At 46.4% G+C, this 144,179-nt stretch overlaps 1 protein-coding gene across 1 annotated transcript; it reads right to left on the bottom strand.

Annotated features, from left to right (window-relative positions):
• Positions 1–48,772: 48,772 nt before the first annotated feature.
• FAM78B (family with sequence similarity 78 member B) lies at positions 48,773–143,909 on the bottom strand. Its single transcript, XM_043878034.1, has 2 exons — positions 142,861–143,909; positions 48,773–49,522 (listed from the first exon to the last, which is right to left on the bottom strand). The coding sequence occupies exons 1-2, from the start codon at positions 143,121–143,123 to the stop codon at positions 49,000–49,002; spliced, it is 786 nt and encodes a 261-aa protein (XP_043733969.1). The 5' UTR covers positions 143,124–143,909; the 3' UTR covers positions 48,773–48,999.
• Positions 143,910–144,179: the final 270 nt, after the last annotated feature.

Below are 144,179 nucleotides of genomic sequence, written 5' to 3'. Positions count from 1 at the left end.
CTTATGGCAGAAAGTGAAGAGGAACTAAAGAGTCTCTTGATGAAGGTGAAAGAGGAGAGTGAAAAAGTTGGCTTACAACTCAACATTCAAAAAACTAGATCATGGCAATTGGTCCCATCACTTCATGGCTAATAGACAGGGAAGCAGTGACAGACTTTGTTTTCTTCAGCTCCAAAATCACTGCAGATGGTGACTGCAGCCATGAAATCAAAAGATGCTTGCTGCTTGGAAGAAAAGCTATGACAAACCTAGACAGCATATTAAAAAGCAAAGACTTTATTGACAAAGGTCCATATAGTCAAAGCTACGGTTTTTGCAGTAGTCATGCATGGATGTGAGAGTTGGATCATAAAGAAGGCTGAGTGCTGAAAAATTGTTGCCTTTTTGCTGTGGTGTTGGAGAAGACTCTTGAGAGTGTCTCTGTTTTAAAAATTTAATTAATTTCTTATAATTGGAGGATAATTGCTTTACAATATTGTGGTGGTTTTTGCCATACATTGACATGAATCAGCGATGGATGTACATGTGTCTCCCCATCCTGAATCCCCCTCCCAACTCCCTGCCCACCCCATCCCTCCAAGTTGTCCCTGAGCACCGGCTTTGAGGGCCCTGCCTCATGCATCAAACTTGCACTGGTCATCTATTTTACATATGTTAGTATACATGTTTCAATGTTATTCTCTCAAATCATCCCACCCTCGCCTTCTCCCACATAGTCCAAAAGACTGTCCTTTACATCTGTGTGTTTTGCTGCCCTGCATAGAGGATCGTCATTCAGTTCAGTTCAGTTCAGTTCAGTCACTCAGTCGTGTCCAACTCCTTGTGACCCCATGAATCACAGCACACCAGGCCTCCCTGCCCATCACCAAATCCCAGAGTTTACTCAAACTCATGTCCATTGAGTCGGTGATGCCATCCAGCCATCTCATCCTCTGTCATCTCCTTCTCCTCCTGCCCCCAATCCCTCCCAGCATCAGGGTTTTTCCAGTGAGTGAACTCTTCACATGAGGTGGCCAAAGTATTGGAGTTTCAGCTTCAACATCAGTCCTTCCAATGAACACCCAGGGCTCATCTCCTTTAGGATGGACTGGTTGGATCTCCTTGCAGTCCAAGGGACTCTCAAGAGTCTTCTCCAACACCACAGTTCAAAAGCATCAATTTTTCGGCACTCAGCTTTCTTTATAGTCCAACTCTCACATCCATACATGACCACTGGAAAAATCATAGCCTTGACTAGATGGACCTTTGTTGGCAAAGTAATGTCTCTGCTTTTTAATATATCTAGGTTGGCCATAACTTTCCTCCCCAGGAGTAAGTGTCTTTCAATTTCATGGCTGCAATCACCATCTGCAGTGAATTTGGAGCCCCCCAAAATAAAGTCTGACACTGTTTCCACTGTTTCCCCATCTACTTGCCATGAAGTGATGGGACTAGATGCCATGATCTTAGTTTTCTGAATGTTGAGCTTTAAGCCAACTTTTTCACTCTCCTCTTTCACTTTCATCTAGAGGCTTTTTAGTTCCTCTTCACTTTCTGCCATAAGGGTGGTGTCATCTGCATATCTGAGGTTATTGATATTTCTCCTGGCAATCTTGATTCCAGCTTGTGCTTCTTCCAGCCCAGCGTTTCTCATGATGTACTCTGCATATAAGTTAAATAAGCAGGATGACAATATACAGCCTTGATGTACTCCTTTTCCTATTTGGAACCAGTCTATTGTTCCATATCCAATTCTAACTATTGCTTCCTGACCTGCATACAGGTTTCTCAAGAGGCAGGTCAGGTGGTCTGGTAGTCCCATGTCTTTCAGAATTTGTTACTGTCTTTTAATATACTGTATTGGTGTTTCTCTTTCTGACTAACTTCACTCTGTATAATAGGCTCCAGTTTCATCCACCTCATCAGAACTGACTCAAATGCATTCTTTTATGTAGCTTAGTAATATTCCATTGTGTATATGTACCACAACTTCTTTATCCATTCATCTGTTGATGGACATCTCAGTTGCTTCCATGTCCTAGCTATTGTAAACAGTGCTGCGATGAACATTGGGATCTCTTTCAATTCTGGTTTCCTTGATGTGTATGCCCAGCAGTGGGATTGCTAGGTCATATGGCAGTTCTATTTCCAGTTTTTTAAGAAATCTCCACACTGTTCTCTATAGTGGCTGTACCAGTTTGCATTCCCACCAAAAGTGTAAGAGAGCTCCCTTTTCTCCACATGCTCTCTAGCATTTATTGTTTGTAGACTTTTTTATGGTGGCCATTCTGACCAGTGTGAGATGATACCTCATATTTTGATTTGCGTTTCTCAAATAATGAGTGATACTGAGCATCTTTTCATGTGTTTATTATCCATCTGTATGTCTACTTTGGAGAAATGTCTGTTTAGTTCTTTGGCCCAGTTTGTTATTGGGTTGTTCATTTTTATGGTATTGAGCTGCTTGTATATTTTTGAGATTAATTCTTTTTCAGTTGTTTCATTTGCTATTATTTTCTCCCATTCTGAAGGCTGCCTTTTCATCTTGCTTATAGTTTCCTTCATTGTGCAAAAGCTTTTAAGTTTAATTAGGTCCCATTTGCTTGTTTTTATTTCCATTACTCTGGGAGGTGGGTCATAGAAGATTTTGTGGTGATTTATGTCAGAGAGGGTTTTGCCTGTGTTTTCCTCTGAGAGTTTTAGAGTTTCTGGTCTTACATTTAGATCTTTAAACCATGTTGAGTTTAATTTTGTATATGGTGTTAGAAAGTATTCTAGCTTCATTATTTTATAGGTGATTGACCAGTTTTCGCAGCCTCACTTGTTAGAGATTGTCCTTTCTCCATTGTATATTTTTGCCTCCTTTGTCAAAGATAAGGTGTCCATTGGTGCATGGATTTATCTCTGGGCTCTCTATTTTGCTCCGTTGACCTTTATTTCTGTCTTTGAGCTGGTACCATACTGTCTTGATGACTGTGGCTTTGTAGTAGAGTCTGAAGTCAGGCAGGTTGATTCCTCCAATTCGATTCTTCTTTCTCTTGAGAGTCCCTTGGACTGCAAGGAGATCAAACCAGTCAATTCTAAATGAAATCAATCCTGAATATTCATTGGAAGGACTGATGCTGAAGCTGAAACTCCAATACTTCAGCCACTTGATGCAAATAGCCGACTCATTAGAAAAGACCCTGATGCTCTGAAAGATTGATGGCAGGAGGAGAAGTGGATAACAGAGGATGAGATGGTCAGATGGCATCACTGACTCAATTGACATGAGTTTGAGTATGCTCTAGGAAGTGGTGAAGGACAGGGAAGCCTGGAATGCTGCAGTCCATGGGGTCATAAAGAGTTGGACATGACTGGGCAACTCAACAACAAACAACAGTATTCTATCTTCCAGAGATTCTGCTAAGGGCTTAATATGCATCATTGTGTTTTACAATTATTACAATCTTTTGAGTCAGTTACTGTTTACAGATAAGGAAATTGAGGCTCAGATGGTTAAATAACTCGGTCATGTCACACCAGCTTGTTTCTACTGACACAAGGGAAAAGGCCCATTATTCATTTATTCATTCCACTGTTCTCCTGAAGATACTATGTGCAAGATAAAAATGACTAAAAGCTCATTACCTGGTTTCTTTTAAACTTAGCTTCATTTCTTTCTAATTTGTTCAGCTAGTTTAAGAGTTCCTAGACAGACTGTTATTTACATTGTTTTGAAAAGTCTCAGGGAAGGAAATTTCTTCTGTTTTCTTGGTAACCTGAGTTTCTTAGAACTCCCAAAGATTTCTTAAGTTTAACCTAAGACCCTTTTGCTACAGTTGAAGCCAACTCTTCAAGGAGATGGGGAAGAGCCAGAGGGAAGTCTTTGAGAACAGCCTGTCCTAGAAGGAAGGTAGATGTAGTGAGATGGGACCACAAGGTCAAAGAATATTAGTGCTGAGACTTCAGAGGCTAAAGACTGATTCTCCCACTTTACAGGAGAGAAAATGAGCCTAGGGAGAATGAAAAATTTCTCCAAATCACTGAGCTATTCAGTGGCAGAGCTAGAGCCAGAGTCTGATGCTGCTTATTTTCAAGGACAGAAGAACATGGTGATAAAAACAGCTGAAGCTTTGAAGGTAGGCAGGTCAGGATTCAAACCCTGGTTCTGCATTTTCCAGCTATGGGACTGGACATGGGCAAGCTTTACAATCTTGTATACTTGGTGCTTTGTTATTTCTCTTCTATAAAATAGAGCTGATATCTATCTCACTGGGATGCTGTGAGGGTTAAAGGAGATCATGTTTATGAGTTCCTGAGACAGAGTGCGGGTTCAGTTGATATTCTTTCCCTACCCTGGACCCAGTTCTATTCAACTGAGTTAGCTAATGTAACAAATCACATAAAAACTCAGTGACTGGAGACAATAATATTTATTTATTATCTCTAGCAATTATTGTTGGTCAGGAATTTGAGACTAGCTTGGTTGGGTGCCTCTAGCTTGGTGGTCTTTTACAAAGTTCCAGGTAGATGTCAGCTGTGGCCGCATCATCTGAAGGCTTGACTGAAGCTGGAACATCAAATGTCTCACCCACATGACTGGCAAGTTGGTGCTGACTGGCTATTGGCAGGGGGTCTGAATTCCCAGACTCCACAGGGCTGCTTGCATGTCTTCACAATGCGGTGAGCGTGACCTCAGTCTGAGTGAGCTACCCCAGAGGCAAGGTGGAGCCTGCAGTGTTATTCATTATCAGGAAAGACTAGAGCCTTGAAAATCATGCACTTCTGCTGTATTCTACCGGCCACACAAGGCCAGCCCTGAATCTTGTGGGGGAGGAGACAGAGGCTCAAACACCAGGTGAGGGTCACTGGGGGCTAGGCAGACACACTGTTCTATTTCTGGATCCACAGCTGTGCCAAGCTGTCTTATCCCATTTTAACTCCCCATGTGTTGAGTGTTGAGTTGGTATGTTTCAGCAGCTACTCCTGGCTCCTCAGGGCAGATAGGGGCTTTGCCCCGCTTCATGTTTTCTAGAGTTCTGAGAATGCTGTTTATAATTAGCCAAGCAATAATATCACTGCTGAGCTAACTCCAAGGCTCATTTGCTTGTTTCTCTGGAGGTTTTTAAATAGACAGGGATGTGCTAATGACACAGAACATTACCTGTCTGTTACCGTTTGGCAGGCAGTGTGGAAATGTGACTAATGTATGGCAAAACCACTACAACATTGTAAAGTAATTAGCTTCCAATTAAGATGAATAAATTTATGAAAAAAAAATAAAAGGAGGAGTTAATCGGTATTAAAGCAGCTCCCGTGGCATTGTGGCAAAGCAGGCGCCAACGGCTGCCTGGGGCCTGACAACTCACCCTCTGAGTGCTGATGGGCAAGACCCAGGAGCAGAGATGGACGAGCTTCCTAGGACACATCCCAGGAGGCCCCAGTGCCCTGACCAAATCAGGCTCATACCACTGGCATTTTCTCATTCCCTGTGCTCTTTGAAGGTGTTGAGTTTGCTCGCACACTCCACATCATTCTCAGGGAGGAAGCCTATGAAGTGTAATCGTCGCTGATGCACTGATAAGTCTCATCTATGTGCTTACCTTACCTACCACCAAACCTGTGTCCTGAGTCCAGCCTACTTACCGCTTGTCTCTGTTTGGAGATCTCACAAGCACATTGAAAACTGAACACGTTATGTTATTCCCACCCAAATTCGTGCATCCTTTTATGTTCTCCACCTCCATAAATGTCAGTGATACACACAAGGGCCCTGTGTGTCTCCTGGGCACATAGCCGTGCTATGTCCCCCATTTCTTAGATGATAGGAAACAGCCTTCATTCAGCCTCTGTGATCTTTTCTGAGTTCAAATGGGCAGATTCACGCAGTTGTTAACTAGAAATTCTTAACTAGTTGTGAGACCAGGGAGAAACAAACAGTCAAGAGAAGCCTTGGGGTAAGGTCTTATTCCCCATCAACAAATACATACAATAATATCTTTGAGCTACTTACAGATGCTGAGACCCCCTGTCCACCCTCCAGGTGGGAGAAATTAATGTTGGTCTGCTGCTCATAGCAGTAAACCCCAGACCAGTTAGATCTGAAGGTTGATAATGCTGACTCCTACTTACCTCAACACCAACCCATCAGAATAAAGTCCGCGAGCTGGTCTCTTTGAACAATTACTATAAAACTTTTCATTATCTTCTCCAAGGGAGGACATGCAGTTTCAAGGACATTAGCCCAATGTGGCCCCCTTTGCCTAGAAGTAAAGTAATAAAGCTGTCATTTTCTACTTTGCCCAAATCTCTGTTTCTGAGATTCAGTTTGGCACCAGTGTACAGAGAACCTGAGCTCTGACATTAGCACCACCATTTCTCACTTTTGCTCCAGCCAGACACCCTAATGGAAGGCATGAGGATTAAGAGGGAAGGGTAGGAGGATGGGAGCTTGTGTGTAGGCCTGCATCTCAGCCCAGCCATTGACAAAGTGGGTGGTCTTTTGCAATTTCCTCCACTTGATGTCTCCCTTTCTTCTTTAGAAATGGAGCTAACGATAGAGACAATCCACGGAATTTGTTAGAATTAAATAAGATGCTTTATGCCTGTTATACAGCAAGAGCTCAGTCAGTGCTCTAAGAGTCATTAGGCTCTTTGGATTCTAGCTCCTAAACATTTCCAAAATTCATCTACTTCTTAACATTTGCCACGGTCCAGCCTGGATCACCGTCATTCCTCAGCTGGACAAGTGCTTCCTGATGGAATCTCTGCAGCCAGGAAGATATTTTAAAAGTACAAATATGAGTGATGTCACATTGCTCTCAAGCCCAACCCCTTTGTTTTTTGGATTTGGGACAAATTCCTTGCGCAGACCTCAGGGCTGTGCAGACTCTCCCCTGCCTGCCTCTCTAGCCTCATCACCCACTCCCCTTATTGAGTTTCTTTCAGTTCCTCTAATGGAACAGTGATCTCACATACGCTTTTTCCTCTTCAAAGAAAATTCCCCCATCAAGACCATTCTCAGCGTTCACCATGGATCTTATTGTTGAGAAAGAAAAGGAGAGACAGGTAGAGGTGCAATCAGATCAAGGTGTTTTATCTCTTTGTTTCAAACTACTCTTAGGCCTTCAATAGATCCAAGGGTGGAGGTGATATTTGACTCGAGGTGTCTTCATTGAAGAGCTGGGGATGGAAGATTTTTCAGCCAGAGCCAGAGTTTTCCTGGGTAAGTCCTGTGACACCTCCAGCTCTGCCTCTTTGCCTGGCCCTCAGCCCCTTTCAGTTCTTTTAAATCTCAGTTACACATCACACCTTTGAGAATGTTTGCAGGAACTTGGCCTAGCTGCCCTCGCCTCTTCCCTCAGTCATGCTCTTAATCTCCCCTTACCTTCTCCACAATCAATTAAGATTTCTGAAATTATCTATCATCTGGGAGAGATCAGGCTTACCTCTGTGTCCTTCGTGTGTACATAGTGATGGGTGTTTAATAAATATGTGTTGAAGTAACATATGAATGGGTTGCTACAAATTTGCAAGTCCGTGCTATGAATATCCAAAGGGCAGAACTGAGTACATAAATCAGATTCTTAGCTTAAACGTGTTTGGCATTTCCTTGGGGAAAAAAAAAGGAAAGATAAGTAGAATTCCTATGTTTACCAAACAAATACTTATTGCTCTTTCATATATACCAGAAAATGCAGGAGATGCAAAGTTGAATATGACATAGTTCTAGACTTCCAATTATCATGGAATTTTTGGTCATTAATTGAGTTATTGAACAAATATTTGTGGAATGAATGAATGAATGAATAAATGATGAATATGGGCTTCCCAGGTGGCTCAGTGGTGAAGAATCCTCCTGTCAAGCAGGAGACGCAGGTTCGATCTCTGGTTTGGGAAGATCCCCTGGAGAAGGAAATGGCAACCCACTCCAGTATTCTTGCCTGGAAAATTCCATGGACAGAGGAGCCCAGCAGGTACAGTCCACGGGTCACAAAAGAGTTGGACATGACTTAGCAACAAAACAACAGTGAGTATTTAATCTTAAAAAACCAAAGCTCTTAAGCATTATAATTGGAGACATCTGAATGTGTGTTGTTACAGTGCAATAAGAAATCTATCTTCATATTCACTTATTCATTTTTTTCACTTAACCAAATTAGTTACTTATCTATTATACTCTTATACTTATCTGCTATCTATTATATTTCAAGTATATTAATTGATTTCTGGATGGGAGCCATCAACACCAAAAACCGTGGAAAAATATCATGGACTTTTGAAGACCAAATCAAATGTCCACACAAAAGAGCTATTTGCAATTTAAATGTGAAGTCACCAGCCTTTGTAATAAACTGGCCAATAAACAAACCCTGCGAATTTCTTGTGAGAAGACTAGGTTTAGTAGTTTCCTTAAATTATAAAAGCAGTTAAAATCTAGGGAGCTTCTGATTTGTTTACCCCCCCCATGTTTAAGGCCACGGTGTCAATCTGTACTTGGGAAGGGCTGCCAGACACTTGGGCTTGTTTGTAAACCAACCAGTTTCTGCCTGCACATCAGTGATTTTTAACTTTTACAGACAAATTCCCTTTGGAAAATCTGCTGAAAGCAATGAATTCTCTCCCAAGAAAATATAGGCCCAGTGTGTTTTGCATTCAGGCCTAGTTCTGATACGCTGGGAGCCCAGAGGCAGGGACCCTGGAGTGGAGCCATATGTGTGAACCCATGTGGTCCCCCAAAGGTTGCTTTTGTTACTTTGGAGCTGGAACTTTCGTGCCGTAATGACATCTTACTGAGACCGAGCACAGTCAACATCTGTTTGATGTAATTCTTGGAGCATTTGAGGGCACCTCCTGGCAAATGGTGGTAGCTCTAGACCTATGCATTAATAAGGGTCCAGGGCAACTTCTATAAACCAGGGGGTGCCCCACATCGCGTATTTTCCATATGCAGTGATGTCTTCTTTGCTGGAGCAAAGAGATCCAGAACTAAAACCCAGAAAGGCCTTTTAATATGATTGCAGTGGATCCTGGGCCCATGACAGTTCAGTTAGGGTTGGTGACAGAGGTTAGGATTGGATTGAAGGAGGGCCGATAGCAATGGCTCTGGCTTCTGCTCACTGAATGGCCTTTCCTGCCACTGCTCTGCTCCTCATCACAAGGGAGGTGGGAGGTAGGTACACAGCATCTCTCTGTCAACGTAGTCAGAACTCTCAGTGCCTCCAGGGCTGGAAACCTTCATTTCCATCACTTTGAATCACTGCCCTTTTCTCCCCAGGAACCTGGCATAGTTTCCACAAGGGCAGGATTAGATGCTAATCTGAGGGATTCTCCGTTGACCTTGACTCCATTTTAGTTTAGGTTCCTTCTTCAGTGGTATTAAGGAGTTTATGGGCACATTTCCCCTAGGTCTTAGAGGAGGAGGAAGAGAAGGGCCTTAGATTGATTTGCTTAGATGTCAGCCCAGCCTGCTTGGTCATCGTCTCCATCAAATCTACCAGGTCCTGGTGGGGCCACCCACATCCTGGAAGGACACCACAGATGTGCCAGGAATGGGTCAGAGGTACACAGAAAGGTCGTTGCTTGTTAAAAATCTTGATTGCTCTCTGCCTATTTGCGTCTGAGTCCTTTTGTTTTTTGTTTCCAAAATCCCTAGGAGTTTTCAGGGCTCTCAAAATGCCTGATGGTTTCGGAGACATGCTGCTCCTGGCAGACACTCTGACACTTCCCTCCAGGCAGGAGGACCTTGGGCCAGGGCTGGGAAGAGCTGCTCCCAGCTGGAGCTGCTGGGGTCAGGGCCCGTGGACATGCCCACCCGGACTGTGACAGTCCTAGGCTTTCACTCACAATTCACCATTTTAGCTTCCCAGGGTTTGACAAAAACCCAGCTTTTACACCACCAGCGTAGTATGAAACTTACTGTTTGAAATATATTAGCAACTGCTGTTATATCCAGCTGGCATGGTGCCAGGGAAGGAAATTAAGCCTTGCATTTCCCCAGTCCTCCCTCCCTACTTCCTGGTAACCCATCAATTCTGTTCAGAATGTGCCCAAGAGAGCCAACCCTTGCCATTTGCCAGAGTCATGGCACTGGGAACTCTCAGTGAATCTGTGTATCCATTTAGCCTCTGCCAACCCATTGACGGGCTCTGAGAATTCTGTTATTCCACGGAGAATCATTCTTGTCTACCCTGAGGTGCGTGTAGCCAGTGGAGAGATGGAGAGGGGGGTGATGCTGCCAACATCCCAATTTGACTTTTCAGTGATAGGAAATAATTTATGAAAGTCACAAAAGGGATATATGTCAATAAATTATGGCTCTATTTATTCTGTGAAACAAAACTGTAATCTTCCACTGAGAGAGAAAATAACAAATTTACTGTCTTCTCTTGGAGATAACCACCACTACCATGCTAAGGAATCTTTGTCCTTCTTTTCCAAACCATTTACCCAGACTGCCTCTCAGCCCATGTCTGGTAGGGGCCACAGGAACGTGGAAGGCCCCTTCTAACACTGGGAAATTTATGGCCCACTTAGGGAGAGAGCAAACATGCTCATTTATATCTCTAACATAAGGCTGTGTAAACACTTGTCTGAGGGAAGAGGCATCTACAACAAACATAGGGCACAGCTCATATCCATTCATTCTTTCAGAAAACATTTACTGAACTCTTATGATGCTCTCAGATTGATTCTTGCATGTGGGATTCAAAGATTAAACATGTTAAAAAAGTTTCTATCCTCAAAGAATTCGCCATGAGGAGCCAGGAAAAGAACATGACTTCTGTAGAGAAGACTTGTGCTCAAGTCCTATATCTGCCTCTTGCCAGCTGAATAACCCTGGGCAAGTCTCTTTTCCACTCTGAGTCTGTGTTTCCTCACCAACAAAATAGAGGCGAATGAGAACAATCTCAAAGGGATGGTGAAGATGAAGTGAGATAAAGCACGTGAAGAGCATTGTAAGTACAAATAAATCACTGCATAAATGGGACTATCTTAGGTCATCAGGTGGATTGAGAGCTGGGCAGGCTAACTGAGGCCTCCTGGTTGGACGTTTCATCACCAGACCTGACTGCTCCTCCTGTTGAGGGTCTGGGGACCCTGCAGTCTCAGGGCTCCAGACCTGGAGCCTGGGATTCACCACCTCTGTTTCTCTGCCTGCTGGCCTGGCCTTTTGGGGGATGAGTCCTCTTGGCCACAAAGCTCACCTACCTCTCCCCCTGCCAGATATCTGGAACCCTGGTAAGACTCCAGCGTGATGTGGCATGGAATCTGCTGAGTGCCTTGTCCTTTGTTTATCATTTATAATTTTTATTCTGGAAAATTTCAGACATATATAAAAGCAGAGAAAGTAGTATGACAAACCCTCATGTCTTTTTAATGTCAATAGCTACCCGTGCATATCCAATATTATTTCATTCGTAATTCCACTTGCTCCTCCTGCCCTCCGGATTATTTTAAAGGGAAGCACTTTTTAAAAAATCATAATTGCAATACCACTATCAAACCTAAAAATTAAGAAAAAAGTTTCTTAATATTAGCAAGCATTTAGTAGGAATTCACTTTTCCCTGATTGTGCCACAAATGCTTATATGGAGTAGATTTCTTTAAACTGTGGTGTGAACAAGGTCCAGAGGATGTACTTTGTAGCTATTTTGGCCTGTGTGTGCTGATGGGAATAATCTAGTAGGGAGGGTTAACTTATTAATGCAGGACTGTGAGAGATAATTTCAGTACCAAAGTGCTGTTGTGGATGGAGGGTTCAGGGCACAATCAGAAAAGTTGACATTAGAGAGGGGTAAAGACACTTTCCCATTTGACCAAAGGAGGAGGCAGGGGGTATGGCTTTAAGGCAACAGTCCCCAACATTTTGGCATAGGGACTGGTTTTGTGGAAGCAGTTTTTCCATGGACTGAGAGCGGGGTGGGGTAGATAGTTTGGGGATGATTCAAATGCATTACATTTTTTTGTGCACTTTATTTCTATTATTATTACATGAGCTCCTCCTCAGATCATCAGATATTAGATCCAGGAGGTTGGGGACCCCTTCTTTAGAGGAAGGTGGTTAAGAAGTTGGAGATGATTCTTAGCTGGTTGCTTTCGCTTTCTCAGTTTGGTGTGAGGAGGATAAGAGATTTGATTTGAGTTGGGGAGAGCCTGAGGGCCTCTTTGAAAAACCTTTGTTTAACAGATAAGGAGAGCAAGGTCCCAGAAGAGATTTGCCCAAGATTCCATAGCTAGTTAATGAGAGGTTTCAGAGCAGAACCTAAGTCTCCTGGGTCTTAGGCCAGTGCTCTCTTAACTGACCCTGACTGTTCATAAACAGGAGACTTTGTGGTTTTCCTGTCTCCCTCTAGTGATGGTTTGTTGGGCTCCACTGGGGCTAACAAGGAGTGTGTGTCCCTGGAGATGGTCATTGCTATTCCATGTTGGTTTGGGTGAGTCTGGATATTGAGTAGCACAATTTAAGTCTAAGAGCTTTGCCAAAGAAGGGACTCAAAATCACAGAATCTCAAACCTAAAGAGGCCCCTTCCAGTGGTCCTCAAGTCCCACCACATTTGCTGAAATGTTCCCAAGGCATCCTGTTCAGTTTGTTCAGTTCAGTTCAATTCAGTTGCTCAGTTGTGTCCGACTCTTTATGACCCCATGGACTGCAGCATGCCAGGCTTCCCTGTCCATCACTAACTCCCCAAGCTTGCTCAAACTCATGTCTGTCAAGTCAGTGATGCCATCAACCATATCATCCTCTGTCATCCCCTTCTCCTGTCTTCAATCTTTCCCAGCATCAGGGTCTTTTCCAATGAGTCAATTCTTCCCATCAGGTGGCCAAAGTATTGGAGTTTTAGCATTAGCATCAGTCCTTCCAATGAATATTTGGGGTTGATTTCCTTTAGGACTAGCTTGATCTCCTTGCAGTCCAAGGGGCTCTCAAGAGTCTTCTCCAACACCACAGTTCAAAAGCATCAATTCTATGGCACTCAGCTTTCTTTATAGTTCAACTCTCACATCTATACATGACTCTGGAAAAACCATAGTTTTGACTATATGAAACTTTGTTGGCAAAGTAATATCTCTGCTTTTTAATATGCTGTCTAGGTTGGTCATAGCTTTTCTTGCAAGGAGCAAGCGTCTTTTAATTTCATGGCTGCAGTCACCATCTGCAGTGATTTTGGAGCCCAAGAAAATAAAGTCTGTCACTGTTTCCATTGTTTCCCCATCTATTTGCCATGAAGTGGTGGGACTGGATGCCATGATTTTCATTTTTTGAATCTTGAGGTTTAAGCCAGCTTTTTCACTCTCCTCTTTCACTTTTATCAAAGGGCTCTTTAATTCCTCTTCACTTTCTGCAATAAGAGTGGTGTCATCTGGAACCTGAGGTTATTGATATTTCTTCTGGCAATCTTGATTTCAGCTTGTACTTCATCTAGCCCAGCATTTTGCATGATGTACTCTGCATATAAGTTAATTAAGCAGGGTGACAATATGCAGCTATTATGTACTCCTTTCCCAATTTGGAACCATTATGTTGTTCCTTGTTCTGTTTTAACTGTTTCTTCTTGACCTGCGTACAGATTTCTCTGGAGGAGAGTAAGGTGGTCCCATCTCTTTAAGAATTTTCCACAGTTTGTTGTGATCCACATAGTCAAAGGCTTTGGAGTAGTTAATGAAGCAGAAGTAGATGTTTTTCTGGAACTCTCTTGCTTTTTCCATGATCCAATGGATGTTGGCAATTTGATCTCTGGTTCCTCTGCCTTTTCTAAATCCAGCTTGGAAGATGGCAGAGTAGAAGGACGTGTGCTCATCTTTCCTATGAGAACTTCAAAACTGCAACTTGCTGCTGAACAACTATCGACAGGAGAATGTTTGATTCCACCAAAAAATGATACCCCACATCTAAGAGCAAAGGAGAAGCCCCAACAAGATGGTAGGAAGGGTGAAATAGCATTTAGACTCAAACTCCAAGGCTTCCTACAATCCCTCAGTGGGTGGTTGTCCAGCTACTTTTTGATCACGTGCAGTGACTGGCCAGCCACCACTCAAGCTGTGTACCCTATCAGGGGACATCTTTAATGGCAAGAAAACATCAGGCTAATGTTGGGTTGAAATCTGCCTCCCTATAATTTCTACCCGCTGAGCTGAATTCTGCCCCTGAAGCTATACACATAAACTCATCCTTCTCCTTCCTGACAGCCTTTCAGATCCTTGGAGCCGCCTCAGCTCCCCCTGCTGAGAAGTGACGCTGCTTCTGAGCCTGTCCCCAGAACAGAAGCCTCACTCTGGAACTTAGAGGGTTGATTCCCTCGAGAGCTCAATTTTTGTTACTTGCTTTGTGGAATCCAGGAAATAAACTCTGCTGTCTATTTCATATTCTATTTCTGAAAATTGCTTTCTTTTTTCATTTCAGTGCCCTGGGACCCCAATCAAAGCTGTTTAGTACATCCTACTTCTCTTCCAAGAATGTTGCCTGCACCATCTCATGTGCCTCAGGCACACCACAGGGCCTGCTTGCAAGAGACAAGCTCCTTCCTTCTCCATTAAATTCCAACAAGGAGCTCCAGGGCACCAAGCCTCACTCAGAGGCTTCTCCTCCACCAACTCATTGATCTACAACTAATAGGAAATCTTTGTGGGGTGGGGGGAATGCTGCTCAATGCAGCAGACATAGTTGTGGGATCTTGACTGGAATCCTTATACACATCCCTTGTTATTTACATTCTTCCCATAGAATCTCAGATTTTGTTCATCTGAGAAGTCTTTTCAAGCTACTCTAACCTACGTTAACCTTTCTTGGGAATCTTTATCTTAAGACTAGTGGTGTATGGGTAGGAGCCATCTTTGCCTGTGAGGAGGAATATTCTATCAGAGATGTTATTTAATTACAGCAATGGTGATAATAAAAATCAGATCTGCCTTCAGTGAGTGTTTTGCTTCTATATTCTTTCTGCACAGTATACCAGCTTACCACTTGCACTGGATGGATGCTCCACCGATTAGCCTTGGCATGCTGCTTCTTGACCGTGACTTGTAGCTTACCCTGTGGTTTCTCAAATGTTTTCATGAACCTTGGTTTTCTCCCCCAGCCCAGGGATAAGCTGTTGGTGCCTGGGAGGAATCTGGCTGCTTTTACCCACAGCCTAAGCCTGGTGCAGACCTGGGCACATGGTCACCACTTAACACGTGACTCCCTGATTTTGTGAGTGAATAATTAGAGTGGTTCCCTGTTCCCAGCAACTCCAGAGCAAGGCATTGTGATTTTCATTTTTTCTTTTGAAACATCCCTTCAGATATGCCTCAAGGAGGAGAGAGACAGGGGTAAGCAAGCTTTTATACTTACCAGAAGAAAGAAGAGTGATATACACGGGCTAACCGTCCTGGCTTTCCCACACCTGTCACCCTCAGCTGCCTGACAAGGCAGAGCTCAAGGCTGTCTGGCAGGCGGGGTCCACAGGTTTCTGATTAGTCAGGGACAGGAATCTGACTTTTCCCTACTTCTCTCATCCTCCTTCTCAGCCCCACCTTCCTTTCCTAATTACTTTGATTGGATTTCAAAGACCAGAGCATCTTTTTTTTGTTGTTGTTGTTCCTAACCTCAGCAGTCCATATGATTTCATTCTGGTTTTGCTTTGGCTGAGTCCTTGACCTGCTATAATTATTTTCCCAAGCTGCCTGCAGTCCCCAGGGCACACAGCTAATTATCTGCGGAGCAGGCCCGGAGTGTTCTGTCTGCTTCTGTTGGATCTGGGGCTCTGCATCCCTTGTCTGTTGGCTGGGTGCTGGGTGCCCCGGCTGGACAGCTCTGGCCTATGGGAGGCTCTGTAAGGGCCCCATCCCTTACCCAGGCTCGTTGTCTGTGAGGATCACCCAGTGACCACCCGTTAGTTCCTCCTGAATCTCCATTCCAGCCACAGCCACTAGTCTACTTCCTGGGAATGAGGCCATCCTGGGAAATGATTTCATTCAATTATTTATTCAACACATTCCTTCATGTCTTCAGCATCTTTTGAGACATGACTATGTGCTAGACATCATGCCAGGTGCTATATGTCTGATTCAAGAGCCAGTAAGCCATGGCATCCACCCTAAAGAATATCAGTCCAGTTGAGCAAACAAGTACACAAGGAAGTCTTGTATGCTATGAGGGGGGCACAGTTCAAATACTCCCGGAGCTCAGAGGACAGGGGGGAAATTTACTTTTAAATGGGAGAGCAGGGAAGTCTTCTTGGGAAAGGCTATGGTGAAGCTGGATCTGAAGGGTGGATGCAATCTGGACATTGGAAGCAGGAGGTGGAAGAAACCATTTGTGTGAGTGAGTCTGCAGGACCCTGTTGAAGGCCAATCAGGATCCTGGCTTCCCCAAGGCCAGCTGCTGGCTGTCTTCAGAAACTTTGCCAGCCACCTATCTGCCAGCCCCCGTTCTTACTTTCTCAAGTTGGAGCAGTGATGAAGACTGATGGTCAAGGTTACATTCATTCAGTGTCAGGCTCATGACTCCACTATCTTCTTTCTGGCTCATTGCACGAGAGCTGAGGAAGCTCCCCACTTCTAACTTCTTCTACCTTCTTATTCTACACTGCATCTTCTCCAAGTACTGGATGAATTACTCTAGAATGTCAAAGATGCGTCACTCAGACTGATGACCCATAGAAGCCCTCATCCCCTGCCCTCAGACCAATGCTATTTTTCATCTTTGTTCCTTAGCATAAGCTGGTCTTCCCATCTCCTCACTCCTCTTGATAGGCTGACTCCTTACAGCCTTCCAGACTCAGCTCCAGTGTTGCCCCTCCTCCTGACTCAGGCTGGATTATGTGCCCCTCTCAGTGTTCCCCTATATATCACCGTTGTCCATAACCACAATACCTAAAATTATGTTTGTATTTGAACCTGTGTGCTATGTTCTGTGAGCCCCTGAATACTGTCTTCTTTGAGGATAGCAACTCTGTATTGTCCCATCATGGTGCATATGTTGTAAATGTTTAGTTGGCATTTGTTGGGTCAAGAAATGCAAGCAGGGTACTCTATAAAGCAGATGTCTCTACAATCTGTATGGTGAGATTTGGCTTGAGGAATTGAAGGGAAAGACTGCAAATTTTTTCTTAAAACTGTCATGATATTTAAATTATCTCTGCTCTGGCCATTTTCTGGCTAGCAAGAAGGCTCTGGGAGCACATTCAAAAGCAGGAAAAGCTTTTTGGATGTGATGGAAGGCAGTGGTCTAGAGTGGCCTACAGGTCTGGGGTCTGGGGACCTTCTAGGTAAGACTCTTCTTTTACCCAGAGGAGTGGCCTCAGTAGTCGTCAGGAGGTCAGTGGTTCTCCAGGTGTGTTCCCCAGGCCAGCAGCATCGGCATCCCCTGGGACTTTGTTGAAAAGTCAAATTCTCAGGCCGCACCTTAGACCTACTATGTCAGGGGCTCCAGGACTGGAACTCAGTTATCTGTGACTTAATAAGTCATCTAGGTGACTCTGATAGATGCTAAGGTTGGACAACCTGTGGACTAGTTCAGTGCTTCTTAAATTTCCCTCTGTGTAAGAAACACTTCAGTTCAGTTCTGTTCAGTTGCTCAGTTGTATCCGACTCTTTGTGACCCCATGAACCGCAGCATGCCAGGCCTCCCTGTCCATCACCAACTCCCGAAGTTTACTCAAACTCATGTCCATTGAGTCGGTGATGGCATCCAATCATCTCATCCTCTGTCATCCCCTTCTCCCGCCTTCGATCTTTCCCAGAACCAGGGTTTTTTCAGATGAGTCAGTTCTTCCCATCAGGTGGCCAAAGTATTGGAGGTTCAGCTTCCGCATCAGTCCTTCCAATGAACACTCAGGACTGATCTCCTTTTGGATGGACTGGTTGCATCTCCTTGCAGTCCAAGAGACTTTCAAAAGTCTTCTCCAGCACCACAGTTCAAAAGCATCAATTCTTCTGCAATCAGCTTTCCTTATAGTCCAACTCTCACATCCATACATGACTACTGGAAAAACCATAGCCTTGACTAGACAGACCTTTGTTGGCAAAGAAATGTCTCTGCTTTTTAATATGCTGTCTAGGTTGGTCATAATTTTCCTTCTAAGGAGTAAGCGTCTTTTAATTTCTTGGCTGCAGTCACCATCTGAAGTGATTTTGGAGCCCAAAAAAATAATCTGCCACTGTTTCCCCATCTGGGGTAAGTTATTTAGAATGATGATCCCTAGACTGCATCAGAGAAGTACTGATTTGGAAAGTCAGAGAGGCCCAGGAAACTGCATCTTTAACAAGCACCCTGGGAGATTCAGAATTCATCTCCCGATCCTGCCTTCAGTTCATCAACACCACAGGAGATGATCCCTGAAGCCCCTATGGCAGCAGCTGGCCTTTGGTTCTGATTGGCTAGGAGTTCTTGGTACAAGTGGCAGAAAGGTGGGTCTGGGAGGCAGGTATTTGGCCTGCCTTCTGATTGGCCAAGAGAGTCCCTTGGAGAGAAAAATGATGACCATGCAGTGGTCAGAACTCTGAAAGGAAAGAGGATCTGTGCCTGGAGTAGGATATTCTTTCCCCAAAATAGCCCAGAGGGGTATCAAAGGTAGGGTGTAGCACTTCTGCCCCTTTAAACACCCTTGTATATTTGCATTTAAAAATAGAAAGAAGCTCATGAATAATTTGCGAGTCATGAGCAAGCCCCTTCAAAATACAGTCATGAATAAAATATCCTACTTTGCCTCCTCTAATGGCACCGGCCTTTGATGTTTTATTGATGGTTTGCCTGTCCTGAGTGCTGCTGGCTCCTGGATTAATTCCTGTGATTGAGCCCTCGACCCTCCCAGGTTGGGGGACTTGGCCTCGCTGGCTGTCGGGCTTGCTTACACATAAATACACTGCCCTGTTTTAGACAGTCCAGCAGGACTGCCTCAGACCCCTTCAGAACAAGAAGCATAATTACAGGGTCGTGGGAACCTCTGCCTGGCCCTACTGGGAGCATGGGATGTAAATTACCAGAAACCATTGTTTCCAGCAAGGTGAGTCTTTGGGGCAGATGCGAGTGTGTCTCCCATTTTATTGCTTCCTAAGAAGATGGGTATGGAAAGCAGACATTAAGAAGCTGTAAATAATAATCTCCCAATACCTGTATTGACCAAGGCTCTGAGGCTGTGCCCCATTGGAACAGAGGTTCCACTTGCCCAGGGGCTGTGTGTGTGAAACAAGGCAGAAGCCCCACCAAAGGAGATGGGGCGGGGGGGGGGGGGGGGGGGGGCTTGGCTTTGTATCAACCTAGGGAGTTGGTGGGTCTGGGCAGCTGTCAGGAACCCTATTTTAGGCAGAGTCCCCAAAAGCTGCCAGGGGTATATTGCTCTCTATACAGGCATAGGAAAAATTGTGGGGGAGAGTAGGGGAGGGAAGTTACATGGCTTTTAAAATTAAAAAATAAAATAAAACTTATAAGAAAGAAAGCTCCATGGATAACAAAGAACACCAAGAATGAAGCTTCTAGACACTGGATGTCCTAGTTGTGGCCAAGAAGTGACCCTGGCTTCACAGAGGATGACCCTGGAAAGACAGGGAGCCAATGAGCTGGGACCCCTAGGGATTGTTGGAAGGTGAGATAGTTTCAGGGTAGGAGTGTGGGGACCCTGCAGATGTATTTTGGCTCAGGCGTTGGATCAGGTCCCCAGTTTGTTGAGAAAGATAGCCATAGGAACTGAGAAAGCAAAGTGAGCATTTGAGGCACCTACAGTGGTGGAGGCAGAGCCCTTTAGAAACCCAGCCCAGCAATGTCGGTAGCTTCAGTCATTGCTGTGGTTCCAAAGAGGACCCTGCCAAGTCTGCAGGGATAAGAGGAGCCCAGGCACTAGGGGCTGTGGCAGAGCAGCTGAAGTCTAGGGAGCAGGAGTGTCTCAATAGCTACAGACTACAGTGGTCAACAGGTAGACCACGTGAGCTCCCTTGACCCCTGACTCCAACCCCCTCTCCCCACTCTGTGACTGCCCATCAAGTCCTGGGCTGGAGTCCCCAGACAAGGTTTCCAATGGGAGAGTGGGACGCAGATCCTGGGCAAGATGCAGAAGGAGGTGGTGGAGGCAGATTGAAACCACCAGGGAGCACATAGCCCTGGTGGGAAGAAGAGACCCCAGAAGACACAGTTCAGGATGCTTGCACCCCCTCCAGGGAGTGAGGGCAGCAAGGAAGTTGCATCAGGTGGGTTCTGTCCTGTTGGGAGCAAGCAGCACCAAGACTAGACCTTTGACCACCGTCTGCCGAAAAGTTATCACCACACACACACACACACACACACCCCTCTGTTGTTTTTCAGTTGCCAAGTTGTGTCTGACTTTTTGTGACCCCATGGACTGCAGTGCACTGGGCTTCCCTGTCTCTGACCATCTCCTGGAGTTTGCTCAAACTCTTGTCATTGAATAGGTGATACCATCCAACAATTTCATCCTCTGTTGCCCTCTTCTCATTCTCCCTTCAATCTTTCCCAGCATCAGGGTCTCTTCCAATGAGTCAGCTGTTCACATCAGGTGGCCAAAGTATTGGAACTTCAGCTTCAGCATCAGTCCTTCCAATGAGTATTTAGGGTTGATTTCCTTTAGAATTGACTGGTTTGATCTCCTTTCTGTCCAAGAGATTCTCAAGAGTCTTCTTGAGCACCACAGGTTGAAAGCATCATCTCTTTGGCGCACCACTATCATAATGTGTAAATGACATCACATGAGTTGTGGAGCATATAGTCCATAGTCACATACAGCACCCATGACAGGGACGGGCTTTCTCACCACCACTTCAGGCTGCCTTCAGAGGCAAGTGTATTTAATAGCATCAAAGCCTCCTGTAAAAAGAACTCGTGGTGTTGCCCACTGGGGGTGGTGATAGGTATTTTTCAAGCAATGTCTTAGTCTGTTTGGGCTGCTATAATACATTGCCATAGATTGAGCATTTATAAACAACAGTATTTGTTTCTCACATTCTGAAGACTGGAAAGTCCAAGACCAAGGTGTCAACAGATTTGGTGTCCAGTGAGGGCCACTTGTTGGTTTGTAGATGACCATCTTCTCCCTGTGTCCTCACAGGGTGGAAGGGAAAAAGGAGCTCTCTGGAGTCTCTAAGAGCACTGATCCCCTTCATGAGACTCTATCCTTATAACCTAATCACCCAAAGGTACCATCCTTTAATACCATTGGGAGTCAGGATTTCAACATATGGATTTGGGGAGGACACAAACATTCAGCATGTAGCATCAAGGGTGCTGGAAGCGGGGTTCCCTGAAGCTCCTGACAAAACCATGCATCTGTCATTAAGTCTTCCACCACGAGAATATAGCCTTGGTTTCAAAGATCTTCACTGTTCATCCAGCTCATTCATTTTACACCTACCCCTACTTGATCAAGAGTTCATTCCAGTCTCTGGAAATAAGTCTAACTTAGTGTAGAGCTGATATTCTGCTGTAAGAGTGTTGGTTTGACAAATTTGAAAGTGGATGCAGAAGTGTGTGTGTGTGTGTGTGTGTGTGTGTGTGTGTGTGTGTGTGTGTGTGTGAGAGAGAGAGAGAGAGAGAGAGAGAGATGGAGGTAGGGATGGGGTGGGGAGAGAAGCTGTCAATAGAGGCTTGATTTGGAGACACTAAGGAGCTCACAGGAGGTAAGAACAGCTAATTGTTTTCTTGTCCACACAGTCTGGGAGACAACACAAGGTTGGGTATTGCTGAGACTCAGGGGAAGCAAACACCCCAGAAAAGGTAAGTCAGAAAAGAGGAAATGTGTGCAGGCCAGAGGAGGGAGCAGATTGACTCCACTTCCTCATCTGCCTCTTAGTCTGTATTAAACAGAACATCTTTTCTCTGGAACCTTTTCCCAAATCTCATCCAGACCACTTTGTTCAGGATTTACACAGGAGACAAGAAGGTGGACTGACAGGGACTCTGCAGCCAAATGACTGGAATTTTAGGATAATGTTGTCGCTTCCAGACCAGGTGGTCTGGGGAGAGTTACTCAGTGCTGGTGAGCCTCAGCTTCTTCAATGGAAAACCTGTGAAGTGGTCATCTCGTGACCTTGCAGGGTTGTTGTGAAGGTGAAATGAGGGCGTTTAAGCAGTTGTCACTTAGTAATCTCAGTAAATGTAGGTTTCAATGTCTGTTGGAAAGGAAATACATAGGAATGGTAAAACTATCACTGTAAGATGTGGGAAAAGCTATTACATTAAATATGAAAACTTTTGAAAAGCTATTACACATACATAGAAACAAATCAAATATGGCAAAAGGGTGTTCTGTAAGAATTAATTCTCCTTACCCTGTTCTTACTTTCTAAGACCCTTCTCCCGAGAGATAATAAGATCTTTTGTTTTCCTTCTGTCTGAAGGGCTGTGTTTCAGACCCTCCTGTATTTCACTTTTGTGCTTTCATCATCTCTGCTTCCAAGATTTTTTATGCAGCTTCTCTTGCCCTGGAGCCAGTTTTTACCGAAAACATGATTTGAAATGTCTAACAACTAAATAAGCATTCTCCACATTTGCTCTACAAAGGATTTGTTTTCTCACACCCTGTTGCCCCAGACAAATACATCTGCCTCACTGGCACCTTGAATGGCAGCTGGTGTGCTTCTGTGTGACGGCTAAGGTGGGGGGCAGTGCTGTGAGTGCACGAGATGTGAAGGACAAATGCCACTTGGGAGTGGGCTTCCGTGGCATTCAGGGTGGTGTGGGGCTGTGGTTGCACCTGAGCTTGTGCCTCTTCATACTAAAATGTAACCTCCACTGGTAACTGGCTCCTGCCAAACAGCCTTTTGTAACAGGGGCATTTGAGAGTAAGCCCCGGACTCCGTGGTGGCTCAATGGTAAAGAATCTGTCTGCCAATGCAGGAGATGCAGGTTTAATCCCTGGATCAGGAAGATCCCCTGGAGAAGGAAATGACAACCCACTCCAGTATTCTTGCCTGGGAAATCCCAACAACAGAGGAGCCTTGTGGGCTACAATCCATGGGGTCGCAAAAGAGTCCGACGTGACTTAGGGACTAAAAAACAAACAAAAACCCCTGGACTCACGAAGCTGCAAATACCATGGCTGAAATCTCACTTTCATGGAAAAAGAAAGACAACTGAAGCCAGTGATGTTTTCTTTATCCCTCTGGGCTCCTAAAAATGGCATTGATGTGAGTTCCCGCTTGGGTTTTCTGTATAGGCACTTAGTACCAATAATGGGATCATCAACTGCCCCCTGTCCCCACTCACATCCCTCACCTTTCCAAGTCTTCATGGAGATAGGGCTGTGCTCAGTTAACTCCAGCTCTGGGAGGCACTGCCCCACACCAAGGATGTTAAGTCTCAGGCCTACAGAGAATGGGACAGATGGCCCGCTTCAAGGACCTACTGCATCTTCCGACAGATGCAGTGGGAGAGGAGAATAACTCAAAAAAAAGAACTGTTTTGCTCCAATATAGATGCTCCCTGGGCTTCCTTGGTGGCTCAGTGATAAAGAATCCGCCTGCAATGAGGGAAACCTGGGTTCGATCCCTGGGTGGGAAGATCCCCTGGAGGAGGGCATGGCAACCCACTCCAGTATTCTTGCCTGGAGTATCCCATGGACAGAGGAGCCTGGTGGGCTGCAGTCCATGGGGGTCACACAGAGTTGGACACTGAAGTGACTTAGCATGCATGTATGTATATGCTCTTTTCACTGGCTGCAATAACTGCCCTCAGAGAATTAGGTTCTCAAGATAGCTCTGTGATCCTAGAATTCCATACTCATTCACTAAATGAACATCTATTTCATTCGTTACCGAGGTCCTGGGAACACGGTATTTCTCTTGACCTAGAGAAGCTCACAACAAACAAATTGCAGAATGGCTGATGTGAGTTTAGAGGTGTGTGTGGGCAGGTTGGAATGACTGGGCTCTGCAGCGCAAGTGGGGCAGGGAGTGAGGGGCATCTGTAGATGGAGCATCTTGTGCAGAGACACCAAGAAATCAGCATGACATGTTCACAAAGTTCTGTCCAGACATCCATGGTCCTGCCACCATCCCAAGAGTCCTATATTTATTTCTTCTTATTTTCTTTCCTCCTTTCCTTTCTCTATTCAGAGTTCTGAAATCATCTCCATCAGCTGTCACAAGTCTAGGAACCACTGAAGAATCTTCATGGGGAACTTGACCACCCAGCCAGAGCATCCTCACCCCTAATGAAGACCAGTGGGCAATGTCAGTTCAGACTCAGTAAGGCTCTCGAATGAGCTCCTGGCATGCTGGGTCTTAAAAACAAGACTCATTCCACTCTCACCCCGCTGGGCTCCTGCTGTTCCTCAGTCTCATCCATGTCCAGCTTATTCCAGCCTCAGGGCTTTTGCACTGTTTGTTTCCTCTTCCTAGTAAATTCCTTCCCTAGGTATCTGCATGAATCACTCACATTAAAAAAAAAAAATGTAGTCACCATATATTAACTGCCCATCACACAACAGGGGCTGATCTAGCATTTTTTGCATTATCTCATTTAATCCTCACAGTCAGCCCATGAAGTAGGCATATCATTCTTCACCTCCTAAGAACTAGAGGTGGTAGAGACTGAGTGGCTCACACCCACTCTGCTAGGAAGTAAAGGGCTCTGTGTGTCCAGCTCTATCTGGTTCAATATCTGTTCTGTTTCTGCTTTTTCCCACCTGCATCTTCACGGTCTATCCTTATAGGAGTACAGTTGATTTACATGTTGCATTCATTTCTACTGCACAACAAAGTAAATCAGCTACATGTGCAAGTATAGGTCCTCCCTCCTGGGTCCCCCTCCCAGGCATCTTCCCACCAGAGCACCGAGCTAGGCCCCCTGTGTTACACTGCAGTTCCCACTAGCTGTCTATTTTACACATGCTGGTGTATACATGTCAATTCTAAGTCTCTTTTTAAATGCTCCCTTTTCAGTGAAACCTCACTGACCACCATATCTTCAACCCCTCACTAATCTACCCTTCATCTCTTGCTTTATTTTCCTCCAGAGCACTTATTCACATAGATTATATTTTGCCTACAAATTGTCTGTGTCATCTATCTCTCCCCAGTCCCCAATTATATTGTGAACTCCTGAAGGCCACTCCAGGGTCCCTCACTCCTAGAATGGGTGCTAGAGTGTATCAAGAGTGCCCTATGTGTGTGTTGAATAAACCGTAAAGACATGGTTGTTTCTGAGGGCTGAGCAATGAGACTGAAGGGAGGTAGCTGGGCTTACCTTGCACATCTGCTGAAAGCAGCTGGATGATGGCTGTGGGTTACAAGAGAAACTGCTGCTTGGCTCCTCTGTGCCATTTCCAAGCCCTTGTTTCCCTGACTCTGGGGCCCACAGCCCTGTTTCAGACAGGCCTCATGCCCTTTAGGCAGAGCTGGTCACAGCATCTTCGAGATCTCCTCCTCACCCTTGAGAGCTTGGGATAAGGAAGGCAGCAGGGCTCCTCTTCCCATCCCCTGCACAGTAGATGCTGCTCAGATGTTTGTTTATCCCCTCTGCCTCTCCCATCACAGGCAGGATTTTCTTAGTGTAGCTTGGCAACAAAGGTGTGAAACAGAGATATAAGCATGTCCTTGTACAGGCTCTGGTTTCTGCCTGCCTGAGCTCACCAGCAGGGAGATCTTTCACTGGGGGGAGCAGGCAGTCCAGAGCCAGGGTCCCTGATTACCTTTGTTGTTGTGTTTCCTGCTGCTCCTGCGGCAGCCTCCCTGTCCCTGGGATCCCAGGCTGTGTGAGTACTGAGTCACTCAGTTCCCTAGACTAGCCGTACACACACCATCAGTGCGGTGATGCTGGTCTTCATTTCATCCAACTTGAGACCTCCCAGTACCCCTCCCCTGTCTTTAGGGGAGGTAGGGGCTATGAGACAGGAAGGTGAAACAGGAGTGAATCATGAGGGGAGACACTGGGGAAAAATCCCATCATTCCCTCACAGAGCTGGGTCACCCAGGGTTCCTTTGGAATCACCCTTCCTGGGTCAGGGGGATTTCTTCAGGGCTGGAATGGGAGGTTGTCCTCAGCCTTTGTGGGGTCTTAGCAGGACCCCCAGACACAGCTGCTTCAGCCCCCCTCACTCTGCCCACCACAGAGGGAACCTTGGTCCTCAGGAGCCTTCAGCTAGAGGGAGCTTGAGTGGAGTTGGGACCCAGCACCAGACCAAGCAGGCCTGTGTGTTGGTAGATGGGCTAGCTTTCTGTGGGTGTCAGTGGTATTTTGAGTTCTCATCCAAAGGCAGCTGCTTTTCTCTTCCCAATGCTTCTGTAGCTTTAGGCACAGAACTGATGCTACTTGTGAAATAAGTGTCTTGCTGTTATGCCCAAGAGAGCTCCCAGCTAATCCTAACCCTGCCCTGGGGTTCAGAGGGAGAATCCTAGTTCTGCAGCTTGTTCTTGTGATGGAGGTAGACGGTTCCCAGAGGACTGACCTCAGGTGGAAGAGATACATCAGAAAGTTTCCAGAAGAGCACAAACCCACAGGAAATAAGTTGTGGCTTTCTCTGCCTGTCTCCACCTGACCAGGGAGGGAGAAGCCAGAGTTGAGAGCAAGGGCCCTTCTCCTGGTTGGCTGCCTCTCCACCCCTGAACCTGGGGCTAGACCCTGACCAGAGGTGTGTTGGGGATCCAGGTGCCTCTCTTCTGCACTTTGGGCAATTCCTGTGGCTAAGTGAAAAATACAATGACTTCTCAAACCTCAGTGTACTCATTGCTAAAATGGTCTGACTGCATGATAGGTGGGCTTATTTCTTCAGTTCTAAACTTCCAAGCTGAAGCCATGCAAAATGCACTGCGTAGAATAGAGACGGGGACACTCCAATGAAAGTTTCAGGCCAATGTTTACTTTCAATCTCTCTGAGTCTCTGTTGTTTTCCTATGTAAATCCAGGCTAGTATCATGAAGAAGGGGAAAACCAAGGACGACATGGTTAGATGGCATCACTGGCTCCATGGACATAAGTTGGAGCAAGCTGTGGGAGATAGTGAAGGACAGGGAAGTCTGGCGTGTTGCAGTCCATGGGGTCACAAAGAGTCAGACACAACTGAGAGACTGCCCAACAATTATCACCCTACAGGATTACTGGTAGTTCAAGTACTGTGTGGGACAAAGTTTTGTCAACTTCTAGGTTTTATACAGTGGAACATGCTTAGAAATCTCTGAATTTGGGAATGAGAGGAAACTGCAAGTCAGGGTATGTGAGACCTTAACCCTCCAGGAGCTAGCTCACTTCTCTCTCAGAATAAATGATAACTACAAATGGAAGGCAGCCCTGAGGTCACTCCTTATTTGACACTGAGGAGACATTTGAACCCCACTAAACACTCAAGCGGAGAAGGCAATGGCACCCCACTCCAGTGTTCTTGCCTGGAGAATCCCAGGGATGGAGGAGCCTGGTGGGCTGCCGTCTATGGGGTCGCACAGAGTCAGACACGACTGATGTGACTTCGCAGCAGCAGCGGCAGCAAACACTCGAGAGTCAGGTGGCCCGAGACCTCTTGACAACCTCAAATACAGCCTGGTCATGGGCATCCCAGAGTGCTCGGCTTTCCCCTGGGAGGTGGTTCTCCCACTGGAGGCAGGCTCTTTTAGAGAGCTGGCATTTGGGGCGTCCTTCAAGCCGTCAGTTTACCACTGTGGTATTTGGAAGAAAGAGCCAGAGTCAACTCAGACTTGCCCAGGGCAAACCCTCCAGTCTGCTGCATTTGCTGACGCTGTGTGGCCTCCTCTGTTTGGGATGGGAGAGGGATGTTAGGAAGGGAGGAAAAATTCTCCACCAGATACCACTTTTTACTTGCTCAGAATATAATCAATTCCCATCATATTCAGTGTAGATAATCCCACTAGAGTGAAGAGTTGCCACACCACGGATTGGGCTATGGGGCTGAGGCAAAGGTAGGTTCCAGAGTTTTGCAGATTAGATTTGATTCAAATTATTTTATGTACCTGTCTCATTTGTGACACAAACTTTTGGTTTGAAAACTATGTCATCATGATTTTAGCATTTCTTTTTATTTATTCCTGAAGTTCTTTTTTTGTCTGTCTTGGTTTATTCTCTGTTTTTTTGCCATCAAAATGAGATTTGCCTACTTCCTTCATTTTGGACCTGGGCTCACCAAGAAATTTTCGTTTTTTGGGTGATTTTATCCAACTTCTCTTGGAATCTTTTTTGTTTTTCTTTCACTGTTATTTACTTATTTATTTTTATTTTTTAATTTTAATTGGAAGCTAATTACTTTATAATATTGTGGTGGTTTTTGCCATACATCCACATGAACCTGCCATGGGTGTACATGTGTTTCCCATCCTGACCCTCCCTCCCACCTCCCTCCCCATCCCATCCCTCAGGGTCGAACCAGTACACCAGCCCTGAGCACCTTGCCTCATGCATCGAACCTGGACTGGTGATCTATTTTACATATGATAATATACATGTTTCAATACTATTCTCTCAAATCATCCCACCCTCACCTTCTCCCACCAACTCCAACAGTCTGTTTTTTACATCTGTGTCTCTTTTGCTGTTTCGCATATAGGGTCATCGTTACCACCTTTCTAGATTACATATATATGTGTTAATATACTGTATTGGTGCTTTTCTCTTTGACTTACTTTGCTCTGTATAATAGGCTCCAGTTTCATCTACCTCATTAAGACTGATTCAAATGCATTCTTTTTAATAGCTGAGTAATATTCCATTGTGTATGTGTACCACAGCTTTCTTTTCCATTCGTCTGCCGATGGACATCTAGGTTGCTTCCATGTCCTGGCTATTATTAACAGTGCTGTGATGAACACTGGGGTGCACGTGTCTCTTTCAGATCTGGTTTCCTCAGTGTGTATGCCCAGGAGTGGGATTGCTGGGTCATATGGCAGTTCTATTTCCAGTTTTTTAAGCAATCTCCACACTGTTCTCCATAGTGGCTGTACTAGTTTGCATTTCCACCAACAGTGTAAGAGAGTTCCCTTTTCTCCACATCCTCTCTAGCATTTATTGTTTGTAGATTTTTGGATAGCAGCCATTCTGACCAGCGTGAGATGGTGCCTCATTGTGGTTTTTATTTGCATTTCTCTGATAATGAGTGATGTTTAGCATCTTTTCATGTGTTTGTTAGCCATTTGTATGTCTTCTTTGGAGAAATGTCCAATTTTTCACCATTGAGGATAATGTTTTCTGTGGGTTTATCATATATGGCTTTTATTATGTTGAGGTATGTTCCTTCTATGCCTACTTTCTGGAAGCTTTTTAATCATAAATGGATGTTGAATTTTGTCAAAAGCTTTCTCTGCATCTAATGAGATAATCATATGGTTTTTATCTTTTAATTTGTTAATGTGGTGTATCACATTGATTGATTTGCGAATATTGAAGAATCCTGGCATCCCTGGGATAAAGCCCACTTGGTCACAATGTATGACATTTTTAATATGTTATTTGATTCTGTTTGCCAGAATTTTGTTAAGGATTTTTGCTTCTATGTTCATCAGTGGCCTGTAGTTTTCTTTTTTTGTGGCATCTTTGTCTGGTTTTGGTATTAGGATGATGGTGGCCGCATAGAATGAGTTTGGAAGTCTACCTTCCTCTGAAATTTTCTGGAAGAGTTTGAGTAGGATAGGTGTTAGCTCTTCTCTAAATTTTTGGTAGAATTCAGCTGTGAAGCCATCTGGTCCTGAGCTTTGGTTTGTTTGAAGATTTCTGATCACAGTTTTGATTTCTGTGCTTGTGATGGGTCTGTGAAGATTTTCAATTTCTTCCTGGTTCAGTTTTGGAAAGTTGTATTTTTCTAAGAATTTGTCCATTTCTTCCAAGTTGCCCACTTTATTAGCAAATAGTTGCTGATAGTAGTCTCTTATGATCCTTTGTATTTCTGTGTTGTCTGTTGTGATTTCTCCACTTTCATTTCTAATTTTGTTGATTTGATTCTTCTCCCTTTGTTTCTTGATGAGTGTGGTTAATGGTTTGTCTTTTTTATTTATCTTTTTGAGGAATCAGCTTTTAGCTTTGTTGATTTTTGCTATGGTCTCTTGTTTCTTTTGCATTTATTTCTGCCCTAATTTTTGTGATTTCTTTCCTTCTACTAACCCTGGGATTCTTCATTTCTTCCTTTTCTGGTTGCTTTAGGTGTAGAGTTAGGTTATTTATTTGATTTCTCTCCTGTTTCTTGAGGTAAGCTTGTATTGCTATGAACCTTCTCCTTAGCACTGCTTTTACTGAACCCCATAGGTTTTGAGTTGTTGGGTTTTCATTTTCATTCGTTTCCATGCATATTTTGATTTCTTTTTTGATTTCTTCTGTGATTTGTTGGTTATTCAGAAGTGTGTTGTTTAGCCTCCATATGTTTGTATTTTTAATAGTTTTTTTTCCTGTAGTTGACATCTAATTTTACCTTATTGTGATCAGAAAAGATGCTTGAGATTATTTCAATTTTTTTGAATTTACCAAGGCTAGATTTACAGCCCAGGATGTGATCTATTCTGGAGAAGTTTCCGCATGCACTTGAGAAAAAGGTGAAATTCATTGTTTTAGGGTGAAATGTCCTATAGATATCAATTAGGTCTAACTGGCCCATTGTATCATTTAAAGTTTGTGTTATCTTGTTAATTTTCTGTTTAGTTGATCTATCCATAGGTGTGAGTGGGGTATTGAAGTCTCCCACTATTATTGTGCTACTGTTAATTTCCCCTTTCATATTTGTTTGCATTTGCCTTACATATTGTGGTGCTCTTATGTTGGGTGCATATATATTTATAATTGTTATTCTTCTTGGATGGATCCTTTGATCATTATATAATGTCCTTCTTTGTCTCTTTTCAAGGCCTTTGTTTCAAAGTCTATTTTATCTGATATGAGTATTGCTACTCCTGCTTTCTTTTGGTCTCCATTTGCATGAAATATCTTTTTCCAGCCCTTCACTTTCAGTCTGTATGTGTCCCTAGGTTTGAGGTGGGTCTCTTGTAGACAGCATGTATAGGGGTCTTGTTTTTGTTTCCATTCAGCCAGTCTTTGTCTTTTGGATGGGGCATTAAACCCATTTACATTTAAGATAATTATTGATAAGTATGATCCTGTTGCCATTTACTTTGTTGTTTTGGGTTTGAGTTTATACACCCTTTCTGTTTCCTGTCTAGAGAAGATCCTTTAGCATTTGTTGAAGAGCTGGCTTGGTGGTGCTGAATTCTCTCAGCTTTTGCTAGTCTATAAAGCTTTTGAATTCTCCTTCATATCTGAATGAGATCCTTGCTGGGTACATTAATCTGGGTTGTAGGTTTTTCTCTTTCATCAGTTTAAATATGTCCTGCCATTCCCTTCTGGCCTGAAGAGTTTCTATTGAAAGATCAGCTGTTATCCTTATGTGAATCCCCCTAGCGGGTTATTTATTGTTTTTCCCCTGCTGCTTTTAATATTTGTTCTTTGTTATAATATTAGATCTTTGTTAATTTGATTAATATGTGTCTTGGGGTGTTTCACCTTGGGTTTATCCTGTTTCGGACTCTCTGGGTTTCTTGGACTTGGGTGGCTGTTTCCTTCCCCATTTTAGGGAAGTTTTCAACTGTTATCTCCTCAAGTATTTTCTCATGGCCTTTCTTTTGTCTTCTTCTTCTGGGACTCCTATTATTCGAAAAAATGTTGGGTCATTTGACATTGTCCCAAGAGGTCTCTGAGGTTGTCCTCATTTCCTTTAGTTCTTCTTTCCTCTCTGCTTCATTTATTCCCCCCTTTCTATCTTCCACATCACTTATCCTATCTTTTGCCTCAGTTATTCTACTGTTTATTCCCTCCAGAGTGCTTTTAATATCATTTATGGCATTATTCATCATTAATTGACTCTTTTTTATTTCTTCTAGGTCCTTGTAAACTTTTCTTGCATCTTCTCAATCCTTGTCTCCAGACTATTTATCTGTAACTGTATTTTGTTTTCAAAATTTTGGATCATTTTCACTATCATTAGTTGGAATTCTTTATCAGGTAGATTCCCTATCTCTTCATCTTTTGTTTGGCTTGGTGGGCATTAATCATGTTCCTTTACCTGCTGGGTATTTCTCTGCCTTTTCATCTTGTTTAGATTGCTGTGTTTGGGGTGGCTTTTCTGTATGCTGTAAGTTTGAGGTTCCTCTTTATTGTGGAGGTTCTTCCCTTTGGGTGGGGTTGGACGAGTGGCTCGTGAAGGTTTCCTGGTTAGGGAAGCTTGCATTGGTGTTTTGTGGGTGGAGCTGGATTTCTTCTCTGTGGAGTGCATGAAGAGTCCAGTAGTGAGTTTTGAGGTGTCTGTGGGTTTTGTGTGACTTTTGGCCACCTGTATTTTTGTGCTCAGGGTTATGTTCCTGCATTGTTGGAGAATTAGCTTGGTGCATCTTGCTCTGGAACTTGTTGGCTCTTGGGTGGAGCTTGGTTTCAGTGAAGATATGGAGGCTTTTGGATAAGCTTTTGTCGATTAATGGTCCCTGAAGTCAGTTTTCTGGTGTTCTCAAGTTTTGGACTTAAGCCTCCTGCCTCTGGCTTTCAGTCTTTTTCTTATAGTAGTCTCAAGACTTCTCCATCCATACAACACTGATGATAAAACATCTAGGTTAATGATGAAAAGATTCTCCACAGTGAGGGACACCCAGAGAGGTTCACAGAGTTACATGGAGAAGAGAAGAGGGAGGAGGGTGATAGAGGTGACCAGGAGGAGAAAAGGGGGAATCAAAAGGGGAGAGAGCAAGCTAGCCAGTAGTCAATTCCCTATTTGCTCTCTACACTTGAACACCCAGAGAGGTTCATGGAGTTATATAGAGAAGAGAAGAGAGAGGAAGGAGATAGAGGTGACCAGGAGGAGAGGAGGGGGAGTCAAAAGGAGAGAGACCAGTCTAGCCAGTAATCAGTTCCCTAAGTGTTCTCCACAGCCTGGAACACCCAAAGCGATTCACAGAGTTAAGTAGAGAAGAGAAGGGGGAGGGAGGAGATAGAGGTGACCTGGGGGAGAAAAAGGGAGAGTCAAAAGGGGAGAGAGCAATCAAGCCAGTAATCACACTCCTAAGTAAAAATGGGTACTGAAGATCGGCTTCTTAAAGGTACAGAATTGATAACAAATACCAAAAAGCAAAGATTAAAAATCTAGAGTAGAGGTTAGACTCTCAAAAATTCAATATTAAAAAAACAAAACAAAATTGCAAAAGGTATAAAAAAATATGAAATTTGCTTTAAAAATAGGGTCTTTCCCCCCCAAGGTAATAGTAGGTTTTAAAAATGAAAATTAGAGGAGTAATAAAGAAATTTTAAAAAAATTAAAAAATGATAATAGTAAAATATACCTAGAAATTTCTCTGTAGCTGTTGAGGGCAGTGTGGGGTCAGGGTAGATGCCTGGGATCTTTTCATTAAAGGCACCAAACCTACTATGGAGGCTCCTCCCACACAGGCTTCCCTAGTAGCTCAGAGGGTAAAGACTCTGCCCACAATGCAAGAGACACTGGTTTGATTCCTGGGTTCAATAAAACCTCTTTCAAACCTAAGTACCTCCCAAAGACTCCATGTCCAAATACTATCACTTTGAGGATTAAGGCTTCAACATGTGAATTTGAGGAGTGTATAACATTCAGTCCATAACACTTCTCCTCCTATAGTTTGTATCTTCTAAGCTTTCCCAGAAACAAAATTCAGTCTTATTTCTTAGCTTAGATTAGGAAATAGCACCAGACTAGGCTCAGTACAAGCTGCCTTTCAGGCCAATGTGACACCTTTTAAAAAAAATTTACTGGTGGGGATTCTCCAATTGCTGAGATAACAAAGATAACAAAAATGATGAAGATGCCTAGAAGAGAATGAGAAACACAACTAGCTGCTCACAGCCACAACTGTACCCTGGGATGTGTCACAGGAATGTCTTTGTCTGCACTGATGCTCAGGAGCTCCTAACTAGGCCCACGTACCAGTGCTTCTTCAATACATTTAGTGTGATTATCCATGTGCAGTTACAGAATACCTTCAAAGCGGGTTTGCTTTGAATCTCTTTGAATCAGATAATTAGTTTACAAACAGAAAATATTTACTGTTTTAATTTGCCCAACTTTAGTAAGAACTGCTTTGGGAGTTGTGTGCAGTATGCTATAAAAATAACTCCTTTTAATTATATTTATTTACTTAATGAATCACACAGATAGTAGGTGAACGGAGTGTTGAGGCAGCCTGCAGAGTTGTCCCAAGGCGTCACATTTGTACTGCGCCTTATGATTTATAATGTAATTTGAAATCCAGTCTTATCTTATGTTTGCAGGGAACTTTTCAAGGTTTCATACACCTCGTTAAGACACAATGCTGGGTCTCAGTTTTGGATTTTCTGGCTTCATATCTTGTGCTCTTTACACATGCTTTGAGAAAATCACACAGTGGAGTCAAGAGAAACTTACTGGAATTCTTACTGTGACAGTAGCTATGTGACCTTGGGAAGGTCACTTAAACTCTCTCAGCTGCAATAAATTAAGTCCTCATGGGTTAAGATAAGAGACAATAAACCTAAGACTGCTTTGGAATATATAAACTGTAGATCTCAAGCTTTAAGTGGAAAAAGATGCCTGTTAATGCAGAGATTAAATAGGGTGTCTAGAGAGGCCATAATTATTTGTTGTTGTTATTAGTAAGTGCTTTTGACACTGTTTCTTGGTATATAGCCTACACAGAAAATCACCTGGAAGCAGATCTTCTAGAATCTTGATCCTCTTATCTATTCTTTCCCCCTCCCATAGTACTTCTTTCCATCTAACTACTGTACAGTGTCCTTATATATTGTATCTACTGTCTGTCTTTCCTCCCACTAGAATGGAAGTACCAGGAGGGACAGATTTTCATCTGTTTGGTTCACTGAGGAATGTCCAGCATCCAGAACAGAGCATCTGGCACATATTGGTCATTAATAAGTGTTTGTTGAAATAAAAAATCTTTTTTCTCTGAGGATCAATCCAGTGATCTCCTTCACTTATGCAAGAGCAGGCTTTCAAGGGAGGGGGCATGGAAGAAACACATCAACTTGCAAAGAGAACCTGGGCGTTTCTGTGATACAAGGAGCCAACTCCTCCTCTACAGGCTAGAAGCTGGGATCTCCAAGGGGCCCCCACCCTGGCTCAGAGCAGGATGAGTTATGAGACTGCTGACCCAGGGAGGACAGGGCTCAACTCCTTGACTTGGGCATAAAGCAGAGGCATAGAAATTTGTGATGAAGGTGACTTTGGCATAAGGTAGGACTGATTCTGGAAGGTCACCTACAGAAGTGAGAGTGGCCCTGCCAAGCTCCATCCTTAGAAACTACATTCTCAGCATCAAGCCTCCCTGGTTTTGAATTGTGTCTGTGAGCATCTGTGCTTTATATAAACTCATTCGGTGCATCCGTTAGCAAGATGTGTCCTAAGGTAATTACTTCTTTGCTTTATGCCATCTTGATTAATGAAAGGTTTCATTGGCTGCTCTGCTTTCAGATAGTGGGAGAGACCCCTATATATACATACATTCATATTTGGTGCATTCAGCCTTCGCCAGTGCATTGTTTATTTCTTAAAATGAATGACATAGAAAAAAAGTGTAAATTGCCCTTTCTCAGAGACTGTACCTCAGAACATGCTTTCTAGTGGAGAAGATGCAGAAATTCTTTCCTAAAACGTGTCCACAAAGCTGCTTCCCATGGAATTGAGGATGTGCTGCTTGGCTGACTTGTTAAGGTTGCGGGGGTGTGTGTCTTTGATTAAAAATACATGTGCTTAAAAATGCATTCCCCTCGCCTCATGACATGTATGATAGAGAAATATTTTTTCCAGGAATGGAAACCACTATTTGCCACTATTTTTATATCTGGGCTTCCTTTCTTGCTCTCCCTCTTTTGAGTGGTGGTGGTGGTGGTATGTGTGTATGCATGAGAGAGAGAGAGAGAGAATTAAAGAGAGATGAGAGAGAGAGAGAATGTGAACTAGTGACTCAGCCCTCTTAAAACTGCTGATCCCACAGAATGGTCACAACTCTTATTTAAAATAGCCAGGACAGATTTGAATAAAAGTTGCAGTAGAGAGAAGGGCTGGTACCTAGATGACTCCAAGATCTTACCAGCCAGGCACTGACTTCCAAAGCAGAAAAGCAGGTTCATGGCTAGGTAGTAGGGAGAGGCGGGGTGGGGCTGGGATTCTGATGGGCTGGGTCATCAATTCCTTTTATCTCCATTGGGTTTCAGAATCTAAGAGGTCCATCCCCACTACACCTCCCACTCTTGCCTAGCTGCCATCTGATCATCTGAAAATGCAACTCTGAGACAGAGAAGGCAATATCCCAGAAGGTTTAACTGCCTTCAGGAACCCAGACTCTTCCAAATATCTTGTTGTAGTCAGAACTTGGGTAGCAAGTGTTAAGCTAGAGGAAAATCATTTAGTAAAAGGAAAGTACAAACTGGTCAAAGAGTGCTCCAGGGAAGAGTGAAGGTGGAGAGAGGATGGAAGAGCAAGGTTTGCCCTTTGTGTTTCTAGAATGTTCTCCTTCCCCTAATTTCACAGCACTGAGTCACAGAGTAGGATAGAATATCATCAGGGAGAAGGATGAGGATCCCTTTCTGTTCCTCACTCAACGTCATCCAGCTTCTTTCTCAACTGAGACTTGCCTTCTGGACCAACGATGATTGCATCACTTGCCTTAGTCTGCCAGATCTCCTTGCTGAGCAGGGCTCCTGCATCTGCCTCTGTATGCCCCAGGGTCTTATTCCTGGAGCTTTCCCTGGGCTTTTTGGAAAACCCAGCACTGCATCTTTAAGAACCAAATTACAGAGAAAAGATACATTGTTGTTGAATACATACTGTATTTAACATTTTTTAATCCCAGAGAAGTGAAATGCAACATCTGTTTGAGTTTATGTAATGTCCAAAGATTGACAATTCAGAATTTCCTAATTAAAGTCATTTTTAAGGCACTCTGCAGAGCCAGCTTTCATTCTCTTCCTTCATTGGGTTTTCCTCCAAACTGTAGCAGAATACCTGGGTTCTCTTTCTTCAGAGTGACACACACATGCTCATGCTTCGAACCTGCTCTTTGTCCTGACGACACAGGAAACAGCACAATTCCAATTGGGAAACAGGAAAGGAAGGAAATACGTGTGGTGAGGTGGGTCAGAAGAACATGGAGAAGATGTACAAATCGATGAACTGACACAGTGGGAGCAGAAAGGAGAAGGAGCAGAAGGGAAATGGGACAGGGTGGGGTGGGCCAGATGGCTGGTGGCCAGTGAAAAATAGGCTACATTTCCCAGTGAGGTTTCAATTAATTTAGCTGGTTCCTTTTTTTTTTTTAAGATGTGGCTGATATAAGGGAGGTGTCCCAGAGTTATGGAAAGTGTATATACATTCAGTGTGCTTGCTTGTGCTCATGCACTGAAGAAGTTTGATTTTAGACATAGGCATGATTTAGGAGCTCTAAAAAGCCCCCTTCTGATAAAAAATAATATCCCTTACTGGCCCACTACTGTGCCTGAAATTCCCACCACGAGAGCCACGCTTTCGGATTAAGGCAAAATCTATAGCCCCTATTAAAACATAAGTGTCACCTGATAGGGTAACACTGAACTCTTTAGCACCCACTGACTGAACTGCCTGTCACCTATCCAGAGTAGGACCCTGAGAGATGGGATGGAGGGGTGGGCACATTCTGACTGTTGGGGGATGAAGGCTTGGTGACACGGGATGCAGGAGAGGGACAGGTTGGGCAGCTGAGGGTGTGTGACGCAGTATTAATAGTTGCTCCAGGAGGTTTCTCAGGGGCAAGAGAGTAACCCTTGGAGGGATGGGGTAGCAAAAACAACTCCTCCCACACCATAGGTTTCCTTTGTGTGTGTGTGTGTGTGTGTGTGTGTGTGTGGTATATCTAACAGTTTGTAAATATTACAACATTCTGGGTATATACCCAATATATTGGGTTGGTCAAAAATGTTCATTCAGGTTTTTCTGTAACATATTATGGAAAAACCCAAATGAGCTTTTTGGCCAACCCAGCAGAATTCACTTGGGCCTGTGAAGAACAGGGTATATCTCTATGCGTCGTTATGGTGTGTATACAGTTTGTGCACATGTGCACACACACACACACATTTCCTCATAGTCCGCAGTAAGAGATCTTATAAGCTGTCTGGGATTTGGATGGGTCCAGTTCTCGGGGAAAGGACTGGCTTGGGGCAACATGACTCCTTTCTTCATCATCAGCAGACTTTCATTCACAGAAATGGCCAAGGCTTGGGTTATAAAGACTGGGCATGGACCTTTCCACCTGGACTGGGACTTGAAGACATTCATGTGGAGTTGGGGAGCCTGGGGGAGGGGAAAGTGGAGAGAGGATGTGGCAAAGCGTAGGTCTGAGATCAGCCCCCAGGCTCCGCAGGAACCATTCTTGGGTACAGCTAGCAGGATCTGCCAGGCTGGTTGACCTAATGGGGGAGAGTCAGAAATGGGGAAGGCTCAGGGCTGGAGGAGTGGGACGAGAACGTGTCATTCCTCAATGGCCTTTTCCTATTCTTGGCACAGGAGAAAACTTGGGAAATCACAGATGAAGAATGTGGGCGGGGGGAGGGCCAAAGGTGGGAAGACACTAGAAGCGCTTCTCAATCCCAGTCTCACATTAGGATCATCTGGGTGACTTCCTAAAAACACCCGTCCCAGGCCACACCCACAAAGATTCTGCTGGAACGAGTTGGGGCGGGGATCAGACACGGGTTTTCTGTAAGCTCCTCGGTGTCTCAAATGTACATGCTGCGTTAGTTAAGAAGACAGCACCAGAGCAATTGAGAAGTCTAGTTCTGAGAGGGCCAGGCTGGAGCTGACTGGTCAGTCCCCATCATCACATGAAGGAGAGGAGATGGGTTGATATGAGGGGGGACAGTGCGGGGCAGTTCTGAGAGCTTCTATTTGGACAGTCAAGCCTCTACTGGTTTGTTTGGCTTTACAGCCTCACTAGGTCTCTAACCCACTTCTGGTTTAAAAATCTGTCTGAGGTGGAGGTGTCTGGGCACAGGGAGAGAATTTCCCCCTGTTTCCTGTCACTTCAGAGAGGAATAATTCACTGTGCTGTATGGGGCCAAGAAGACAAATTCTGGGGTGAGATGGGAGTAGATTTTTCCATTATATAATAAACACAGGTTTCATAAATAAATAAACAAACCAGTAAGCAAGACAATAAACAAAAAAATGCACACATTTTTGTTCTCTTAGAGTGGTTCTCTCCTCACCCCATTGATCCTGGTGACGTACACTTTGCCCTTGGTCACCTGAAGGTAACCAGCCCAGTCGTGTGGAGGAAGTACGACTGCTTTGGCCCCGGCTCTGCAAGGATCAGAGAAATCTGGACGGAGTATTAACATTGGCCACCCATGTGGAGGGGGGAGAAAGAGAGGAGATATATATTCCCTCTGTTTTTCACCCAGAAGTACAGGGAGGGAAGTTAGGGCTTGGGAACCAATGCTGGAGCATTTTAGGTATCTGAAGCCCAAATTGACGAGCACTTCATCCCAGCTTCACTTAGAGCTGTGGGAATGGACTTGAGATCTGGATGGACCCAACCGTTCCACACAAAAAGATACAGCCAGCACAACTCCCACTTCAACACAGCTCCCCAGGAGCCAACCAGCCAGCCTGTGGAGAGTGCTGCGTGGCGTGTGGGGGGTGGGAAGGCGGACGGGTCATGGGGCGAGGGAATGGGAGGATGGCGGGGAGACAGGCAGGATGGCGCCCATTTTAATGGGAAGTCAGCTATCCAGGGCTTCAGCTTCTGGAGCCAGCAGCCATTGCTCACTTCCTCCTCTTTAGTCTCTGCCATGTGGTTCTGCTCCTGGGCGTGCCTTGTTCTACTAGGTGACCTGTATGTGGACATGGAAACATGTAAATAAAATGGGCATTAAGACAGTGGCCAAAGAATGTCACTCCTTAAAAGCAGATGCTTATAATCTGGGCTTCGTAAATAGAATGCAAGGGGACAATGACCCTGAGATTTTTATGCAAAATTATGAGTACTTATTTACATATGCATTGCTCTGTCAAGACAGTCTGTAGTATTTATGTGGTTTTTAAACAAAAGCAATATTAGATTCTAGATCGTCTGTAAGTGTAACCCATTAGCAAGGGACAAAAGGGTCTACAGAAATGGGTGGGAATTCCGGACCCTCCATGGCTTTGGTTCTCAGCATCCAAAGGCACTGGTGATTTGTAAGAATTGCTGATTCACAGAACTCCACGGCTCTCCCAGTATACCTGTGCATGGGCATATATTCGAGCTGTGCTAAAACATTTTGGATGTGAGTCTATATTACTCAACTTGAAGTTGTTGATCAATTTTTCTTTTTTATTTAAAGACTATTTTGGGGGAGTACTTGCATATATGGTAAGTTGTGGTCTTAAAGAAGAAGTGAACTGAATTTTTTAAAATAAAAAGGGTATTTTTGAATGCATGAAAGGAGTTGCTTTGAGGTAAATCCAAGCATTGGACATCCTCCTCTTGCTTTCCTGATCATTTGTTTATGCTTTGTATCATTGGATTGTTGATATGTGGGGTTGGTTATAGCAATGTACTACTATAATGGCACAATGAGTTTTTGTGATTCCAAATGAACACTGTTGCATTCAGATTTTAGGCATGGTTTCAGTTTCAGAAAGAAAAAAAAAAATCTCAAATTCTTATAGAGATGGTGAAATAAACCTGTTCCAATTGTTTGAAGTTTGCCGACAACCCCATTATATATTACAAATGGGGACTTAATAGCCTAGTAGCCATTCTGGAAACTGTCCCTCCCTTCATCTTGTGCTCTGGAATAACTGCCACGCTCTAGTGTCAATGAATGCCAGTTCCCCTTCCTGCAGTGAGAGGCTGACTGTGCTGGGCTCTGCCAGTCTTTGATGTCACGCATGCCACAGAGTGACACATATGGTGGGTGATGGGAAAGAGTGGGGTACTGAGTGGATACAGGAGTGCAGAGGCTTGGAGACAACCTCGGAATCTGTCTACTGTTCATGGACCACAGTGGAGAGATATCTGTGTGCAAAAGTCACATCATCGTGATGATCACTTTATATGACTATTATATTTATTATCATAGTCCTATTATATTAGTTATACAATAAGGATGCCTTTAGATTAGCATAATTTTTGCACAAAAATTTTTTTCAACTACATAGTTGAGTTTCATCTATCAACTTTCCCCAAGGCAAGGCACAGGAAGCTTAGAGTTCTCTGTCAATGTGCTCCCACAAACCCAAAAACTTTAAGGGAGTGACTGTGGCACTGAGGACAGGTTTTCTTCCCATTTCACAGATGGAAAAGTGCAGGTGATCTGCATGAGAAGTCTTGCCTAATAAAGTCAATCCAATATTAGGCCTTAGGGATTCTCAAGTTTCCGCATACACAAGACCTCCTGAGCACTTGAAATAGGCTTGGTAAATGACTCTTTCTCTACTGAAGAGGAAAAGACAAGATTGTTCTGGCTGCAGGAAGTTTGGAATCCAGCTGAGTTTAGAGTTGCTTATTCTCTCATAAGAAATGACCCATTTCCTTTCTGATAAACATGCCCAAAGGTAGCATTTCTCTTGGCTATTGTGAATGGCTTTTCGGAGGTGGTGTTTTCTTGTTGTTTCTTCAGGTGAGATAGTGAGTCTTTAGTCCCTGATGTGTTTATGTGTGTGTGTGTGTGCGTATGTGTGCATGTATGTACACTGTGCATGCGTAAGTGCTATGCCTGAAGAGGTAGGTAGGATAGTGCCTTGGTCCCTGTTCATTGGATATGCATACACAAAGTCCTTCTTTATTTCCTAATTAATTAGTAGTAATAGCTTTCTATAGTTTCTGGTATGTGAGGGAGTGAAGTGGGAAATAATGTAATTGGCTGTCTTGCTTTCAAAGCCCAGTTTAATGAAATAGTTCTCAGCCTGAAGTGCATGTATTATCTTTCCTGTTATTTTTCCAATTAATATTTCATTGGATCATGTCTGTGTGGAATATTCTAATTGGTTTGAGGTGGGGGGTGAGGGGATGAGAGCAGATGGAGAGATGACCAGCTGTTCCTCTCATCACCAGGGCCATGTATATACTGATGCAGCTGTAGGTTTTCCCCAATGCCTTTCCTTGGAAGAGCTCAAAGAGCTTGACAGAGTGCTGCCTTGTCACCTTAACCATCCTCACTGATCTCTTGGGCCAGACAGACAGACAAAGGGACCTCTTGCCAAGCTCCCTGGGTTGGCTGAGATGTGTGACTCCAAAAGGCAAATGAGTAGCTCCTGAAGGTTCCTGTGAGCATTGTCTACCTGCAGACTGTTTAGCCTAGAAGAGTGAACACCTCTTATAAATACTTGTTTTAAGAGTGAGTCTCCAGAGGGGCCTCACAATACCTTCCCATATCTGCTCTTTTTGTGAAGAGAACGATGCATAGAAGATGGCATGAAACAGGGCTGGGCCTGGGGTAAGGCAATCTAGGTGCCCAGGGCAGACACTGAAGGGACCTCCCTCTCAGCAGATGCAGAAGCAGTGTCCACAAACAGGAGTGAGTGCCTTCTTAGATTTTCCAGGGCAGGCACCTTGGTTGGTTTATATCTGGCCTGAAGCAAAGCATGCTGTCCTCTCTCCTGTCTCCTCCTTGCTCCCAGTGATGTTGGGTCTCAGGCAGTCTGAGTTCAGTCCCCAGGCTTAGCCATCTCTCTATTCAGATGCTTCATGTGCACTATCAGAGCCCCTCACAATCCCCAGGGAGGCCTGCATGCAGCTAGGCTGCTGCTCTGCGTCTTGGCCTTCTCCCTTCATTGCTGTAAGTTGAACGTCTATTTTCCCTTCTCTTGGGCATTTCTGACCCAGTATTCAGCTGTTTTAAGGGTCAGGCCACATTTTCTGGGTTAGTGAAGGACAGATAGGAGCCGGAGGCAGAGAAGAGCCTCCTTTGTGTGGCCATGTGACCTGCTGCCCAAAGGCCTGACTTCATGTTTGTCTTGGTAAGAAAAGATAGTCGATTCTCTTTGGGATCACTCTCCAGCTGGGCAAAATTGCCTTTCTTCCCAGAAAGTCTGTGGTGCGGCCAAGCTGGGAGTGACGCACAGACTGGGATGTGGGGGCGGGGGCCTTGGGAAGCAGCGCTGAAGCCAGTGCTGTGGCTGGTCCGGGGTGGGCAGGCAGGGAAGGATGAGAAAGGAGCCATAGCCAATTATATTTCCAGTGTGCTGAGACAGCCTGGGGTCGGGGGCAGTGTAGGAAGAAGTATTTCTTCCTTTTACGTGCACCCATGTGACCAAATCTGTAATGTTACCTACAAACTTGTAGTCCCAGCCAAGATCTGGTGCATCTTGCAGAGATGGGAACTGTGTAGAGACAGACCACAGAGGCCAGTGGAGACCCACATAAAGATATGTATACATATAATAATAAGAATAATTTCCCCCTCTGTATTTCTTGCCTGAGCCCATGATAGAAAAAATGTAGCTGTCCTTTGCTGGCTTCTCCAGGAGGTTTAAATAGGCAAGTCATTTTGGGATTTCACGTCTGGCCCAGATCTGATCAGCCTCTTTTCCTTTCTGAAAGATCTCTTGAAATTCCAGCTATAAATTCTTCCTGGAGCTGCTTTCTACAGGGCTATGTAGAGGTCTCCTTTCTTTCCTTGACTGCCAGGGTCCAGGCCTCACCATCAAGGTATCCTGGGGGCAGGGTGAACCCGGGACCCCCACCATCCCCCACAGGGCCAGGCCTCCTCTGGCAGGGACATTGGGTTTCCCTGAGATGGTCTTGGGCTTCCAACTTGATGGGGCTTGAGGGCCTGCAACTCATCCTGGGCCCTGTGATTCTACTGACATGACAAGACCTTACATCAGGCAGCACTTCAGACATTTTGGAGTGTTTCCAGACATCACATCACTGTGTCTTCCTGACTACGATGCTGGCTGTGTCAGTGGCTCAGTTAACAGAGGAGGAAACAGGCTGAGATGAATGACAGGATCTGTTGAAGGTCCAGTTCATCAGCTGGGTTTAGAAGACTCAGGTCATTCGGAGGTCCTGGGCTCTGGCCTCTGACCTCAGAGTGCCCAAGTAGCCCTCCCTTCCAATATGGAAGAAGAGAGAAGTCACCTGAAAGCACAGAGCCTAAGACCACCAAACCCAGATTCCTCAGGAGAGCGTACTCTGCCTGGTCAAAGTGCACCAGAGATCAATCAGGGCAGCTGTGCACAGACTTCCTCTTAAGTGAGTCAGCCCTGCCTCAGGAACAGTATTGGAGAAAATGCTCCACCAGAGTGGAGGAAAGGCAAGGAGCCAGAAGACTGAAATTCAAATCTTAAGAGCACCATTGGTAGTAGTGTGACCTTGGGCAGGTCACTTGACCTTCAAGTCTCTCATCTGTAAAATGGGGATATAAATTAGATCTTACAAGATCGTTGAGAATCAAATCAAAAAGCATTTGTGTCTGTGCTATGCAAACTGCAACAAACTAGTCAGATGGGAATTATTGTTGTTAATAACAATAAGAATATAAGGATTAGGCCAACACTAAGAATTTCTATCTTGAATAGAGATGTTTCATACTCTGTGTAAAAGGGAGAAAATAGCCTGTAAGCTGTAAAGTGCCGTAGACCTCACAGGGATTGTTAGGAGGACTGAGGTTAAATAGCAATGTGACCCATCATGGGAGGGAGCACGGCTGACCAAGGTGGGCAGCAGGACTCCATCTCTCCAGAGGCATTCTTGTGAGTGTTTAAAGATCACCAAACAACCTTGGCTGTCCTCTAGTCACTGAGCTGGCAACTCTTCTGAAGGCCTTCCACAGGCAGATGTCCTAACTAAGAAACTGGAACCAGACGTACTCAAGATCTCAAAAGAAATTAATGGCAATAAGACTCTGGGGTAAAAATATCTCTGGGCCCTGAGCTAGCTCACTCCACTCCCTTTCTGTCTAAGCATCGTTTAGGCTTAATTATAGAGTTCAGGCATTCATCGGGGTTTTGATTAATTTTCTTTTCAGCTTGAAGCATGTGTGAGTGTAGCAGGTCTGTGTGTGTGTGTGTGTGTTTACATCTTTTTTTGCAACTCAGTTGGGAGCTGGCTCTGGCAATGTTTAATTGCGCCCTCGGTTCTAACAAGAATAGTCAATGTGCCAACTGGAGCTTGGAAAGCCATTGTCTGCAATGCCTCCGCCCCATGGGCTGCTCCTGCTGCATTGAGGGGTGGCGGGTGGTAGGGCCTTGCTCAGCTGGCACCTCGGCTGTGGGATGCTTGCTTTCCTCCCCTTTTTGTGCTCTTGGTGTTTCAGGGATTCTGGGACCAGGAGAGTAGATTTCCTACTCCACTAATTACCAGTACTGTGCTAAAAGCTGGTGAGTGACAGCCAGCTCACCCACACTGCAGCCCCTGGCAGGATTTTTTTCTGGGCAAATCTCCTTGTGGATTACACAGTTTTCTGCATAAAAAAACAGTGCTATTTCTCTTATTTTATTATGCCCACTTAGTTGACGGGTAGGGACTACATGAATGTGTAGGTGAAAGTGACCTGCTTCTCCATCCCTTCCTTCTCTTCTGAGCTCTCTAGGCAGGGAACAACTCAAGAGGCACCACAGTATAGTATAGCAAGAGATTTGGAGCCAAATGGCTCAGTTTGAATCCTAACTCCTCACATTTTCTATTTGTGTGCCTATCCACTTAACCTCCGTGGATCTCAGTTTATTGTTACACTCATAAGACTGTCTGGGGACCAAAAAAATGCATGTGGAGGCCTTTGGTAAATGACTCCATAAATCATACTTCTTTTATTTTACTGCTCAGAATGACTGCTGAGAACATGATTTTGACCTGTCAGATATTCCTAGCTCCAGAAAAGAAGGAATTGGAAAAAGGCCCATGGAAAGGAAGACAGAGAAAGAGCTAGCTTCCAACCTTCTTGGGTGCTGTGGACCAAAGCAACAAGCTGGGAATGTAAGATGCTGCAAAGACCCAGATTAAGAGTTCAAAACAGTTGGTATAGATAAAAGAGAATCAGGAACATTCATTTCTTGGGCATAACTGTTCTTTAAAGGATGGATTTGATTGTCTCTAGTGCTAAGAGGGTGAATGGCTCAAGGATTGTGACCATGTTTTGCCTGGAGCCAAGAGGAGAACTATGGGTCTCAGGTGGGAGTGACCATGCTGTGATATGAGATATGGGGACCCAGGTCTTCTCTTGGCTCTGCTGCTGATTATGACCCTGAGAATGATGTGACCCCGAATAGATGAGACCTCAATTTCCTTGAGATTATGGAATAAAAAAATCTCAAAGGAATCTATGAGGAATCTATGACTTAATAAAATGCTCTTTTCCATAGGAATTAAAAACTCTTGTGCCACTAAGAGACTGTTGTGGTATGTATGTGTGTTTAGAATCCAAATATAGTAGTAAGACCACTCAACTAAAACCTGATCGAGGCACCACACGGACCCCTTTGAACTGACGGCATCTGGTGTCAGACACAGGGGCTGTCAGGGGAAGAAAGGCCTGATGGGGGGACGGAGGTGACCTCACTCTTGTTGGAGAGCCTTTCACTTGCCAATATCCGACGAAGCTGAAAGGTAATGACCGAAAGGCACTATTTCCTTGTAAAGCAACTCTAACTCTAAAATAATAGGCTGCAGAGCAATAGAACATTCTGCCAGGCTGACTTCAGAATTGAGAGACCCAACTACAGATTTCACAGCACTCCCACTGACAATAATCATAATGTATATTTGCATAGTACCTTTAACTTTTATAAGTACCTTCCTATCTATTTCTCTCATTTTTTTTTTACTACCTAATTTTCCAGAAAACTTGCCCAGGGTAATTTCTTTTAAAACTCTAGAAAATGTGAGTTTTCAGTGGGAAAAATGTCTAACTAAGTATGTAGCATTTATAAATATAGATATGCCCATAAGGTTATGCTATATGTAAACATACTTGTGTAAGTCATATCATATTTTCATGGTCAGAAATCTTGTGTAGCATTTTGTAATGTAAAAAAAAAAAATCTTTCCTCTTTAACCTTCTGTTTGTCACAATTTTAGATTTTTAAATATCAGGTTTTCTTAAAGTAGGGCCATAAGGATTAGATTTCAGGATCAGTATCCACACTCCAGAATTCCATAAGGGTAACATCTAATTCAATCACAGGGAGAGATTCCTAATTCTGATGTCAACATGGAAAATTAAGCAGCTTTGTATTTAAACCATGGAGCGCTCTGAGACTACCTCTCCCATAAAATAAGGAGAAATAGGAAAGGACAGGGAAATCCAAATGTAACAGTTGAACTGTTTCTAAATGGAATGTCTCCAGGTCTTCTGTGAGTCACTGATGTGTCATTAATGTGGTGTTATAAATAACTCAGCTTGCCATCAATAACTAGTCTATAAGAGAGTAGTTGGTGGTTAGGGTGTGAGGTTAAAATTTGGAGTGGGTCTGTTAAACCTCTCATGTAAATAAGCACCTACTCCTGTGTCCTGAAGTAACCTGAAGTAAATGAGACTAAACTTAATTTTTAATAAAAGTGATGGACAAGTCTTCCTGCTTTTTTCTTCTCCATCTTCAAACTCAGATAAAAGATAGATCCGTGGAGCCAACCATGGGATTATAATAACTGCATGAACCTTAACTCTCTCATCTCTGAAATTAGGCTGGCAATATCCACTCATAAAATCCACAATGGTACTGTGGGAGTTTTAGAATTATTTTGCATGGAGTGTTTTGAACAAGGATCTATCTATCTATCTATCTATGTATCAAAATTAGCACTATCAAGAATAAAAGGAAAATCTCTTTTGTAATGATTTAAAAGTTCTTTTTGTGGTGATCCTTATGGCAAAGATTGGATACCTTTAAAAAAGTATACTGTCCTGACTAGAGGGAATATAGCTTCTCATCCTTATTGGTTGGATCTCACCAATACAGGTTTGTTTGCTGTGAGTAGTTCAGCTTTTCACTGAGAGTCTGAAGTTAAGCATGAAGAAGCACTTTCTCACAAATGCTCAAGCAGTTAAAGTTGAGCTTCTGTGAAACTGAGCTAAAATAAACACATAGAGATACACAGCATATGTACTGTGTATGCATGAAGGCTACAAGCATGCATGCAGATACGGCCAGCAAGTCTGCCAGCAATCATGCTGGCACATGTGTCTGCATGTGTGGATGTGTTACAGTAAAACACTGTTCTTACTTGTTGAAATGTTCTCGAAACTCTACATGGGTTCATGTTTTATAAACAATTATCTTTTTGTAAATTTAGGGCTGGTAATGGAAAGAGAAGCAGCAGCTGTAAACAAAACCACAATTTGGGTTTCAGTAAAAACATGGTGAAGGCCCCAAATATCACAGCTATTGCAGAATTCAGAAACTATCTATCCAAATACTGGGGTTGAGGATACTCTAAATAAACAGATTTTGGAAAGATGTGGGTAGATGGAATCATTAGGGTCATCATCGACTAGAACCACCGTCAGCACCCTGGACAGTTCCTAGGAGGCTCTCCCGCGGAACGGAACAAATGTCTTGTTTTCTTAGCGTTTCTTTCATTTCAGTGAATGTGTTGATGATCTGATGGCTGACTAACACATGCACAGGTATTACTTTGCAGTAACAAAGTTACCCCCTCCTCTTTCCATTGCCCATTCACTTTCATTCCGCCCCATTCCCCAGCACCCTCCAGTTAGACAATGGGACATATGTCTTACAAACACCTGGTGTGGATGTTTTCACTTTCACTTCTAACTGGTTGGGAAGCAGCATTTGCCACAGGCACTATTTAATTTTGTTTCCATCCCCTGCATCTCACAGGAAAGAAATGGCCAATAGTTCAGATAAAATAATCATCCTGGTCAGCTCCAAAATATGGCTACTTGCATGGTAATCACAGCAAGTCTCTCAGAGCAGTGATTTTCTTTATTCCTAAAAGGAAGGGATTTTTTTCCTAAGGATTATGGTTCTACCACCCAAGGAGCAGCTCTACTCTTCACAAGTGGCTGCAAAGGCTGGCAAACCACGAGGTCTGCTTTGGCTCAGAAACTCAGTTTGGCTCCTGCCACTCCTGGCAACCTCACTGCGTGTCTCAGCGGCATATGCTCCGCACACAGTCAGGCCAGTCTGCTTCTACTTAGGAGGGATCACGACTAGAGGTGGCCCCCGCTTGGGCCTCCACATGAGGACCTGGGCATCGTTGGCATTGGGCTTCACTAGTGCATTGGGGGGTATGGGCTCCATCCGGCTCAGGATCCGGGGCTGCTCCTGCTGAGTCCTGCCCACCAGCCGGGCCCGTTGCCCTAAGAGTTGCAGAGGGTCCACCTCAATGTCCACCCTCATCCTCCACTTGATGGTCTGCAGAATGATCTTCTCTTTCGTCGTCGTGTTCATGGCCACCAGCCAGGTGGTGAAACTTTGGTCCCTCTTGATCCTGGTGAGCAGCGGCACATTGCTGTCGCTCACTGGCACTGCCCATGTCACGCTGGGGTAGAAATTGTCATTCATGCTGACGGAGAACCTGGAGATCTTGTTGGTGGGGCCAACCAGGGTCACAGTTTCCGTGGTGTTCCCGTACCAAGGGTAGCTCACCCCATCTGAGTCACTGATGGCTTTTACTCGCCCTTCCCTCAAGTCAGGCAGTTCCCAGCTTGACCTGGCAAAGCAGAAGAGACGCACAGAAGAGAAGAGGCTGAATGAATTTTTTAAAAGCTGGAGAGGTGCCCACCACTTACTAACAGTCAATTTGGGCAAAATAGGAAGTTTAGAGGGGGAGTTCAGGTAAAAAATTTCTATGCTGTCCTGCTTCAGGATTAAATGAGAACAAATCAAAACAGAACAAAAATAAAATGCAACACCAATGCAAATTAAATTAAGCCATAAGTAGTTCAACAGAGAGCAAAAATCTCAAAGAAGCATTTGTGAGATCCACAAAGGCACCAACTAGCTGCAATAGTATAATTGTAATGAACTATCTAGAGGTATTCAACTGAATAAAAATACCTTCTCAGGAAGTATGAGCTTATGTAAGGTTTGCTTGTTAAGAAAAGATGGTGGTTGAAATTTGACATACTTGTAAGGAAGTTTCAGGTGGAAAGGAGGGCAAAGAGAGTTAAGGTTAAGGTTACACTGATTTCATATGAAATCCCAGTAGTAGAATTTCTACTCAACAGAGAAAAATGTGTACATTCTAGTCATTGGCCAGTCCAGTGTTTAGGAAACCTGCACACAGAAACTCGTAACCGGAGATAATGGTCAGCTCTGGGAAGGCACCTCCGTGAGCAAGCTGAGCCACGGACGGGCATCCATAGTCTACTGTGCTCTTCTCCCACCACCTCTGAGTCCAGCCTGGAAGTCTAACTGCTTAGCTTAGCAATCTCGCCATTCTGGGCACATTGCTACTCCTCCTGGCTGCTTCTAACTCTGAACAGAAGGAAGGAGAAGATATGCCCATATTCTTAGCCCATGTTTCTCCCCCAATGCTATGGAACATTCTCCATCATCATCATCATCATCATAACTGATACTTATTGAGTGCTTACTCTATTCCAACCTCTATGCTGAGTTTTTTATGTTATCTCAGTTAATGCTCAGAATATCCCACAAGATAAATATATCTTTATTTCCATTTATACTTGAGAAGATAGACACAAAAATATTAAGGCACATGCCAAGAGTTCTACAGGTTGTAAGGTGTGGAGCTGGGAGTTGTCTGACTCCAAAGTCTGTGATTTTGACCACTAAGCAACAATGCCTTCTGAAGTGTCATTACATGATGCTGGAAGAAGCCAGAGTGGAGGGGATTCAGGTTATCCAATGATCCAGCAGCTCCCAGAGCAGCCACAGGAAGCTGGACTGGACCCCACTGGGGGGCAGATAGTTAGTCAGCAGAGTCTGGCTATGCAACCTCCATATATCCTTTCCTGGGACCAAGAATAACTCTCAGTAATGTATAAGGATTTATTAATTAAGGAAAGAAAGGAGACTGCGCCACTCATCAGCAAAGAGGTGGTTTTGTTCGATATAAAGTTCTTCCTCTTATGAAGTGACAGAAGAGCCTGCAGGACTTTATACCAATGGCCTGAAAGGGAGCTGCATCGCCAGGTTAACACTGAACTGTCTCAGAATCTTTCATACAAGGACACTAACTGCTGCCTCCTGCTGCCGCCCCCGCCCTGCCCCCCGCCCCAGCATTCCCTATGCTAGTCAGACCCAGCCTGAAGGGAAGGGAAAGCTGGATTGCCTGGAGAGGAGGTGAGCCCACTGCTTCAAGAACCTATTATCTTGCCTCCATGCCCTTAATAACTGCTGGCAATAACTGCAGTGTATAATGGCTAGCAGAAACTAAGTAATATGGATTGACTTGATGCAGAAAGTTGGAGATTTTGTTACCATTTTGTTACCTGTGCTAGCTGTAGCTGGACCAAGGAGTAGCTGCCAGATAATTCTATAGCTGCTTCTTACTGTACAAAAGGGAATCAGTGTTGTTTGAGTGGGATATAATCATACAAGGGTCAGGTCAAGGGAGAACTGAACTGCTTGCTGGGTTGACGAAACAACCACCCTGGAGGTAGCTTTGTGTCCCAAGTCAAAAGGTTGCTACAATTATTCAGTCACAAGGCACTCATTTTCTGTGTTGCTCCAACCTGCTTCTTCACTTTGGTTACAGTGACCAGGCTCTGCTGGCCTGTGGTTCCTCTGTGGGACTGGAGGACAGGTATTCTCAATAGTGTAAAACTGTACTCGCTCTCCTGCCCTAAACACTGGGCCGACTGTGGCATGTTGTTTGGGGAATTTGGCTTGTTATAACACTGTCCTTTTCTGGGCTGAATATCTTGCCATTCAATTATTTTTTTCTATAGAGTATTTACAGTTCATAATTTGCCTCTATTTTCCTACACAGAATTACGTGAGCAGAGACTTGGGCCCAAAGCTTAGTTTGGTCCCAGATTTTCTGAAAACAGAGATAATAAAATAAAGTTGCACTCTTGTGCCTGTCTTGGAAGAGAAGGAAGATACCCTTGTCTTGGAAGATTCTCTGGATCAGAGAAATGAAACAGGCTTCTTAATCATCACAATGGACACGAACTTGAGCAAATTCCAGGAGACAGTGAAAGACAGGGAAGCCTGGAGTGCTGCAGTCCATGGGGTCACAAAGAGTCAGACATGACTCAGCAACTGAACAACAATCATCACATCAAAACAAAGGCATCTGGAAAGTGTAGCCAGTGAATGTGGTGACCTTGGGAGGTTACACACTTGTTCATTCCACCCATTGCTGTGACTTTGCCCACTGCTCTATGGGAATCCCTCAGGTCTGAGGCATGGTCTCTTTCACAGCCCCAGATACCCCAGGACTACAACGGTTAAGGAAGAGTTTGATTTTGGAAGCAGCCAAATCTCATTGTGACTTAAGCCTAGTGATTGGGAGTAGGTTTCTTTCTGAAAGGTATCATATCATTTTTATTTCTTTTATGAAAAATAGCTATTAATGTGCACTCCAAGGTAGTGGTTTTTACAAAAAGAGTTATGCCTATAAAAGGCATAACTGGTTAATGCAGTTTTTAAAATAGTTTTCAAAGAGATCCCTGATAAGTTCCAAGGACAGCACCACAAGAATCATTCTATGACTATTACAACTACTTTGAATGAGATGCCAGAATCACTTCAAATTCCACATGACCCAAACTAAATCCGCCACACCCACCAAAAATTTGAGCTTCCCTGATAGCTCAGTTGGTAAAACATCTGCCTGCAATGCAGGAGACCCCTGTTCAATTCCTGGGTTGGGAAGATCTGCTGGAGAAGGGATAGGCTACCCACTCCAGTATTCCGGCTTGGAGAATTCCATGGACAGTACAGTCGATGGGGGTCACAAAGAGTTGGACACGACTGAGTGACCTTCACCATAAACTTGGTCCTTTCACCCTGTCTCTGCTGCAGGCATTGGTCTGCTGCTCATCCCATCTTCCAGGCCAGAAGTGTGATCATTTTTGGCTCTTCCTCTGCCCTGTCCTAGACTGCCACAGCTACTGTGTGACTGCATATTGTGAATTTTTCCCCATAAATGATGCTTGACTTTATCTCCCTTTCTCCATCAAACTCTCACTGCCCTCATTTAATCCGAGCCCTCAGGATCTCTGACCTGGTCTACTAGAATGGTCCACAACTGGTCTCTCTGCATCCAACTCTGATCCCTCTTAAATTCATCTTCCAGGCTGCACTGATGTGCAAATATGCAGATATGATTATGTCTTTTCTCTGCCTAAAACCCTTCATAGTCTCCTTTACATGGACATCACTGGCATCACCTACAGGAAAAATTCCAGTTCCTTAATAGGACGTTTGTCGCCCTCCTTGGTCTGGCCTTCCTGTCCCCATAAACCATGCTGTTTCTCGCCTCTGCCCCTTTGCTCATGTCGTGCCTTCTACCTGCACTGCTCTTTCCTCTCCTAAAGTCTTACTGTGTGTAACTACCTGATATTTGAGAATCATTGCACCTCCTCCAGGAAGCTTTCTTCTGCACTTCCATGGATATCTCCAAGTCCTTATAGGTCCCAGATTTTAATTATCTGGAAGGCTTGCCCCTTTGCCCCCATCATTCCTGGCAATCTTTCATGATTTCTTGAATCTCAGTGCAATCTTTCCTGATCGCCATGTTTAAAATCAAAACTTCCTGCCCCAGCCCTCACCACCCCCCATCTTTGCTTCATTTTTCTCTATAGCACTGTCTAATATAGTATACTGGCCTTCCCTTGTGGCTCAGAGGGTAAAGTGTCTGCCTGCAATGCAGGAGACCTGGGTTCGATCCCTGGGTCAGGAAGATCCCCTGGAGAAGGAAATGGCAACTCATTCCAGCACTCTTGCATGGAAAATCCCATGGGAGAAGTCCAGTGGGTTGCAGTCCATGGGGTCACAAAAGTGCTGGGCATGACTTAGCTCCTGAGCATGGGTAAGGAAAAGAGAACTATGCAAAGTCACATAGATGGGAAGGGGTGGTGCCAGGATTTAAAGACAAATCTCCTTGACCTCAAACTCTGCCTTTTCCACTGCATCACACTTGTGGGAACAGCTCCTTTGAATTCTGTCTCTCACATTTCCTTCCTTGAAGTCTTGGTGTGATGGATGCAGGAAGCACCAAGGCTGCCCTCAGGAGTCTTGGATATCAGTCCCAAGGTGGCCGCCAGCTGACCTTAGCAAGTCAGCCTCAGGCTGTTCATGTGTAAAATGGGAAGAAAAAATAAGCCCACCTCCTTAATCTCAGGGCTATTTCAAGGATCAGATGAAGTGATGTGATGTGTGAATAACTGCTTTGTAAACTGTAACACACTAAGTCAACATTAATTCTTATCATCTCATTCCCCTCCTTCTCCAACAACCCATCTCCTCACTGTGATAAACACAGTGTTTTTGTTTTAGACAATCAGCCATTGACCCAAAGCTCACAGTTAATGGACTCGCCAATGGAGCTAATAATGAAAACATCGATTATTGCAACCTTCATGCTTTCTGAATCCCGTTTCTAGAATAAAGAGGCAAATCTCAATCAAACAAGCTTATGTGAAGCATTTCATTCAAATAAGCAGTCCCTGGGTTTAAGTACAGGCCTCCACCCAGACCCAGCCGGTTTTCCCGGTGTCCATGAGGGCCAGAGCAACCTCTCTGAGGGAGCCTGGCTTTGCTCTCGTGGAAGCCCTGTGGTCATCAAGTGGATGGGGGCAGGGGCAGCAGCCTTGTTGAAGGCGGGGAGGGGCCGGTGTGCGGGATGCTGCTGACACTAACGACCTCTGATGGAGACTGGAATGGGAGTCAGAGAACCACACCAGAGAGGGCAGATGGCTTCAAGCCTGTAGAGCTGCCAGGGAAGGCTCCGAGATCCTGGGTGGTTTTACCCACCAAGCCTAGGTAAGAAGAGCCCCTGCCTGGCCCTACACTTGAGAGAGACCCACTCTAGTATCTCCTGGCCATGCCCTTACATGGTGGGCAGGGAGTCTGTGGGGCCAAGAGGGCATGCCCACCTATAACCTGGGCCCCTCCTTAAAGATCCTCCTCTGGGTATCTGAGATTCAGCTCAGATGGCCCCAAACTTGCCTTCAGGGTCTACATAGGCCTTTTTCCTGGTCTATTTTCCTGACGGTAGTCCACACCACCTGTGTGTGTACCCCTGGACCCAAGGTGTTTGTACTCATGGAGTTTGCACATGCCTCTGTATGATGAACCACATCTTGATGTGATGCAGAGCACGGGGAAGGAAGAGCGATGGAACTAGGTCCTGAGGGCCGGGTATGACACAGAGCAAGGGGAAGGAAGAGCCGTGGAACTAGGTCCTGAGGGTCGGGGACACCTATGCGGCTGTATCTGGCACAGAACTTTGGGAGCTTAAGAATTCTAAACCTGAACCTGGCTCTCCAGGTTGTTATAAAGATACATCTGTTAAGGTCAGAGGATAGAACTTAGCATTTTGTTAGTATGACTTTTACATTTAGCATTGTTAGTTTGACTTAAAATTAATATTCAAAAATATGGTATGTGGGCCTTCATGCTTCTCTTGGACCATGAAAATATTAGGGGTAGGTAAGAGGTGGGACTCATTGGAAAAGATTGTGATACTGCGAAAGACTGAAGGCAGGAGGAGAATGGGATGACAGAGGGCGAGATGGTCGGATGGCATCATCAAATCAATGGACATGAGTTTGAGCAAACTCCAGGAGATGGACAGGGAAGCCTGGTGTGCTGCAGTCCATGGGGTCACAAAGAGTTGGACAAGACCGAGTGATTGAACAACAGCAAGAGGTGGGAGATCTCTAGTCACAGCTCTGGAACCATGGACAGTTCCAATTCTGAATTTTCTCTGGGTATGTGAGTTTTATTCATATCCATTTAGTCTTAACTCTTGGAAATAGCGTTGCATCTACCTCTTACATGGACTGCATGAGGTGGACACCATTCCACTTTCCATTATAATAATAAAAAACCTGCTTAAGGTCATCCAGCTAGTGCTGGGCAGAATTGAGTTGAGAACACAAGATCTTATTCTAAATTCCCTCCACTGACTCTCTAGTATTAAATGAGTGCTCCAAAGGCTCTGAAAAATAATAACAGTCATGGATGATAATGACTGGCACACACACTATCAGCATACCCCTTGCTAAAATATTAAAACATTTTTGGAACAATTACTAAACTGACTCCCCTCTCCCTAGAAGCGCCCTCCCAGGCTACCCAGGTTCTTCCTTGGGCCCTGGTTCTGTCCAACAACTGAAGGGTTAGTGCAGGCATGGCAGAGGACACATTTCGCCGCTGATTCTCCGTCCTGGTCATGTCACAGGCCGTGTTCTGAGAGTCTGTGGCCTAACCACCATGACAAGCCTGCTCTTAAAGGAAGTCTGACCGCTGTGTAAACGTCACTGCATTTAGATGGTGGAAAAGAGACCCCTACTTGTTTCTCATGGTTTGAACCTATGGAGTTACCAGTCAGGAGTTTGGAAAGTTTAAAGAGCACACCAGGTTTTCTGAGAATTCAGCTTTCCTTCTCCCGACTGTGTTAGGAGCCCTGTGCCCATGTCCCAGCAAACCTCCTGCTCTGCATCACTTCTGGCAGATGCAGCACCCAGCATCTTTCCTCCCCCCAACCCCCTGCAGAAGAGGCTCTGGAAGCAGCAGTCCAAGGCAGGCAGGGAGGTGGAGAGGGAGAGGATGGAGAAAGCCCAGTGGGGACAGGGCTCACGGCTGGAAGAGGGCTGAGGTGGGGGTGGGGTGAAGCCAACACCCTGTGTCACCCAGGGGAGTTATGAAGCCACGGCCCCTTGGCTCCCACAGGCACCAGTCCCAGCCCGGGTGCTGGAACACGTACTGATTCTCAGATGGTCTGCACCATGATTACAGAGTAAGTTTTAAAATTAGGTTTTTCCTCATTCTGCTCTGTTTATGTCAGACTCTTGAGAAGCCTGTAAATACCACCCTCCTACCTCCCCCTCCGCCCTCTTCCTTCCTGACCACATCCTTTTCTTTCTGGCACACAGGGAGGCATTTTTTCCCCCACAGCAGAAAAGACAATTTCCAGTGTTTTTAAAGAGTCATCAGTGTTGGGCAAGACTCCATGTTTAAGTGAAAGGCTTCTTTGGTCAGTCACCCTCATGTTCTGTTTAGACTGGGTTTCTCTACCACTGGAGACACCTTCTTAGTATGTACTTATCCTTCACCACTTGGAGGTCAGTGACCATCTCAAAGCCCCTGTCTCAGAGGCCTCTCCTGGGCTGTCTTATTTGACAGCTCTGAGGTCTTGGATCAGTGGCCAGTTTTCTGGGTCACGTCTGAGGATGGTTTGTCTCTGACTCCAGTTCTGAGTTTCTTGGAGCAAAGTCCTTTCCCCACGGAGCAAGAGTGAGCTGCAGGCCAGGGTAGCTTTACCTGGGAGATCCTCACGCACCTGTGGGGTGGGAGTGAGGAGCTATGTCTCTTACAGAGCTGACCAGGCCCTGCACATGAGGGTCTGTATCCACCCTCAAAGAGCTCACAGCCAGCCTGAGGTGACAGACCACACGTCCTGATGAGCTGGAGACCAGAATTCACATTTTCTCTCTGTGTGCGTGGCCCTCATCCTGCTCCTCATCATTTCTCCTCTCACTGGGAAGCTGCAATGACCTCCTTGCTGGGCCCCAGATCTAAGCTTGCTCTACCCCCACAAGCCACAAATGTGGTTTTTAAGAAATGTAAGTCAGGTCACGCCTCACTTCTCTGAAAACTCCTATGATGGTTTCTCTTACACTTAACATCCACAATGCATTATTTGCCCCCTGTCAGTTCTCCAGCCTCATCTCCACTGCCTTCCCCAGCTCCTTATACTCCACCAACACTGGCTGTCCTCATCCTGGAACAAGACACGTTCCCACGTCTGGGCCTTGGGACTTGCTGTTCTCTTTGCCCAGAGCTCTCTTCTCCCAGTTCTTTCAATGCTTGGCTCCTTTCCATCCTCAATTTGCAGTTACAAGTCACCTCCTGAGAGGGGCTGCCAACAGCGTGTGAACTTCCGTGTGCTGCATCTGCCTGTCCCCGCGCCTGTCTCCCCACCAAACCCGAGCATCTTAAAGATGGGGACGCTGCATCTCCAGGGCTGAGCCCAGGGCAGGAACTTCCTTCAAGCTGCTGCAATGAGGGGCTGAGTGTTCCCTGTAGAATAAGCAAAGCAGGCTAATGAGGCGAGTTCTAGAGGGCAGCAGAGGGGATGAGATGAGAAAGGCTCTTCAAGAGACCAGGGGGACAGGCCAAAGGAGTGCAAAGGGATCGGATGAAGATGTATCAGGACAAGTGTCCTGGGGCTTCTGGCTCGGTGCTGAGTGCCCTCCTTCTGACAGGCAGCCCTGCCCATGGGCCCGGCCCCCCAGGCAGTGGGAGAGGCCATAGGAGACAGGTGGCGGGGGTGCACAATCGGGCATGGCATCCCTTGAAGCAGACAGATGGTGGGCCAAAGAAGAGGGAAAGTGGACATGTGTTTTTTTCTTTTTATTTTGGAATTCTGCTACTACAGGGAGAATCTTAGTTAAACTTTAAAAAAGACATTGTTGGGTGGAGAGCATCAAAATGTTAAAAGTATGATGATAAGATTATGGGTATTTCCTTTTATTTTTATTTTGTATGCCTTCTCATTTAAAAGAGAGGTTTCCCTGGTAGCTCAGTGGTAAAGAATCTGCCTGCAGTGCAGGAGACCTGGGTTTGATCCCAGGGTCGGCAAGATCCCCTGGAGAAGGAAATGGCAACCCACTCTAGTATCCTCACCTGGAAAATCCCATGGACAGAGGAGTCTGGCAGGCTGCAGTCCATGGGTCGCAAAGAGTTGCGCATGACTGAGTGACTAACACTGCGTCACTGGGCTTATATAAAAAATAATTAATGTGTATCTATTCTGTAATCAAAAGTGATGAGATGCTTCACAGGATTGCATGTCATGAGCATGAAGCATTTGGGGAGAAAAAAGAGGAAGAGGAGTGGAACAAAATGTAAGATGAATTGAGCTGGGCAGGCGAGTGGCGACTGGAGGTGACATGGGGAGGCAGTGGGTGGGGCTGACACTGACCTATGGGTAGCTCTGGACAGTACTTTCTGAAGCGCCACACAGCCTTGGGCAAACAGCTAGGCTTCTGGGGTTTTCAGTCTCCAACAAGGATGGGAATAATAACAAAACCTATCTTATAGGTTGCTTTTAGAAATAAATGAGAAAGTTTTGCAAAGCAATCTCTTTAGTGCCTGGCACAGACTAGGTGCTTCATGAATGGGAACTGTTATTAAAGACACAGCTCATTTAGGGAGAATGTTGACTGGCTGGGACCCAAGCATCCTCAAAGGGTAATACCTCAAAGGAGGTATTTCCTCCTTTTATGCAGGTGATGTGGGTACCTGAGTATATCCCCTCCATCCCAGCTATGGTTTTTCCAGTAGTCACCTATGGATGTGAGAGTTAGACCATAAAGAAAGCTGTGAAAGTCACTCGGTCGTGTCTGACTCTTTGTGACCCCCTTGGAATTCTCCAGGCCAGAATATTGGAGTGGGTAGCCTTTCCCTTCTCCAGGGGATCTTCCCAACCCAGGGATCAAACCCAGGTCTCCTGCATTGCAGGTGGATTCTTTACCAACTGAGCTATCAGGGAAAGCTGAGTGCTGAAGAATTGATGCTTTTGAACTGTGGTGTTTAAAAAGACTCTTGAGAGTCCCTTTGACAGCAAGGAAATCAAACCAGTCCATCCTAGAGGAAATCAGTCCTGAATGTTCATTGGAAGGACTGATGCTGATGCTGAAGCTCCAATACTGTGGCCACCTGATGCAAAGAGCTGACTCATTGGAAAAGACCCTGATGCTGTAAAAGATTGAAGGCTGGAGGAGAAGGGGACGACAGAGGATGAGATGGTTGGATGGCCTTACCAACTCGAAGCACATGAGTTTGAGACAGCTCTAGGAGCTGGTGATGGACAGGGAAGCCTGATGTGCTGCAGTCCACGGCATTGCAAAGTGTTGGACATGACTGAGCAACTGAACTGAATTGAACTTTCTTCTCAACATTGAGTCAGACTTTGTGGTTAACACAGAGGACCAAGGACACCAACGCTCTCAAATTTTGCATACAATTTCACGGGAGAACAGTTTTCAATTTAAAATACCTCTTTTGGAAGCTACTAGCCTGGTGAGAGACTACCCTCTCATGCTCTTCTGGGATGACTTGTGGGGCTCCTTCTCCAATACCAGCCCTTTCATCCTCAATTTCTTCATCTGTAAAACTGAGAGAATGAAACAAACAGCCTCATGAATAAGGACATGTTCAGCTCTTATCCTCTTTGACCAAAGACCTCAGTCCTTGTGCTGATGGCCAGTGGGGTTTCCAGGGCCACAGAGGAAGAAGCTCTGCTTTCAGAAGAGAAGTGTTGGGGGTGCTCCCCAAGGACAGGGAAGAGCACTGTCCCAGAACACAAGATCCAGCACAGATTGTCCTCCCTGAGATCCAAGGACCCTGGGGACTTACGGTGGCTTCCCTTCATCCACACTCCACTCCAGGGTCTGACAGCCTCCTGACTGAGGTTCCTGAACTACCTGCAGCTGGGGAGCCACTGCAGTTCTTGAGCCCCGATGGGTGTCTCTGACTTGCCAGTTGGCAGGCTTCTAACCTGTGCCTTGGTGGTGGAAGGAGACACCATACCTGCCTTCACATGGCCTGGATCCCAGCCCCAAGCCAGACAGGCCTCCCCTATAGTTCCCAATGGAGCCTAAAATCTGGGAGCTTTGTGATGATGAAAGGCCTTTGACAGTGTGAATACCCAATCTCTTTCTTTCTTTGCATTTTTCTTCTTGTTTCTGACTGGGAGGAGGTGTGGTTCACTTCTTTCTTTTTCTGTTACTTAAGTAGGATTCCTAGTATGGAATCTTTTGTTGATCCTGGGGGTGGACATGTTGAGGTCCTCCCATTTACTCCATCTCAGTGAACTGACACCATCTGGCCCTGCGTGCTCTGCAGTCTCATTGACTCTTTTACCCCAGAATATATGCAGCTTTAACTGTTATTTATACAGATACGGCTAGTTTTCTGGGGGCTGAATCTGATGGTGGCACATATGTATGATGAAAGCAATAAGAAGAAGTTTGGCTGGGAGCCCTGGGCAGCCCAGAGGAGGAGACAGACACTCTGCCACCCCAGTCTGTCATCTGCACCTAACATGGATGGGGGCTGAGGCCAGAACTCAGACGTCTTCCTATCTGTTGGCCTGGACAGCAGTTATTGTGATTTCTAGATTTCCATCTAATTTGAGGACTATTAAGGGGAAAAATTCTTCAAGATCAAGGAGATATGGGTAATGACACAATTGCCAAATCTTCCCCAAGATGAGCAGGAAGTCACTAGACATTCACCATCTGAGTGAATGAATTAACCAGAGCAGGACTCCCAGGCACAAGTCTCTGTGCAGGCTTGCAGGGGCACTGCTCACCCTCTGGTGTTAGGGAGCATCCTCACCTTTCTCCTGCTTCTGGTTACAGAGGTCTCAGGGACCAAGTGAGAAATGACCATGATCTGGACGTGTCTGCTTGCCATTTGTTTAAACCTAGCTCCTCGGACCAGAGCCGCGTAAGGCTCAGTGATCCCAGCCTGGAGAGGAGGAAATGTGGCCCCCTTCCACTCTTGCCCACCCCACCAGCTGGCCCTGAGGAACAACCCACAGAGGTCTGGATGCTTTGGGGGACTAGAGTTAGGGAGGCAGGTAGAGAGGCTAACAGACTGTGGCCTGTGCCACTGACCCAAGGCTGGGGCTCAAGAGTGGCCCAAGGATTTGGGTGCGAGGGGTGGGCGGCCAATGCAGGGTCTTGGGGGGTGGGCTCCCTGGCCTCAGTGGTCTAGAGGAGGTAAAGTCTGGAAGTTGGGAAATAAAGTCAAAGTTAAAAATACATTAATTGGAGCAAGAACAAGAGCAGGAGAATCAGATTGAGCAAAACAGCCACGCTGACGAGGTTGAGAAGATCAAGGCAGACAGAGGGGAGAATCTCAGAAGTCAGGTCTTACTAACACCCCTACTACTCATAAGCGCTGGAGGCTTACTGCATGCCAAGCAAATCTACTAGATGCCTGATACATCAGCTGCAAAGGAGGCACTGCTACTCCCTGCACCCTTTTTCTCCCCACTTAACGGAACTGAGGTTAAACCACTTGGCAAAGTCACAAAGCAAGTAGGCGGCTGAGCTGGTGTGAACCTAACTCTCTAGTACCTGTGCATACCTTTTGCCTGGAACCAAAGGTATTGACCAACGTTCCCTAACTTGATTGCTTGAGTGGCCCCCAAACACTGGTTCTCTGTACAGGTGACACGTAGCTGACACTGCAGGTCCCCAGGGGAGGCATGATGGCAGAAGGACAAGAGTGCTGGCTGCTGCCGGCTGGCTGCTGGGACCAGTCCTCTCTCCCCAGTACTGGGCCAGGTGCGGCTGCGAGCCACATTGGCAGAATATGGATATGCCTGTTCCCCTTCTCCCAGCTGCCAAATCCTTCCACCGCTTCTTCAGGGAGCTCCTATATTCTGCCAAATAATGGCCAAGGTATTATTAGTAGCTGAGTTGGTAAAGAATCTGCCTGCAAAGCAGGAGACCTAGGTTCAGTCCCTGGGTCGGGAAGATCCCCTGGAGAAGGCAATGGGAACCCACTCCAGTACTGTTGCCTGGAGACTTCCATGGACAGAGGAGTCTGGCAGGCTGCAATCCACGGGATCGCAAAGAGTCGGACATGACTGTGTGGCTTCCTGTCACTTTCAGTGGCAAAGGAGGCAGAGGGAAGGGTCAGCTTCACCAGGTTCAGCCAAGGAGAGAGGCAGACACAGAGACACAGAGCAGACCAGGCTGAGGATGGAGGTGGGGCCGTGCAGCCGCACAGCTGACTGTTCTCATTAGCTTCCCACTTCGTGTTCACCCCCGGCCACATTTCACCACAGGCTGAGCAGGGCAGCAGATGTGGGGAGTTACTGGCAGCAGCTAAGCTGGGGGCAGACCATGAGGATGCTAGCAGCTTAGTGTGTGTTCTGGCGACAGAGCCATGAAGACAGGCGCCTGCTTAGCACATGGAAGGCGCACCTGTGTGTGCAGGGGTTTGATATCTGCACACATGTGGGCTCAGAGGGCTTCACGTGGGGCGTATCGGTGTTTCCCCAGCGCGGCATGTCCAGGAAGGATGTCCCTCCGGGCTCCAGAGGAGGTAAATGCTTCACACACTTGTCCTCGTTGCATCTGTATCACTACCAGGTGCTCTCTGTTGGGTTGATCAAAAAGTTCGTTCGGGCTTTTCTGTTAAATGTGACGGAAAAACCCAAACAAACTTTCTGGCCAACCCAATATTGCTCTTGCTCAGTCACTTCAGTTGTGTCTGACTCTCTGCAACCCTATGGACCACAGCCCGCCAGGCTCCCCTGTCCATGGGATTCTCCAGGCAAAAATACTGGAGTGGGTTGCCATTTCCTTCTCCAGTGATAAAGTATGAAGTGAGTGAAGTGAAGCCGCTCAGTCGTGTCTGACTCCTTGCAACCCCATGGACTGTAGCCTACCAGGCTCCTCCATCCAAGGGATTTTCCAGGCAAGAGTACTGAAGTGGGTTGTCATTTCCTTCTCCAACCCAATGTTATTGCCATCCTATCTTGCAAAGGGGGAAACAGATGTAGAAAGATTCAGAGGTGCCCAGGATCACGTGACTGGTAACCATGAGGCCAGGATTCACACCCAAGCAGTTCTCTCCATGGCCCATATTCAGGTACTTGGCTCTTTAGAGACAGAGAAAAATACTTTTTTCTTGAGCACCTCCCATGCTTCAGGCAGCATGCTAGGTCCTTGGTCAACTTGTCCAGGCTTCATAATTGTCCTTGTGAAGGAGGCAGAGCCCTGACTTAGAAATGCAGCAACTTAGATTGACAGAAGTTGGTAACCTATCTACATCCTCCTGGCTAGTAACTGCAGAGCTGAGATTTAGCCCAAGAGAGATGCCTCGATGCTGTGCTTTCCCCTAACGTGGGAAAGAGCATGGTGTGCCTCCTACATGACGGTATAGTGTTTCCAATTTTAAGAAGTTACACTACAACAGGCCCTCGGCATCCAAAGGTTCTGCATCCACAGATTCAACCAACAGTGGATTGAAAATATTGGGAAAAAATTTTCAGAAAGTTCCAAAAAGCAAACTCAAATTTGCCACTGTTGTTGTTCATCAGTCATGTCTGACTCTTTGCAACCCCATGGACTGCAGCATGCCAGGCTTCCCTGCCCTTAAATGTCTCCTGGAGTTGGCTCAAACTCAAATCCATTGAGTCGGTGGTGCCATCCAACCATCTCATCCTCAGTCATCCCCATCTCTTCCTGCCAACTATTTACATAGCACAAATGGCAACCCACTCCAGTACTCTTGCCTGGAGAATCCCATGGGCGGAGGAGCCTGGTAGGCTACAGTCCATGGGGTCGCAAATAGTTGGACACGACTGAGCGACTTCACTTCACTTCACTTCTACATTGTATTTACAACTATTTACACATTTATATTGTGTTAGGTATTACACCTAGGCATAAGTAACCTAGAGATGATTTAAAGTATATAGGAAGACTTCCCCGGTAATCCAGTGGTTAAGACTCCATGCTTCCAATGTAGGGGCCACAGGTTTGACCCCTAGTCAGGGAACTAAGATGCCATTGAGTGTGGCCAAAAAAAAAAAAAAAAAAAAGTATACGGGAGAATGTGTGTATGGTATATGCAAATACTATGCCATTTTATATAATGGACTTGGGCATTCCCAGATTCTGGTATATTCTGGGGGTCCTGGAACCAATATCCTGTGAATATTGAGGGACAACTGTATTTATTGACACTGCTTTGCTTGTTGATTGTTTAATTCCTTTAACATGTAATTTTTGAAGTCCTCTGTGTCCAAGGCAACATGAGGGAGGGAACCAAAGCTGGCTGTAGTCTGGCTCCCAGTGGGTATGTGAGGAGGAAGGAGGAAGGTGAGAAGTGCTGCTCAAACAGAGAACATTTTGGGGGTGTTGGGGATGTACTTAGTACTTTATTCTTGATGCTACTGTAAATGGGATTGTTTCCTAATTTCCTGTTCAGATAGTTCATTATTAGTGTATGGAGATGCAGATGATTCAGGGAGCACCTGCATCTGCCACTGTTCCTTTCTGCACCCTGGGGAAGGTGGCTCAGGAGTCAGCCTTTCCCAATGTGAAGTCCAGGCTTACACCCTTTGAACCAGTTCCCTTCAAGCCATGGATCACCTCCATCAAACACTCAGGGGACTGGCTCTTTCCCTTGGATGGATCATCTCTGCTCTGATGATTCTGGTGTCAGCCTGAGAGCCAGGAGGAGAGCTAGCTTTCAACAGAGGCCTCTGGAATCTCATGCTTTTTAGAGGGTCAGTTGAAAGCAGGAGCTTTATGACTTTTCCTTTATTTGAGAGCCCATCAAAGCCATATGGGAGCTACTGTGGATTCAGAAAGAACACCAGCATCACACCTGCATGGCCTGTAGGCCCACCATGTTCCACTTCACTCTCCTTCCAAGGGAATTTTCTTTCTTCTGCAGACCCTGCTGGGTGGGGCAGAAAAAACACTGGGAGGCAGAAGCTCCAGGTCCACATTCCCAGCTGTCGCTCAGCGGCTTGACTCTCATGAGCCACATTCTCCTAGGCCTCAGTTGTCTGAGCTGTAGAATGGAGATAATAACGCCGTCTTGTGGATCCACCATGTGAGTTACATGAGAAGTAAGTGAAATGCTAGGTTTTATGTCCATTACAACTTCTAGGTTTCACCAAGTAACTTTCAGCTACAGTCAAGTCATTTCCACCCTCTGAATCTCTGTGAAGGGCTGCTTGATTAGTCTAGCCCACCTGACTTCCAGAGGGCTGTGTGACTTCTTCCCAGATGCACGGGCACAGGAAGCAGATGCCGGATTAATCTGGGGTTTGGGTTTTGCTAGGCTGGTGGCCTCCCCAGTTTACGACACTTCAAAGGCTTCCTATCACAGGTAGAATAAAACGAAGAACCCTGACTTGCTCCACATGGCCTTACCTACTCTGGTCTCTGACTCTCTCCCCAGCTTCATCTTGCACTGCACTCCCTGTGCTCCCAGCTCTCCATCCCCGCCAGCTTCCATTATAGTTCTGAAACATGCCTTCTCTTTCCTGACTCAGGGCCTTGGCACATGCTGTTGAGAAAGCCCTTTTCCACTGTCAGTGTGGATAACTGAGTAATCTTAGCTGTCAGTGCAAGTATTACTTCCTCTGGGATCTTCTGGTCTGCATGTGATCGCTGAACTAAACTAGGTCTTTTATTGAGCCTAGATTAATAGAACATATCACCGTTTGCAATTACATATGTGTGAATGCGTTTATGGCTTAATCTCTGCCTCTTCATGTTTGACTGGACATGTAGACTCTGATGACTGTTATAGACTCAGCAGCTGCCAGAGTCCGGCTCATGTTGCTTTTTCATGAGTTTGTGGAAGGGTGAACGTCTGCAGAAGAGGCAAGAGGATGGAGAGTGTTGCAAAATGAGTGATGATAATAATGCACCTGAGAGGTGAGGAGGCAGGGAGAAAGCAGAGGGCTCTATGAGATGGAAGTTAAGTCCAGGGGAAGATCCGAGTGTTTGAATTTAAGATTTCATAGGAGCAATCTTGAAGGATGGTCTGTTTTGAAGCTTCCAGAAAGGGTACGTGCTGCCTCCTGATTGGGTCTTGTGCAGCTGGGGCATACAGAGGCCCCAGGAGCTGAGGAACAGACCAGGAAGCGAGCTCCTGTGTTGTCACGACCCTATGGGATGGGGCAGCCCTGCCTCCAGGTATCTGCGGGAGTTGGGATTTCACTTGTATCCCTTGGATTCAGCAGGAGGGAGCTCTCTCTGGGAGGCAGGGGTTCTGGGAACATAACTGCAGTGGGGGCTAAGTAGCAGTTTTCCCTCATGGTCTGGAGCTGTGTGGCCAAAAACGCTGCATGGACTCTGTGAGTCTCAGCTTACACTGCCCCTGGGCCACACTGGGGCTCTTCGTCCTCTTGGTGGCGATGATAAAGCTGAACAGCAGAGGAGGGAGGGAAGGCCAGATAGGAAGCTGGTAACAGCCTCCTGCAGAAGCAGCTCTTCTGTAATACAGAGGTTCATACCAAAGTCAGTTATACAACCCTCTCCCTGTCCTGCCCAGGCCTACAATTCTTCTCAGTGTCCACTTCCTGACCTGATGCTCTCATGTGGATTGAAAGGTGTCAACATGAAAACTGGGAAACAGGAAGCCCTGTCCCGTGTGTATCACTTTTCAGGGCTCTTGAGCATACAGCTCTGGGGTAAATCTACATTTTCCAAACCAGGATCATGATAACCATCTGCTTGTTCACAAGCCCTGCCCCTAGACAGACAGAGCACATTCCAGAGCCGCTGAAACCGACCCTCATGCAACAGGAAGACAGGCTGAATAAGTAAAGGTCATCAGGAGAAGCAGGTGCCAGAAGCTGGCCACTTTGATGAGGACAACAGAGTCAGAGCCACACAAGGGTATAAGGTATAAGGTATAAGGGTATAAGGGTTAAGCCCATTCGTCCATGGCTGTGACTAGCTCCACTGAAAGGAATGTTGTTCCAGTCAAAATCGATAGTAAAGAAAAACCACCCCAAGCCAACAGATGGTAACCAGACATTGTGGTGGTCATTTTCTAATGTATAGAGATATTGAATCACTATGTTGTACACCTGGAATTAACATAGTGTGGTAGATCAAGCTATACTTCAGTTAAAAAAAAAATCATGATCAAATGGATATGGAGGCAGGGAAGTTTGCCAAATTCCTTTTAGCAGCATCCTGCTTGCACACCTAATTAGATAAATCATGGAAAGAAGTTACACCGAAGTCCCACCCAACTCTAGAGTCTTCATTCCAGACCCAAAGCTCAGATGCCATTAGACAGGACAGAAGTCATTCTGAGAGTGGTGGTGAGGGTGATTTTATTTTCTGCCTTATATGCTTATGTATGAATTACTTGTGTAATAAAAAATGGTATTAAAGAAAAAAGAAAAACCACCACAGGGATATTTGAGATCAGTTCCATGATTTCTTGAACCTGTACCTCGTGCCTGGCTCTGTCTGGGTGCAGAGAACATCAAGACTTATAAGACAGGGTACCTGTCCTCAGAGAATGTCAACATTATTTAAGGAGGAATTAGAGGCAGACCACTTCAACACAGTGTGGTATATTTGGGGACAGAGACACATCATCATGGGAGAAGGAGTATGTGGGCATTGTTCATGGCCCTTCACATGTATTATCTGATTAATCTTCACAGTCACCCAGTAAGGCTGGAACTAGCCTTGTCCCCTGGGAGAAGGAAAGGGAAACTCACTCCAGTGTTCTTGCCTGGAGAATTCCAGGGACAGAGGAGCCTGGTGGGCTGCCATCTATGGAGTCACACAGAGTCAGACATGACTGAAGTGACTTAGCAGCAGCAGCAGCAGCCTTGTCCCCATTTTATTAATTTTTTAATACTTACATTTATTTATTTGTTTGGTTGCTCTGTATATTAGTTGTCTCATGCAGAATCTGTAGTTATAGCATGTGGGATCTAGTTCCCTGACCAGGAACCAAACCTGGGACCCCTGCATTGGTAGTGTGAAGTCTTAGCCACTGGACCACCAGGGAAGTCCTAGCCGTGTCTCCATTTTAAAGGGGAAAAACTGAGGTTTGGGGAGGTGAAGAAACTAGTCTTAGGGTAATGCAGGATTTGAATGAAGGCCAGCTGCCTCCTGAGCAGAATCAGGAGAAAGAATGGGTGACAGAAGAGGAAGCAGTGTGAGCAAGGACCTTGATGCGTGGGGTGGGCGGAAAAGGTAGACGAAGTAATTTCTGTATCACCTGAACAGATGTTGGGCTAAAAACAAGGAAGGACGAGGCTGGAGGGGGAGGTAGTGGCCTTGACAATTGCCCCAGGGCTGTCTGTCTGCTCAGGTTGGTACAGGGAGGTGGGGTCTCAGGAACGATTCCTTGTGGTCCTGTCACCTCCTGCTGCCACAGAAATGCTCCACAATGTTTGGTGACTGAACGGGAAAACAACCACAGCCAAATATTGGCTTGTGCTGTACTAAGTCGCTTCAGTTGTGTCTTACTCTGTGTGACCGCATGCGCAGTAGCCTGCCAGGCTCCTCTGTCCATGGGATTCTCCAGGCAGGAATACTGGAATGGGTTGCCATGCCCTCCTACAGATGATCTTCCGCATCCAGGGATTAAAACCCACAGCTCTTCTGTCTCCTGCATTGGCAGATGGGTTCTTTACCACTAGCTCCACCTGGGAAGCCCAACAAATGTTGGCTTAGCCTTCTACTTCTCACAACATCCTTTCCTTTTTCTTGGCCATGTCACGTCGTTTGTGGGATCTTAGTTCCGTGACCCCAGGTCAGTTGCTGGGTTGGGAAGATCCCTTGGAGAAGGCATAGGCTACCCACTCCAGTATTCTTGGGCCTCCCTAGTGGCTCAGATGGTAATGAATCCACCTGCAATGCAGGAGACCTGGGTTTGATCCCTGGGTGGGGAGGATCCCCTGGAGGAGGGCATGGCAACCCACTCCAGTATTCTTGCCTGAAGAATCCCCACGGACAGAGGAGCCTGGTGGGCTACAGTCCATGGGGTCTCAAAGAGTTGGACACGACTGAGCGACTAGGCATAGCACAGTTCCCTGACAGGGGATCGAACCTGTACTCCCTACATTGGAAGTACAGAGTCTTAGCCAGTGGACCACCAGAGAGGTCCCAAAACATACTTCTCTAATAAAGGATCTTGATTAATCCTCATGATAATCTTATGAAATAGACAGTATACCCTCCATTTCATAGACAGGGAAACTGAAGCTCAGAAAGGCTAACTAATTCTTCTCAAGGTTCAATAGTTAGTCATCGATGGAGACAGTTCTTGAGCCTACATATACATTCTGTGTGTTTCCTACCACACTCCCCATAGCCATCACTGAGACAAGATGGAGGGGAACGTAGAAACTCTGTTGTTGACACAGTTGAGCGATCCTTTTTCTGAAAGACAGAGGGATGAGAGCCTTATCTATCAAGCATCTATTTTTTCTGAAGAATTTTCCAGTACTTGACTCTCAGAAAGATGTGTCCAAATTGTCAGTAATACACTTGGTAAACATGAACCAGAAATAATTAGCTAATGAGCTACCATCAGTGCTAATCATCTGTGCCAAAAGAGACAGGCACTGAGGAAGGCGGTAAAAAGTCACAGGAAACCATCTTTTAGATGGTGGGGCCATAGCCCTGCTCCCCAGCTGGGGGTCCTGGGCTGGCCTGCCCCCCAAACCTGCCTAATGGCCCTGACCCTACTCTCTCTGGGGGCTTTGCTTAAAGGGACCCCTCCAGGTGGTCAGTGGTCCCAACCCCCCTCCTGCCTCCAGTTGGTCCTGCTCATCTTTTCTTCTGCAGACCTTTCACCTTGGATTCCATTCTGGTTCTCTACCTATTCTCTGCCTTCATGCTTCCTTAGCCTGTTCTTGTCAATCAGGATGCAGACCTGGCTTCTCCTTTACTCCATGACCCTTAGTTACAAGCCAGTCTTGCCCACCCAGAACTCCAGTCCTGACACTTGGGAGCCATGGGCATGGGCTCCCTAAAGTGAATTTTGTGTGCACAGCAGAGTTTTTTCTTAGGTCCAACCATCCCAAACATAGTCTCTTAAATTTGCTCACATCTGCCATGTTCTTTTTGTGTGAAACAGTAAAGGAGTCTCTCAGACATGCCATTCTAAACCACACTTTTGATGAGTGAAGTGATAAGGAAATTGTTTAATCCTCTCAACAATGTCCACTCTACAGATGAGCATGTAGGATCTTGAAGTCTTCTAACTTGCCACTAAGTGGCCAGGCTAGAATTAAACCTCCACTCGTTTGAGCCCCAAGCCTATACTCTTAAATCCACTTGGAACTTCAACAGTAGTTAGGGATATGTAAAGAAATGAATACATTGGGCAGCTGCTCCTTAAATGAGCCTCTCAGGGAAGCATTGTGGAACAGAAAAAACCTTTATGTAATATAAATAAGCACCCGTTAGTTTTCCAGTTTTATAAGTTTCTCTAAATATATATGTCCAGTTCCTTAAAGTGGGGCATGTCACTTTGTGAGAAATGACCCAGAAAAAGTATTGGGCAGAAAGGGGTGGTAGGAAGACATGGCCAAGTCATGTCTCAAGTCTAGTCATGAATGGTGGTTGTGAACAGCAGGGAGAATACACAGCTGATCATGAATTCTCATTTTCAAGCGGCTATTCTAAGTCCCTGCACTTCCTACTATTCTTACCAAGAAAAAAAGGGGTCCTACAGAGACTTGTGGTTGTCAAGGGGGAGAGAGTTGGGGAAGATATGGATTGGAAGTTTCGGATTAGCAGATGCAAACTGGTATTTATAGAATGGATAAACAAGGTCCAATTGTATAGCACAGGGAACTATATTCAATATCGTATAATAAACTGTAATGAAAAATAATATGAAAAAGAATTTATGTGTGTTATTCACTAAGTCGTGTCTGACTCTTTGCGACCCCATGGGCTGTATGTAGCCCGCCAGGCTCCTCTGTTCATGGAATTCTTCAGGCAAGGATATTGGAGTGGGTTGCCATTCCCTTCTCCAGGGGATTTTCCTGACTCAGGGATTGAGCCGGATCTCCTGCACTGCAGGCAGATTCTTTATCATCTGAGCCACCAGGGAAGCAATGTATATATATGTATGACTGAATCACTTTGTTATACAGTAGAAATTAACACAACATTGTAAAACAACTATGGGCTTCTCTGGAGGCTCAACTGGTAAAGAACCTGCCTGCAGTGAGGGAGACCAGGGTTCTATCCCTGCATTGGGCAGATCCACTATACTTCAATACAATGATTTTTTTTTTTTTTTAAGAAAGAATTCTTGACGCAGGTGTGTGGTGGGGGGAGGGGCATCTGTTGCTTTTTATTTTCTTTTCCTCTGGGCCAAAAGCAGAAGGAAAGAGGTTGATATGATTAAAATACTTAGGAATATATCTACCTAAAGAAACAAAAGACCTATATACAGAAAACTATAAAACACTGGTGAAAGAAATCAAAGAGGACACAAATAGATGGAGAAATATACCATGTTCATGGATTGGAAGAATCAATGTAGTGAAAATGAGTATACCATCCAAAGCAATCTATAGATTCAATGCAATCCCTATCAAGATACCAATGGTATTTTTCACAGAACTAGAACAAATAATTTCACAATTTGTATGGAAATACAAAAAACCTCGAATAGCCAAAGCAATCTTGAGAAAGAAGACTGGAACTGGAGGAATCAACCTGCCTGACTTCAGGGTCTACTATAAAGCCACAGTCATCAAGACAGTATGGTACTGGCACAAAGACAGAAACATACATCAATGGAACAAAATAGAAAGCCCAGAGATAAATCCATGCACCTATGGACACCTTATCTTCAAAAAAGGAGGCAAGACTATACAATGGAGAAAAGACAATCTCTTTGACAAGTGGTGCTGGGAAAACTGGTCAACCACTTGTAAAAGAATGAAACTAGAACACTTTCTAACACCATACACAAAAATAAACTCAAAATTGATTAAAGATCTAAATATAAGAACAGAATCTATAAAACTCTTAGAGGAAAACATAGGCAAAACACTCTCTGACATAAATCACAGCAGGATCTTCTGTGACCCACCTCCCAGAATATTGGAAATAAAAGCAAAAATAAACAAATGGGACCTAATGAAACTTAAAAGCTTTTGCACAACAAAGGAAACTATAAGCAAGGTGAAAAGACAGCCTTCAGAATGGGAGAAAATAATAGAAAACAAAGCAACTGACAAAAAATTAATCTCAAAAATATACAAGCAACTTCTGCAGCTCAATTCCAGAAAAATAAATGACCCAATCAAAAAACGGGCCAAAGAACTAAACAGACATTTCTCCAAAGAAGACATACAGATGGCTAACAAACACATGAAAAGATGCTCTACAGCACTCATTATCAGAGAAATGCAAATAAAAACCACAATGAGGTACCATTCCATGCCAGTCAGAAGGGCTGCTATCCAAAAGTCTACAAGCAATAAATTCTGGAGAGGGTGTGGAGAAAAGGGAACCCTCTTACACTGTTGGTGGGAATGCAGACTAGTACAGCTACTATGGAGAACAGTGTGGAGAGTCCTTAAAAAACTGGAAATAGAACTTCCATATGACCCAGCAATCCCACTGCTGGGCATGCACACCGAGGAAACCAGAACTGAAAGAGACACGTGTACCCCAATGTTCATCACAGCACCGTTTATAACAGCCAGGACATGGAAGCAACCTAGATGTCCATCAGCAGATGAATGGATAAGAAAGCTGTGGTACATATACACAATGGAATATTACTCAGCCATTAAAAAGAATACATTTGAATCAGTTCTAATGAGGTGGATGAAACTGGAGCCTATTTTACAGAGTGAAGTAAGCCAGAAAGAAAAACACCAATACAGTATACTAACACATATATATGGAATTTAGAAAGATGGTAATGATAACCCTGTATGGGAGATAGTAAAAGAGACACAGACGTACAGAACTGTCTTTCGGACTCTGTGGGAGAGGGCGAGGGTGGGATGATTTGGGAGAATGGCATTGAAACATGTATATTGTCATATGTGAAGCAGATCGCTGGTCTAGGTTCGATGCATGAGACAAGGTGCTCAGGGCTAGTTCACTGGGATGACCCAGAGGGATGGGATAGGGAGGGAGGTGGGAGGGGGGTTCAGGATGGGGAACACATGTACACCCATGGCTGATTCATGTCGATGTATGGCAAAAACCAATACAATATTGTAAAGTAATTGGCCTCCAATTTAAATAAAGTTATATTAAAAAAAAACAAATAAAAAAAGAATTCTTGATGTGGGTGTCTGTGAGTGGGGAGGGGCATCTGTTGCTTTTTATTTCCTTTTCCTCTGGGCCAAAAGCAGAAGGAAAGAGGTTGATATGTCACTCCCTGCCAGGTCCTATGGGACCCAGAGCTCAGAGAACCCTTTTAAAAGCAGGGAGCTTGCCCTCTTTGCTATCAAATATCTTCCTGGCCCTTTCCACATGTACAGCCTCTAAAAACCTGTGCCACATGAACAGAGGACAGACTCATGAGAGAAAAGTGTGTCAGAGCAATTCTTTGCAGAATAAAAGATTTCTGATCAGCAGAAGCTTTTCAGGGCCCTGGCAATGGCAGGCAAGTGGGTCATGTGAAAAGAGTGCTTTATTATTTATTTTATTTTATTTTGAAGAAAGGGAGAGGATGAGCAGATGTAGATTAGGCACTGGAAGTAAGGCAGGCATTGATTTTTAGGAAAGATTTGATGCCTCCTGATTGGCTCAGGTAATAGAAGAATAGGGCTGCAAGGAAGAGACTGTGTATCTTGGGATCAATGTCTGCACAGGGAAGAGGCAGATGTGGATGTGGGGAACAGGGGAGGGGGGCACATGAGGAGTGTGAATCTGTGTGTGTGTGTGTTTGTGTGTGTGTGTGTGTGTGTGAACTCTGGAGTCCACGTTCTACAGAGCCAGAGGGCTGGCAGAAGGAGGGGAAGCAGGAGGTTGGGACACAGGGCTGATCTCAAACAGCAAATGTTGAATTCAGTCCCACATAAGAAGCCATTTGAGGGGGACTGTGCCTAGGGAAGTACCCACACCCAAGAGAAAAATGGTGGCAAATGAAGAGCAAACAGGGCTGGTGGGAATGAAAGTTGAGTTGGTCCTGATGGAGTGTGAGGCTGCAGCTGGGAGGAGGGGATGGAAGTGGAAGGCCACCGCCCCACTACAGAGGCAGGAAACGTCCTGTGCTCCCTGTGGGTCAGCCTGCCAGCCTCACTCCCAGAGGGGTGTGCCATGCTGACATCTGTGCCCCACGAGAAGGCTGTGGCAGGCCTTTTCCAGTCAAGGTGGACCCAGCGTTCACCGCCCTTGGCCAGGCTGCACTGGGGCTGCAACGAGTCTGTGGATTCCTGCTGTTGTGTTCTGTCAGAGAAGACTTCCCTCTGCTTCAAACGGCCTGTACTTTAGCTAGAAGGCTGACGGGGCAGGAATGTCCTGTAGGAATGGGGACAGAACGTGCCTTAATTCTTCTGAAGTGAACATTATGGTCCCGTATGGATGCTGCTATAAATTGAAATGGTCACATATTCTGGGAGGAGCCCTGAGAGGAGAGGAGGATGGTCGGGGCCACCTGAAGCTGAGAAGTGCAGGGGAGGGACAAGGCAAGGCTTCTGTTGCAGTGACAGCAATAGGAGTGGTACTCGTTACTGTGGTTTATGCACCTGTGACATGCCAGAGGGTGAAGAGTGTTTTATAGATGTTTCTTCCCTTAGTACTGAGAACCATGCTTCTGCACAGTGGGTATTGTTAGAGCCATTCAATATATAAGAACGCATGCTTAAGAAGCTGGTGAGTCAGAGATGGCTGAGCTGGTAGGTAAGATGCTTGCCCTCCTCATTAGGCAGGGGACCTCTGTCCATCTGCACCTGCCCTTGGGACCCTGCAGGAGCAAGGCTGCCAGCACACCCGGGGGCTCGAGAGGCCGGGCCTCAGGTGGCTGTGTTTTCCCATTCTCCAAGGGCTTGCCAGGCCCTGTGGCAACAGTTTCCTTTCCTTTGAGCATGGCAAACTCAGTGCAAAGGCTTCTCCCTCTGTCTCAGCCCCTCTGTGGTGGCAGGCCAGGCCCGGAGGGACTTGGGTGGGGGAGTGCAGAGGTGAGACCAGGGTAATGGGGAGGCATCTGGACAGTTTAAATAACAGCCAGAGAGGCAGGTAGAGGCAGCAGTCCAAGTGGCCAGTGGGCCTGGAGCCAGGCCAGGCAGGCAGGAGAGCTCGTGGAGATGCAGGAGTCAGAACACACACAGAGGCTGGCCCCATGCTGGCCCGAGGTTCAGGAACACTGGGGGCATGGGCACACTTTACAGCTTCCTGATGGGGCAGCGGGGCTGTCAGGAGCTCTCAGGAGATGGGAGGTAGGGACTTCACGGGAAGGAAGGCCACCATGAGCATTTTCAGTAGAAGAAGTACAGCTGGAGCCTCCAGGCACAGACTGCTGGGCAAGGCCCTGGCAGAGAATCCTCACTCCCTGCCTCTGCCCCACAACTCTTGAGCCCCCAAGGACCCTGGGCCACCCCCCTAGTCACCCCTCTCATCACCCCAGCCAAGACAGAGGCGGGGGAAACAGGCAGCGCATTGCCCAAGTGATAGATGCAGTTAGTGAGGCACAGACCCTCCCCAGAGAAGGCCTCTGGGGCTGCAGCAGGGGAGGGAATTGGGAACCCTTGTGGGTAGAGACACTCCACCAGCAGAGAGGGGCAAGGTGCTGGCTCTGGAAGACAGGTGATGGTTAGAAGAAGCACAGAGATGATCAGATCCTAAATGCACAAGCTGCAGACAGAAAGGTAATTCCCCAGCTGGCAATGACAACACCTAAAAATACTGACCTGCGCTTCTCACAGGAATGCTTAACGGCCCACATTCAATCTACAGCGGCTTCTGAATTACAGGTTAGAATAAGTAAAGAAGATCAGCAATGCAACATAACCATAGGCTTTTAGCTTAAAATGACGTCTGGTACCAGCAGAGTGTCTGTTTTTAAGAAACTCAAATTGCCAGTCATCCCAGGAGACTCTCTGCTGCTCTCAGCAAGTTTTCATCCTGACTTGTTCTGACTGGTGGGAAGAACACAAGTCTGGACCTCCAGCCTTCCTTTGGGTTCCTGTTGCTTGTAACCCAGGAGAGACTGCTGGGGATGACTGGCCACTGGCCAGCAGGTGGGTTGGCAGGTCCGGCAGGGGCAGTGAGGTGGGTCTACTCCCACCTGTGGGCCAGAAGCTCACCCCACTGGGCAGCCCTAACAGCCCCCCATGCACCTCATTGTATACCTGCCTCTTCTCCAAGAGAAGCAACTTTAAGCACTCAGCTTCCTGATGGCTGCTCAGTGGCAGCATTTTCTTTGGAAACCAGGAAAGTCACTCCATGATAGATGTAGTTCCTGGTTCTACAGTGTCCTTCCCATGTGACCTACGGCAGGTCACTGAGCTGCTTAGCTGGTTCAGTTTCATCATCCAAGATGAGGACTGAGGAGAATATCTCTGGCTGCCCTGAAGTCATCAGAGAGGACTGCTTCAGTGTTCTCATCCTCTCTTCACTCAGTTGGGCTTCCTGTCCTGAACACCCATCACAGCAGGTCTTTCTGCATCTTACTGCACCCTGACCTCTGCCTCTGGAAGCCAGTCTAGTCACCAGGGAAACCAGGCTGGAGTCCCAGGATCAAGAGACAATGAAGAGCTGTCTTCAAAAGGAAAAGAGCAGGATTTATCTCTGGTCCTGACCCGGGGTATCATGAAATCCTGACTTCACATCCTTCCTCTGCACAGCTGGGCATCTTTGAAGAGTCAGGCAGTGAGAGACTGTAACTGCTGTCTTACTTCTGCTGTTTTGGACGTTATTCATTATCTTTTCTTCCTGTGGCTGAGGCCAAGGTAAGCGGTGAGCAATGGCTGGCTTTTCCTCCCATGAGCGGCTACCCAAATCCCAGCGAGCAGAGACCTTCCCTGCTCCTTTCTTGCCTGCTGGCCACTGACACCCTGAGCCCATCCTGTGCACACTGGCTGCTGGCTAGGTGGGCATCAGGCACTTCAGATTCCACAAAGTTGGGGACTCCTCTGCTTTGGGAAAGTGGAGCCTGTGGCCCTCAACGATGAAAGATTCATCTTCTGCTATCTCGTTGGGCAGAGCTCCAGGAAACTGAGCATGCCTGGACTCGTGAGGAGGAAGGCAGGAGGTGGGATGGCATGGCCTGGGACAGGCACCAGCTCTGAGCCTCCAGTTTCTTTTGCTTACAGTACTGAGAATTAAGAAGCTACAGTTGTGAGCTTGGGCTGGCACCATACCATCAAGCTTTGAGAGGTCCTGTGCCCTACAAGTGTCAACAGGAATGACCAAGAAATCTGAAAGGTCCCTGCAGAGCAAGTATGATGAAGGACGTCATAGCTGGGCCAAACCCAGTGACCAGGATGAGCTGTCTTTGATGACCACAGCTGGAAAGTGGAAAGAATTAAGCCTCTTCATGAAGACGACTGATGGGACCACTGCAGATAAGGGTCTCCTGACCAGCCATGAAATTAAAAGACGCTTACTCCTTGGAAGGAAAGCTATGACCGACCTAGATAGCATATTAAAAAGCAGAGACATTACTTTGCCAACAAAGGTCCATCTGGTCAAGGCTATGGTTTTTTCCAGTGGTCATGTATGGATGTGAGAGTTGGGCTATAAAGAAAGCTGAGCACCAAAGAATTGATGCTTTTGAACTGTGGTGTTGGAGAAGACTCTTGAGAGTCCCTTGGACTGCAAGGAGATCCAAACAGTCCATCCTGAAGGAGATCAGTCCTGGGTGTTCATTGGAAGGACTGATGCTGAAGCTGAAACTCCAATACTTTGGCCACCTCATGTGAAGAGTTGACTCATTGGAAAACACCCTGATGCTGGGAGGGATTGGAGGCAGGAGGAGAAGGGGATGACAGAGGATGAGATGGCTGGATGGCATCACCGACTCAATGGACATGGGTTTGAGTAAACTCCGGGAGTTGGTGATGGACAGGGAGGCCTGGCGTGCTGCAGTTCATGGGGTCGCAAAGAGTCAGACACGACTGAGCGACTGAACTGAACTGAACTGACCACCTTGAAAATGCTGGTCTGGACCTGACCCTTCCCTTTCATATGTCCCCTGGATCAAGCAACCATGGGATTTAAGCAGCTGAGATCAGTCCAAAGAATGCACTTTCAGTGCATCTGCTCCTTCTGTATTAGGAAACCCCACAAGTATGTTTTGTTAAAAGTAGGTACTCTCTCTAGCACTTACGGGCAGAAATAGGAAGGATAAGATTATACTGGGTTTCATGTTTGTACTCTGCACCACAGTAAATGTTCCTCTGCATTCAGAGCTTGCTTGTCAAGTCAAGATGCCTGATATGGTGGTCTCATCAATGCAGACAGAAAACTAGAAGTCTCAGACAAGTCCAGGACAACTTGTAACAGAAGCTAGAATAGCTGTCATCCAACAAGGACACACTGACTGTGGTTCATGAACAGGCTCTGATGTACCTACAGTTTGTTCTGGAAATGTAACCAGTCTCTGCCTTTATAACAAATAACTGGGAATTGCCATTTCTTTTCGGCCACCCGAAGTGGGAGAAAAGTCAAGCCACAAGGTCCCAGAATATGTCTTTATAACAGAAAATTGTCAAGTGCTTACTAAACCAGGATGCCTCCCGCACAGGGCTTTTAGAGGGGATCCAGTGAATGCAGGTTATTTGAAGTACAGTTCTTAATACATAATAGGAAAAAAAAATACATAATAAGTACTTGGGAAATGTTCAATTATCTAATTTCCTATAATATTTAATATATAACCAGCCAGAAAATAGGGCTCCTGGTTTTCCAGAGGCTAATTCATTACCTATGGCTTTCCATTTTTTAATGCTCTCTTGCTAAATTTCTATCCAGGTCATAGTGATTTTGCCTAAGAGAATATAAATTGAATTCAGTAAGTTGCATGATCCATGTTCTCGGAGACTTGATTAATATCAGGAATCATTACTCAGCACTATGAACTTCCCTGGTTATATTCTGTAATCTTGTTTCCAGAAGCAGCCAGGTCTCTCTGGCATTGCTGCTTCTGTCTAAATTCTTGGGGTGTATCACCCCACTGGCTCTGTCTACAGTCCTCTTTCAGCTTAGTCATTCCTTCTCCTGAATAGACTTACTAGAGATTAACTTTCTTATTTATCACATTTCTATTATAATCATACTCACAACCCCAGTCCCCTGGATAGACACAAGACAGAGAGAAAGGCCAAGGGAAAATACAGGCCCAAGCCCCAGGCAGGGTTCTGTGGGGTCCAGCCTATCTCTTCTCTTTTGTTCTTCACCTCATTTGTGTGTGCTCAGTCACCAACTCATGTCCAAATCTTTGTGGCTATGGCCTGGGACCCGCCAGGCTCCTCTGTCCATGGGATTCTCCAGTCAAGAACACTAGAGTGGGCTGTCACTTCCTCCTCCCGGGGATCTTCTTGACCTAGAGATCGAACCTGGGTCTCCTGCATCAGCAGATGGATTCTTTTCACTGAGCCACCTCACCAAACTCCCAAGCCATTTCCTCTCCTGCATCTCTCCAACCTGGCAACCACAAATCTGTTCTCTATGTCTGTTAAGCACCAACCAGAGTTCTTACTTAGGTCAACAATCTGAATTACCTTGGACAGAAGCCTCTGGAACCCAAAAGGGTACTTTTCCTCAAAATCCTCCTTTAAATGTTGTCAGACCAAGCTCCCGGCCCTCAGTGCTCATGGCACTGCCTCAATGATGTACCTGAGGAAAGGTCCTGAGGGAGATGTTAATTCATGGATTTCCCTGAAGAGCAGAGCACGCACCAATGTCCCACTCCTCTGCAGATGGCTCAGCATTCAAGGAGCAGCTAAAATACAGTAGGTGATCTGTCACTGCAAGAGGCAGGTACTGTTTGAGCTCCTGTCCTCAAATCAAGAAGGATGGGGATTTGACAATGACCATCTACAGTTCTGGGAGTGCTTCCTATACGCCAGGCCCCATGCTAAGAATTCTATACAGTCACCTCATTTCATCTTTGCAACAATACTAAAAAGCACAGACTAGGTCACCCCTATTTATCCATGGGACTTTCCAGGCAAGAGGACGGGAGTGGGTTGCCATTTCCCTCTCCAGCGGATCTTCCTGACGCAGGGATCAAACCTGGGTCTCCTGCATTGCAGGCAGATGTTTTACCCTCTGAGCCACCAGGGAAGCCCATTTTATAGATGTGCAAAGTGAGGCCCAGAGAGGTTATGTAATTTAACCAAAGTCACTAATATGCATCAGAGCTGAGACATGAAACCATTAGGCTGTATTCTTGGGAAGCCCACTCAAAGTACATTGTTAAATCGGCTAAATTAGAGAAACGAGAGATTAAAAACAAATATGCTTCTTAATTAAAAAATAAAACTACAGAAACTTACTATCATTAATCAGGCTTGGCTGTGCCCTGCCTGATGGTTATGAGCCTGAAGACAATCACTGGCCCCCAGACCCTGCATGCCCTGTCCTGGTCCAGGGGTGGGTGTGGGTGTGGGTGGGTGGGCAGCAGGTGAGCAAGCTGACTCTCATGATGAGCCTCTCTGGACTGCTTTGCTGTCCTCAGACAGGATTCCCCTGCTGCGGACTCTGGACTCAGAGCCCTTCCCCACCAGGGTCCTGCCCCCCAACAGGTCTCCTTGGAGACAAGAGACAAGTGGGGGCCGGGGAGGGGGAAGGGGGAAGCTGGATTTGAAATTCCATCTCTCTTATTTGTACCTACATGTTCAGATGACTTGGCCGCTCCAGTTTTGGCTTCCTCAGCTGTGAAGCAGAGCTAATCGGTCCATCACAGTTGTGAAGATCACATTAAATGTGTGGTGACAGAACACAAGGAGAGCTTTGTAAACGTTAGCAGTTAAATATATAACAAGATTCGTTTTCATCAGGGTGTGAATGACCATTAGGAGTTTTGCATTTTAAAGCGCACTTGCATTTTAAAAGGTGAATCTGACGAAACAAATGAGGCTCAAAGCCCTGGATTGTTGGTGTGACACCAGGAATCCAAGAATTCCATTTATTTCCTCCAGCACGCAGGCCTGCTGTCCTTGCTCCAGAAAGGCTCGGGCCCTGCTGTGTTGTTCTAGCTGGCCTCTGTGCATTCACACTCAAGTGTGTTTCCTTGAATAGCCTGGTGCACCCACCCTCAAGTGTGTTTCCTTGAACAGCCCAGGGCAGAAGTGAGCAGGTGTTTCCTGGTATAGAGGGGCTGCTGGGATGGGCAGTAGGGAGTGGGGCCTGCACGCAGATGAGAGCAGCTGTGAAACCTCAGCTCTGTCATGTGAGATGGGGAAGCTGGGGGAAGATGCCACCTCTGGCAGGAGCTGTGTCAGGATCCAAATGTATAATTCTTTTTTTTTCCAAATGTATAATTCAAAGGTCAAACACAGGCCAAAAGGAGGCAGCCCATCATAACCTGTAACACCTCCTACCGTCCCAAGATTCACCACCCTGAGGATGCTTGTTGGCATGCAGACTCTTTATGTAACAAGATGCAGGGCAGTAAGTAAATCAAAGAGACATTGTTTATGCTCTTAATATTCAGGCAAAGACCCACTCTGTGCTCACTCTGTGTTGGGTACCATTGGGGGATATGATATATGATATAAAAAGGCATTTCTAATGCACATTAGAATTTTTAAGGTGCTCACACGTGTTTTATCTAACTGAGTCCTTGCAAAAAACTGCAGAACATAGTCTAATGCCCATCTGGAGGTTGGGACACTGAGGTTCAGAGAAGGTACCCTGAATCAAAGTAAATAACAGAGCTCAGGCTAAAGGCCATTTGTTCATTCATTTATTCATCAGTCACAAAGTGGCTGGGATTCTTCTTAATTGATTTTGGTGTAGATCTGTCATCTTTTAGAAAAGACTGACTGTTGAGGCCAGAGAATCCAGTGGCCTATGAGAATCAGAGATACCTGTTCAGTTAATGTGGTCTTGCTAGGACAGTGGCTGCTCTCTTGAACACAGAGAGGGGAGTAACAGGTAGAAAACTGAACTTTCACCTGCTTCAAACTGTGCCTCTCCTTTGCTCAGCTCCTGTGGGTCCAGAGACCATGACACAGAGGATACAGGAAGCCCAGCATCACAAGTCACGCTGGCTGGTGGTCAGCAGCCATGTCACACACTCTTTTCCTCTCTATGACATCTGTGGGAGGAGGTGTGAAAACCCCACTTTACAAAAGGGGAAAGCAGGACAGGTACAGGAGGCAGAGAGCTGCCGCATCCGCCCACTGCTCTGCAGGTTGCCAAGAGCTCTGACCACTGCAGGGCTGCCTACCATCTTGCAAGTCCTCTCCTTCCTTCCATCCTCCTGCTGTCACGACTCTAGTTCACCCAGACAGACCCTGATTTCGTCTCTCTTGTACTACTGCAATCATTCCATCTGACATTTGCTAGAAAAAATATGTGTACAGTTAGTGAGTACCAACAGTGTCCCAGGCTCTGTGCTGGACACTGGGATAGAACAAGACACCTAAGTCAGTGCCTGCTGCTCTAGTGAGGATGAGTGCTGTCACAGGGAGACGTCCAGGTACCGCATGAGTGCCTGGCAGGTGCACCTGGTCCAGCAGGTGGAGGCAAGGGGGCTGGTGCTCATGGTCAAGGGAGGCTCCAAGATGAGTCCAAGTCAGCCGTCTTCCTAAGAATCCCCTTGGAGAGTCCTTTTGAAGATGAAAAGCTAAGCAAACCACTCCTCTTTTCAAAACATTTCAGTGGCTCCCCGTCAGCTACAGAATGGAGAACAGGCTCCTTAATGAGGCTCCCAAAGTTCTCCATGTTCTGACCTCATCTCCCACTGTGTCCCGATGTACCTACACGTCTGTCTCCTTCAGAGTGGGAACATCCTGGAGGCAGAGTCTATGTCCAGTTGTTCTTTGTACCCAGAACAGGGCTGCCATTTATTTAGCTGTGTGATGGACTTATTCCAACAATGAAGACACTCCTGAGGTCTGAGTTATTGTCCCCAGTAAGAATCTTTACCATCTGAGCCACCAGGGAAGCCCATTGTTCCCAAAGAAAAGGCCAATTCTGCTTTCCTCTGGGACTGCAGATAGGAATGGTCTGAGCCCCCTGCAGTTTTGGTCCCTAAGGGAAGAAAAGTTTAATAAGGAATGCGGCATGTGGCTCCTCTGGGATGTAGATCTGCACCCCAATTTCTTGACCTCAGCCTTACAGAAAGTTCTTCTTAGCCTTGACACAGAGGAATCCTGGGTCAGTTTACATGTCCCTGAGTCAGACCAGAGTCCATGGAAATTCCTTTGAGTGGCTTGTCCCTTCCCCACATCCTTGGCATCCTACCCCTAGGAGCCCCAGGCCCCTGCACAGTGCTCTGCACACACCAAGTGTTTAGGAAGTTTTGTGTGAATACTGAACACTCTTGTCACCAGGACGAGGTTTATAATGGAGACAAATTCTCCTGTACTAATTTTCAAGGAGAAAAGAAGTGCACTTCAAGCAAGAAAATTGGACATCTGGGAAGGTTTCCAGCCAGGAGATTTCCAGCAGGACTTGAAAAAAATGTAGTCCATCCGCATTATAATGGAGTGGGGGTGGGGCGGTGGCCTTTACCACCCACCGCCCCCACCTTTCTCTGGCCCTGCGATAGTCCCCTCAGAGGACACAGAAAGAAAGGCGTGTTGTCAGCTCAGGAGAGTATAACAATGTGGATTCCTTATTTTAAAAGAGGCAATATGCAGCTTAGGTTCTTTGTGGGTTACCCCCACCCCAAAACTCAGAAACTGTAACTGTGGTGGCCGATGTCTTAGCAATGTCAACTTTAGGGCTCCTGACTCCCAGGGAGACAGTCTAAGTGAAAGTTGCTCAGTAGTGTCCAACTCTTTATGACCCCATAGACTACACAGTACGTGGAATTCTCCAGGCCAGAATACTGGAGTGGGTAGCCGTTCCTTTCTCCAGGGGATCTTCCCAACCTCGGGGTCAAACCCAGGTCTCCCACTTTTCAGGTGGATTCTTTACCAGCTGAGCCACCAGGGAAGCCAAGAATACTGGAGTGGGTAGCCTATCCCTTCTCCAGGGGTGTCTTCCTGACCCAGGAACCTCCTGCATTGCAGGCGGATTCTTTACCAGGGAAGCCCTAGGAAGACAGTCTGGTCCTGTACAGAAGGTTACCCTCAGCATTCTCTAATCGTGAGCATGGAGATGGAGATTCTCCAATTTTGGGGGGTGGGTGGGTGGAAGGATGGAGGATGCAGATGAGGGGTGAGGAGGGGCATGGGGTACCACTATGCTCTCCAGATGTAACAAGAAAGCAAATTTTGGTGCCTCAACATGGAACAGTAGGGCTTGTTCATTCATTTGACAGATGTCTGCTGAGTGCCAGGGACTGTTCTAAGTTCTGGGGTCACAGTAGCAAACAAAACAAAGCTCCTGCCCTCAGGGAGCTTACGTGGTAGGAGAAATAGATAACAAATAAACAAACACGATAGAGGTAATGATGAATGGGGCTGCTTTTTAAGACAGAAGTGCAAGGAAGGCCTCTTTGGGAATGTTGTCCCATTGCCATTTTAAGCAAACAACAGAATGAAGTGAGGAATCAGCTGCTTGTATATGCGAAGGCAAAGGGGGGGGGTTCCAAGGCCAAGGCCCCGGGAAGTACTTCATGCATTTGAGGGGCCTTGGCCTTGGAACCAAGGTGAGGCAGATGTTATGGGCCCTGGAAGCCATTTTGAATGGACTCTGGTGCACCCGAGTGTATCTGGTTCTGGGTCTGCTGAGCATCTTCTCTGTGGCAGTCATGTCCTAGGACCTGGGGGTACTCTGGTGAACAGTCACGGCCCCCACTTTCATGCAGCTTATGGTGTAGGAAGGGTGACAGACAGAGAGAGGGAGTCCAGGACCCCACTGTCAGTGCTCAGCGGGCACTTGAAGGGGCCAAGGGCTCAGGAAAGACCTTCCAGAGATGTCACTAAAGCCGGCAGGAATCCAGTGTTCTGTGTTCTAGACCCAGTTTTGCTCATTTGCTATTTCCTTCCAATGCCTCTCTGAGCCTCTACTTTCTTGTGCATAGAATGGGAATAATAATACCTGTTCTTTAATGAAAAAAATGGCAGAGGACGAGATGGTTGGAGAGCATTACAGACTCAACGGACATGAATTTGAGCAGACTTCAGGAGACAGAGAAGGACAGGGAAGCCTGGGTGCTGCAGTTCATAGTGTCACAAAGAGTCGGTCACGACTAAGCGATTGAACAACAACAATAAAACAAACAGGGTCATAGATGTGAAAATGCTTTGAAAATGGTAAAGCCCCAAACAGATGTAAAATACTGTGTTCCCTCATTGCATGGTTCTCTTTTCCTGTGTATTAGGATTGTGCATGTGAGCACACAGGCTCTTGGGCTCTCTCCCTCCTCGAGCCCAACCAGAGCTGCAGGCTCAGTCTGTGAAGATCTAAGCCAGGCTCCTCAACCAGAGGCCTGGTGGAATCCTGTAGACTCCTCACATACTGTGGACACCAGTGGGGCTGGAAACGGCAACCGCCTCCAGTGTGCCTGTCTGGGAAATCCCACGAACAGAGGAGCCTGGTGGGCTACAGTCCATGTGATCGCAAAGAGTTGGACACAGCTGAGCGACTAACACACGTCAGACTTGGCTCTGTCCAGAGAGGCAGTTCTCTGCAGTAAGAGGCACTCAGCCAGAGAAAGGGCAGAGCCTGCTCTTTTTATAAAGAAGGTCCATCTTGGGAGTAAATTTTCATCAGCAGATTGGCAAGGTCATAGTTTAACTCCAAACAATCCCCAACGAACTTAGAATGAAGTGCTTTCCACAAATCTTATTCCATGATTAAAAAGCTCTTTTTCCTAGATCCCTTTATGAAGAAGAGAATTTCCTTTCAATTATTGTGGGCTTTATGCACCTCATGTTCCAGGGTATTTTCTCCAATCAGAGTTGTCCTATGGAAACCTCACCCTCCTCAACTGAAACACCCATTCTTGATTCATAGGGGAATACTGGCTGGGTTTAAGTACTGGTTCTATGACTCTGAGCACCTGGGCTTCAGTGACTGTCTGTGAAATGAGCGGATGAGACCAGATGACTCCAAGGTCTCAAGACTCTTCGTTTTCAATGAAACCTCCCTGCCATCTTGTCCTGTCTGAGAAGTCACTATGTCCCTTGAGTTCACCTTGACTTTTCCCTTTCCATGGTCTCTTTCTGCGTCTTCCCTGGTTTAGGGAAAGACACAAGTCCCTGGAGAGGATTCCTGCCTAATATGATACTGTATGGAGCATGTAGTTAACTATTAGTGCTCAATAAACACAACAGCAAAATAACAGACCCCCAAATAGCAGGTTTTTCTTTGTTCATTTAGACGCTCAGCCATTACCACCTTGGTACTCCCAGCACTGTGCTTCCTCATCAGCCAAGCTTCTACATCTCTGATAGGAAAAAACATAAGTGTCCATTTATTCCCATCCGAGAATCGAAGTTCCGACGGCTGCTGCTTCATTCCCAGTTTTAATGGCACTTATTTTTCAATGGATATATGCTTTCATTAGCTTGGATTTCTGTTGAAAAGGCAGTTAGCGCTTTTTTTCAAAGCAGGAATGGCTGAACTGTGGGTTTGTAGGTAGACTAAAGACACTAGGGAGTCTGCTTGGTCTGAAAAAGAGTGAACTTTAAATATCTAAAGAGTTATCATGTATTCTACATGTTCCTGGGTAACTGGGGCCCAGGTGCTATCCAGGCAAAGCTTCTGGATATCTGGGAAGGGCACAGGGGCTGAACCAAGTGAGGTCTGAGAAGTAAGGGATGGAAAGTTAACATGCAGTCTTCCTGGAGCAGGAGTTCTTTCCCCAGAAGTCTGCACCTGGGTGAGCCAGCCTGACATGTGGCAGCTGGGAAGGTGTGAGGGGCCAGGGATAGTGGGCCAGGTTTTTACTGGAAGGAGGCAGCACTGAAATGGTCCTTTGAGGCAAACCTCTTGGACTCGAAAGAGGAAATGAAACTCATCTGTGGGGGTTGAGGGCAGAAAGAGAAGGTAGAAGCAAGAAGCACGCACAAGTGGGACTAATGGGGTAAGTCACAGGGAAGCAGGGTCTGCCTTCGCTGAGAAGTTACTGACAGCAGGAAGGGCCTGTGTGGAGTGGGCTATCTCCTGAGATGAGGAGCTCAGTGCAAAGTACTGGTAACCATGAATCAGGAACTCATGAGGGGCTTCCAGGATGAAGCAGGTGGTGGTCCCTAAGACCCTTTAAGAGTCCACCATTCTATGAGATTTTTAAAAGTGCATACCAAGATAGTCATCTAATGTGTAACTCAGCTAACCACATACCAAATAAAATCATGAACAATTTCACATTCTAATGGGTTTGTGCTTTCACAAGATAAAACCTGTAACTTTATTATTAGCTAGAACCTTACTGGTAATGTTTATTACCTTGATTGAGGTGATGGCTTCATGGGTGGATGCATATGTCCAAACTCATCAAATTAAATATTAAATGTGTAGTATATCAGTTATACTTCAATAAAGTTGTCAATTAAAAACTTGTAAATTAAAAAAAAAACAGGACCTTATTGGTCATCTAATCCATGGTTGGCCAACTATGGCCTGCTGGTTGTTTTTACAAATAAAGTTTTACTAGAACAGTCATGCTCATTCACTTACATATTTTCTTTGACTGTTTTCATGTTATAATGGCAAAGCCGAGTAGTTGCAACAGTGACCAAGTGGACTGTGAAGCCTAAAATGCTTATTTTCTGGCCCTTTAGAGAAAAGGTTTGCCACCCTTCAACCTAACCCGGGACTTCCCTGATGGTCCAGACAGTAAAGAATCTGCCTACAATTCAGGGGACTAGGGTTCTATCCTCTGGAGAAGGGACTGGCTATCCACCCCAGTATTCTTGCCTAGAGAATTGCATGGACAGAGGAGCCTGGTGATGTACAGTCCTCAGTCTAATCGAACCCCCCATTTTATAGGTAAGGGAAAGGAGGCTGGGCCTCCTTGGTGGTCCAGTGGTTAAGAATCTGCCTTGCAGTGCACGGGACACCAGTTTGATCCCTGGTGTGGGAAGATCCCACGTGCCACAGGGCAATCAAGCCGGTGTACCCCAAGTACTGAAGCCCACGCGCCTAGAGCCTGTGCTCTGCAACGAGAGAAGCCACTGCAGGGAGAAGAAGGCACATACAACTAGATAGCAGCCCCCGCCTGCCGCAACTAGAGAAAGCCTGTGCCCAGCAACCAGGACCCAGCGCAGCCAAAGATTAAAAAAAGGAAACAGGGACCGACGTAGTTAAGTGACTTCCTTTAGGTTGGGTGAGTTGGTGACTGAGCTGGGATAAGAATCACAGCATCTGACACCCAAGCTTGTGTTTCTCTGCCTCAGTCCATACTTCCCAACCCTGGCTGTTCTCTGTACAAGCACCTCTTCACGTCCTGCCACGTTCATATCTCACAGACCCAGGGCTCCAGGGCAGAGGTGGACTGACTGGCCATGGTCACTCCGCCCACCTGCTGACCACGGGATGGGTCTCACGCTTGCAAGTTCTGACCCGATAGGGCTGGCTCCAAACTGCTCCTCCAGGAAGGCTGAGGCCTTGGGAGGCAGTGTGAGCTTCTGAGAGCTTCTAAGACAAGCACTCATCTGGCTCCCCGAGTCCCTCTCAGCATTAACATTCACCTTCTGTTATCCAACAAAAGGACACATTTACAACTGTCTTGAGTTCAGCCTGAAAACCCTTTTCACAGGTTTCCAGGGAAATTACTCCAAGCAGCCCTGATGGGTTGAATTGATTTTAACACACTCAGTTGCCTTCAATTTCTTTGGTGGCATCTGCTACAAACAGCAAAACATATGAGTACCTGATATTTACTTTCTTTTGAAATAAGATTCCAAAGGAGACAATGCAAAAGGAGGGGGAAAGAACCACAAGCCCTGTGTACCCACAATCATATTTAAAGGAACAAACAGGCACTCTGAGGCCCAAGTCAGGCCTCCACTATCCTTGTGGGAGATTTCCCAGAGTGACGAGGATCAATCAGACTCTTAGGGTGATCTACATTTGTCCAGGAGAGTATAAGCTGAAAGCCAACCCCCAGTTTGCCTCCCTAAGAGGGCTATTTTCCTCCTCCTTGCCATTTATAAACCTTTAAATTTTCTGCATTTCCAATTCTATTACACATCTCTCTTAGACAGATAAGAAAGAATATTCATGCAGGAGATTAAAGAGCATCAGCAGCCCTGACATAAGTGGTCAAGAGAATAAAGGACGAGGTTTGTAAGTGGCCGCAGGAGACCCCGCAAGCCTTGCCAAGGCGACACATTTGACATGTGTGTGGTTCCCTGGGCCCACAGTACTCCTGCCCAATTCCAACTCGAGCTTGAATTTCAAGGGTGACATTTTCTAGCCAAGGGAGGAAAGCTAATGACTGAGAGAGAAGATGGATCAACAGAGGCAGCTGTGCTTGGGGATCTGTGCTAGTGGATCTGCTGTTCCTAGTACCTTTAAACTCAGTTCACTCCTCTCAGCAGAGTCAGCTCCTAACAGCTTAAAGAAGAGAACCCACATGTATTATGCCAGCCATTGGGTGGGGTACTGGGAATCAAAAATAAATAAGGTCACTGCCTTCACATTTATTGAGAATTTATTTGTGCCAGGTCCCATGCTAGGGGTTTTACATGTGCCGTTCTTTAAATCCTTGCACAGCGCTCAGGTCAGCATTATTATCCTCATTTTATACAGGCAGCGCTCGCAGCTCAGAGAAGTGAAGTAACTGGCCCAAAGATACACAGGAATTAAGTGTGGGAGCTGGGCTTTGAACTCATGGCTGTGTGTGGGTGCTTCCAACCGCTCTGTGCCACCTCTGACATCTGGGGACTTTCTTTCACCGCAGGTGCTGGCTGGCTGTGCCTCACGTACTCCACAGGATACTCAGCAGCTGCAAGAACCTGGGTCGAGGAACGAAGGGCACTGAGTTGCTCTGTGTCATGTTGAAACCGGAGCTTCTAGAACTTCTGAAGGTCATTTGTAGAGGGAAGGCAGAGAGTGAGACAGGGAAGAACAAACCCAATCTATGTAGGAATACAATTGTTTATGTTGGCGTGAGTTATGTGAATTATCTTGGCTGGCGAGAGCACCAGATGTACAGACAATCGTGCTAAGTCAGACCCTAGGGCTCCTGAAGAGCGGTCCCCGAAGGCCTCCGCCAGGGGTGCTGAAGATAACAGAAACACAAGATTCCAGCTGATCTGGAGTGAGGTGGGTGGAGAAAACAGGAGGAAAGCTGTCTCCAAGAGAAGGGAGAGTGGGATCCCCACCGAGAGCTCCCAGTTGACCAGCGCAAACAGATAGGTGTTTGAGGCAGGAGGGCCCGGCCTGACTCCAGGAGCCCGGCCGCGCCTGTACACAATCTTGTTTTGTTTGTCACTCCTAAGTTTCCAACACCTCCGCCTTCTCTCTACTGGGCCAGTTAGCAGAGGGAGGGAGTGAGAAAGCAAATCAATACATCCTGCTGTCACTCCCAGAGGCTGGGCCCAGAGCATCAGCTCGGCAATCACTCTCCATTTCCCCCTTCACCACCAATATCAGCAGCACATTCCCTCAACTCCCCTAAAATTTTCAGGGTCTGGGACAAGATTTTTTTGTTGTTTTTAAAGAAAAGCCCACATTCAGTGTGAGTAAGTATTTTAAAGTGAGAGGTCAATCTCACAAATTGCTAAACAAAATATGTGCTCTTCTCTGACCCTGACAACTCTAAAGCTTCATGTCTGGAAGACTGGATCCAAATTTAGAATTATCAGACTCCACCAAGTTCTGCAGGACCACGGTGGTGGGACACCACCAGCAGTCAGACACATGGATGTGGACACTGCAGTCCATGAGGAGCTCACCCACATCCCCAAGAGACATGAGGGGCCACAGACACATAGGTGCAGACCCCACAGTCCACTGAGAGCTGATCACAGCCAGGTGGGGACACCGAAGTCCACAGGCCCAGGTTCCATCCACACCTTCATCTTCAGTTACTTGGGGCCTCTGGGCCCCAAGGCAGTGGAGTCCACCCCCAAGAGGCAGACGTGCGGAAAAGGTCTACAGGAGTTCTAGAAGCAGATATGAGGCTGTTTCAGTGGAGATTCTGAAGTCATGGTACTGAAGCTTATGGTCTAGAAAGAGGAGTCTGGATGTGTCTTCTTGGCCCTTTAGAACGCGGCACATTGTGGGGTGCAGGGTTCTCTAAGGCATGGGGTCTAAAGACGAGGGTCTAAGAGTGATAATGATCTTCTTTGATACGCACTGAGCATCACATAATAATAGTTGTCCTAAGCACACTATGGGCCTTAACTTAGGTAATTCTCACAGCTCCATGAGCTAGGTACCATTATCACCATTTCTCAGATGAGGAACCTGAGACTCAGAACGGACAGACTACCTACCCAGGGTTATATTTGATGGAGTGGGTTGTCTGGCTATAGGTCTTCACTGTTATCCGTCACTCCATGTCCCTCCTCACATGGTAGAGCCCACCTTCAGGGCACATAAGGCTCTTAGCACTCTTAGACCCTTGTCCTTAGACCCCATGCCTTAGAGAGTCCTGCACCTCACAATGTATGGAGTTCTGAAGGGCCAAGAAGACATGTCCAGGCTCCTCCCTCCCAGAGGGATGCATGACCCTCAAGATAACTTCCAATCAGGCACTGTGGAGCACCTACTATATACCTGTTTCCCATACGCCTGAATGTTTGGAATAACTTTTTGTCACATCCCTGCATCTCTGATGAATCACAGATTAATTCCCAGGTCTGTGTGGTGGAATTGCTGAAGGATCATTTTGAAGAGTTGAAAGTAACTTAGAAGATGGATCTTTTTCTTGACTCAGCTGAGATAAGGAATTGAATCTTTCCTAAGGAAGGGGTAAGCATGGTTTGAGGGCACGTGTGGTTTGATGCCATAGCTGATAACCAGAAAACAGTTGCTCTGCCCAGGACACGGATCTGCCTAAAATGTGAGAGGTGGAAAACATCCCAGATGAGTGAGGTTTCTAGTAGCCAGTGATGGTACCTGCTCTGAAATTGGGGGAAAGTACAAACCAACAAAAAGAAAACTTCTGTACCTCAACTTGGTTCTTTTAAAAGTGCAACTCATCTCTACTTAAATCAGATAATTAATGTGAAGAAAAACACCATCAGTTTGATATTATATTTGTAAAGTTTATTATCCAATGCTATGTCAACCAACTCACATCTTAGATAATCATAGTTGCTGGACTTGAGATAACAGCAACCCACTCTAAAATGGTTTAAAGAAAAAAAAAAAAAACTGTCTAAAGGTGAGAATGGCCAAGGAGCTGGGCTCCAAATTTCATTTTTTTCCCTTAGCAGCTGCAAGATGCTGTTTATATTATTTGATTTTCCTGAACGTTGGCTTTCTCACCTATAAAATGGAGTAGAAAGTATCTACCAAGGTATTGTGAGAATTAAATGAAATGATATTTGTAAAGTCTCTCGTATATATAATGAACTTTTTTCTTAAATTTTTTTTAATTTAAAAATTTTAAAAACTTGAATGAAAGGTTCTTCAAATTCTGTAGTGCTTTACGATTTTATAAGGTTTCACATACATGATTTTATATAATCTCACAATAACCATTTTTTCTTTTTTTCCTTACTCCCATACCCTCTCTCTACTGGAAACCACTTGTTTGTTCTCTATATCTGTGAGCCTTCTACTTTCTCATATTCACTAGCTAGTTGTACTTTTTTGGTTCCACATATAAGTGACATCATAATACAGTATTTGTCTTTCTCTGTCCAACTTCTTTCACATAGCCTAATGTCCTGCAAGTCTATCCATGTTGCTGTAAATGAAAAACCTTCCATTTTATTGACTAAATAGTATTCCATTTATAAATATATACATATATATATACCACATTTTCTGTATTCACTTGTCTGTTGATGGATACTTAAGTTACTTCCATAGAATGTACTTTTAAAATGCTCTTTCCCTGACTCCTAAGCCATTTCCCCTTCCACTCCTCCATCCTGGCAAGCCTCTCTCATGCCGCCTTTAGGCTCCTGCGGGGTGGTCTGTCCACAGCTCCAGGAGGCCTCTTCTGTGCGGCGGAAATAGGGTCAGCCTGGGAGCCCCAGGAGGAAGGCACAAAGGCAGCAGAGAGCAGGGCCGACTTCTGATGAGGAATCACTCTAAGACAGATGGGAAAGCGGACAAACACATTTAAAAGGATTCCCTTGGCAGTGGCAGATAACAGAGCACTGGGGTGGGCTGGGTTTAGGGGCAGGCCCGACATGGCCAGGTGATGGTGTGTCGAGCAGAAAGGGTTTGCTGCAAGGGGAGAACAGAATTTCTCCCTGTCTCTGCCACCACCTGGCCTTGACCTTCCAAGCCAGGCCACCAGCAGCTGGTTGAGAGACCTCAGGCCCTGGGCCTCATGGGCGGGGACGTGGCTGAGGGTCAGTTAGCTCGTGGTTCCTCCTGCTCTGGGCCGCCTCAGGTTTCCGCCTCGTTTCTGGGATCAGCCTGTCATCTCCATTCCTACTTCAATCCCCTCGGGTCAGGCCCTCGCCGCTTCTCTCCTGGTTGAGGATGACAGCCGGTACCTGGTGTCCCCATCTGCAACCTTTCTCTCTAATTCATCCTCCACAGTGCTGGCAGGGCGATGCCTCTGAGAGGCCCAACCGACCCCAATTTAACACCCTTCAATAGCTCCTCACTCTCAGCAGATGAAATCCCAGCTCTTCGGCGTGGTCTATTAGTCAGGCCTTTTTCATTTGCAAATATCAGAAACTCACTAGAAGAAGCTCAGATTCTAAAAACAGGTTTGCTGGCAGGACAATGGGCAAGTTCGCAGCACAGAAGGAAAGCCTGCAGGCACCTGGGCAGTTCCAGGACCTGAGAGGCCAGGACTGGGGACCATGTCACAGCGGGAAAGAGGCCTTTAGTTCCCCAGAACCACACTCCTCCAGCAATATGCCACGAGGGGCCCTGGGCTGGTCCTCCCAGGCCCCAGTGGAAATTCCAGGGGACCATTATGATTGGCCAGCTTGGGGCACACAGCGATCTCTCCAAAACTCTTTTGGCCAGTAGTACAGGGAAGGTGACTGCTACCTGGATCTGGAGGAAGTGAGAAGAAGAGTGGGATCTGTGCTAACAGAATTCAGAAGAAGGTGCTGAGCTAATAAAACCCACCATGATCTGACCTTGCTTCAGCCTCATCCCTTAGCATCCTGCTTTGAACCTCAACACAGAAGCAACACTAGTCTCCGTGAAGTTCCTAACACACTCGGGAATGTCACACTCATGGTTTACCAACACCCCTTCCCTGCACCACCTTCCACCTTCTCAACTGGGGTAATGCCTACTCATCGTTCCAGATTCAGGTCATTGCCACCTCTTTCAGGGATCTTTCCCAGATTAAACTCTCTTTTTGGACTCCTAGAACCCCTGTGCATCTTTATAGCACTTATTACAGAATAACACTAAACAATAATAATGACAAGAAAAACAAACATTTACCATATGCCAGGCACTGTTCTAGGCACTTGACATTCATTTGCAGCTCACGATAACCTGATGATATAGGCACTATTATTAGTCCTCATTCCCCAAGATGACAGAGCTAATAAGTATTACTGCATGCTAAGTAGCTTCAGTTATGTCTGACTCTGTGTGACCCTATGGATTGCAGCCCACCAGGATCCTGTCTATGGGAGCCAGGTTCAAACCCAGGTTGCTCTGGGTCTGTATTCCTAACTATTGTTTCTAGAAATGGCTTGAAGAGCCTCAGTTGGCAGTGTTGGGCTGGAAGCCCTGATTCAGGGACAGTGACAGGCATCCTCACATGCTGAGTGATGGCTGAGTGGGCCTTCACAAAACACCGCCAGACAGAACTCAACAGAACCTTCTCTGTAGGGAGACAAAAGGAAGAAGAAGGGAGAAGAAAAGGCTACTTGGGCCCCTGGGAGCTGAGTTTGCAGGGCCGAGGAAGGAACGGGATCAGAGTCCAGTCTCAGATCACGTGTGTCCTGGAGGTCACGGGCTCGGGCACAGACCCCACACAGGGTGGCCGGGCCCTGCCGCCTGCCAGGCCCTTTCTGTGGAGTATCTCTGGTTGACTGGGCCACACTTTTTTTTCTCCAATTTGTCTCTGTATTCTTTAAGCAAATTGGGCTTCTCCTACGGTCTTCTGAGACTTGTCTAGTGGCATAAGAAAGGAAGCTTCTGCATTGAGCTCTCACAGTTGCGTCTTTCCCACACGTAACTTGGTAAGGCCAGCACTGGGGGGCACTACGCTGAGGGGACGCTCCCCCAGGGCTGAGGCATTCCTCAGTGTAGCTGCACTTTCCTACGGTTGCTGGATGACCACACAGTCAGGGATCTGACTCACCATCTTTCCTTAAACAAGCTACCAGAGGCTCCCTGACTGGGCTTCTCCAGGTGCATACTGAAACCTTCACAAAATGTTCTCTCCGTGTCCACTAGGAAGGTGGGTAGCAACAGGGGGCCTCGCCTACAGTGGATGGGCCTGTGGAACATACCCTGAGTTTCCCTCTAGTGGGACCTCAACCCAACAAATTAATCAGCATGAAGGCTGGATACAAGAGCAGCCTTGTATAGAGTCTTTGCTATGGGTCAGGCTTTGAGCTCAGTGATTACGAGATACTCTCTAATTTAATCCGCACAAACTGCGTTAATCATTTCAGTGCTATGACCTGAGCATCCGGATATGCCAGGCTCTGTACTAGGCACTGGAGCCACAGTTGGGAACAAAACAAAGACCTTTACCTTGCATATAGACAGCAAGCAATAAAGATAATAAACAAGTAGCAAACTGCAAGGTCAATATGTAGTTGGTTAGGGAAAAATACGATGGATAAAACAGAAGCACAGGCAAGAGGGACGGGCAGTGCTGGGGGATGGTCTTCATTGAGCAGATGGTATCTGAGCAAACATTTGTTGAAAGCAGAGGAATAGGCTGTGTGGCTAGAGGAAGATCATTCTAGACAGAGAGGATGGCCAGTGTGAAGGCTTGGAGGTGGGAATGTGACGGGGGTCTTCAGGGAGCGGTGAGGAGGCCAGAGAGGCTGGGAGAAAGTGAGGTGGGAAAGGTGAGGCTGAGAGGAGCTTTGTAGGCCATGAGATGTAGGCCGCTATTATCTCCATTTTACAGATGAGGAAACCAAGGCAGAGAAATTTATGCCCAACGTGCCACGATTTGTATTAGAGCCGGGAGTTAACCAGATTTAACCACAATCACAACCTATGTGCATATCCTAATACTATATACTCCCCTCTTCACACATGGCAAACCAGGAAGTTTCTTGATATCCTCCCATGTCAACCAAGTTAGGCTGAGTGGGATCCGAGATTCAGAAGTTTCTGAACTTGCAAGGAATGCTAGAAACCTTCTTGTCCAATTCTGGTATTGTGGAAGGAACAACAGACTTTGTGGCTGAAGCCTGGGTGCTCCCTCTTGCTGGGTGACAGGTCATATGACATTTGACAGGTATCCTTACCTGCAAAACAGAAACAATCACTCCTGCCTCATATAGTTGTGCACATTAAATGAAATGATGTAGGTACCAGGGCTTTGAAAAATGCTTAACAGTTCATCTTTTTTTTCTATCTCCTCCCCCCGCTTCTTGGAACTGCAGTCAGTGGCAATCCAATCTCAAAGTTCAACCCTGTCTCAAACAGAGACAGGATATATATTTTAAATTTTTTTATGGAAGTATAGTTGATTTATAATATTGTGTTAGGTTCAGATATACAGCAAAGTGATTCAACTATACATATATGTGTATCCATTCTTTTTCAGATTCTTTTCCCACATAAGTTATTTCAGGATATTGGGTAGAGCTCCCTGTCTTATATAGTAGGTCCTTATTATTGACAAAGGAATGGATAAAGAAGATGTGGTACATACACACAGTGGATTATTACTCAGCCATAAAAAAGAATGAAATAATGACAATTGCAACAACACTGAGAGAAAGGATATGTATTGGGAGCCTGCCTGCAGTCACTGCCAGTGTAGTGGGAAGCTTGGTGTTTCCCTGGGACTGTGGGGCATCATCCCCCTAATCTGTCCTGTGTGTGGTGTGTCCACTCTCCTCCACCCTCACTTGGTGCTCCAGAGGGCCCCCACCTTGAGCCCCCGCAGTTCCTCTCCTATCAGCTGGGGCCCTACTGTATGCACTGGCAGCTCTGTTTAAAGTGTTAGACATGCAGTAGGTACTCAATAAACGGTTGTTGCTATTACTAGTAGAAATGGAACTCACTGCCACCAAAACTGTCTTGCCAATTTGAACAGACATTGGAAAAGGAAAACTTAATGATGAAAGAGACAGATAAATTGAGTTCACAAATCTGTCTGAACAGCCATTACATTTGCGGGCAAGTGAGTGAAACAGCCGCACCCAGAGGCGCGCGCACACCGCCTGCCTGCCAGGGCCGACCCTCGGGCCGCACCAAGGGCACGCCTCGCCTGCGGCAGCCCCGGCCCATCAGCTGGCAAGTGGGTGATCTGCAGGGAACTACTGAGTGTGCACCTTGATTAGCTTCAAAGTAGCCAATGTCAAACGTGGAGCCGTCATATCAGACAAGGCATGTTTCTATGAGATAAAAACCATGTGTGAAGCTGGCCTCACTAGTATGCACTTTACTGCAGGAACCTCAGAAAACGCATAAAACAAAAGCCCAGGACACAGGGGCTAAAGGAAATGGGTAAACCAAGAATTAGGAGAGCTCAGCCAACAAATATCATTTTGACACCATGATTAGATCTACTCCCAGCAGCTACACTTTGCTTCTTTGTACATCATATCCTTTCATTTCTTTCTTTATTCCTCGAGTTAGTTCATTCCTCATTCATTTATTCACTCAAAGTATTATCTGAGTATTATTTATTATTATTTAATTTATTATTTATTATATAAAGTATTATTTATTCATCCCCAAGTCACTTATTTGATGCATTTATTTTTTTCCTCCCTTGTTGGTTCCTCACTCCATGGCAGCCCCAATCAGCAATGAAATGGACCAGGGGAAGCCTGCAGCAGGAGAAAGGAAAGCAAAGGTGATGGACTTGACAGAGGTCACCAGGGGGCCGGAGCCTGGACAGAGGACTGGGTCTTTGCTCTGGCACAAACGAGTTGTGTGGCCCTGGGTGAGTCATGCACCTCTCTTTACCTCAGTCCCCGACAAAGCAGGGGCAACTTACTACCTGTGCTAGTTTCCATCATGCCAGCTGGCTGGGCTAATGCAGATGAAAATGCTCGATCAATTGTGAAAAGTTATCCACAGGTAAGGCATGGTTTTTTGATCATTGCTGGAGAACAGAGGGAAGAAGGTTCACAGCTGGCTCCCACTGCCAACTTCTATAAACCAGAGCCAGAGGACTTGGTCCTTGGACCTCTCCTCCCACTGTCCCCCTGAGAGTGAACCGAACATGGGGCTGTCATTGAGAATGGCTGAGGCAGGATGGCCATCTTTCCTGTGACAGTCCCACATATGCATGAAGCATCTCTTTAGCTGATTAGCAGATAAATATTAATGACTAAACATGTATGTAGAGTGGAAAACGGATGGGTGTCCTGGAAGCCATCCCTTTGATTGTCCCTTCTTAGATGCATTTAAGAATCTCAACATCATAGTTGCAGAGTGCGCTGAAATAAAATAATATAAAGGGTGAAGGTGGGGTGGGGGTGGGGGCAAAGAAAAAAACCAAAATCGTTATCACCTGCTGCTGGGACAAGATGGGAATGTGACAGAGGAGTCCCTGGGAAGGGTGAAGCCTTTTGAAGCATGGGGATACCTGCTCCAACACTCAAGGGTCCAGGCTCTGTTTTCCTGACTGTGTGAGCAGTGGAAGGAAGCCCACCCAGCTGGACCAATTCAAGCTCAGAGCCCCTGCTGTGGGCACACACTTGTGTATGTGGATTTAGAGCGTCCCGGTGTACTGTTAGAATATTAGGAAAAAACAGCATATGGCATATACTCTGCATGCAATTCTGCTCCTACTGTTACTTAGTAAATTCCAAACTCTGATTCTTTTTGCTTATAAAAGATGCTTTGCACAGGGACTCAGGCCCTAAGCTGAGCTCCCCCCTGCCACCACCTCTTTTCACTGAATGTTTGGGACATAAGTAGTGCCTCAAAAATGATAAATGGATTTGAGAGGCCCATCTCCATTGAGAAAAAAAGCATTGAGCAAATGATGGTGTGCCTTTTCCCACATGAAGTGTGCTAGATTGCATCATGCATGGATGTGGAAGGATTTGGGAAACACATGCATTTAATGCTTTTCCCTGGCCCCTCTCCAGTGCCCAAAGTTCCTGGTTCCTGGGTCTTCCTCCATCTCTTCTTGTTCTATTAATGGAAACCTCTTTCTCAGGGATCAGATTCAATGTCCTCTCTGCCTCCTTCCTTTCCTCCTTCACCTCCTACAAGTTCTGTTGTTTCTCCCCCTGTACCTTCTTCTCCACTTCCTCATCCCCCACTCCAACCACTATCACTCTAGTCTGGTCCCTCAGGCATCTTGTACTAGGCCCCTCCTCACTCAAGTACATCCCTGACACTACTGCCAAAGTCCTTCAATACAGCTCTGACCCTGCCATCCCACTGCTCAGAAATTTTCCATGGTTCCCCCATCAAGCTAAAGACAATATGCAAACATGGCACTTGGAGCCTTCATGAACAGGCCACAGGGTCTTATCTCCTGCCGCCCTGTCGTCTAATCCTATGTGCTTCTCTGCGCTTAATCACACTGCTCCCTACAGAAATCCCATTCGACCCTCAGGATCTGTCCCAAAAAGTGCCTCTTACATGAGTATTTTCTCTCTGCTACCTGGGTGCCTCTTTCTGGTCTTAGGTATGTATACTCTGCATTCCAGTCATTTCTGTGTTTAAATATTCCTCCCACTGGAATTTATCATTCATGAAAATAGGCATGGCTACTCATCTTTCTGGCTCTTCACCTAACACACAGTTGATACTAAATATGTTGAAAAAAGGACTTCCCTAGTGGCTCAGATGGTAAAGTGTCTGCCTATAATGCGGGAAACCTGGGTTCAATCCTTGGGTCAGGAAGATCTCCTGGAGAAGGAAATGGCAACCCACTCCAGTATTCTTGCCTGGAAAATCCCTTGGACAGAGGAGTCTGGTAGGCTACAGTCCATGGGGTGGCAAAGAGTGGGACAGACTGAGCGACTTCACTTTCACTCATCTTTCTGGCTCTTCATCTAACACACAGTTGATACTAAATATGTCAAAAAAAGGAAACACCTGAATTGCATGAAGTAAAGAATGGACTTATCAAGTTACTTGTGGGACCACGTAGGGATATGGTACAGAATATGTGGTTCCTACTTTCTGCTTCTGGCTTCCCTGGTGGCTCAGTGGTAAAGAATATGCCTGCCAATGCAGGAAACATGGGTTCAATCCTTGGGTCAGGAAGATCCTCTAGAGAAGAAAATAGCAACCCACTCCAGTGTTCCTGACTAGGAAATTCCATGGACGGAGGAGCCTGGCGGGTTACAGTCCATGAGGTTGCAAAACAGTTGGACATGACTTACGATTAAACAACAACTTTCTGCTTCTGCAGTTCAGTTCAGTTCAGTCGCTCAGTCGTGTCCGACTCTTTGAGACCCCATGAACTGCAGCACACCAGGCCTCCCTGTCCGTCACCAACTCCCGGAGTTCACCCAAACCCATGTCCATTGAGTTGGTGATGCCATCCAACCATCTCCTCCTCTGTTGTCCCCTCCTCCTCCTGCCCCCAATCCCTCCCAGCATCAGGGTCTTTTCCAATGAGTCACTTCTTCGAATCAGGTGGCCAAAGTATTGGAGTTTCAGCTTCAACATCAGTCCTTCCAATGAACACCCAGGACTCATCTCCTTTAGGATGGACTGGTTGGATCTGCTTGCAGTCCAAGGGACTCTCAAGAGTCTTCTCCAACACGATAGTTCAAAAGCATCAATTCTTCGGTGCTCAGCTTTCTTTATAGTCCAACTCTCACATCCATACATGACTACTGGAAAAACCATAGCCTTGACTAAACAGACCTTTGTTGGCAAAGTAATGTCTCTGCTTTTTAATATGCTATCTAGGTTGGTCATAACTTTCCTTCCAAGGAGTAAGCGTCTTCTAGTTTCATGGCTGCAATCACCATCTGCAGTGATTTTGGAGCCCAGAAAAATAAAGTCAGCCACTGTTTCCCCAACTATTTGCCATGAAGTGATGGGACTGGATGCTATGATCTTAGTTTTCTGAATGTTGAGCTTTAAGCCAACTTTTTCCACTCTCCTCTTTCACTTTCATCAAGAGGCTCTTTAGTTCTTCTTCACTTTCTGCCATAAGGGTGGTGTCATCTGCATATCTGAGGTTACTGATATTTCTCCCAGCAATCTTGATTCCAGCTTGTGCTTCCTCCAGCCCAGCGTTTCTTATGATGTACTCTGTTAAATAAGGAGGGTGACAATATACAGCCTTCACGTACTCCTTTTCCTATCTGGAACCAGTCTGTTGTTCCATGTCCAGTTCTAACTGTTGCTTCCTGACCTGCATACAGGTTTCTCAGGAGGCAGGTCAGGTGGTCTGGTATTCCATCTCTTTCAGAATTTTCCATAGTTTATTGTGATCCACAGAGTCAAAAACTTTGGCATAGTCAATAAAGCAGAAATAGATGTTTTTCTGGAACTCTCTTGCTTTTTCGATGATACAGCAGATGTTGGCAATTTGATCTCTGGTTCCTCTGCCTTTTCTAAAACCAGCTGGAACATCTGGAAGTTCACGGTTCACATATTGCTGAAGCCTGGCTTGGAGAATTTTGAGCATTACTTTACTAGCGAGTGAGATGAGTGCAACTGTGTGGTAGTTTGAGCATTCTTTGGCATTGCCTTTCTTTGGGATTGGAATGAAAACTGAGCTTTTCCAGTCCTGTGGCTACTGCTGAGTTTTCCAAATTTGCTGACATACTGAGTGCAGCACTTTCACAGCATCATCTTTTAGGATTTGAAATAGCTCAACTCGAATTCCATCACCTCCACTAGCTTTGCTTGTAGTGATGCTTCCTAGGGCCCACTTGACTTCACATTCCAGGATGTCTGGCTCTTGGTGAGTGTGAGTGATCACACCATCATGATTATCTGGGTTGTGAAGATCTTTTTTGTGCAGTTCTTCTGTGTATTCTTGCCTCCTCTTCTTAATATCTTCTGCTTCTGTTAGGTACATACCATTTCTGCCCTTTATTGTGCTCATTTTTGCATGAAATGTTCCCTTGGTATCTCTAATTTTCTTGAAGAGATCTCTAGTCTTTCCCACTCTATTGTTTTCCTCTATTTTTTTGTACTGATCGCTGAGGAAGGCTTTCTTATCTCTCCTTGCTATTCTTTGGAACTCTGCATTCATATGGGTCTATCTTTCCTTTTCTCCTTTGCTTTTTGCTTCTCTTCTTTTCTCAGCTATTTGTAAGGCCTCCTCAGACAGCCATTTTGCTTTTTTGCATTTCTTTTTCTTGGGGTTGGTCTTGATTCCTGTCTCCTGTACAATGTCATGAACCTCCGTCCATAGTTCATCATGCAGTCTATCTATCAGATCTAGTCCCTTAAATCTATTTCTCACTTCCACTGTATAGTCATAAGGGATTTGATTTAGGTCATACCTGAATGGTCTAGTGGTTTTCCCCACTTTATTCAATTTAAGTCTGAATTTGGCAATAAGGAGTTCATGATCTGAGCCACAGTCAGCTCCCGGCCTTCTTTTTGCTGACTGTATAGAGCATCTCCATTTTTGGCTGCAAAGAATATAATCAATCTGATTTCAGTGTTGACCATCTGGTGATGTCCATGTGTAGAGTCTTCTCTTGTGTTGTTGGAAGAGTGTGTTTCTGCTTCTACAGAATTATAGTCAAATCAGAAAACACCAAAATGTCAAAAGAATGATGATGTCAACTATGATGTCCTGTATTTGCACACATTGTTACCTCATATATCCAGATAATCTTATGAGTTAATGCAGTGCCTCTCAACAGGGGGCAGTTTTGCCCACCTGGGGACACTAGGCAATGTCTAGAGACACTTCAGGTTGCCACAAGGTGAAAATGCTACTGGCATCTGGCGGTCAGAGGCCTGGCCTTCTGCTATACATGCTGCGATTCCCAGGACAGTCCCCCACTCAGGCCCCCACCAAAGAATTATTTGGGCCAAGATATCAATAGTGTTATTGTTGACAAACCCGGGATTAATGTAAAACAGGCATATTAAGCCCATAATTCAGATGAAGAACTGACAAGACAGATGATTTCCCCAAGATAACACAGCAGCTTAAGTGACAGTAATATTCCTCTGTCTAAACTCCAGGTTTCCTGTTCCCCAGCCCTACGTTCCTTCCCTTAGATTATGCATCCATCTGCAGAGCAGACACCGTGGCAGAACTCAGAGGCACCAGGCCTGACCAAGATGCTATTATTAAGCCTGGTTGATGCCAAAACAACCACACGGGTAGGCCCAGGTTGGATAACTTGGTCTACCACCCACTCCTGCTCCAGGACGCTCTTCTATAGATCCTCCAAATTGAACAAGATAGTAGAAGGCACGGAGAAGGCAATGGCACCCCACTCCAGTACTCTTGCCTGGAAAATCCCATGGATGGAGGAGCCTGCTGGGCTGCTGTCTATGGGGTCGCACAGAGTCAGACATGACTGAAGTGACTTAGCAGCAGCAGCAGCAGCAGTAGAAGGCAATGCCAGCAGCCCAAAGGGCAGTGGATCCCCATCCCAATAGGTAGGGCCAGATTGCTCTGGGGTTGATGCAACTCCACTGTACCATGTTGGGAAGGGTGTCAGAGAGAGGAAAATACTGGCCCTTCCCATCAATAGATGGGAACCCTCCAGCAGACAGTGGCTTTGTGGAGACCAAATAGCTTCAAGGTCGGTTTTCCTTGCTCCAAGTGTTGTATGAAGTCTGGGAAGAGGCCCAAGGAGAGTCAATATCCAGTGACGAAAATGTCATGCTGGGAAATCCTCCACCAAGGCTTGTTTACTGCATTCCTTGACTCAAGAGAGGCAGCTTGCTGGCATGGAGGGCATGACAGACACAGATATCACTTTTTCTTAGCATTTGGGCCCATGTCCTGAAACCTACCGTCAATAGGAGAGCAATAGGATGGAAAGGGGCTGAGGAAGGCTAATGGGGAGAGCAGAGACTTGGTGGGTATGACCACTTCTTCAACAGCCATGTGGATCTCTGAGAAGGCATTATCTTGGGGGCTCTTGTGGGTAGAACTGGGATTCATGGACAGGATAAAATTTGACAGATTTGGGCCCAATATGACAGAGAATAGAGACAATGTATACAACTGCATGAGGTTCCATATCACTGGGATTCTGAGTAAGCTAGATGATCTCTAAGAGATGTTGAAGAAGTTCCCAATTAGATACCTCCAAAATCCTGTGCGCTTCACGAAAGAAAAAGCAAGGTTATGTGACAATGTGCCAATTGCAGGGTCTAAGCTTATGATCTGTCTGGGATGGAGACGCGACTTGAAAAAGCCCTGCCCCCACATAGCAGGAGACGTTCAGCTGAACTCAGAAGATCTAGGTCTTAAATTTTGCAGGGACAGGGACGAATATGCATTGCTTTCACTCTGATCAAAGCTGTTGATTTCAGTTGAGAAAGCCTTCTGCTTCAATTTGAGACTGAAAGTCAGGAAGGCCATAAAAACTCACCTAAGTACAGTTTTCTCCAGTTTTTAAAATTTTTTAGCAGATGTCTCTATGGTAAGTGCAACAGGCTATGAAGATTCAGCATGTATTAGTTACCATTATGAAAACTTGTAATAAAGTGGGTTAAAATTTTTTAGCAGATGTCTCTATGGTAAGTGCAACAGGCTATGAAGATTCAGCATGTATTAGTTACCATTATGAAAACTTGTAATAAAGTGGGTATGTTCAGTGATATCTTATTACTTTTGTGCACCATGGGGACTAAGTGGCTCAGTAAACAATTGAAAAGTGGTTTTTCTGTCCTCACTTTGTTGCTGGGAGGGGTGGTTCCAATTCTCTTCCCCCCCCAACACTCAGAGTATGCAGAGAATGCCACTGCCTGAATTCAAAATCCGACACTGCAATGTAACAGTGTGACCCTAGGCAAGTGATGTAATTTTCATGTTGTGGCTCCCTCATCTGTAAAATTGGGATAATACCACTACTTACCTATATAGGGTGACTGCTGAGGGTTAAACGAGATGGTCGTACAGGGCACAGGAAGTGTGGTCACAGGAAGTGGCTGCTGAGTGTCAGCCATCATTACAAAGGGCTTTCCCAAGTCTTCTCCCTATCCTTGTACCACTGAAGGCGCAGCAGAGGAAGAATCTCCTCTGCCTCCCTCCACTGCACCGTTCTCCACCTAACAGCTGTTCTTCTCACCAAGTTACTCTGCCCAACTAGACAAAGATTCTCATGTTGAGATGAAGGCACCGAGTTAAAAAGCCACACGCTTCCAGTTGTCTGCTGTGAAGGAACCACTATAAAGTATAGTATAATTCATCAACTATGTGAGCCAGGAAGGTCAGTTTTGTTGCTAATGGCCCCCAAGTATTATTAGATAAACAGTGACCCGAGTTATAATACTGGCTTCTCAGTGTGATGAAACAATATTTCATAATATCTGCTGGCTTTTTAAGATGAAGCATGATGAAAGCAGGAAGAGCAGTTTGTAAGGATGTCCACTGTCCTATGTATCTCTTCAGGGGTATGGGGACAATCTCTGGGGCCAGTCCAAGGTCATCAGCAGTACTGGGTATTTGCTGGGCAACTGTGCTTCCAACAATGTGAGAAGGTGTGGGTTGTTTATTAAATTGGCAGGATCTTGGCAGGAAAGGGGCATTGCTGACTCTAAGAAGAACAAAGTGGCTTCCTTCTCATCTTTGAGAACAGTATTTCTGCTAGAGTCTGGACCCTAGTGTTCTTCTCTTGGCATTTTTTATGGTGAATAAGGGCTGAGCTTTGCAGAGCTGAATGTCCTGATCCAGGAGCTGAATGCAGTGCCTGAAACTCCTAATAAGGCCCTTTTCGTTTCTTTATGAGAAGCAGGTTACATCTCAGGAAAGGTTGATTGTTGTTCTTGTATAACTTTAGGTTTATCTTTCCTAAAGATATACCCAAAAGGTACATTGCTTGAAAGAACCTGCAATTTACATACTCTGCCAGTAGATGACAATGAAAATGAAAGAAAGTGAAAGTGAAAGTTGCTCAGTCGTGTCCGACTCTTTGCGACCCCATGGACTGTAGCCTGCCAGGCTCCTCCATCCATGAAATTTTCTAGGCAAGCGTACTGGAGTGGGCTGCCATTTCCTTCTTCAGGGGATCTTCCCAACCTAGGGATTGAACCTGAGTCTCCTGCACTGCAGGCAGACGCTTTACCGTCTGAGCCACCAGGGGGGCTGTAGATGACAATGACGTGAACCAAAAAAGACATCTGCTTCTGTGGAGATCTCTCCCCAAACTCCACAAGTGTATAACAGTTATGTCCACTGATTTATTAAAACGTGTACAACTTTTGCATAATGTTATATGCAAAGCTGAGCAATCTTAAAGAAAAGAAAACATGGATATAATGTGAAACACTGAATCTGACTTTTACTGGTTAGGAATGTTTCCCACTGCTAATTTCATGCCTAATTAATTGCAGAAGACTTTGTACAGCTGTGGATTGCAGGCTGCAACTTTTCCCAAGCTGCTTCCTTCAGCTGCACCAGCTTCTCCTTCCCTGAAGGAGCTTGTCATTATAACTGTTCTGTTTTGGAACACCTCTCTCCTTTCTCTAAACATTATGATTTATTGAGCACTGACTCTATACGAGAAACTGGACAGAACACTTTAGGCCACTAACCTCATTTCAGCCTCATCATAATGCCACAAGTTCCATTCTATTTCCATTTTACCATCGAAAGGCTGGAATCTGCTGGTGACTGGGCCACATTAGAATTCAGATTTTGCCTCACGCTTACACACACTGTGAGTTCCCTCCTCTCTCTGTCTCACATCATCTACCAAATTCAAAGAAAAGGAAGTTATGAGTTTCCTGGTGCTGACACCGGCTTCCTTGCACCGCCCTTACAATGTCCACTTCCTATCAGAAGGGGGAAATTCTCTACTTTATCTCTATTGTAAAATAAGACAAAACAGCCCTTCCACCCCACTATTCTTTTACTCTACGAATTACCTGAATGAATGTGCATAACATACTTATTTATAGATTCAGAGAATTTCACCAGCAATGGGACTCAGAGGGCATTTGATTGAACTCCCTTTCTTTGAGAAGAAAACCAGGCAGGAGAAATCCGGTGACACTCCAGGGTCAAGCACCTAGTTAGTGGCAGAAGCAGGGTTGGAGCTCAACCGTCCTGTCTTATGGTTGGACTGTAGTACCCTGTAAGCTTTTTTTCTTTATTCCTACTTAGAATTTTTATGTTTTCTCCACTAATCCCCTGTAGGTTTTTCAGACCACTTCAGAGAATTCTGAAAAAGCGGCTGGTTGAAACGATCAGAACATCATAATCATCAACAGCAGAAAGAAAGAAAAGAATGAAAAAAAAGAAAAAAAACCAAGAGGTTCGATTGGTTAAAATGGCCTAAAAAAAAAGAATTGAAAAAAAAAAAAAAAAAAGAATTGAGTATGAGAATTTAAAACACCTCAGTGAGTCAGACCAATATTCACTCCACCTTACCCGGAGCCCCTGATAGTGGTGTTACCAAGGGTTATGGGGAATATGGGAGACTCATCTCTAATGTTAACTTAAGCATTTGGAAAATGTTCCCTAACTTATCCGGTTCCTTAACCCAATTTATATTTGTCATCTATGACTCTAAAAGTTCATTCCTGAATCTATTTATAATTTCAGCCCATACTGTTTCTAGGAGTAACGATTTTCACACATTTACTACCTACAGTGTAAAGTACTACTTCCTTTTATTGGCCTAAAACTATCAGGTTCTCTAGCTGTGCTCAGCAGGTCAGGATGAGAAGCCATTAACATCTTTCACCCGAAGAATTATTTTTAAAGCAGCTAATTAAGTCTACAATGAAAACAGGTATATTTACTACGCAAAAACATTAATTAGGCCAATTTTGAGGTTCCTACAAGTTTCCTGAAAGAGTTCAGTCCACCTACAGGGCTTTATCTTCTCCAGATGTCTTCTGGGTAGAACCTACTTCAGTAGGAATTTTCTTTACATGCCTGTGTGGATGTGGTTTGTGCCTTCCCCAGAAGAAAAATGAAAATAGGGAGTCTGAGGGGCAGGGATATATAATCTATAACTAGAGTCTTATAGCAATGACATCATGAAAATGCATTCTTTTGTTTTCAAAGTCCAAAACTGAAAATAACTTCTCTCTGAACAAAGGTATGTTGGGAATGGTTAACCGACTGCCATAGCTAAAGCTGGGAGATGTGATAGCAGCAAACACCATTTTGATGAAGATTCAGGTTTCCTCACCTGAATCCTTCCAGATCACAATTTAATGAAAGTATGCATTGCTCCTCCTCTGTTTCACTAACAATAAGGAATAAGCTTCCGTTGTTTTCTATTTAGCTCATAGCATGAGACGTGTTGGGTGAAGACATTTTCCTTAAAGACTCAAAGAAAGAGCAGAGAGATGGCACCCTCTGAGTCTCCTTTTGTGGTCAGGGCAGGAAAGGGGTGGAGAGGCAATTGGGCCAGAGGGGATTTCAGACGGAGTGGTTTCCACTAGGGTGGCAGGTCCTGGGTTACCAGCCCCAACTGACACAGGCACAGAGTGCTTCTAATTCAGCACCAGGGCACCTGTCCAGAGGACAGGGAGGCTGGTGCCCAAATGTGTTCCCTCTCCTCTAAATAGATTTACAATCTGTATGCATTCCACAGAGATAGTGCAAAGGTTAATAATCTGAGGTATTTTAGAATCAGTATAGACCAAACCCACTTTCCAAAAGCTGGTTTTTGATGTATTAAGAAGAGATCTAGTCTCCCAAGACCCAGGAAATCCCCAGAGGTTCCTGCATTTGTAAGATGGAGCAGAAGGAATGTATAAACATAGCAAGCCTCAACACTAAATCTTTTGAAATAGCCCCTTTGAGGGGGACTTGTCAATCACCAGTATTTAAAGATGGGCTAACTACAGTGTCTTAACCAAACCCTGCCAGCAATTGGCTTGTCTATGAGACCAGCTGGCAACTAGCAAAGGACACGGGAGATGCAACAGAACAAGGCTCTAAGAATTCTAATGCGTGGAGGGTGTCAGAGATTTAATGAGTTCAATCTATACCAATGTCTGAATTCACAGCATGGCTTATTCCAAGAAGTGCCAAGTGCTTTAAAGATGACACGTTAATCTTCCCAGAGCCTGGGCAATGGAAAGCCTGAGCCTTCAGGGACAAGATGTAAGGTTGGAGAAGCAGACTTGTAGCTGTGTGCTGGCCCCCAGAGCGGATCAGTGCCGTGGGCACCAGGACAGCCGTATCCAGACGCCTCCTCCTTCTGCCCAGATTGCTGCTGCCCGTGCCGCCAGCTCTCACTGCCAGTGTTACTCCCGACTGTGACTCTTTACTTCTCACTTTCTTTATGGCAGCAGAACTTTATTAAGTGATAACCAAAAATAAGAGAGCCAAAGAGCAGATGAGTGAGTAAAGGGGTAACAGAAAGATGTGGCAAAAGGAAAGAGCAATGAGCACATGGAAAGTGTGGGGTGGACAAACCGACCTCCTGCCTAAGGTCTCGGGCCACCCTGCCCATAGCTGGGAATGTGTCTGGTCCAGAGAGTCTAGGCTCTTTGTCCCTGGGCAGGAAGAAGATCTAGATGCCTGGTGGGGTGCTCAAGTTCCTGGCCTGACCCAGTACAAATAAGGCTGTACCCCATGTGTCAGCTGAGTGCCTGGCACACAGCAGGTGCTCACTGTTAAGTGTCTGTACATGTACCGCATTCTATAGTTTAGTAAAGGGCTCGCTCACTGCTTCCCCCTCACTTCTCATAACCACCATGGTGCTACTGACCCTCAGATTAAACTCAAGAACACTGCGTCTCTAAAGGAGAGAGAAAGCGCCTGGACACAGATGGTCTCATTCCATTACTTCTTCTAAATGTCTATAGAAAAGAATGTTCCAGGCTGACTTAGTAGAAACAGCATGAGTTGGAAGGGAGGAGGCCAGAACGTTAGGCTAGAAAAGAACCCGGCGAATCAGCTGGGGCATGACAGGCAGTCTCCCTCTGTGCAAACTCAGATGCTCAGTGGTGGCTGCTGACACCTGGGAGCACAGCCCTGAGAACGCTGGGCTGCTGAGGGCAGAGTGTGCTGCGATCGATTAGCCATGTCTGCCACAGGTATGGAAACGGTGAACAGAACCAAAGATGTTATCTGTTGTCATATTTTCTTTTCCTGGCCTACCTATTTATATTATAGATAATAAAGCCTACCAGAAAATTAATATTTTCAAAGCCACACAGGTGGACAGAAGGGAGGTGAAATCTGAAGCCAGGACTCTTGACTACTGGTCCAGGACATTTTCACTGTTTCATAATAATATCCTGGCCCCAATACTTAGTTCTAGCTCTACAAATACAGACAAATGAGTCCCCTGTGACTCTTCTTTCCTCACTTGCAGATTAGAGGAGATAAAACCCTGTTTTATCAGTCTCTGAATTACTCAAAACCAAATGAAATGCCAGAATCCCAGAACTTGAAGCTTCCAGGCCCACATTCTTGCTACTGCACCATGATGCTATCAATAGACATGAAAACAGTGAAAGGCAAGAGCAGCCCTAAAAATGCAAAGCAGTATTATTGGAAGTGAGGAGTCTGGAGCCCTAGATTCTCTTCAGCTGCATCTGCTCCACACCTGCAGGCTTTCTCTCTATAGTCCCACGTGCTCCTGTAGGCTTTCTCTCTATAGCCAAACGGGCTCAGCTCAGGAACAGTCAAGATGGGAGAGAAGCAAGGCTAACAGGGAAGCAGCCCTCAGTCCCCTGGGAGGCTGTCCGTCTTGTGTATGTTGCAGAGGAGAGCATGGGCCTGGAGGTAGAAGCTCTGTCCTCTTATATCCCACTCATCCTTCTAGCCTACTTTCCAGAGTCCATGTCAATGAACATGAGTTGTGTGACTGGAATTCCGGACTGCAGGTAGCCTCCCCACTTGTCAGTATTAGGGCTTACAGGGGAGTGAGCTGGGATTTCTGGTTTTGCATTGAGGGGTTTCCTCTCTCTTTCTTACTTCTGCTCCCATCTCACTCTGCTCATCAAAGGTTCCATCTCTCCGGTTTGCTAATTCCTCCTCCTTCTGACTCACTCTCATTGGTTCTTCAACCGAGTTGCATAGCCTCTGAAGTCCTCCTTCTTCAGCCTCAGTATCACAGTGATATCAAGAAAAAGCACCCACCCCTTGCCATGCATGTTTGTGAAGTATTGGGTTTGCATGCCTTTCATAAAAACAGCCACGGCATCTACCTTATCTCCTAGAATGAAACTCACCAGAGTAGAGGCCATGATTAAGCCTAGAGGTGTTAGAATACAGAGAGATCACTCATCTTAACTAGCCTTAGATTCATAACATTGCAGAGCTAAAAGGCATTAAGAAGCCCTGGTCTAACCAGTCACTGGAAACAAATTATAAATATTAAAATTAATGTATTTGAAGTCACACAGCTGGACTGTAGCAGAAGTGAAATCTGAAGCCAGGACTCTTGACGACTAGTCCAGTATGTTTTCATCACATCGTATATTCTGGTCCCAACACCTAGTTCCCCCGTGCTACAGTCCATGGGGTGGCAAAGAGTTGGACATGACTGAGTGACTGAACTAACACTCAGTTCCAGCCCTATAAATATGCATATATGAGTCCTTTGTGACTCATTTATAAACGTATCCCTGAACACAGCAGACACTAGCTCCCAGGCAGCCCATTTTGGGAGTCCAAGAAACTCCACCCAATACATTTATTTTACTTTTGGATTGCCACTGCTCACTAGACAGTAAACTCCACGAAGGTAAGGATTTTTGTCTCTTTTATTCATTACTGCATCCCTATTGCCTAGAACAGGGCTTCCTTGGTGGCTCAGCAGTAAAGAATCCTCCTGCAATGCAGGAGATGCATGTTCAATCCCTGTGTTAGGAAGATCGCTTGGGGAAGGAAATGGCAACCCACTCCGGTATGCTTGCCTGGGGAACCCCACACATAGAGGAGCTTGGTGGGCTACAGTCCATGGGTTCTCAAAAGAGTAGGACATGACTTGGCGACTAAACAACAACATTGCTTAGAATAGTGCCTGCATATGGAAGATGCTTAATAATTATTTGCTGAGCAATGATTGGTCTTTCTAGCCCTTAGGGCCTTTTGAGAGAGTCTGATCCTTTTTATCTTATATATTATAGCACCTCCTGTAATTCAAGACAACTAGTATATCCCCAAGTCTTCTTCCTCCATCCCTAAATACTGACAATCCCTTAAATATTATCTAAAGAATATCCAGACCTTTTACCATCTTGGGTGTTCTCTGAACGTGCTCCAGAATCACAAGGCAGCAAGAGGGACAACTGATGTTTTCCGAGCTAATCCATGTTCTCATTTTAGACACAAATTTGGAGACCCATAAAGGCACAGCATGGAGAAGGCGATGGCACCCCACTCCAGTACTCTTGCCTGGAAAATCCCATGGACGGAGGAGCCTGGTAGGCTGCAGTCCATGGGGTCACGAAGAGTTGGACACGACTGAGCGACTTCACTTTCACTTTTCACTTTCATGCACTGGAGAAGGAAATGGCAGCCCACTCCAGTGTTCTTGCCTGGAGAATTCCAGGGACGGCGGAGCCTGGTGGGCTGCCGTCTGTGGGGTCGCACAGAGTCAGACACGACTGAAGTGGCTTAGCAGCAGCAGCAGCAAAGGCGCAGCAACTATGCTAGGAGGAGAGGCCTGGGCTCAGATCTTTATTAAGCAGCAGGTAGGCCAACATAAGGGCTTCCCAGATGGCACTAGTGGTAAAGAACCCACCTGCCAACGCAGGAGATGCAGGAGACCCAGGTTCAATACGTGGGTCAGGAAGATCCCCTGGAGGAGGGCACGGCAACCACTCCAGTATTCTTGCCTGGAGAATCCCATAGACACAGAGCTTGGCAGGCTACAGTCCACAGGGACGCAAAGAATCAGACATGACTGAAGTGATTTAGCATGCACGCACGCAGGCCAACATCAGAAACAACTGATAAGCTCCATGATGCAGAAACTTCATAGGTAAAACAGATCCCAACGTATTTCCCAACTTTTTGGTGCTATCCCTGTGAGTGGCATAAACAGATGTCTCTAAAAGGAAACTAACAACTACGGCTCCTTATTTAGTCAGACTTTTTATTTCTTCAAGAGCATTGTTGACAAGTCAGGGTGTGCTATGAACTGTGTTGGGCTTTGAGGCTACAAAGCTGAGGAAAAATCACTTGACACACGTCTATACACTTGACACTTACACTTCTATATCTATACACTTTATATTTACAGTCTAGTGGAGAAACCCAAGCAAACACAATGGCCACAGTGATACAGGGTCAGAGTTAATAGGGAACAGAGAGAGAGGGGCCACTACATCAGTGTCAAGGGGGTGGGATAGGCTTCTTGGAGGAGGAAGCAGCATGTGAGCACAAATAAGCACCACAAGACATGCCTGGTCTGGGTTTGAACTCTGATACATACAAGATGTGTAGCTGGCAGAGGGGTGCAGGGCTGGTCTCAACCACACTAGCACATCCCATGGGCTACTCTTCCTGTGGACACCATCGGCCAGACTTGTGTTGCCCCAGAAATACGTTCTTTCAGCCAGAGAGCTGAACAGCCTGTTCCTGGTGCTTTCTCATGCAAGTCCAAGGTGGGCTGTCCTACTTTGGGGGTGAAGGTTAGAGGCTGAGCTCTACTCTGATGCAGAGCCAGGTTGCAGCCTCCCTACCACCGTCGCCAGGGGCCCCTCAAAGGCAGGATGTGATGAAGGCCATACAGGATGTGGGGCAGGGTGGAGGGAGATTTCTCCAAACCTTTTTGGAGGGCTGCTTTAAATGACCAGGGAAGAGAGCTGCGGAGTATATGTGTTTCTGACACCATCCAGCAGGACTGGACTCTTCTTAGCTAGAAGATAGCCTTTCTATTCCAGGAACAGAACTGCTACCTACCCATCGTATCCCCCTCCCCACCAAGGCTTCAGATATGAAGATTCCTTACTCATTCTTTCGTCCACCTTACAATCCACCGCCAACCCACGACTCCTAAGGGTTGCCCCCATCCTGGAGAGAGGAGCAAGAGCAGAAACCACAATTAGGGGAGAGAGCCAGCCCCAGCAGACTGCGGCCTGGGGGATCTGGATTGGACAGTGAAAGTGAATATGCAAATTAGACTCCAGACATTGTTAGGGGCTAGAGACTGACTATAAATCTGGGAAGTCAGACAGCAGCATTACAGAGCACCGGGCCTTCAGAAAATGATAGTTAGGGCAGCTAATGAATCTGAGCCAGAGGACAGAAAGAGGCACCCTCGTCTCTGCTCTAGGGTGGGATGAGGAGACTGGCCTGCAGAAGGCCTCCGTCCTTTTCTAGGTTGCCAGTGATAAGTCATGTGATGTGCCTCAGTTTCCTTCATTGCAAACAGTGGGCGAAGCTGCTGAATATAAGGAAACACTGGACGTTTCTAAGAAAATGCTTGACAAGAAAACTACAAAGAAGACTTAAAAATTTTTTTTTTATTTTGGCATGGTTTGTATCAGTCTTGACCACTGGTTTATAGCAAGAGAGGAGGGGCAGTGCTCTGAAATTTACAAAATCTTCCTATTCCCATCATCCTATTTACTCTCAGAACATCCCCATGAGGCTGGGGTCTTGCTATTAATGTCCGTGGTGGCTCAGATGGTAAAGCGTCTGCCTGCAATGCGGGAGACCTGGGTTTGATCCCTGGGTCGGGAAGATCCCCTGGAGAAGGAAATGGCAACCCCACTCCAGTACTCTTGCCTGGAAAATTCCATGGATAGAGGAGCCTTGTAGGCTACAATCCATGGGGTCGCAAAGAGTCGGACACGACTGAGTGACTTCACTTCTACTTCTTCTACTTCTCTAGATGAAGAGACAATGATGGCTTAGAAAAATCAGGCAACTTGCTCAGAGTTTATGGTCAACCAGTAGCAGAGCTGTGACTGCAATCTGACCTTCAGACACTAAAGCCAGGCTGCCTCTGTAAGTGACAGTAGCTGAATTAGAGGGGCATTTAGTGTCCAAAAAGGGGACACCTTTATGTGTTTGTGAAGCTCCCTTGATATTGAAGGCTGGGTCAGTGAGCAGGCAAAATGCTCATAAATGGCGCACCTGCCATGGGCCAGCAAATCTGCATGATGTGCCCACGGGGGCAATGACATGTAAGGTGCACAGAGACAGTCTCTGCCCTCATGGTCTCTAGTGCAACAAAGAGATAAGTCAACACACAGTTACATCATAGTCAGACAGAAGACTGATGGCCCAAGTGCCCCAACACAAGCAGAGGTTTGGAGACATGGAAATCTCCGTGGGATTTACTCTAGTTACCGAGTAAGACACCCTATTTCCCTGCATATTCTAAGAGCATCAAACAATTGAAGGAAAAGAGTTGGAATATTGCTACCTGTGCGTTTTCCCATGTTGTTGTGAAACCACTTTGTCTAAGACAGAATTTCTTAAAGCTATTACATTTGAGTGTTTACTATGTACTGGAAGCTGTGTCCCTAATAGGTACTTAAATATCTGTTAAACAAATAGCTGCAGAATCTTCACAAACACTCTGCAAAGTAGGTATGTTCATTCCCATTTTACAGAAGAGAAAAGTGTGCTCCTACTAGAAGCTGACAGGACTTGGATATCCACGTGGGACCTGGTAAAGAGTGACCTATAGAAGAGTGGGCAACCCTCTGGCTGTCCGCGGTGCTCCTAGAGGCAGTCCCCGACAGCGTGCATTGTCTTTTAATCCACACGGAAGGATGCAAAGCTATACAAGCCAGGGATAGACTGCAAGTGCCCCTGACTCTGTTAGAGGGAAACTGTTCTGGGCTGGATGAGGTAGAGAAGGGGAGGAGGCAGGCTGATAGGTAGTGAGCTGTTCTCACAAAAATGTGGTGTTTTCTGCAATCCTGGCAAGATGTGCCAACTGTGAGAGGTCCTCGGTTTCCCTGCTCTGAGAAGAGTTTCCCTGTGGTCAGACTGGCTATGGGGGTGACTGACACAGTGGCAGGCAGTCCTGCTCTGCCCTAGGGCATGTCTGCATGGATGGAGGCAGCTGCCTTGTAGAGTCTATTGTGCAATGGAGAACAACTGGTAATGAGTGGAGGGGTCAGACTGTGCTTACTGAGGCTCCAGTGTCCCGAACAACTTGGCTCAATTGCAGCTTGGGACTCTTGTGCCCAGAAATTCACTTTCAACCTGGAATCTCTCAGATGACTGTGTATTGTGAGTGACCTTTATTACTCAGGCCTGGGAAGACTTCGTAACTGAAGCTAGGACACAGTGCAGCTGAAGAAGCCTTAAGTTCACAGAGAAGCACTTGCTGAGCATTGGGCACTGAGCTGCAGTTCATTGGCTCTCTTTTCAAGGGACTTGGGATCTAGTGGGAGACAAAGGGGACAAATGGGAGACTATTTTTACACAAGGACTGATGATAAAACAAAGAAACTGATTTTGTTTGTGATGTGAGGAATCAATATCATTACTTTAGGCTTGCGTATAATGTTCTCTATCTCAACCAAATTATAAGTCTCCCAAGGGTGCAGCTGCATTTTCTGTGTCCCTAACTCCAAAGTTTTAGCACTTGAAAGCATTCTAGACCTTTTTCTATGGAATGATGCAGGGGCAACTGGTGGCAAACTGGGTTAATCTACTGAGTCCCACAGACTTAGAACGATGGTTTGGTGGAAAGGCTACCTGAAAAGGAACTGTGCTTACACCCTGAGTGCGACAGTGGGACAGGCTCCAGGATCAAATATGCATAGCACAGGGCCTCTCAGGTCAAGGTGCTCGGACCAGAGAGGACTGTGGTTTGGCCAACAGCACTAGAGCTGACAGAGCCCAGTGGTCACAAGTGTAGACTTGAGTCATTAAGTTCATTTGGGTTCAAATCCCAGTTCCAAAGAGCTGTGAGATCTTGGACAAATCAGTTAATTTCTCTGTCTCAATTTCCTCATCTGTGAGTGGCCACAGTAACAGTGCCTAGTTCATAGGGTTGCTGTGAGGATTAAATGTTTTGTTGTTATTGTTCAGTCGCTAAATCATGTCTGACTCTTTGTGACCCCATGAAATGCAGCACTCCAGGCTTCCCTGTCCTTTACCATCTCCTGGAGTTTGCTCAAATTCATGTCCATTGAGTCAGTGATGCCATCCAAACATCTCATTCTCTGTCATCCCCTTCTCCTCCTGCCTTCAGTCTTTCCCAGCGTCAGGGTCCTTCCCAATGAGTCAGCTTTTCGCATCAGGTGGTCAAAATATTGGAGCTTTGGTTTGAGCATCAATCCTTCCAATGAATATTCAGGGTTAATTCCCTTTAGGATTGACTGGTTTGACCTCCTTACAGTCCAAAGGACTCTCAAGAGTATTCTCCAGCACCAAAATTCAAAAGCATCAATTCTTTGGTGCTCAGCTGGTCCAACTCTCACATCTGTACATAACTACTGGAAAAATCATAGCTTTGACTATATGGATCTTTATCAGCAAAGTAATGTCTCTGCTTTTTAATATGCTATCTAGGTTTGTGATAGCTTTTCTTCCAAGAAGCAAGTGTCTTTTAATTTCAGGACTGCAGTCACCATCTGCAGTGATTTGGGAGCCCAAGAAAATAAAATCTTTCACTGTTTTCACTTTTTACCCATCTATTTTCCATAAAGTGATGGGACTGAGCCATGATCTTAATATTTTGAATGTTGTTTTTTTTTTTTTTTCTTTTTTGAATGTTGAGGCCAGCTTTTAAACTCCTTTTTCACCCTCATCAAGACGCTCTTTAGTTCCTCTTGCTTTCTGTCATTAGTGTGGTATCATCTACATATCCGAGGTTGTTGATATTTCTCCCGGCAATCTTGATCCCAGTTTAAATGTGTTAAGATATATGAAGTATCTGGAAACACATAAGTGCTAGTTATTAACACATAGGAGAGGCTGGGCCGGTGGAAGGGACACTGAATCCAGGCTAGGGGAGGGTGCAGGGGACTCTCTGGGCAGATGACACAGCCTGGCTGGGAACTCTATGTAATGTGGGGTCTCAGCTCTGGCTGAGGGGGTCTTCTCTGGTGGTACTAGGGGTAAAGAATTCACTTGGCAATGTAGGAGACACAAGTGATGCAGGTTTGATCTCCGGGTCAGGAAGATCCCCTGGAGAAGAAAATGGCAAACCACTCCAGGATCCTGGCCTGAAAAATTCCATGGACAGAGGAGCTTGGCAGGCTATAGTCCATGCGGATGCAAAGAGTAGGACATGACTGACTGTGTCCATGGGACCTGGCGGAGGGACCACAGATGAGATGGGTAAGAGATGCCTCGGATTTTCTAAGTGGGGAAGGTTTGGCATTAGTTGCTAAGGAGTTTGAATTTTATCTTGAAGGCCATGCAGAACCTTAGGAGGGGGTGACCTGATCAGATTTATACTGTGAGATGCTCACTCTGACCGTGATGCAGAGGATGGGTGGTAGAGGTGAAGAGTGTGGAGATGGGAGGCAAGGAGGCCAGTTACGAGGCCATGGCAGTAAGGGAGATGGGAAGCTGAGGTTGGCACTAAAGAAGTGGGGACGGAGAGACAAGGACAGACAGATCCCAGAAAGATTAAATAAGTCGTGTTAAACAACAAGACTGGCAGATACTAAACCACCACCAATAATAATACATATGGAGCCCTCAACAACGTGTCAGGTCCTGGGCTTAATAGCTGGCATGGACCATCTCATTTAGTCCTTACTCATACCCTACAAACTTCATAGGGGTGCGGTGGAGGGGTGAGGGAAGGACAGATGCACTTAGGGACTGGAGGACCGATAAGATACTACCTAGTAACTTACCTTTGATAGAAATAAAAAAGGAAATTTTATCAAGGAGTGAGTAATCATGAGGCAGCCAAAACAGCTGACAAAAGGCACCAAAGAAATCCTGAACACACATTAGTGGATACAGTAACCACGGTTCCCAAGGGATAAAGGAATCGGTGGGTCTCTACTGCTAATTATTCAGGAAATAAATATCAACATGTAAAATTGCCTGATAGTCTGCAGTCTGTCAAATGCATGTGCGTGTGTGTGTATGTGTGTGAGACAGAGAGAGAGACTATGTTTTCACAAATTCAAGCATGCTCCAGCATTTGGATGGGAAGAAAGAGCTGTGAGTAAGGGAGGGGTCTAGGAATGAGTCTGATTCTCCTTATGAATGATCGTGATGTGGGTGTCACTGGAATGAAATCAACAGATGGCAATAAATTTGTAGAAAATGAAAGAGACAGATTTAAATCCAGGATCACAGGAACCTTAAACTGCTTCTATGCAAGGGAGGCATACGAACATTAAATATTTCCTGAAGCATAAGCTCAGTTCTGGAAGGTGGGAGGCAAGGATGGGGAAGAGGCGGCTGGCTGTCCCCATGATGGAGCAGGAAGAATTAGAGAGTAATGGGGCAGGCAGAGACGGGAGCAGAGGGAGGTCTCCATTCATCTTCAGCTGTATTGGCTCTTGACAGGCAGGGAGTGGGTGGCTGTTTATCTCTCAAACCTCAGCTATTTTCTTCAGTAACAAGGTGTAAACTAAGTTTGCTCAGGGCAAAATCTGCTGCTGCAAAGGGGAAAAAGCACATCAAAGGTACAGAGCCTATGGGTGAAGGACAGACCTTCCAGGGAAGGCCCCTCTCTGTTCTCTAAGGAGATACCTCGCCTGGAGGCTTCCTTAGGAATTCATTCATCTTTCCATAAGAAAAGCAACTCTCTTTTCCAACCTCCTGCCTGGGAAAGGGAGAACTTTGGGGTTTCTTTGAAAAAGCCAAAGATGGGGTGGGTATTGTGAGGACTCAATACCTACCAGACATGACTATCATTTGAAAGGCACACATCTGCTCCCAGTTTCCTAGATCTCAAACTTTTTCAAAGAAGACAGGAGCCAGGATGCCCTCAGGTTGGGTTGAGTCCATTATAGTCAAAGTGAAGAATGTGCCTGGGGACAAAAAAAAGCGGAACCCTTGTCTGACATCCTCAGGAGGCCAAGGACTGCAGGCATAGCCATCCTTGCCTCAGACCCTCATCTGTTCCTTCAAGGCTGTCTCTGTCATGTTCATCTCTCCAAGTGAGAGGTGCCTCCTAGACAAGGAACGGAGGCAAGATTTTACATTTTGGAGGATTTCCAACCTGCCTCACTCCCCTGCCCAACCTGGAGCACATCTGGCACCCTGCTGGTTGGCACCAGGTGCCATCCTGGCCTTGGCACTATGCCTGTGCTTTAAAAGGCAAAGGGGGCTTCCTAATGGGCAGGGGGAATGTGTGGAAGGGCCTGCATGCTACCGGACATCCACCTGTTCTGCACTGTGTGGAGGAGGGGGAAGAAGAGACAGATGTTTTCCCCAATTCCCTTCCAGTTACTTCACAAATTTGAATGAGGCCACAAAGCATTATCTCAGAAAAAGTCAGCAGAGTGTCTGGTCTTGGGTCTGTATATGATCAAAACCAATCTCCAGTCTGACACATTTGTGGCACCCAAGAGGGCCCATCTAGGCAACTTTTCCAAATGAAAGGGGACTGACTCTTTTTCTTGGTTGGTGGCACATTAAACTGTTTCTCAAATTCAGGACCCAAAAGGCTAGCAGGATGGTAAAGCGGACAGTGCATAATAAGTCAGAAGACACTTTAGTCCATCTGCACCTTCTGGCCTTGGACAAGTCACATAGCTTCTGAGTCTTTGTTTCTTCATTTGCAAGAGAAATGATACTTTCTCTACTTTTACTTTCATAGCTACTGTGAGAAGCAAAAGAAATATTATAAGCAAAAGCACTTTGTAAGTTTTATTACCAGGATGGAGGATGGTTAGTAGTAACATGGCTTGCAAGGGCCAGAATCTTCCCTGAGGACAATTCAGAGGTGTGCTTTAGGCCTTTAGTCCAACAGACTAATATCTCAGAGTTACTGCCACCACCATTTTGTTGAAAAGGCTTTTGACCTAAATGGCCAATTTCTAACTTCTCCATTCAGGGTTTTATGGCATCTGGGACCACAAAACATTGGCTTTATTGAGGATCCTGTCTGAGTTACATTTTCTGTCTCTGAATTAACCTTTTGGATTATTGGGCCAGGGGTGGCACATTATAAAGCCAACAGGATGTCAAAGTGGACTGATAGCAGGGAACATGTCTTGGGGGATATTTCCTCCAACCTCTCAGCAGAGGCAAAGAGCCTCCCGGGGAACTGGTATTCATTTCATTTGGGCTCACAGGACCTGGAATTCTCCTGGGCTTCTGTCTGAGGAAGCATTAGTTCCTTAGCTGTCCCCAGTAGTCAGTGCTCAAGCTCAGTTTACAACTTTGTGATAATGACCTACAGTCCCTCTTTGCTGGTTTCACCCCCTGCCATCAGGGCTCCTAGAAATTCTGAGCTCATAACCTAATTCCAGGGCTTTGAGCTCTGGGTCTGGATCTCACCTGCCTGGGGTTTAAGTGAGACCATGAGCAGAGAGATGTCAGGAAAGAACAAAGTGCAACTTTGCAAGCCAGCAACTGACACAAGGAAAAGAAATTTGTTCAAACCCAGGACAGGAAAGACTGGCTGTGTGTGAAGTGAGGACAGTCAGCAAAGTCCTAGGGGCCGTTGAAGGTAACTGCTGGTATCTCTTACTGGAATGCTATGGTTCCAGACATAGGAAACAGGAATAATGCTGGGAAAAATAACACCCAGATGGAAATCAGTAAACAGGAGGCCTGGGGAAGTCTCTCATGGCTGCTGCCTGCTCCGGCTAGATCTTCTCTGAGAACAGAGTCCAGGGATGAGCTAGTTAGACCCCATAAGGATGCTCTAGGAAACTGGATGCCTAGAAAAGTTGGATGAAAAGGTGAACTAATGGTGGTTGTCAACTGGTTTTTACACATCTACAGGGATCTCCCTCCTCTGCATGGGCTTCCTGGACCCAGCACAATGCCAAGTACCAAGGCACTGCCTGGTACCAGCAGGTTGATCTTCATACTGTGAAATATTTCCCAGCACAGTTCCTGCCACACACCAGGTATTCAATAAATATTTGTCCATTTAATTATTTGTTCACCCATTTTAAAAAATGTAACAGAAACATATAATGCCTGTGACTCATCAGGCACTGTTCATTCAGTCCAGTTCAGTTTCAGTTCAGTTGCTTAGTTGTGTCGACTCTTTGCGACCCCAGGGACTGAAGAACATCAAGCTTCCCTGTCCATCATCAGCTCCCTGAGCTTGCTCAAACTCATGTCCACTGAGTCAGTGATACCATCCAACCATCTCATTCTCTGTCATCCCCTTCTCCTCCAGCCTTCAATCTTTCCCAGCATCAGGGTCTTTTCCAACGAGTCAGTTCTTTGCATCAGGTGGCCAAAGTATTGGAGCTTCAGCTTCAGCATCAGTTCTTCCAATGAATATTCAGGATTGATTTCCTTTAGGATTGACTGGTTTGATCTCCTTGCTCACCAAGGGACTCTTAAGAGTCTTCTCCAGCACCACAGCTCAAAAGCATCCATTCTTTGGTGCTCAGCCTTCTTTATGGTCCAACTCTCACATCTGTACATGACTATCAGAAAAACCATAGCTTTGACTAGGTGGTCCTTTGTTGGCAAAGTAATGTCTCTGCTTTTTAATACACTGCCTAGTTTTGTCATAAATTTTCTTCCAAGGAGCAGGCATCTTTTAATTTCATGACTGCAGTCACCACCTGCAGTGATTTTGGAGCCCAAGAAAATAAAGTCTGTCACTGTTTCCATTGTTTCCCCATCTGTTTGCCATGAAGTGATGGGACTGGATGCCATGATCTTAGTTTTCTGAATGTTGAGTTTTAAGCCAGCTTTTTCACTCTCCTCTGTCACCTTCCTCAGGAGGCTCTTTAGTTCCTCTTTGCTTTCTGCCATAAGGGTGGTGTCATCTGCATATCTGAGATTATTGATATTTCTCCCAGCAATCGTGATTTCAGCTTGTGCTTCATCCAGTCCAGCATTTCACATGATAAACTCTGCATATAGGTTAAATAAGCAGTGTGACAATATATAGCCTTGACGTACTCCTTTCCTGATTTGGAATCAGTCTGTTGTTCCACGTCTGGTTCTAACTGTTGCTTTTTGACCTGCATACAGATTTCTCATGGGACAGGTAAGGTGGTCTGGTATTCCCATCTCTTGAAGAATTTTCTACAGTTTGTTGTGATCCACACAGTCAAAGGCTTTGGCAGAAGTAGATGTTTTTCTGGAATTCTCTTGCTTTTTCTATGATCCAATGGATACTGGCAATTTGATCTCTGGTTCCTCTGCCTTTTCTAAAACCAGCTTAAACATCTGGAATTTTTGGTTCATGTACTGTTGAAGCCTAGCTTGGAGAATTTTGAGCATTACTTTGCTAGCATGCGAGATGAATGCAATTGTGTGGTAGTTTGAACATTCTTTGGCATTGCCTTTCTTTGGGATTGGAATGAAAACTGACCTCTTCCTGTGGCCTGTGGCCTGTGGCCACTGCTGAGTTTTCCAGATTTGCTAGCATATTGAGTGCAGCACTTTCACAGCATCATCTTTGAGGATACAAAGATGGAATTTCATCACCTCCATTAGCTTTGTTCGTAATGATGCTTCCTAAGGTCCACTTGACTGCACACTCCAGGATGTCTGGCTCTAGGTGAGTGATCTTAGATTTTCTATTGTTCTTATGTGTATCCTTGCCACCTCTTCTTAATATCTTCTGCCTCTGTTAGGTCCACACAGTTTCTGTCCTTTATTGTGCCCATTTCTGCATGAAATGTTCCCTGGGTATCTCTAATTTTCTTGGAAGAGATCTCTAGTCTTTGCCATTCTGTTGTTTTCCTCTATTTCTTTGCACTGATCACTTAGGAAGGCTTTCTTACCTCTCCTTGCTATTCTTTGGAACTCTGCATTCAAATGGGAATATCTTTCCTTTTCTCCTTTGCCTTTTGCTTCTCTTCTTTTCTCAGCTATTACTTCCATCACCAGTCACATCCACAGCTGGTTTCACTTTGGCTCAGCCTCTTCATTCTTTCTGGAGCTATTTCTCCATTCTTCTCCAGCAGCATATTGAGCACCTACTGACCTGGGGAGTTTGTCTTTCAGTGCCATATATTTTTGTCTTTTCATACTGTTCATGAGGTTCTCAAGGCAAGAATAATCATGTGGTTTGCCATTCCCTTCTCCAGTGGATCACGTTTTGTCAGAACTCTTCACCTTTACCTGTCGGTCTTCGGTGGCCCTACATGGCATGGCTCATAGTTTCACCGAGTTAGACAAGGCTGTGATCCATGTGATCAGTTTGGTTAGTTTTCTGTAATTGTGGTTTCCATTCCATTTTAAAAAATGCAACAAAAACATATAATGACCATGACTCATCAGGCACCGTACTAAGCACTTTATAAATGTGAATTCATTATATCTTTCTAATAACTTTATGATGTAGGAAATATTATTACCTCTCATTATGGATGGGGAAGCAGAGGTGTAGAGAGGTTAGTTATGTTGCCTGAAGTTACACAGCTAGTAAGTCGTGGAGGCAGGGAGGGGCTTCCCAAGTAGCTCAGATGGTAAAGAATCTACCTGCAATGCGGGAGACCCAGGTTTGATCCTGGGTCTGGAAGATCCGCTGGAGAAGGGAATGGAAACCCACTCCAGTATTCTTGCCTGAAGAATTCCATGGACAGAGAAGATGTCCATGGGGTTACAAAGAGTCACACAAGACTGAGCAACTCACACACACACACAAGTGGTGGAGGCAGAATTTGAACCTGTGTACAGAGACTGCAAGGTCAATGCTTTTTAATACTACAATGCTTCCAGCCAGAGAGGAGTAAAGAGCAATGCATTTTCAGTGACCAGCGGCTACGAACTCCATGCTCTTCTCCCCAGTGGCTTTGTCTTTAACAATAATAACTACAACAATGAGTCTCCAGTGCTGTGGTCCACCCACACAGAAACACCAGATGAATGCAAGGTAAGATGTAAGGGGTCTAGACAGCTGGTAACACAAAAAGAACTGAAATCTTTGATACTATTCTGTTAAGGGTGATTTTTTGCCTTACAGATAAATCTTGAAATACCTTTCATATGCATGCAGTTTGGTAAGAGTGTTTGCAATAGTTTTGTTATCAGATGTTCAAATTATTTCTGTTCCCAGCATTCTCAACCACTGCCTGGAGTTTGAATTTTTCTTTCAGGTGAAGCAATAATATACTAATATTGGTGGTCAGAGCATATGTTTGGAGTCCTTTGAACCTGGTGTTAAATTCCAGTTTTAGCACTGTGAGTTTGGGCAGGTTACATGATCTTTCAAAAACCTCAGTTTCTTTATGTGTGAAACAAAGATAAGATGAATATAAATAAACTTTAAATGAGATATGACTTGTGTACCTGCCTCCTGAGAAACCTATATAGGTTTCACAGATCAAGAAGCAACAGTTAGAACTGAACATGGAACAACGGACTGGATCAAAATTGGGAAAAGAGCATGTCAAGATCGTATATTGTCATCCTGCTTATTTAACTTATATGCAGAGTACATCACATTAAATGCTGCACTGGATGAAGCACAAGCTGGAATCAAGATTGCCAGGAGAAATATCAATAACCTCAGATATGCAGATGACACCACCCTCATGGCAGAAAGTAAAGAGGAACTATAGAGCCTCTTGATAAAGATGAAAGAGGAGAGTGAAAAAGCTGGCTTAAAATTCACTATTCAAAAAACTAAGATCATGGCATCTGGTCCCATCATGTCGTGGTATACAAGTAGGGATACAATGGAAACAGTGACAGACTTTATTTTCTTGCACTCTAAAATCACCACAGATGGTGACTGCAGCCATGAAATTAAAAGACACTTGCTCCTTGGAAGAAAAGCTATGACAAACCTAGGCAGCACATTAAAAAGCAGAGACATTACCCTGCTGGCAAAGGTTCATTTAGTCAAAACTATGGTTTTTCCAATGGTCATGTACAGAGGTGAGAGTTGGACCATAAAAAGGCTGAGCACTGAAGAGCTGATGCTTTTGAACTGTGGTGTTGAAGAAAACTCCTGAAAGCCCCTTGGGCTGCAAGGAGATCAAACTAGATCCTAAAGAAAATAAAATCATGAATATTCATTGGAAGGACTGATACTGAAGCTGAAGCTCCAATACTTTGGCGACGTGATTCAAAAAAATGACTAATTGGAAAGGACCCTGATGCTGGGAAAGACTGAAGTGAGGAGGAGAAGGGGACAACAGAGGATGAGATGCTGGGATGGCATCACCAACTCAATGGACAGGAGTTTGAGCAAGCTTCACGGATGGTGAAGGACAGGGCAGCCTGGCGTGCTGCAGTCCATGGGGTCACAAAGAGTCAGACACGACTGAGCGACTGAACAACAACAATTTACGTGAAACACTTAACATCTCCTGTTCATCTTGTGCTTACTAGCTGATGAATCAATAACAGATATCTGGGTTAGGAAAGCACCTACACTGACAGCCAAGTGGGTTACACAGCTGAGATTTCTGATGGGCACTGAATGGACGTGAGGGGGGAGACAATTCATTCGACCAGCTGGGAGTCAGGAGGCCCAGCTGACAATTGCGGTTCAGGACCTTTCTTGCCAATACAGTTGTCTATTTGGCTAGGCCATTCCTGTAGCCTATCACTACATTATGGAGTGTATTTCCCAAAGAAATGATAAGCTTTCATAAAAAATGAAGTTCACTGAATTGAAATGCTATCAGAAACACAAAGTTTTAAAATAAATGCAATCCTTTGAGGATTGCTAAGTGGTCTGCCACTTTACTTTTTGTATAACCTTGGACAATTCCTTTTACCTCTTTTTATGTTTGGGTTTTTTGTTTTTTTTTTTTTTCTCTTCTTTTAACCTGCAAAAAATTTAAAGGAGTCAGAGCAGGGAATTTCAACATCTTTCAGCTTCCAAAGTTCTATCACTGTTTTTTCTTCCAATATCAGCTACCTAAAAGGAACAATCAATTTGGAATCAGGTAGCAAGTGTGACCACTTCCTCACTTAACCTGCCAAATCACTTACAACTTGCATAGCCTTGGTTTTCCCCTTGTTATATGGACAATAATATCATCTCTAAGAGTGAGCATGAAGTTCAACAGAGGTAACATACTTGAAAGCATTTTTGTAAACGCTGACATGCTAGCTTTGTCTTTCATTATCAAAGTTGAGCTCTATGTGGCCCCAACCACCTTGAGATCTCCACAGCCCTAGATGGCTCGATACAGGGAATCTCCACCCCCAGCTCCTACCTCTGGAGAGAGTCAGCCTGCTGAGTGCCAGGGCCATGCCAGGTATGTGTGCCTTCTCAGGGGCCCCTGGGTATGCCTTCCAAATAGCAGACAGCTTTGCCTCCCCGCTGCCCTCCCACCCTCCCTCCTCCTGTTGGTCCTTCTCAGAGCCATCTGGAGCAGAAGGAGGTAAAATAAGCCCACTACTTGCCAGAAGCCAAATGCCAGTGCAAAGTGAGCTCAGGGGGAAGGCCCAGGGGAGGACAGTGGGGAATCTTGGAGCCAACTCATGTCTCTGCCACTACAGAGAGTCACTGAGGGTGCCTGTGCTTGAGTGGGGCCTTGAGGTTTCTTAGGAAAGCAGCTTCTTCTCCAGCAAAACATTCTGTCCTCTCAAGGCCATCTCAGGGCCCTGAATTGTGTACAAATGGTTGGCAAATGCAGTCATCATTCAGCGGTCGCTTACCACGCTGCAGAGGCACTGGGTCCACTGAGGCAGTGGTTTGCACCTGTCATTCATGCCCAGTACAGAGCAGGGGTCTTGTTGGACACTCTTGCCCTTAGCTGTGGACCCACGATCCTCACAGTACCTTGGCTCCCCTCTTCACCCTCAATGTCAGTGCTAAGAAACTTCAGCTGTTTTTATCAAAGCACCTTAGCACCTTGCCTAGACAGGCAGCTTGCTTTGAAAGGCATCTATTCAAACTGGAAAAAGTAGCCACTAAAAGCTCTGTCTATAGTTGAGGAACAGAAGAATCTAGCAAGCAAATCATAATTGTGGTAGACTAGATATCTTGCAAAACCCTCCATTACAAATTTCTTACTGAATCCACAGTTGAGGTTGCAAAACAAATCCCCAGGAGTCAGAAATGAAGAGCAAACTGAAAATCAAACAGGTAAACAAGTTCAGGCTCAAAATGTATAAAATGACAGTGGACAGCCCTGCAGGAAGGGTCATGAATACACAAGCAAGAGAGAAATTTCAACAGACTTTCTCAATCATTGATAGATTGAGCAGATAAAACTTGGCAAGAATATAGAACATTTGCATAACACAGCTAACAAGCTTGAGCTTATGGACATAAGAAATAGTAAAAATACATTCATTTAAAGCATACATAGAAGCCCGTCGGGAATGTTCAGAAGCTAAATGGAGTAGCCTGGTACTAGGGTTTTGAGCTCCTTTGAAAAGTGATTTCTGTAAGGGAGACCCACCTCAGTTCTGTCCTGGGTCATGTAAATATCCCACTGTTGACAAACAGGGATGCATCCGAAGAAAACAAACACTTGATACTGGAAACAACTGCATGTAGACTTGTTCAAGAGTTCGCTGCTACCTTGTAAACTGGTCTGCCCTCTTGAACTGTAGACATATGCTTAGCCAATGAAGACAGCCTGACCATCCCACCCACTTCTTTCTCTCTGGCTACTCTGCTTCCATTTAACCAGAGCTATTTCTAGGAGAATACTTTTTCAGTGTCTTTGTTCTTTCAAGATGGCATGACAACACTCCAAGATGCTTTTCCTTTTCATGGACACAGACACTAGCATGTAATTCTAGATACCAATTCTGACAACCAGACATTTCAGGAAGCACCAGACGCTGAGGGTAAATCTTGAAAAAAACCTCTTGGCATCCAAGTAGGGGATTTCTTTCTCGGAATAACCACATAAACATGCCTGTGTTCTGATCTAGAAGCATCCCCACTATTCTTGGCTCAACAGTGGTTGTTTGTCTGATTGTAGGGGTACCTGGCCTGTGACTCCTCCATCCCAAGTCTGAAGGCATTGATACAAACTGCAGAAACTATGGCCTCTGTGAGTGGAGAGGAAACCATCTTCAGTTCCAAGTGGACACAAACAATCCTCCATGAGGGCTGTACCCACGTCTCAGCTTTGGGGTGGGATCCACGCCACTATTCAACCATTCGGCGAAAGACCATTGGCCACCTGATGGAAAGGTGACCGTGCACAGATCCTCAGGTTGACAGTTTCCATGAAAACCTTCTCATGTCGACAAATTCTCCCCTTCCATTCAGCGGTGAGGCCTGGGGGCTGCTGCGGGAGAGAGGGGCCCTTGTCTGCACCCCTCTCTGTCAGCCTTGCTTTGGGTCCAACTCCCTGTCTAATCATGCATCAGGTCCATTTCTGAAAGTCTTTTCAACAGTGATTTAGCAACCCCACTAGTAGCCAGATAGTCTAGGTTCCCGGTGGGATTTAGGCCCTGAAAAGACGAACTCTTCCAGAGACATCTAAGAGGAGCCGACACTGGCCCGGGCAGAGGATGTTTGCCTTGGCTGCAGAGGGACCACTTTGGAGTTCCCGGCTCCTGTCCTCCCTTCCATTTCAGAAGCCTCTCAGTCGGGGCCACTCAGCTCGACTACCCATGTGGACAAAGTTACCTGAGGGGGCTTTTCTGCAGGGAAGACTCTGAGGGTGGTTATTCTCTGGCATCGGTCGTGAGGTAGGGTGGTGGCCCAAACAAGGACGGGCCACTCCCCTGCAAGTTCACACCTGGGAGGACAAAGGGTCAAGAGCTTGCTTAGTGCGCTGGGCGGGAATTAGGCTGACTGTGGTTTCCCTGGACTCTGTCCCTCCCTGCCGGTCGTCCTCTTTATCTGAGCGTCTGCTCGACACCCACTTTCTGATGGCTGCTGAGAAGCCAAGGGCTGTAAAGCAGGTTCTGAACCTCCTTTCATGCCTCCTCTCTGCTCCAGACTGTGTGCCGACTAGACCTGAAAGTGTGTCAAACTGATCCCCTCATCCCTGCCCCCAGCTGCTCTGAGGCTGTCTCTGGTGCTCTGGTTCTAGCTGTTCCAGCTTCCTCACCAGACCTCCAGAACATCAGCTGCCCACTTAAGGCACAAGCAGCTTTCTTTACAGAGACCATGCTCACTCATGAGATGGAGGAGGAAGTCCAGGACAGGCTTAGAGGGTCCAAGGAGGACAGAGGGGTGTGTGAGCTTCTCTGGCAGCAGCCCCCTCTGCATTTGTGTTCCCCCCTCAGAGGGAGAGAGTAAGCCTGACAGGGAGGGCCAGGAGGACAGGGGGCCTGGGAGCAGGCATCTGGCTAAAGCCCAACAGCTTGAAAGAGCGCCTGACCAGAGACAGGGTCAGAGGGCAAGCAGAGAGATACTGAGATGGACACGAGACAGCACCAGTGTTGGACAGCGATGAAGGCAGGCAAAGCCTTCCCAAATACAGGCTGATCAGACAGGAGACCTAAAGGTGCCTCCTCCTCCAGGGAGGCCTCTAGAGAACGCCAGAGGTAGGTCACTAGTACAGGTTTTGAAAGGGAGGGCTGAGGCTGGAATGGGACCATGTGTGGAGAAAGCAGACTCCCTGACATCATGCTGAATTTCTAGAATCTTCCTCAGGAGAGGCAGCCTGGAGTGGTGCAAAGATCTCGGATTCAGCCAGATAGGCAGAGGTGACAGGCCGCATGGAGGCACACACTCAGCTCCCGCTTCCTCTAACCCATCCCTCAGATCCCAACAAGGCAAAGCAAACTGTTCTGTAGCCCCGCCTGCTCGCTCCTGCTCCTCCCCCCACCCACCTCCTTTAGAGTAAGCAGACATGGCACAATTGGATCAGAACACGATGCTAAACTGTATCAAGTTCACAAAATATAAAAGGAAAAAAAAAATGAGAAAACCCAACTAAAAGCCACAATAGAAACAGTCTCCAGGCTTCCAGGATCTCCCTTTCAGACTCCCCATCTGCTCTGCTCCACAGGGGCCACCCAGCTGAGCCCCGCTGTCAGGGGAGGGCCCTGGCCCCCACACAATCTGTCATCTCTGACATCACTTGGATCTCATTTCTTCTGGAGCTGCCAGGGGCCCTGGAGCTACCCTGCCGCCTGTGGGCAGGGGCCCAGGGGCCCGGGGATGGCCTCGGCACCTGGGCTGGGGCTGGGGAGCATTGAGGGGCGGAGGAAATGGTTTCTGGGTTGTTGGGCATCCGAGCTGAATCTCAATGTTCAATTTTCCCATGCATGCCTCCTCCCCTGTGGCTGCCAAGTCCTCCTGTTTCCTGCCATCTGTGATGGGCGTCTCCGGGGAGCCCCTCTCCTTTCTGGTTTGCTAATCACTGCCTACGGACACTGGGAAGAGGCTGGTCTCTGTGCTCCTGGCAACTGGGTAGCCATTCCCTGGGGCCCATCTGAGTTCCTCTCTGTGCAGAAGGGCTGTGCTAGGTCCTCCCTTGGGCGGCCCACAGACTCGGAACCTCAACAAACGGGGGGATAGAAAAATAGGTGGCGCTGACTCCTGATGACTGCATTGCAGAGCAGGGGTGCCCCAGCCTTGACATGGAGTGAGCTCTCTGCTCCCCGTCAGGCCTGGTGTGGCCTGGTGATGAAGAACATTGGCTGTGGAGGCAGAGAGACCTGGGTCTCTTCCTGGCCCCAGCACTCACTCGCTGTGTCAGGGCCCCTCTCTGGGGCTCACTGTCCCCGTCTGCAACATGAGCAGCTGGGCTACATGATTTCCCACACGGCCCTAACACCCCCAAGTCAAGGGTGACTCTGTTGACCCGCCACTCGAATTTTCCCGGCTGTGCCTCTGCCCTGTAACCTCGAGTCTGCTCTGACTGGTACCTGGAAGCAGTCTTGTGCGAGGCAGCTGGAAAAGCAGAGCGCTGACCTGGGTGCTGGGAGGGTCCCCTGGGTCTGACCCCAAGACCCTGACCTCATTAACATGCCTGGACCAGCTGAGCAAACCAGTGGGGAGGTGACGAGACTGGCTGCTTCCAAAGTGATTTAAGCCCTTTGTTCCCCAAGTCTCCACAGTAAGGACAAAAGCAAGCACTCAAGAGCATTATCTTGAACGCTCTCTGCTCATCCATGCGTTCATTCGTTCACTCTACCATTTGGCCTTAATGGGGCGGTGAAACATGGTAAGGAGTCACTGGAATCGTGGGTTCTGATCCTAGCTCTGTCGCTTGCGAGCTGGGTAATGCTGGGGAAGTTACCCACCCTCTCTGGGCCTTGGTTTTGTTGTCTCTAATATGGGCATAGTATGGTATCTGTCTCAGTGCATATGAAGCATCTAGCACTGGCTAAGTCTTCAACAAATGGTGGCTGCGATCATCATTAAGTTCAATACACTGTTTACAGCCTGTGGGGAGACAGACAATAACCTAATGCCTGCCCATTTCTTAAAGTGCGCATGTGTCCCAGGAAGACAGGCTCCCTGCCTCCAAGGGCCAGGAAGAAATCTTCAATAGGAATTTGGGTTTCGTTCTTTAGCATAAATCTCTTATCCTTCCTCAAAAAAAAAAAAAAAAAAAAGTGAAGTTTATTTGTGGAAATTTGAAAGAGTCCCAGATATTTGAGTCAGTTAAAACCTGGTCTTGAGGCGAGTTGCCCAGGCTTTGGCGTGAAGGCTGTCATTTGCCATTTTGGAATGGAGGCTCAGCTGGTGGCTCTTGGGAGGAGGCGGAGGGAGAAGCCACCTCTCATTCTCTTTCAAGTCTTCCCTCCCGACACACGCCAGATCCTGACTCACTCCCCTTACCCATGCCCAGGGCAAAGGAACATTTCATTTGCCTGTTTCTGGCAGTTTCCAGCCTTGCCAAAGGCTGTCCCTGTCACCACTCATGCCCACGAACCGTGACCTCCCTGGCCTGCCTGTCCCTTCAGAATGCTGCTGAGCTTGCTGACTGAGGATGCCGATTTACTGCTTCCCATCAGCCAGACTTCTGACAGCCTCCAAGCACCCTGGCCTGACACAGCCGACACCCCAGCTTGGAAAGGTCAGGTCTCAAGAGCCAGTCAGCCAGAGGCTTTTTGAGCCAGGCCTGTCACAGTAACCCCACCGAGGTGCCATCAGGTGGCACACGGCCGTATTTATTTTGCTTAATTGGAGAGCCTGAAAATTTCTGTTTGCCTTTTTGGAACACATTTAGATATTCCTATCTACCCACTCTCATCTTCAGAGACCATAAACGATGCTGTCCAAAATGCCTGTGTGCCGGCCAGCCCTGGGGCTCCACCCACACAGCCCTGGGGATGAGCTCTCTCATCCCCACCTCCGGTACAGAGGTGGCCAGGAGGGCAGGAGGGAGCCAGGATTCTACCAGTGCCTGCCACAGTGACTTTGAGCACATGAGTTATTTAATCAGCTTGCTTATCTAAAATAGGAAAAATGACTGTCCTAAGTAGGTCTCATGATTTCAGGATTATGTGAGGTTCTCTTCTAAAGAGACAAATTCATGAAAGTATATGTTAAAGATTTACTAAAGATGCATCAGGAAGAATGTATTAGAAATAGTTTTGGACACAAATTATTTCAGGTGTGGGTCTCATTGTCCACCCAGGCTGGAAACTCCAGGCCTTCCTGAAGAGGGTCAGCACAGCATCACTTCAGCCCCAAGTCCCTGGCTCCTCATCTGGGGCCTAACTGACACTTACCCCAGGGGGTCTGTGGGCAGGGCAGGCAGTCCCCACGAGGACCTGGCTGAGATGCAGCCATGGCGCCAAGGCTGGGGAGCGGCAGGGTCCTGGCTGCGGCCCAGTCCACAGCTCAGAGCAGCTCTGGGAGGGCAACCTCTGGGTGGGACAACAGGTAGTAGCTACCCCCGTCCTCTGAGTGTGAATGAAAACAGCCGGGGCTCTGAAGTATAAAGTGAGACTTTCTCCTCCCCTCTGACTCAGAGGGGACTCTGACTCCCCTCTGATCAGCATGGCTGATGCATGAGGGACCCTTCCCCAGAGTGTGAATGCTTCTCTCTGCCCGGGAAGCCACAAGCTCCCTATTCCTTGAGGCTGATCCAGAGCCACCCTCTGATAACAACAGCCAAGTTGCTGTTTAGTCGCTCTGTCATGTCTGACTCTTTGTGACCCCATGGACTGCAGCCCACCAGGCTCCTCCATCCATGGGATTCTCCAGGCAAGAGTACTGGAGTGGGTTGCCATTTCCTTCTCCAGGGGATCTTTCCGACCTCTTTACTGCTGAGCCACTCGGGAAGCCCAATAACAGTCATGCTCTATAAAAAAATAAAAAAAAAACAAACCACACATGTGCACAATACGCTAGTTTGGAGAACACTTTCACAGTTTTCATCTCACTTGATTCCGGACCCCCAGCCAAGTAGACAGGACAGGACTTCTTGCTGTCTATTTACATGAATGCAAACTAGACATTAGAGTGTTAAGGAATCCGCCAAAGGTCATATGGCTGGGAATCAAATCCAAGGTCTTCTGACTCAAATCCCTGTGCTGGAGAGATAGCTGGCATACCCTTAACCGGCACAGTGGACAGTTCCAACTGACTTGTGTCAGAGCTGCTGAGGGAGCAGGGTCCACACAGCTAACACAGTGGCCTGAGTGAACCTTGCAATAATAGTACAAGAATTCCTAGGAGCCAGCGGAATGTCCGATGAGCTGAGGGTAGAGCCAGGGGTCCTTCCCACTATCAGAAGGGGGTCCTCTTTTTCTTCTTAATCATCTGTCCAAACAGCAATTGTCTGGAGAGTTTGAGGGATGAACGGGCTCACAAGTCCAATAACTGAGGGGTCTGTGTGACTGCTGAAGTCCAGAGCTGCCCATGTGGGTGGACATGTGAGCCCCAGGGAAGATCCTGGAGGAGCCAGCACAGGACTAAACCCTGCGGTCCCGGCCAGCTTGGGGTCCCCGAGAGGTGAGGAGGTGTCCCCCTGCTCCCAGGGAATGAGCTCAGCAGTGGATGGACCTGGTACTCCACCCTCCTGGCCCCACACTCTCACAAAGATTCAGCTCAGCCACTGACTAGATGCATGGTCTCAGGCAAGTCCTCTGACCCCGAGCCTCAGTTTTCTCAAGAGATATAATCAGAGCATCTAGCTCCCAGGGTCATAATAGGGAGGGTGAGACAAGATCAGAGCACTCCACAAATCAGAGGGAAGGGGATGTGTGGGATCTTGCATCTTACACTAGGTTCTGCATTTCCTGACTCGACTGGCAGCCTTCTTTAACCTGGAACACGAAGCGTCTGCAGACCTGACCCCGCACACAGCACCTACCGCTGCGGTCGTGTGGAAGGTCGCTGACACCCTGCAGGCCCACACCTCCCAGCTCACCCATCCCGCTTTCTCCATGCAGGGCAGCTGTGTTTTATCATCCCATGCTACGCGAGCCACATTTTGTTTTCAACTCCCACGTATTGCTCCCCTTCTTTTTCTGAATCATGTTTCCTTGCCTGTTCTTCCAACCCCCTCCAACTCCAGAGTTGTGCTTTATCTCCAGTGAGATTAATGCTTCCTGATAAGACCAGCTAATCTGCTGCTGCTCCTCTTTTGCCGAGATGGAGAAGATTAGAGGCAAAGGGTTAGGCCGCCTCCCCTTCAAGGGCACTCAGAACTTTAATAAGGGAATTGGATCCTGCCTTCCCATCTGATGCTCTGGGACAGGGGTCCCCATTGTTTCTGGTGAGGACCAGCCTTCACTGCTTCCAGATAATGAGGGCCCTGCCTGGGGGTGTCATGGGAACGGGGGATGGGTGTTGGTTCTGGTCTCCACAGGGAGACTGAGGACATGGCAGCCGGCCGCTGAGGAGCAGTGAGCCTGGCGGGACACCGCACCAGCACGCTCATCGGGATCCTGGGACGCATGAGGCGAGCTGGTCCGCAAGAGCAAAATGCCTGAATGACCGGCGAGGGCCACACTCAAAGCTAGGCTGCACAGGCCGCCCTGAACAAGGGCAGTGTTTGCTTTCGGGGCAGTCACCCTATCAGGACAGGTGTTTAAGTGCTGGCTAGGACCATCACCTCCAGAAGTCCTGAGTTCAGGCCGTGAGTTAATGATGCGGGCAGAATTGTGTTACCACATGGTTTCCATGTCCCATCTCCTTGGGCAGACGCTGAATGCCACTCTGCGGCCGGCTACGTGAGGGGCCTATGCTTACTGAGACCCACTCCTGGTGTTCAGAACACCACAGGGAGACAGAGGATGTGACAGACACGAGCCCTGGGCTGAGGAGCAGGGAATCTCGTGGGACAATGTAGCTCAAGATGACACAAAAACACAGTGGAGCTCAACTGCTCGTGTGTGAAGCGACTGCTGGAGTGTTGGGAGTTAGAGAGATTTGTGGATTAGCACCAGGTTTTACACGAAAGGCTAATTTTTCAGAGAGACATGATTTGTTGAAAGGGACACAGACTATTTGAGGTTAGAAAGATGGCTCCTTTATTTTGATCAAATGTTTAACACCTGTTATGGGCCAAGCACTATTCAGAGAAATAAAATGTATATAACACCTGCTTTAACGGGACTTACAGTCCTGTAGCTAAATCAGAAGTTAAGTAAACATATAAATACCTGCTTACTAACCGTAACAACTAAAAGAATAGTGTGCTACTCAAGAGAACAGGAGAACCCTAATATAAACTATGAACTCAGGGTTGCCCCTCTGAGGTATCGGCTGAGACCTGAATGAGGAATAGGAATTTGCTAGAAAAGGATAGGTGTGTAGAGCATTTCAGACAGAGAGCAGCACGTGGAAAAGTTCTGAATCAGGATGAAGCTCATTCCTCTGAAGAAATGAGAAAAGGTTGAAGGGGGCTTAAGAACAGAAATTCAGGGTGGGAAGAGATTTTCAAATTTTATCTTGGGATTGTAACAGGAAGCCATTAAAGGGTTTAAGCAAGAAAGCAACAGCATTTATATTTCTAAAACATCACTTGACTATCATATGGGGGATAGACTGGGTGGAGGGCAAGAACAGAGGTGGCAAGTTTGGTCAGAAGTGATAGGGGAGCAAGTGATAGGGGATGATGACATGTCCTACGGTGGAAGAGGGGGATACAGAAAGTGGTGGTTGGATTAGAGTTATCTGCGGGATGGGATCAGCAGGATTTGATAATGGAATGAATGAATGGGGAACTATCTAAAGTGACAAGCAGATTTTCAGCTGAAGCAACCCAGGGACTGAAGGTGCTACTAAGATGGGGAAGAATGGCAGAGGTGCAGCTTTTAGGTGGGAGCTGTAGAGGAGATCAAGAGTGCAGGTTTGGATACATTTAGCTTGAGATTTCTTTCAGCCAGCCAAGTGGAAACTGTGTGTGGACACATACGCCTGTACTGCAGGTGACTCTGTATCCCAGAGACCATCTGGTGCCATTGGGGTGGGTGAAATAACTATCCATCCAGTACAGAATGGGAAATGTCCCAATGAACTGCATTTTGAGGTCAGATAGGAGAACAGCCAGGAAAGCAGCATGAAAGCTAAGTAATGGAAGTGATTCAAGAAACAGGAAGCTGTCAACTATGTGGAATATTGATGAAAAGGTAGGTGTCCGCTGGGTCTGGCAATGTGGAAAGCCCAGACGAGCTGAGTAAGCGCAAATCTGCAACTGAGAGAAACCAGCTTGGAATAAACTGAAAAGGTAACAGAGGTGGGTGGGTATGGTCAAACCTTCGATAATGACCCTCTGCGGGAGCAGGAGAGAGACAGGCAGAAGCTGTGTCCTGAAGGTGAGGAGTGCGCTCTCACCTCCTCAAGCTTCACCCAGGCCAAGGTTCTCCAAACCCTACACCATCAACCCTAAGCTGACCAGAGCTGACCCTCACAGCTCTAGAAGACACCACACCGAGGCTCAGAGGGGAGTGGGAAAGCTCTTCAGCCACTGCCAGCTCTCCTCCGACCTCAGACTTGCCTGCATCTTCGGCACATGAACCCTATTCCTTATTCTTGGGTATTGTACTCTAGCATTCAAAACTTCCATCATGGGGTGGGGGGAGGGATGGATTGGGAGTCTGAGATTAGCAGATGCAAACTATCACACATAGAATACAACAAGGTCCAACTGTGTTGTACAGGAAATGTGCTATATCCTGTGATAAACCGTAACAGAAAAGAATGTATGTATGTGTATATCTGTGTGTGTGTGTGTGTGTGTAAACATATATATGTGCTTGTGCATAGTCACTCAAGTCATGTCTGACTCTTTGTGACCCCATGGACTGTAGCCCACCAGTCTCCTCTGTCCATGGGATGCTCTAGACAAGAATACAGGGGTGGATTGCCATGCCCACCTCCAAGGGATCTTCCCAACCCAGGGATTGAACCCAGTCTCCTGCATTGCTGGTGGATTCTTTACCGGCTGAGCCACCCCATATATATATATATATATACATATAGGCTGAATCACTCCACTGTACAGCAGAAATTGGCACAACACTGTAAGTCAACTATATCAATAAATTAGAAAAAAAAAACCTGTTCCATCATAAAGGTCTTAAGTCTCTACCGAAAAGCTCCTGTATGCCCAAGAGGCACTGAAAAGGTATGAAGCGCTTCCTCATACTCTTTTGGTTAAGAAGATCTGATCTCAACCTTCCTGTTTCCAGATCTACTCTTCTAGGCCTTCCCAACAGACCCTTTCTGACTTTATCCCCCACTGTTCTTCGCCTTGAAAATTCCTCTACTGCCTATGTGTGCCCCCTTGTTATTTCCTACCTCCGTGTATTTGCTGTTTTTGCCCTTTAGAACTAGTCCCTCCTCCTTGCCTTGTTGAATCTCACCCATCCCTTGCATCTAGCTTGAGTCTTTACACATCCAGAACACCTGGCCTGGTCCCTTTCTCTGGCATTTCTCCTATACTGCTTGGGAGCACCGGCCTTTGCTGCCTACCGGCCTTTGCCTCCTTACCTCCTGCACTGAGGAACACTGAAGCTGCCTGCTTATTCCTTTGTTTTCTTTGCTGGCGCTGGCACATCAGAGGCAGTTGGTAAAATAAACATTTGTTTATTGATGGGTTGATTGAGAAAATCCAGTGGTTCTTCCTCCCTGTAGGATGAAGCCTTGCAGCAGTCTTGGCAGGGCTGCAGGAGCAGGTTCATCAGGGACAAATGAGAAAGAAATGGGGGCCACAAGCATTAATAGTCTGCTTCCGACAGAATCACTAGAGGGAGTTTCAAGTCACTTGAATTCAAGTTCAAATTAAGCTCTGGCTATCCTGACCATCAGCTATTTCAAATGCTCCTGTAGAAGCCTTCTCTTTCTTGGAAATGTGGAGAAATTTAAACCAAGAAAGCTCATGTTTTCTTTAAACCTATAGATAAAGTTTTCTTGGCATTTTAAGTTGCAGTTTTCCTCTGGCATAGTCCCTTTTAAACGTTGAAAAAGGCAGTTTTATAACCTATAGTCTCTCATCATACCATGCTTCATGTAACAAGAGCATTACACAAGGGTGAAAATTCAGCCTGCAGTGTTTTCTCCACTCAAGGTACTGGCTAAAATGGACATAATAACTAATAGGTTGCAGTGACTTTCATGCAATAGGGGTTTCTATCAGAAAGTTTACACTCGCCAAGTTTTCAGGGCCGAAACATTTCGTGGAAATTGGTTCAATCAAATCCAGGCTCCAAACGGGCCTTAAACACACACAAGCCATTGTTGCAGCCACAAAGACAGGGGGGCCCCTAGAAACAAGTCTAAAATAATATGCTTTACGATTTCTTGGGGACTATTTTTGTCCCCCGCCAACAACAACATGAAAACCAAGAATCATAAAATATTGAAAGTGGTAGTTTAAAGGCAGAACTTTCTTCCCCCTTCAAATCCCAAAGGCAGGAACTCAGCAAGCAAGGGTCAGGGAGAATGTGTCCCTCGGAGCAGACACCAACTCACACTCTAAAGCGGGTGCCCACGTGGACACATCTTCTCACAGAGTCAAGGAAGTTCAACTACCATGTCCGTTTATACCTCACCCTGGCTTCTCCTGAGGTAGAATATATTCTCTTTTATGAAAGAACGATTTATTTACTTTCAGATTACTAATTTACAGGAGATGTGAGGCAACAGAGAGTCTTGGCTGCGAAGTCTTGGGAAAAGTAAGACTTTCAGCTCAGTCTCTCCTAGTGTCTCCCAGAGTGGCCCCAGGCTGCAGTTACTGTCCCCAACCAAGGCTGCACACTGCCGCCAGGGCCAGGCCCAGAGAACAAACTCGAAGGTGCCCTTGCCTGTCTGGGGCTTTCTCTGATTTAGCTGGAAATAATGAGTTTCTTTAAAAAAAAAAATCTTTACTAGACACACATGTTCAGATATAATAGTTCTTTTGAGGGTGTGTATGTTCTTAAATGGCATGTGTGTTAGTTGCTCAGTCGTGTCCAACTCTTTGAGACTGTAGCCCACCAGGCTCCTCTGTCCATGTGATTCTTCAGGCAAGAATACTGGAGTGGGTAGCCATTTCCTTCTCCAGGGGATCGTCCCAACCCAGGGTCTGAACTGGGATCTCTTGAACTGCAGGCAGATTCTTTACCGTCTGAGCCACCAGAATTCACCCCAAATAAGATTTCCCCTATTTCTCACATCCAGCTGCCTTCCAGAAAGACAAGAACACTCTGGGTGCAGAGACAGAGCAAACCGGGCTGTCACACATCTTCCCTAGGAAAGAGCTTTCTCCAGCATTGAGTTTTTATGATTAGAGAGGAAAGTTCAGACTCTGCAGGGTGGGGAAAAGGGTGGGAGTGGGAGCCGGGAGAAACAAAGCAACCTGTCAAAATTCCTTTTAGCACCTATGACTAGTGTTAACTTACATGCTCTCAAAGTGCAATAAAAAGCCTGCAAACTGCTGTTAAAAAGATAGTCTGACCTTTTAAAATGGAAACTCTCCCAACTTATATCCATATCCAAAAGATGAACCTTGGGAACTCTGGAGTTTTAGATTACTAATGAAATGAGGCTGACTTTTCAGAAGAGGGTTTCCCTATGGGCTGCAAGCTAATTAGGGTGCTCTAGACCTACATTGTAACAGCAGGCGAAATGCAGGCCCCAAACCTTTTAGCCATTGTAGTTGCCAACTGCGCAGAGTGTACTTCTGAAAGGAGGCTGGCAGGGAGTTATGAAAATTTAGTTAATGAAAAAGTCCTGGACGCGACTGTCAGCAGCCTGCGGTTCCGGGGCAGGTTGTCGGCCCCTGGCGGCAGAGGAGTCGCCGCGGTCCCGGGTCTCCACCGCAGCTGCGGAGCCCGGCGCGCGCCGAGCGGCGCTGCTGAAAGAAGTTGGAGAGCTCCCAGCTCGCCGACAGAATTCGGCGGTGGGCGCTGGGGAATCCCTCCCAGCGCCGGAGAATAAAGTTTTGGAGTAAGTAAAGACCCTAGACCGACACGAGACCCATACTTTCACTGAGCAACGACACGTATCGCACCGCGCCAATCAGAGGCTGCTCGCACAAGGCCATCAGCCTGCTCCGCTGGGACGCGCCCGGTGCCTTCCCACTCCCACCACCTCCGGTACTCTTCCGGAGGGCGCTGAGCCAGAGAGGTGGCTGTCGGGTGTGCGGCTCCGGAGGGAAACGCCTCCAGGCTTTCCGGTTCGGGGGACAAGGGCTCGAAGTCAACAGTCGAAGGAACAAGGGCAGACCAAGTCCAGGCTGGACGCCTGGGACCTTCCTCTCCAAACCGGCTCGGGTTTCTCCAAAGCACGCGCGGTACAGCCCACGCGCCCCCGGCACTCCACTACTCTCTACAGGTCCCCCCAAACTCTTCCCCAGAAGCCCTGCAAAGCACAGACGGCGCCCCGAAACTCCCAGGGCACTAGCCAGCCACCCCCACCTCCGTCTCTTGAACCCTCCTCAGAGCGTTCTTCCCGCCCCGCACCGTGCTCCTAGCATTCATAGGGAATCAGAAGCAAACCACGAGAAAATGCCTTCGCGAGGAGCCTCCCTACACACATCAGCCCTGTCACTGAAACAAAAGCGTAGGGAGGAGGGAGATGGAAAAGGAGGCGGGAGGAAGGTTTATAAAAAGGATGGGGAGAGCAGTAAGAAGCAGCTGGGGAGGAGGGTAGGGGTGAGAAGAGACCAGGGCCACGGACCCCGCTCCTACTCCGCGCGGCCGGTCGCTTACATGCCCAGGTCGCTGTAGGTGTTGAAGAACTCCATCTGGTTGCACGCCTGGATCCAGCCCACCACCCAGGTCTCGTGGCGGGGGATGGGGGGCATGACCACGCGGGCCGAAGCTTTGAAGTAGGGGGTCTTGTAGCGCAGGACGATGGGCGAGGTCTCTTCGATGCGCGTGGGGCACTGGTCGATGGTGGCGCACACATCGTACACGACGATGTTCTCGCGCCGGATCCTCGCCTTGCAGGTAATGCTTTGGATACAGCCCATCCTGCCGCCCGGCGCCGGCGCGGCGCGGCGTGGGGCAGCGCCGGGGACCGCGCGGGCAGCCGGGGGCGCCCGTCACACCGGCATGGCGACTCGCCGCCCGCTCTGGGTCCGGCTCAGCTCGCGCCTAAGAGCGGGGAGCCGCCGCCGGGCATCCTCCGAGGCAGCCCCCTCCTCTCGCCGCCTTGCGGGGTCCCGGCTGCCCCGACGCCCGCCCGCCCGCCCCCGCCCACACCCGCCCCCTCTTTCCCGCAGGGCGCGCGGAGAGCGTGCGCTCCTAGAAGGCAGCGGGCGCCCCCGCCAGCTCCAGGGCCCGAGCGGAGGGCAGGGTGGGGAGCGGCGCTGCGAGGAGTGGTGCCCACCCCGGGCCGGAGCCCCCCGCCCCTCGCCGGAGAGGAGGAGGCGGCAGCGGTGGCGGCATGGAGCCGGGGGAGGGCGGCGGCGGCGGCGGCGCCCGGTCTGTCTGCCTCCGCGGCGGCAGCAGCAGCCGCCGCCGCCGCCGCCGCCGCCGCCGCTGCCGCTGCATGAACCTCTGCACCGCGGCTGCCCCCCGCGTGCAGCGCACCCAGCGGCGGGCGACCGGGCGGCCCTCGCAGCAGGCGGAGGCAGCCGTGGCAGCGGCGGAGACCTGCGCTCCCGCCGGCCCCGCCCCGCAGCTGGGCCGCAGCGACACTCCTCGGCCGGGCCGCCGCGGGCTTGGGGCCGCCAGGGGCTGTGACCCAGAGTGGAAGGCCCCACGGGCCGGGTGGTCCGGGACGAGATCCGCGGCGGAAGCTGGCGGAACGCCATGAGTTTTGTCCCTCTCCGGCTGCCGTTCGGGTCGGGGTGGGGGGGTACTGTGTAAGGGTGGGGGTGTTTAAAGGGCCGCCAGCGCCGGGGTGGGGCCGGACACGTGGGGCCCGGGCGGGGCGGGGCTGCAGTGGGTAGTTCTACTGGGGTGGGCTCGGCGGTTGTGGGGACCCCTCCTGGGTTGGGTAGGTGTTTCCGAGAAGGGCAGGGCGCTGTCCAGAGTCTGGGTGGGAACCCGGCAGTGAACCTTTGGGGCAGCCTAAGGGTGAG

Source organism: Cervus elaphus, chromosome 20 (assembly GCF_910594005.1).
Source record: "Cervus elaphus chromosome 20, mCerEla1.1, whole genome shotgun sequence".
NCBI classification, from domain to species: Eukaryota; Metazoa; Chordata; class Mammalia; order Artiodactyla; family Cervidae; genus Cervus; species Cervus elaphus.
Note: the sequence above shows the minus strand (reverse complement) of the source record. Positions and strands in the feature narration are given on the sequence as shown.

Bases quoted from the DNA above. Each gene is read 5' to 3' on its own strand.
- FAM78B (XM_043878034.1), bottom strand. From the start codon at position 143,123: ATGGGCTGTATCCAAAGCATTACCTGCAAGGCGAGGATCCGGCGCGAG. The intron at 49,523-142,860 runs GTAAGCGACCGG...CTGCTTTGCCAG, and splicing joins ACCTACAGCGACCTGGGCAT to GTCAAGCTGGGAACTGCCTG.